General features: G+C 43.2%; 1 protein-coding gene and 1 pseudogene across 3 annotated transcripts; both read right to left on the bottom strand.

The window, feature by feature from the left end:
* Positions 1 to 3,352: 3,352 nt before the first annotated feature.
* LVRN (laeverin) lies at positions 3,353 to 68,499 on the bottom strand. Of its 3 annotated transcripts, none has more exons than XM_028092642.2 (20): positions 67,603 to 68,499; positions 50,894 to 51,036; positions 49,131 to 49,270; positions 45,269 to 45,395; positions 37,398 to 37,552; positions 35,842 to 35,955; positions 29,663 to 29,806; positions 29,064 to 29,129; positions 28,887 to 28,952; positions 28,466 to 28,638; positions 26,314 to 26,390; positions 25,827 to 25,966; positions 23,751 to 23,806; positions 21,039 to 21,192; positions 19,305 to 19,399; positions 17,179 to 17,286; positions 15,946 to 16,113; positions 15,587 to 15,724; positions 9,642 to 9,717; positions 3,353 to 4,930 (listed from the first exon to the last, which is right to left on the bottom strand). In XM_028092642.2, the coding sequence occupies exons 1-20, from the start codon at positions 68,298 to 68,300 to the stop codon at positions 4,790 to 4,792; spliced, it is 2,979 nt and encodes a 992-aa protein (XP_027948443.1). In that variant the 5' UTR covers positions 68,301 to 68,499; the 3' UTR covers positions 3,353 to 4,789. The 3 variants fall into 3 exon arrangements, with proteins under 3 accessions (XP_027948443.1, XP_087879364.1, XP_027948445.1); XM_088023238.1 differs by lacking the exon at positions 3,353 to 4,930 and adding an exon at positions 10,389 to 10,428 and having other exon boundaries at positions 9,644 to 9,717; XM_028092644.2 differs by lacking the exons at positions 3,353 to 4,930; positions 9,642 to 9,717; positions 15,587 to 15,724; positions 15,946 to 16,113 and adding an exon at positions 16,116 to 16,197.
* Positions 7,333 to 7,462, bottom strand: LOC114200505 (U2 spliceosomal RNA; annotated as a pseudogene).
* Positions 68,500 to 104,013: the final 35,514 nt, after the last annotated feature.

Below are 104,013 nucleotides of genomic sequence, written 5' to 3'. Positions count from 1 at the left end.
GTGTTTGACCACTGTCACTGGAAGGATGTGGGGTGGCTGGCTACTTCTGAGTGCGCTGGACGCCTACGGGAAGAAAATTACCAGCTCGAGTCGTAGTCAGAGAACCAGAGAATTTCGAAGGCACTTCTATTTTTTTCTTTTTTTAAGATTTTACCCATTTATTAGAGAGAGCGAGAGAGAAAGCACAGGCAGGGGGAACAGCAGAGGGAGAGGGAGAAGCAGACTCCCCGCTGAGCAGGGAGCCCGACGCGGAACTCCATCCCAGGACCCTGGGATCACGACCTGAGCGGAAGGCAGACGCTTAACCTACTGAATCGCCCAGGCGCTCCAGTCCCTCTGGTTTAAGATGGAAAATATTGGCTGAAACAAGACATTAAGTCTTTTGGGACAACTTAATGTTTTCTGTTTGTGCTTATTGAAATGTTTAACAGATAAACTTTAAGACTTGGCTGTTACCAAGTTTGAATGAAAAAAATGGTTTGAAAGAAAAATATATTGCAGTTTCTATTTAAAAACAATTCTCTTGTATTTATTTTTAAATTTAGTTTATTTAATCACACATTTGCAGAAAAGTTGAAATGACAAGAAAAATATTTTTGTTTCCTGAATCCTTAAGAAGTAAGTTCACCTCTTAAGGTGTATTAATTTTCCCACTTTGACAGGTGGATTACGTTTAGGCGGAAAATATCCCTGGTTGTAGGTCAGGGGATATATTTCTTTTTAAATATTTTATTTATTTATTTATTTGAGAGAGAGAATGAGATAGAGAGAGTACATGAGAGGGGGGAGGGTCAGAGGGAGAAGCAGACCCCCCGCTGAGCAGGGAGCCCGACGCGGGACTCGATCCCGGGCCTCCGGGATCATGACCCGAGCCGAGGGCAGTCACTTAACCAACTGAGCCACCCAGGCGCCCCAGGGGATATTTTCTACCTAAATATAACCCACCTGTCAAAGTGGGACAATTAACATTGATACATTTCCAGTATCTAACCCTCAGACTCCATTCCAATGTTTCCAATTGTCCCAATAATGTTCTTTATAGCAAAAGGATCCAGTTCTGAATTACATGTTACACTTTGTTGCCCTGTGTCTTTAACTTCCTTCAGTCTAAGATGGTCCTCTATCTTTCCTTTACTTCCATGACCTTGAGGCTTTCGAAGACTATTTTGTGGCCTGTCCCTTAGTTCGGGTTTGTCTGCTATTTCCTCACGATTAGATTCGTGTGATGTCGATTTGGCAAGGATCAGGATTTGACATGACCCCATCATTCCTTGGGCACATCCTTGTCTTTCGGTACAAAAAGATGTTCCATTTCCAATTGTCCCTTCCCTGTCAAAGCCCTGAGATCAGCCATTTCTCTGAGGAGCCCTGGTTCATACAGCAGACCATGGCATTTAGAAGCCAACGTCTGGGCTGTGCTCACTGTTAGTAGGATGTTGCTACGCCCAGACCCCCTTAGTTGAGAAGGTAGGGTCGATGTCAACATGTATATCCATATCTCTTCACACAGAAACAGTATGACGCGTCTACGCATATTTACATCTCTGTGTGTGACTCTGTCATACTATGAGGACCGTTCACATCAGTACCTCCGTTTCCAATCCAATGACCAAAGGTTCATTCCAGATCTCTTTTTGAATTTTTGCTATGCTCTTCTCCAACGGTGAGAAACCTGGGTCCTATTATCATTTGTGTATTTTTGTATTTGATTCATTCGCCTGTGGTAACCAAGCTCCTATTGCTGCTCTTGCCCACCCCATGTGATGCCCTCCTCACCATCCTCAGGCTCTGATACCTCATGCTGGGTCACTGCCCTGGCCCGGGGGAGTCCTCTTCACCCGACTAGGACTTGAACTCCCCTTTCTCACCTTGTCTGGGCTCTGACTCTCCATGTCATAAGCCCCCTCCCTGCACTGTGTAGTTACCCTACTCACTTCCTTGGGCTCTGCCATCTTGCACCAAGCTGCTTCCCATGGCGTAGACTCCCCCTTTGCTCACCCAAGCTCCTCCACCCATTTCAGGACTCCACAACTCTCCCTTGGCTCCCATGGTAGAGAGGCCTGCCTTGCTCTCACCTTAAGGACCAACCTGCTTATGAAAGGAGGAGAAGAGGAAAAGCCCAACCAATTCCTAGATATGTGTGTTGTAGAGAATATCTTCGCTGAATGTTGCCGGATTCCAGAGAAGAGCTGGCTGATCTCGAATGCTGATTCCTGATTCTCTGTGTGGGGGAGGCAGTTCTATTTACTCCAAGTCCCATGTAAGGCTTTGCTTTGGACATATTAATCCTGCTAGAGTTTGGATGGAAACAAAATAACATTTGTTGGAGCAAAGAGGGAAAGTAATCAAGAAGACTTCCCTCTTCAATCTCTTTTTCCTTCTTCCCTCGTTCCTCAGAATAAATTGCTGGACAGCTCGACCCCAGAACTCTAAATTGCATACGATCTCGTGTCTTCAAGACCAAAGCATTCGTTCTCTCACTTAGACTCAGTGATGACAAGTCACTGAGCGAGTTTGAGCAGGAAAAAGGCAGAAGACTGTGAGGGAAAACTTTTCATTTCTAATTACCGAAAAACGCACGACCACGTTGTCCATCTTGTTAACTTTTTTCTAGGGCGAACAGCACAAGTCAGACTGGGTACACTGGATGGGTCAGAGAAATTGTTTTATGGTCGGGGTGCTAATAGATAGGCTGGTTCATCGGTTAATAAAGTTTTTACACCATTTACACAAATCTGCCTCAGTTTTGCTCCCTGACTTATGGCGATCACAGTAATCAAGCAATAATTACTCCATTTTATCCTAAGTATAAGTACGATATAATAAAATGTAATGCCTGTCTGGGATCACCGGCTTCCTCCGTGTAAGAAAAAAAAAAAGTACATTATTCGAAGTTCTTTTTCCTACTTAGAGGAAGGACACTTAACCAAATATTTGGACATCTGATAAACACTTTCAGTGCTGTTTAGTGACCCCAGAAGCTAAGATGTAACCGGATTTTGATTTTCAACAGATGGCCTGGAGAGCCACGCCAAGGTGCTCCTCTGGTGGAATCACACAGTGTTGGCGTCACCCACACCGGGTGACCAGGGTCAGAGCCTCCGAGGGCACAGCAGGGTGGCAGGACTGAGGAAGGGGGACATGGAGAGCCAGGCAGGAGGCGGGCAGAGATTACTGGAAAAGAAGAAGGGACCCCAAGGGAGACACGGAGGGAGATGAAGAGGAGGAAGAGAAAAGCAAGAGAGAAGACGTATGGCATGGTTATCATAAGCTGAGACTGGGACTGAAGGAATGATAGGAGACAGAGAATGAATGTTCTAGAAAACACCGGAAAATACCTCACATGGAAGAATTTGAACACGTGGTAATATTTTATTGCTTAAGTTGTACATTTCTAAATTTAAGGAAAAAGCTCTCTGACCTATGACCCATGGTCAAAGTCTGAGGAGGCAGCGCTTTGGTTGGTTTTGGGGCCACGTCCCATGGCCTCCTGCTCACTCAGGGAGCATCTTCTTGTGAAGCGAATACAAAAGCCAACTCTGGTTTTTTGCATCTTCATTTGTGGCTGCATCGACTTACACAAGAGGGAGGGGGAGAAAACCCTAGATCACAAGGCCTTGAGCTCATACAACGTATTTTAAAGCCTCTCTTAATTTTTACATCCCTCTGAGGTAGATCGGAGATCTGTAGCCTTAGCCCCTTTCTACAAAAACAAAATCAAAATGAAGACACAGAATTAAACACACACAAAGTCTAGAGTGGGATGATTTGCCTTAGCCATCTCGATTCAATCCGGGGTAACCGATCTAAGCCAACTCCCAACGCTGCAACTGATGAATGCGTTTCAAGTTGTCCCCACTTACAAGCAGGTTCAGTTTGGCCAAATGGAACCACATTTCTGACTTCGTGCCCTGAGTGCAGAGCTGTAAAGAGTCTGCTGTGGTTAGGCTTTTTGTTCTCTTTCTCTTTATTTGACCACTTCCCTTTGTGCTGAAAATCAGTCCCTTATGGCTACTGTCTGTTGACACCCTTATTTTTGTTCATAAACTTGGGCTGAGTGAGTGCCCGGCCCACAGGTGGGGATGCAGTCTCCGGCTTCAGGAAGGTTCCTTCGGGCCTCCACAATCTGAAGGGCACGTCACGGATCCTGCGATCCTGGCTTTTTGTGACACCCTAAACTTCAGTGGCCTGTAATGTGTGGCACAATGTGATAGGCCCTGTGGGAAGAGAGAAATGGACAGAAGACCCATGTCTGGCCCTGCAGGCACTTCACATGGCTCCTAGGATGAGCTGTTCCTTCTTTTTAAAATGTTTCCTTGGCTTCTCTAGGTCCTAGTGAGTATTATTTGTCTGGTTTCTCTTTCTTTACACTGTTGTGTTGCTAATGACGCTTTTAAATAATGAACTACATAAAATCCAGAGTATTGCAAGTCTGTGTTTTCCCTCAGAGAAGATGTGCTCAGTTGGCCAATGATCCAGTATTCTGCTGGCTTTCACAACAGAATAAGCAAGGCTTTCTAAGGTAAATTTGTTTTTACAAGGCACCCCGAGTAAATTCTGTGGCTTCACAGCCCAACAGGAAAGTAAAATCATCCCCTGGGTTGGCAACGTCCTGGGGAATCAGTGAGCCTTGGGGCCAAAGGGGACAGCCTGGGAAGAACAGGAAGGACCCTGAGGAGCAAATGTGACTGACATACAAATAACAACACATGTGGTTTTGCAGACTCACGAAGCCCTGGGAGATAAAAGTGTGAGTGAAATCCATTCTAGCAGGCAGGAGGGGCGCCGGTTATGTGTTCTTCCGTAGCCATGCCATCATCCTGGCATTGAGTGTTTTGTTTTCCAGATTTTTCTTCTTTATTGTCTGTAATTTCGCGTGGACTGTGAGCCTCTGGTGCTCTTCCAACATGTTGCCAAAAAACTGCTGCAGCTGCAAGCACCGAGAGAGGGTGGGTCATGAGACAGAATAAGGCAACGTTCGTGTGGAGGAGTAATTGGATTTTGCAAATGGCGCGCACATGGTGGCCAGAGTAGGTAAGAAGGTGCGCTCCCACAGACTGTGTGCTCCTGGGGAGACCCTGCTTGAGAACAGGTGATGAAGACTACGCCTACCCTGAAGAATTAGGTGTAGACCAGAAGTCCTGTGAAGGGGGAGCTTCATCTATTTGATTCCCTGCTCTATGCCCCGGAGCACAGAGCTCAGTAATGACTCACCGAATGCATACTGGATATTACACCAGATGTGTGGACAGACACACAGGGACAACTTCTCTTATCTCAGAAAAATGCTGCAACTCCCAAGGCTCAAGACTGGCCCCTAACATCTGGACCCTTACAAGTGTTATCCTTTATTTAAGAATATTTAGAGAGTGGGCTTGTCCCCTGACTGGATTCCTTCACTGAGTCAGCTCAAGCCTTTAGTTATGGGAACATCTGCCGCAATACTATGTCTAAGCCAGACCCCAGCGAACTAATAAGTCATATTCCAAAAAGTCTGTTTCTGTGTCACTGGATTAGAACTTTTTTTTTTCTTCCAGATTTTTATTTCCATTCTAGTTAGTTACCACATAGTGTAATACTGGTTTCAGGAGTAGAATTTAGTGATTCATCACTTACATACAATACCCGGTGCTCATCATAACAAGCGTCCTCCTTAATGCCCATTCCCCATCTAGCTCATCCCCCACCCACCCACCTTCCTCCAACAACCCTGTTTGTTCTCTCTCGTTAAGAGTCTCTTGTGGTTTACTTCCCTCTCTTTTTTTTTCCCTTGCCATATGTTTATCTGTTTTCTTTCTTAAATTCCACATATGGTGAAATCATATGATATTTGTCCTTCTCTGACTGACTTATTTTGCTTAGCCTAATACCCTCTAGCTCCAACCATATTGTTGCACGTTCATTCTTTTTGATGGCTGAGTTATATTCCACTGTGTATCTATAGAGACCACGTCTTCTTTATCCATTCATCGGTCAATGGACATTTGGGCTCTTTCCATAGTTCGGCCTTTCTTGATAATGCTGCTATAAACAGCGGAGTGCGTGTTCCCCTTAGAATCTGTATTTTTGTATCCTTTGGGTAAACACCTAGTGGTGCAATCGGTGGATTATAGGGTAGTTCTATATTTAACTTTTTGAGGAACCTCCATACTGTTTTCCTGGATTTGAATTTAGAACATCTGAGATGACAATGTACAGACGCCAGCTTAGGAAATGTCACTTAAAGCCTAGTGGACTTGAAATTGAGGAGTAATAGGGCCATCCAGCCTAATTACCATGTAAAAGAAAAGTAAGTTTCTTTTTAAGGTCTTATTTATTTGAGAGAGAGAGTAAGATCATGGGGGGGGGGTAGGGTAGAGTAGAAGCAGACTCCCCGCTGAGCAGGGAGCCTGATGTGGGGCTCAATCCCAGGACCCTGGGATCATGACCTGAGCCGAAGGCAGATGCTTCACCGACTGAGCCACCCAGACGCCCAAAAAGTAAGTTTTGAGCAAAACGTGGGCTAAAGGAACCAGGAACAAACCTCCTGCCCTCTCCCACAGCTGCCCAGAACCCTGTACCACCTGCAGTGTGTGGGAGGGGAGTAGGGGTCTGCGGGATTGTCGGTGGGGCTTCATGCACGCTGAGAATGTGAGGCCAGGCTCCCGCTGGGTGCCATACGAACACCAGACCATATTTTCAGTATGATCCCATGAACGGATGGATGACAGCAGGACTATAATCTATAAATGATTACTACATTTTTGACAAGGACATTCACAGTAGCTGATTTACTTGTTTTCCAAAATGGCAAAAATTTCACCACAGCTGAAGGTATTTTTGTTTTTGTTTTTGTTTTTGTTTTTTTAAAAAAAACAAACTATCAGTGACTCTAGAGTTTTGGAACTCCGAGGACTGCTAAATTTATAGGCACTTCATTCATTCATGAAACAACAAATAAAACGTCCCTGGGTTCTCTAGACAAAAAGAGGAACGGAGGCCCTTCACTGCCAACACAAACTCGGCCTTCATTCTGGAGGCTTCCTTCCAGCATGTCTGGGTGCCCCTCCCTCTCCTGGCCAGGGAACCCCTGATAAGTCAGGTCCTGGCAGCTCAGCCTCAGGCAGGCCCAAACTCACACGTAGAGAAGTCCTTCAGGAATTCGTGATTCTTCCTCTCCCATAATAACAACTACATACCTGACTGCTTCTCTCTCTCTCTCTCTTTTGGCTCACAATCAAACTTCAGGCCTCTCTGACCTATATATTTATTGGTTTATTTGCTGGGGCAGGGGAGCTGATTTTCCTTTCTTCTTCTTCTTTTTTTTTTTTTTTCTTTAACCCAGGTCGATGTGTGGAGTGGATGGAGCTCCCTGCTCCATAAATCCTCCTAATATCTTATCCTTGGCTAGAGGATGTATGAGATATTAACCTGATAAGAACAGACACTACCCTTGATCTCAGCCAAAAGGCCAAGAAGTGATTGCTTTTCCTTCCTTATTTATACAGGCCCTTTCTGTTCATACTAATATAGTTCCGGGCCACAGTGTTTAATTTGTGCTCAGACATTTTTTTCAAAAAATATTTACTGAATCAATTGAGATGAAATTGATGGACAATAAACCATATGCACTTGAAGTGTGACAAGTGAGTGAGTGGTACTCATTTTATATGCCCGTGAAACAAAGAGCTAGGAGCTAGATACAGTAAAGTACGTTTCCATCACCCACAGATTCCTTCAGGCGCTCTGCAATCGAGCTCTCCCTCCACCCCAGGCAACCACGGATCTGCCTTTTGTCACGACAGATTATATTTGCATTTCCCAGAATGTGTCTGGGTTTTTTTTGTTTCTAACTCAGCATAATCATCTTGAGATGATGTATCCATGATGTTACACAAACTTATTTTTTTTTTTTTTATTGCAGGATAGTATTCCCCGGTGTGGATATATTACATTTTCCTTATCTAGGCACCTACTCCTGGATGTGTGGATAGTTTCCAGTTCTTGGCTAACGTGAATAATGCTGCCGTGAACATTTATGTAACAAGTCTTTGTGTGGATATGGGTTTTAATTCCTCCTGAGTAAAAACCTAAGGATGGAACTGCTAGGTCATACGTGTCTAAGTAACATTTTAAAAGACCGCCTGTTTTCCAAAGTAGTTGTACATGTTACCTTCTCGCTGGCAGAAAAAGAGAGTTCCAGTTGCCTTACCTCTTTGCCGGTGTTTGGTATAGTAAATCTTTCTAATTTTACCTAGGCTACTAGGTGTATAGAGGTTGTATTATATATTACCCTTGTTTTATTGTATGTGTGTGTGTTTGTGCGTGTGTTTGATAGATATTTGCTTTGGCCCCTTAGTTTACTTTCTGGATACGGGATCCCCTTTTCTTTCCAGAACTACTGCTCCCCTAACGCAGTGCCTGTGGTTTGGGTGGGGCTGGCTCCAAATGCAGGCACATGACCCAGGCTGAGCCACTGGAGTATTTCACCCCCCACCCCCTACACCAGGCCATAGTCACCGACCGGGGTATGCGGACCCAAAGTAGGACCAACCAGAGTCATTCCACAGGGCTGGAACTTGAAGTTGGGTGAGCAAGGACTCCTCCTCCTACAACTGAGAGGGCTAAGGATAACAGAAGCCTGGGGCTCCGTTTGCCTCTTGTGGAGAAAGCCTGCCTAAGAAGACATTAAGCCGAGGAGGAAGCAGAGGCTAGAAATGGCAAGCTCCAGGTCGCCTGGCGCGTTCAGTGGGTAGAGCGTGCGACTCTTGATCTCGGGTCTGTGAGTTCGAACCCCACTCTAGGTGGAGAGATTACTTTAAAATCTTAAAAGAAGAAAAAGAAATAGCCAGACCCCTTCTAGGTTCTAGAATACAGGTCTGACAAAAATGTGGTCTCCCTCCTCGGGGAGCTTCTTAGGGCCTCAGGGAGCAGACCCATTTACACACCAATAATAGTATAAGGTGGTTAGTGCTATGATACAGGTATTCATAGGATAACTGAAGAGCATGCAGGAGGAGAGCGTGTAAATCAGTTAATTAAAAAATTCCTAGTCTAGGTGGTTGAGCAGGGTCTTAAAGGATAACTGGGAATCATCCAGCCAAGGACAGGCAGGGTGAAGTCACCCAAATCAGAAGGCAGGGCATTTCCAAAATCTGGAAAATGTGAAGCAACATGATAATTAAAGAAAATCTGTAAATGGTACAGCATCACTGGAGGCAAAGTGTTGGGGAGCGTCTCCTACACTCGGTGGTGAGGCAGGCAAAAAATGAAGCCAGAGAGGCAGGCAGGGGCCAGGTTATAACGAAAAGAGTAAAAATGTCTTCTCATCACTTGATGAGTTCCTGAAGCTTTGACAGCAGGGCAAGGACTGAGGGCCGGGATGCCCAGAAGAGCAGCCCGGGGCCAAGAGTCCTAGCCAGAGGGCACTGCAGTCAAGTGAGGTGAGCAAGGATGGCGTCCAACCCTCTACCAGCAAGAATGGTCTCTATTTCAGGAGCAAGATGGAAAGCCATTTCCTACACACAGTGAAAATAACCCCAACGGAGGCACGGAATACAGTTATTCCAATAAGCCTGTCGTTTTCAATTTTAGCAGCTCCAGATTATGTGAAAAATGGCTTCTAAATTGTCATTATAATTCAGGATATCTAAAGTACTTACCTCTGTGATCTGCAAGTCTGTACTTATGGTTCTCCCTATTATATACATGAGACTAACCAGCGATTGTGTTCCGTACCTACAAAAAGCAACAAGATGCTAATCAGAGGTGGAAAATGTTTTGCAAGATAAAGCTGTATTTTATAGAGCAGGTAAGATGCTGAGTGCACAGCCCCTATTGATTCCTCCGTCCCAAATCTAAGCAACAACATGCATGAACTAGCTTAGCTTCATCATTTCATAGGAAATCTATTATAAAGAAGATTTTATCAGAAATATTCATAGGTAAATATCAATTTGGGTCCACATAGTTCTGGAAGCTTTACTTAAATATAAAAAGCTCTTAAAAACCTCAACCATTTTTATCTTTTTAAATGAGGTGGTTAAAACAGATGTCATGTACCTCAAATTAAGACAATTTAAAAGGGGTAAGTAAATATGCAAATTATGCTCCTTAAAAAACAGTAATTAATATGGGATCAGTTTCAGAAACTCTGCCTAACCTACCCTGAAAGCTTATTTAAAATTTTGTATTTGTATATACTTTTTGGAGAGAGGATCCATGTCTTTGAAGATTCTCCACATGTTGGTGATTACCGAAGGGCTAAGTACTCTGGCTCCACTTTCTTGCCTTCAAACAGGCACCGAGATTGAAACTTCCCCTCTAGTTTCGAGTCCTTGAATGTCCAACAAGGATCATCCAGAAAAAAAACCATGAAACATTGTTATGGAGAAACAACAGATACATACCTGTCCGAAGCCTTGCTGTGGTTAAAAAGGTAAATAAAGACTTTGGGATGCATTAAAGAAGAAAGAAAATTAAAATAGGGTTAATGTTTTGGACCCAACAAGAAAGGGTTCAACTACCATTCTGTTCTATCTACGGTAGATAGTTAATACACATGATTGACTTACTTTAAAAAAGTATACTTGAAATTAAAAATTGCAAGAGTTAATGTTGGTATAATACTTCAAGGTAAAAGAACCTCTCTGTAACACCTGACTGTTCTCCGTTTGCTTGAGCTCCTATTTCTCCGTTCAGCTGTGTGCTCCCCATTATGAAACCCAACAGGGAGGAAGCGGGAACGTGTGCAAGCTTTCATGCTTAGCCAGTGTAACAACATTTGAAGACGAAATCAAGGCTTTGGTGAAAAAGAAGGGGGTAAGATTCATTTTAGGTCAGGAAACTGATCATACTTTGTATTCTATATTCAAATACAACTAGGGTTTTCCTGGAGGCTGTGAAGCCTACATGGTTTTAAGAAAGCCAAAAGCAGGGGACACCCAGGTGGCTCAGTCGGGTGGGCATCTGCCTTCAGCTCAGATCATGATCCAGGGTCCTGGGATCAAGCCCTGCATCAGGCTCCCCGCTTCTCCCTCTGCCTGCCGCACCCCCTGTTCGTGCGTGCTCTCTCTCTCCCTCTGACAAATAAATAAATAAAATCTTAAAAAAACAAAACCAAAACCCAAAAGCACCCGGCCAGGATGATAGGGCACAAACACCATTTCTACTGCCTACAGTAACAACTCATACAAGTCCTATTGCTTCATCTCTAACCACACATTCTTCCATGAGACCCATCCACAGCTGCAGGGCCAGACGCATCTTTCCCTAACCTGCAAGATGTCTTTATGGTCAGTGGAGGTTTCCTCACTGGGATCGGGACTCAAAAGATCATCTTTGGCCCAACAATGGACTCAAATACCCCACAGCAACCAGTGCAATGCTCCGGACACAGGAGTGAGGGGCAGGACCAAACGGAAGTTGTTTGCCTCAATACAAGTATTCCCAAATACAGTTTCAGATCAGGCTTCCTGGGAAGTATGTGGGGCCCAAAGTGTTGCTGGCCAGAGCCCTCAGCTCTAACACTTGACCAGGCCCGTCTCCTCCGTTCCAGAGCCCCGAGTTCCAGCCACCTACTGTGACCAGTCCCAAGTCAGATGCTCAGTCCTGCCCCCGGGCATTTGTTGGCGTCCTCTGGTCCATGCAGAAGGTCATTTTTTTTTCCCCCCACTGTTTGTTCAAATCCCACTCAAATCCTATTCTTCTCTTTCAGTTCCCAAATTTTCTCTGGCTCTCCTCTACAGCATTTCTCAGGTAGCACAACCTCATCACCTTATATCCTTGACAAGAGCTTAAACTACCTGGACCTTGGCATGGAAAGATGATAACTGTTTATTACGAGAAAGAACCTCGGAATTGATCAAATAGGATGCCTTTCATTTTATATAAGAGGAAACCAAGACCAACTTGTTAACTAACAGGCAAACAATAAACAGTTGTTGTTCTAGTTGCATTCCAGAGGGGAGTGCTGGAGAATTCAGTTTCTCGTCAGTTTCTCTCCCAGAACAACGGATCTCCTGGCAAAATGACATTCTGTTTACATGACACAGACGGTAAGTAGCAGGATTACAGCTGTAAGATGTAGGAAAAAGGTATGGAAAACTCTAGATTTTCTTCTATGGGGCTTCTTGGGGTCTTTACGATGCTAGCATATACTGTGAATTTGCAAAAAGTGCAGGTTAACACAGACGGTTCCCAAACTGATCAGGCTACTGTCTTTCGTATTCCATGAACAATGCTCAGTGAAACATACCAGAGAAACACGAATTTCGCAGCTAACTTGCTAGGAATCAGTCACATTTCAGGAAGTTCAGAATAAGTCTTTTTCACATAATTAATGTAAAATTTAATTTGTCAGAGGCATTTGTGCATTGATCCTTTATGTTGTCTTTATTATCATAGGAAGACTGGTAACATGCTAGTCTTCATGTTAAACATAACTGTTTAAATAAGTGATGACTTAAATGTTCTGATGTACAAAGAATTAAGTAAGCATTTTTGAGCCATTTTTAGGGTGTATAACATTTTGATTATTAACTTGCACTTTTATTTCCTAACAATCTATAAATACTATCATTGTTCATTCAAACAGAATCATTTGCACAATTCAGCAAGACTGATCAATATTACAATTACTATTAAATAAATGAGTAAAAAGTAAATAAAAAATGTATTAGATATAGAAAGCAAACTATTTGAGTCTGAAAGACTTTTTGTAGCAGAATGTGTGAGAGGAGTGAACTGAGATGAATTTGCTATAAATAGGCATCAATTTTATGAGCATGACATCTTGTTGATAAGGGATTAAAATATTCAAGTCATGGTTAAAAGCTCATATATTTACAGTTCTAGGAGCTTCTTTATTTTTTAAGATTTTTATTTATTTATTTGAGAGAGAGAGAGACAGAGCATGAGTGGGGAGGAGCGGCAGGGAGAGGGAGAAGCAGACCCCCCCCACTGAGCAGGGAGCCCGATGCAGGACTCGATCCCAGGACCCCGAGATCATGACCTGAGCTGAAGGCAGACACTTAATCCACTGAGCCACTGAGGTGTCCTATAATTCTAGGAGCTTCTTGAGGTTCAAAAGACCCATTTAGAGTTAAAAAAAAAAAAAGTGGGGCATTCCATCCATTTAATATAGTACATACATCATTGAAATAAATTGCCACCCATCACTTCTCGGCCCTTTGGTTAAAATCAGATGTAAATAAATCGCCACACAATGGACTTTCCAGAGAGTGTTACCAACGTGTTCCTGTTCTCTAAACACAGAAAAAAAACGGTTCTTCTGAGGAATAAATTTAAAACACACTCCAAGTCACTTAAATTGAGAGCGATCTTTCCCATGAGTTGCTCAAAGCCATTTTGGGGGGTTTTCTCAGCACATGTGCTGTGTGTGCTAGAGGAAGAGGGGATGAAAAATGAATCAAGGGGCTGGTTTACCCCTGCGAGCATGCTGTCCAGCTGAACTCGGCAGTGATGGCAATGTTCTGTACCCTTGCGGTCCAGCATGATAGCTGTTGGTCACTTCATGCTCTTACAACAGGATTCGTGCAACGGTGGAGCTGGATTTTAAATTTTCTTTAATTTTAGTCAGTTCAAATTTAAATTTAAAGATCCATGGATTAACCGGTGGCTATCATATTGAGCAGTGCAGCCTTAGACGATTTTTTTAATCAGGGGTCGGCTGGTTTCATGTTAAACCATACCAGCATCACCGAGGGAGCCGGTGAAAGGTGCAGATTTCCCGCCCTATTTTGGTGGATTCTGATTTTTAAGGGGGTAGGTGGGCTTGAGAGCCTTGAGGTGACTGAACCACTCTAGGAGATTTCTAATGTTGTGCCTGGGCTCACCATGTCACTTTGAGCCCCAACGACAGTAAGTACGATCCTCAGCACTTAGAAGGACGTACCAGGTGCCAGGCGCTGCTAAATACTAAGGCTGGCTCAAAATCGTGAAGCTCTGTCTTCCTCAGGGCCCAGCAGTGCATAGGAAGGAACAGAGGAGACCACCATTGGGCCCTCAGGCAAATCATCACACAGTTCTTAAAGGAGCTGTGCTCTCAGCGTTCTAATTCCACAACTGCTCCTCGGGAAGGAAACAGTCAAGAACAATAGCTGAAGTGAATGCCCACAGCAGAAGGACAGATGGCCTCCTGGGCCAGGCAGAGCCAGACCTAGAGGGGGCACGCGGGGACGGGGCTTCTGTGACAAACTCCGGGGAGAGAGAACAGAAACAAAGAGACAACCCTGTGGGGCTGGAATTTCTGAAACCTCAGGGACCAAGGGGACCAATGTCAATAATTTTCATTTCAATCCTAGCTCCCCAGTTCCCAGTGGGACCTAGGAAGGAGGGCATTATCTTTAACAACTTAAGCAAAAATGGAAGATACCATTTACCCCCAAGGTCTTCAGAATCCGAGGAGATTTAAGGAATTCATGAGGCTGCCAGAGGCAATGAACTTAGAATGATAGATAATTTAACAGTGGACATAAGGTCAATTTTCTCAATAAGCGTGTTCTGCGATGAGCCAGGAAAATGGTACTATGCAAACAAGCTTTTAGCTACATGTTGTAAATTTCTGATTTAAAAGCACATTTTTTTTGGTGTTTAAAGGAGTTCAATAAACATTTACAGAAGAAAAACTCTGCAGGATTTTGTTTTGTAGGAGAGCCATATTCATATTTTTTTTTTTTAGAGATGGGGGTGCTGCAGTGCATGGAGAGAGAGAGGGAGAGAGATAATCTTAAGCAGGCTCCACGCTCAGGGACTCAGGGCTTGATCTCACGACCCTGAGATCATGTCCTGAGCCAAAACCAACAGTCGGATGCTTAACCGACCGAGCCACCCAGGAACCCCCCATATTCACATCCTTAAACATTTATATTCTAAATATACTTTCTGTTCCAAAAGAATAAACTTATCTATGAAAGGTATCTTCTGACTTTACAGGTGTTTGGATCTGCTAAGTATCTGCTAACTCTAGCAGATGTGAGTATTTGTAGGACGCATTATTCTAGGCTTTCAGGAATGTATGATTAAGTCATGTGCTAGAAAGACCGGCCATCAAGGGCATGCTGTCTGATTTTTGCATGTCAATGTACATTTTACCCAACCGGGGGCTACGAAGCAAGCAGATTTAATCTTAAAAGGTAAGAAATATGGAAAGTTCGAGAATATGGAACCCAGCTACATAAAGGGAATCTGACAAATAAGACACAAGCAACAGCAACAGTCATGAACATTGTTGTTTCTTGAAATACAGTGATCTACCTCCCAAAATAAACGAATGGTTGGTGTGCACTCACACCAAAAAAACAAAAACAAAAACAAAAAAAACGATGATTTGTTCTACTCTGTGTCTCTGATGACAAACTTCTTAGTGGGCAAAGCCAGGAGACTGAGGTAGGTATAATCCCAGGCAAACCCATTTTCATACAGAAAGCCAAAACTGAGGGTAAGTGACCTTCTCTTCCACAAATGAGACTAAATGCAAGAAAAATCATCACTTCTCTGGTCCGTGCAAAGGACTTTTGTGACCTAGTCAGACTAAGGTTGAGCGTCTAGCACCAACCCAATGACCAATCTTGCATTTCCTTCTTACCTTTCACTCACAGCTTGCCAGTTGTTGACTAGAAAGTCCTTTGCAATGTACCGGCCCACTTCAGATGCTGCCACAACCTCAACGATATTTGTTTCATTAAAAGCGAAAGGCGATGCAGTAATGGCATACTCCATATATCTGCAAAAAATGCATTTGCAGAAAATAAATGCGCAAACATTATCCAATAGAAAGAGCAAATTTCAACAAGTGGACTTAAAATCCCATATGGTGCTAAGTCAGGAGGGCACAAACAGGTATTCTTTGAGTTCCTATAGCAGCCCATGTTCTATTTTTCTCCCTTCGGTATATTAATTGCATTCCTCCGCCAGGAACTCCAAAGATAAGTTGACCGTAATTACCTGTTAAGTATCCACGGGTCTTTACTGCAGCTCATTGCATAAGTGAGTTGAATCCTTTCTTCTTCCTTTGTTTTATTAGTGTACATATTTAACAGAAAGTCCCACTCTTCCTCACTTCCCAAGGCGACGCCATAGCATAAAATTACACTTTTAATCGGAGAAGGTATTCTGTAAGGTAGAACATGCAGTGATATTTCTCATAGTAGTTACGTGATATGTTTATTTAGATGTTATATTTTTAGAAGGATGTACCTAGAAAAAAAATGTTGAGGTCTCAGATGTAATGATCAAAAGTAGGGATCGAGAAAGCCACCTGTGGAAACTGTCATTAGCATTAATATCATGAGACAAGAACATCAGATTCATTTAGAAACTAAGGAGTTACAAGAAAGAAGGAAATTATAATAGTTCAATCAACATACACTGATAATTCAGCTTGGGCTCATATATATATATATATATTTTTTTTTTTTAAAGTAATCTCCACACCCAATGTGGGGCTCGAACTCATGACCCTGAGATCAAGAGTCAGATGCTCTACCGAGCGAGCCAGCCAGGCACTCCTTATCTCATGTCTTATGATCACATTTCTTGAGAGTCCACCTGAGGTGATTCATTAGATGTAACACAGTAAAACCGGAAAGATAGTCTTCGTCTCAGCTCTCAGCGGGAATGCAAACTCATAGAGAATGAGCTCTTTGGACACACTTACGTATAAATCACAATAATAAGCCATCGAGGAACAACCGAAATCAGACTCAAGGTACGCACAAATGGGACGCCTAGGTAGCTCAGTTGGTTGGGTGACTGCCTTCGGCTCAGGTCATGATCCGGGAGTCCCAGGATCGAGCCCCGCCTTGGGCTCCCTGTTCAGTGGGGAGTCTGCTTCTCTTTCTGACCCTCCCCCATCTTGTGCTCTCTCTCTCTCAAATAAATAAATAAAATCTTAAAAAAAAAAAAAAAGATATGCACAAGTGCTTATTAGGGGACACACTGAAAATTAGCAGCCCAGGGTGACAACTCACTGCATAAATTCGAATCCACTGTCATACCCAGACCTACGGTAGACAATGCAAAAGAAAAAAAAGGGGGAGGGGTATTTGAAAAAAATAGGAGACAGACTACCCAAGCAAAAACAAAACAATCACTCCCAGAATGAGAACATCGAAAAGGTAGAGAAATTATTGGTGTTGAAACAGGACCGAACCAAGGGCAATCCAATATGAGTCTTACTCATTCTCTGGATGGTTCACCCAGTTTTTGAAGAGTTCTCTTGACAGCTGAAGACAGTCTTCAAGGCCCAACCAGCATGCAGTTTCAAAAAGTTTTTCCAGGGCTACTCTTAAAGGAAAGCACAAAGAAAAACATTTTGTTTTGCTACATTTACTACATTTAGTTTTTTTCCTACTCCAAGTACATGTGTTTCATGAGAGGATGGGTGTTTTAAAATATCCTTCCAATAACATCGGAGTTTGTGAAAAAATAGCCTTTGTGGATGGCAAACTTATTTAAGGCTCAGAGAAATATTTGCTGAGAGGCTCTCAGGCACCAAATAAACTCCTAAGACTGGTATTTTTTGAAAGTCGGAAATAAATTACTGCCATTCTTCATCTCCCTCAAACACACGAGGGAGTACACACACTCCACATCTGTTACCAATTTATTTTTCCTCCCTTTCTTACAATAATTGCCTTATGGATAGAAAGAAAAAAGACTTGAGAGTATTTGATCTAATACCCTCAAAAATGAAGTTCTTTCCTCTACACACGGAAAGGAGAGGGAAAGGTTTCTTTCTCTTTTGCGCTTTCCCTTGCTGGAACTTCTGTTTCTTCCTCTGCTCTATTTGGCTCTTTATGTTCGTGTCCAGATAAATAAGAGAGATTTTTGTTTTGTTTTGTTTTGACAGCTGAGCAGCGCTACACATTATTGTTCCGAACAAAGTTAAGTTCAAAAGAATACGTTGAAGAACAGTAATCAGTCCAGAGAAGCGATGCCTGGAGGTGTGCCTCTCCATACTCCCGACTCTCTCTGACTTGGATTCGGAGGTAAAGGAACTCAAACTGGCCCTAAGTTTCCAGAAAATGCAAAAGCCAAATCAGGGTTGCTTCACCCTCCATTTGCAACCTCAGCCTGGCCTGACCTTCCGATAAGGAGAAGTCGAATGTCCAAGGGTGGAGGGCCTCTGAAAGACAGTTCTGAGCATTCATTTACCCGCTCCCTCCCTCTCCTTCCCCATCCCAAGTTGGACACAGCAAGACGGGGTTTTCTATGAGTACACAACTCTCCAAGTTTACTCGGAAGACAACTGGCCCCAGGAAGCTACAAAAAAGCAGGTCACTTGAGTCCAATTTAGGAGAGCCAAGGATTATGGCTGGCTAACACCTGTGGTGCCCGAGTGAGCACACTTTTGCCCTCCGGTTCACGCACCCAACTCGTCTGCCCGCTGACTATCCTGCCAGTCCTCACCATCTCCCGTCTGTGTGTCTAGTCAACCCCATGTCCTTCCAGTTGCCTGCCCTAGCAAGGAACTATCTCCCCTCTTGGAAGGATACCCTTGAGAGAGAATAATTCCATTTTGTCTATTTTGTATTTCTTGCTTGGTCTGATTGATTTCAGCCTGACACTGATTAGAGCTGTAAACATAATCCCTGTACCGCTGTAGATAACAAATTCCCTCCCTAAATCTAGAAGCTCCCCTCATGTCTCCCCTCTCCCCCTACAAATCTTGAGTCACAGGAGGCTGGGGATACTGCAGCCTTATTTTACCTTTTACCCCCTTCCCAGACCATCATGACAACATGCTTACGGCCCTCACCAAACCAATAATATGGAAATCATTCGCAATACTTGCTCATGCTCACACACAAATGACTAAAATATTTCAGGCAACATCTCTCATCATACTTGTGTAACGAATGGCAGAATTTCTGTCACCAATAACATACAGAAAGGACTTTTTTTCTCTTGTGGCCTCCCCATGCCTTCCAACTCATTGGTATAGGCTGGTTTTAATCAGTACAACCCTTCACCAATGGTAGGACACACTCACAGTCTCAACCAGTGGCCTAAGATTTGAGAATACAGAGCTATAGATTCCTGTGTGTCCATGCGTGTACTTTGCAGGTAAATTAAGATCCCAAACTACTATTTCCTACTGGGGAACGTGTAGCTTACCCATCCCAAAGACGCTGGTCTCAAGGAGCATACAAAATCTCCCAGTTAAATCATAGGTATCAAGGTCTTCCTAATATACATCTGGAAGCCTGTCTCTTAAGATGAATCATTTTATTCAATTATAAACTGAATTGAACATAAATTGAATATACATCTTCAATACAGAAAAATCAAAAAATACTTACAGGGCTAAATAGTCGTCTTGTAACACTGCCACGTTTTCACGAACGACAGTTGAATACATATTCCATATCGAGATAAGTCTCTTTAACAGATACTTCTATAAACAATAAGGAAAACCTACAGTTAGCTATGGCTCACAGCACTGAATTTGCACCGTATTTCCCTTTCTCTGAAAAGACAGGAATAGAGGAGTGACAGGTATCTCCTGAGAAGTTGTCTTTGTTACTAAACGTGTAACTGGTTGATTTTGTAGCCTCTCTACATTCAGGTTCCTCACTGGTACAATGGATGCCAAGAATACTAATATTACAGTTTGGTGAGGACAAAACAATATTACATATGTGAATAGGCACTGCAGAATGTAGGAACTCGGTAAATCTTAGCTCTTATTACCATTTCACATCACCTGGAACATTTTCAGGTGTGTTCAAAATAGAGAAAGAAACATAAAATTTTAAAACCATTAAAATTTCTACCATAACATCCCCATGGTTCATATCCACACCTCCAAGAAAAATTGGGACAACTGATTTATGCTTTGGACAATTTGAAGCCTTGAGTCTGAAAAAAAAATTTCTTCAATTGAGCTCTCAGCTGGTGAATAGCAAGGTTATGAAAGTTATCCATTTACAATACATCCCTAAGAACGAAGTAGATGTTATTCGTTGACATTCATTAAAAACAAATCCTAGGGCGCCTGGGTGGCTCAATTGGTTAAGCCTCTGCCTTCAGCTCAGGTCATGATCTCAGGGTCCTGGGATCGAGCCCCACATCAGGCTCCACACTCAGCAGGGAACCTGCTTTTCCCTCTCCCTCTCCCTCTACCCCCTCCCTGCTTGTGCTCGCTCTCTCTCTCTCAAATAAAAAATAAATAAAAACAAATCCTAGTTTTTACTTCTTTACCCAGAACCAGGTGTCAGAGTTTATCAAGGAGCCACCTTGATCCCACAGTTAAGTGCCTTCTTTCCTGGGTCACCATCCCCACATGCAAGGATGTTTCCACCAGCTCTTTGGACAGCAGAGGAAAGAAAGTCTGGACCTGTGAGGTATTTGTGATCTCGCCTTCCAACTGCCCCAGAAGCTTGCTTGGAATGTTCTTCTGGCCCACCTTCTGGTTTGTTTCTGGTCCCTAACTCTCCAAAGGGCTGCTCCCTAACTGTTGCTTTGGTTTGCCCTGAGCCATCTTTCTTATGATCACTGTTTAAGATCTAATAATGGAAGTTTTCTCCTTTTCTACTGTTTCAGTTGTGATGGTGTGGTCATTGTTTGATGAATTCCCATTTTCCTCTCTCACTTGCCAGCAGCAAAAGCAGCTTTAAAATGTTTACTTTTTCTGGAACATGCCTCTCCGGTGAAGTGCTAGTCCTGTAGTTCAGAGTATTTCAATGATGAATGTAGGGTTCTTAAAAATCTTTCTGTTTGACTAACAATCTTTTAGGAGAATAGTTGCTATCAGAGAAAAGGCATACCATTTCCATCCACTTCTGGGTTCTTAGGGAACACTGTCACTTCACCAAGAACTAGAGGCCTTTCCAAACTTCTCTCATACTCATCTCCTAGACCAGGTCTATGACTAAAGTATGACTAAGAGTAACCAGCCATTCCCAAGAAAATGAATACATATTTGGAACTCATAGACTATGACTTGGGGCAAGAGATGTTTCACAGATGCTGTCTAGTTACAGAAAGGGGGAGAGAGGACTTTTTTTAAACCACACAACAAAGAAGGAAATTACCTTTAATAATGGGTACATATCATAGCTGTTCGCATCAAAAACAAGATCCTTGGTTACCAGGTTCACCAAGACCGCGTACCATACTATGATTTCATCTTCTTCAGCAAGGTACTTGGTTAAATCAAGGGCTGTTTCAATCTCAATATAACTGTGTCTGTTTGGTTCAAAAAAATACACACTCAAAAAACCTCCACTCGCTAAATAATTTGCACACTTTCCATACATGTCCCATGCTTCGACGCCTGACTTTAATAAACTATGTGAAATCAGGAAGCTAGAGGTCCCAGCTCCTTGATAAGGTAGGAGCCAAGCAATGCTGACAGACCCTCCACTACAATTTGGTACATTCAAGTGCCCCAATTTTTGGAGACTAGAGGAAAATGCAGGCCAACTCTTGGACTGCTCAGCGGGCAAAAGAATATTTGTGCATTTCGTACACATTCTTATGAGATTATAATTTCCATTCAACAAGTATTGATTAGAAGTCATTATCTAATGCTCTGCCAGATACTCACAGGAACACAAACTAGTGTGTAGGACACAACTCCTGCCTACCGTTGGGGATCTTATTCTTTCAGGGAGAAGCTGAGACTTAGGCATAAGAAGCTGTTAATGAGTCCGAGAAAAGGCAATGAATATAATAAAAGCAGCAAAGAAGGAAAACCCATGCGTGTGATGGAAAAGTCAGGGAAGGCCTCCTGGGAGGAGGAAAGTGAGAAGGGCAGTGAAGGCTGGATAAGATGGAAACAGAGACAGAGAAAGAAGAAGGCTGCTTATGACAAAGAAGGTAAAGCGGGAATCTGTGTGATGAGCAGACCAAGCAACCGAGGTGCAGGATTTCTTCAGTGTGGAACTGAGAGGTGGAAGCTGGGAAATAAGGTGGATCAACACTGTAATGGGCCTTGAATGTCAGGATGAGGAGTTTACATGGAGGAGGAAGGTATTTACACAACACGGGGTGACATCGCGACGTAGATGCTGAAAAATTTTATAGCCACTGTGCTGAAGAAGACAGAATGGAATTTAAAGGAACTGAAGGCTGGAAGCTGACATAACAGGCTAAGTAAAAGAGGAGGTGTGCTTGGCTTAGCACGGAAGCAGTGAAGGTGGTCAGTAAGGGGAGAATCCAAAGGACATCCTCAAGAAAGAAGAGATAAGACAGTTGGCAGATGGCAGATGGAGAGAGAGAGAGAGAGAGAGAGAGAGTCAAGGATGTCTCCAGTTTGGGTGATGGGAAGAATCGCGGCACTCTGAGAGAGAAATTGATAGCAGGAGCAATTCAGAGACAGAAAGAAAGTCCACTGTGTAAGGTCCGGAGTTTAAACGATCACAGGATATGCAGAAGGCAGGAGGGGACAGGTAGAGGTGTAGACTTAGAAGTCACGAACATATCCCTCCACAAAGCTTCGCTGAGTAGCCGGTATCTGCTGGGCGCTGTACGTGCCCATAATAAAATGATCTCTAAAACCATAAGAATGCATGAGCCGTCCCGAGGAAAGAGAAAAGAAAATGACAGAACCATGATTGGTGTGAAGGGAGCAGGGAGAAAAATCAGACACAAGGGGAGAACCAGCTTTGTGTCTCAGGGTCTCCAGAAACCAAGAGAAGTTTCCCGAAGGATATCGTCAACAGTCTCAGAGTCATGGTGCTCCTAGAGAGGGGTTTCAGCAAAGCCGTGGGCGAGGAAATGTGCTGCAGGTCATAGAGGGAAAAGGGGTGGAGAAACGAAGGATAAAATAAACAGACATTCGTTCAAGAAATAGAACAGGCCAGAGAGAGAGAACACACTGGAGAATTGATTATATAGACTCCTTAATTTTATTGTCTGAAAATTTAAATTTTGGACACATACGAATTTATCTGGATGAACAAATGTACTGAATAAGTGTAACAGAAATAAAATCTATATTTCTGTAGTACACTAAAACATAGGCCATATCTCATTAAAATTACACCTATAGCCATCAGCCTAGGGTAAAAAAATCACTCCAAAATCTCAATTGATAGTCTATTTTTTTTGATATGTCAGCTATTTCCTTAACTTACAATATCACAGGAAAATATGAACGCATCTACAACCTTCCTAAATGTGTCCCTTTTGATATTTAACAGCCTTTACAGATGCAAGCCCAAATCACTTGTATTTTCCCCTGAGTTTTTCTTCCCGATGGAAATTTAAAAAATAAAAATTCTAATACTTTCTGTGATAATCCTCCAAACATTTAAACACGATAACGTTTTCCTAGGTACATCTTCTCTACTGCATCCTTTTTAAAACTTCTCCTTTAAAGGGGTTCCTTTTAAAATGCCGACTTACATTTTCATCTTGTAAAACTGAAACTTGGGCCCCATTAAACACTAACTCCCCCAATCTCCCCCCCACCTGCCCCCGGCAACCACCCTTCCCTTTTGTCCCTAGGATTCTGACTACTCCAAGGAACTCATATAAGTGGAATCATATAGTATTTATCTTTTTGTGACTGGCTTCCTTCACTTAGCCCAATGCCCTCAAAGTACATCCACAGTGATGTCCATCCCAGCAACTTCTGTGTTCTAAAATTCCACTGTACCCATGGAACTTGATCCTAATCTGAATAAGTTGGGCCCTGTCTATACTGAAGAAGCAATTTCACTGCACGGTGATGAGGCTGTAAGGTTTTATTACATTCTCAAGGTACACTTAAAAGCCAGCAGTGAAGACAACATACTCACTTAGACAAGGAAAAGGCATCGTCAATCAGCTGCAGCCTGTGGATAACAGGAATGGCCTGCAAATTAGATCCAAATTTGGGCAGGAAAAAATGAGAACATTTCTTAGCCATAAAATAATTTTGCAAAATCATAACAGTGTTTCAAAATCAGAGTCGCTTACAAAGCCCTTTTACGTGGATTGTCTCACGCACAGAGAAATGGTGATCACTGAGGATAGTCCCCATGATTTATTTATTATACATCTGCTTTTGATAAATGATCCCTCCAGACATCAATCACAAGTCTTTCATCTGGCAGAGAGTTTTGCCAAAAAACTCCCTGAAAAACATGGCATGGTGAAAACAAAAACAGGAAGCCATGTTTAAAAGGCTCACCAGGATAGAGAGTGTATGTTCAATTGTATTACACAGTCCAAATAGCTGTCAGGAGAATTTTTGGCAAAAGAAGCCTTAAGTATGTATTATTTAGCACTATTTTGGTAATACTGATATCCTCTGAGTGGTGTCCATCTTGTCAAGATTTTACTAATTTGACCCAATGCCACCAACAGAGCACTTGGAATCACAGAAAGTCAGGGGTCCATTCCCAACACAATTGCTTAAGGTTGGGCTTGAGCCCCTTGGCATGGACAGGCCACAGGACTCTCTCTCAGCTAGAGGGGCCTCAGGGGCCCAGAGCCTCCTATCCCCTTCCTTCAACACCTCACGCATTTTCATGGGTTTTGTCCCAGAAAATCCATCTTCACAACACTCGCTTTGAGCTTCTCAGCAAGCCAGACTTCAACCTTTCCTTGGTCTCATTTCTTTTCTGGCAGTAATAACACTTCCATTTTCAAAATTAATATTAATAACAGACACGCTGTTTTATTTGCTCCCCAATTATGCAGTAGACATAACTGACCTCAGTTTTTCAATAAGTAAGTCTACAATGGTTTCCAGAAATCATTGCTAGAATGGCATGCCCTTGCTTGCATGGCTTACAGTGCCCTTAGAAACCAATAAGAGGGCAGCTACTCTGAAAAAGATTCGAAAATAAAATGTTGTGATGTGTGGATTTTGGAGCCTTATTCAAAAGCCTCCTAATACATTTTTTTAAATTACTGAACATGTTCTGGTAGGGAACTGTGTCCCACCTCTGTTAAACATGATACACGTATCACCTTACTAATCTTCACAATTCTTTATTTAATATTGGTCTATTAAAACATCATTAGACAGATGGGAAAACCGAGGCATGAACACAAGTCTACCAGATGCAGAAGCCAAGCTCCGGACCAATACACTGAAGGTCATCTTCTGCTAGAGAGGTTGCTGCGTGTTTCAGAGAACTCTCGAAGACAGAGACACCAAAGACATCTTTTAGCTCAACGCTCTAGCTTGAAGAATGGTCTCTCAGTGAACTAACTGCCCGTGGTTTGGGGGCAGAGCCAACTCTAGAGACTCTAACACCAGCATCCATCCCCACCAATGGAGATTTGGTTTAATTCAACCAATCAAAATCTGACTGACCAGAGCTAGCCAACATTTTAATATTTACATAAGGGAGAATGACTTATGTTTGGTGGTAAAGTGGTACTAGAGTCTATTGATATTTGTAAACTAAATTCTCTGAGGGAGAGGAAGAATATAAATTTTTTTTTTTTAAATTAACACTTTCTAGCATAGACTGGGTACCCATTAAGGGCTTAGAAACCGTAAGCATATGTTTACCTACATTGTCTCTAGTCCTCATGATAAGTAACAAAGCTGTATTGATCCCATTTAAAGTGAAGAGATGGAAACAACATTTAAGTAACTTGTCTGAGATCACAAAACTAATGGTTAATTGGAAAATGTATTCTGATTTTTACCTAGAAAGGTAAAATGGCTGAAAAAAAATGATATTAATGTTCAAAAGCCCAATACATTGAACTTAAATCTGCCCTTTCTAAGAATGAGGGAAAAAATCCAGTATGGCTTGGGGTTAGAGAAGGCAGTGAGGACTCTTCTCACCAGGGGTTTATGAAAGCTTGACTCTACAAGACTTAAGAGTGCATTATTAATGATATTTAATAATACATATAAAAAGCAACCTTACCTTAGGATCTTTTTCAAGCTGTTGATTTAGCTTCTTCCAACCTAATGTATCATAGTTAACTCTGTAATATCCAGTCATATTCAAATTTAGAATCACCCAGTCATGATCATAAGCTGAAACTTGCATTTCAGGGAATATTTCTACAAAGGGATATGGGGAAAACGTGAAATGGTACATCTAAAAAAATTTTCCAGTATATGCTTATACTATATCTTCTTAATCCTCAACAATAAACCCAATGCATCCAACAAGAAGTAGAGGAATTCTAAAATATATACTGATCTTACCATATAATTGTATTTTTTTCACATATAATGGCTTTTGATTTGAAACTTCTTTAAAGCCCTCTATGTTAAGTAATATTTTAGTTTTAAGCAAGATAGCTTTTCAAAGGCTATATGTTTCAACATTTTATTCTCTGCCTTTATATATGTGTGTAATATATATTCATGCATATATGTGAAGATATTTTATAAATCTTACTTACTGCTGCTTTTATCTAGCCAGACTAGAGACTGTGTAATTCCATTTTTTATCCAAAGAATAGGTACAATCCATGTGTCACTTATTAGGAAGAAACCAAAAATTCAGTTAATTTTCATACATAAGATATAAACTCTGAGCCCATATTAACTGAGATGATAAAATGACAGGACTCAAATTCTTTGGTCATGCCCTCTGGATAGGCAAGGGTTTGCTCTTGGGACTATTCACTGTTGTTTTTTCTTTTTTAAAGATTTTATTTATTTATTTGAAAGAGAAAGAGAGAGGGAGAGAAAGAGCACAAGAGTGGGGTGAGGGGCAGAGAGAGAAGTAGGCTCCCCGTTGAGCAGGCATCCCGATGCGGACTCGATCCCAGGACCCTGGGATCACGACCTTAACCAACTGAGCCACCCAGGGGCTCTTCACTGTTGTTTTTATAAGCTGTTTTTCCTTTGGCCGTTTGTTTGTTCTGTATTAGTCTGTCTTCCTCTTTACTTTTTCTTACAACTTAAGGTAGCTACTATGACAATCTTGTATCTGAATCTATCTTTTTCTCTTTCTTTCTTTCTTTCTTTCTTTCCTTCCTTCCTTCCTTCCTTATGTTTCTTTCAATTTTTGTTTCTTTCAATCTATCTTCCTTCCTTCCTTCCTTCCTTCCTGTATCTGAAACTCTCGAGACCTGTTTATATTAAATTATAGCCACTTGGCCTCACTCAGGGGTTGTCCAAATGCTGCAGACAGACCCAAACCCATCCGTGCCAAGAGAGGCAAAGAGTAATTTCAGAAGAAAAAGCTTGACAAACATTTTAAAATGCTTTTCTGCCTCAAGCTTTCTCCCCATCTGAAAAGCGTTCAGCACGGATCAGCCAGATTATTCATATTTACTGAATGCCGACATTCTTCTCACGTTGGTGGACGTGACCTGGAGGAAGGAGATGACCACAGGAGGACATTAGTCATCTGAAGAGTCACACTTCCTTGGGGTTTGGACAGGACTTGCAATCTTGCTCAAATGCTCACAAGTCTGGTTTCTCAAAGACTTTGAATGAGGGTCTGTGTTGATCTAATAGCTAAGGCACACATCTTCTCAAAAGTTATGGAATCGTGATGAGCACATGGTGATGTATGCAAGTGTTGAATCACTACATCATACACTGGAAACTAACAGAACACTGGATGTTAACTAACTGGAATTAAAATAAAAACTTAAAAAAAGTCACAGAAAAGCAGACTGAGTAGGGACATTCAGTTCTGTTTTTCTTCCCTGGGGTTTTAAAGAAAGGGCAGGATGACCTCCATATTTGGGTGATAGTATTTGGAAAATTACTCCCTCATTTACACTGATACTTAACCACAGTGAGATGTGGACAACAGAACGTTATCCAAAACACTTGAACATCGTCTGACAAGTTAAGAAAGGGAAGGGAAGGAGAGAGGAATTGATGAACACTAGCTTTATACTCAGTTTTTCATTTCCTTTTGACAACAATCCCCTGGGATAGATGTTGCTGCATTTGCTTTACAGATAAGGCACTAAAACTCAGAGATTTTATATGAGACTTACCGAAGGTTTGAATTTTGGTGAGGTTGATATTTAAAGCCAGGTATAAGGGAATCTAAAGGCCATAATTCTAGAAGTATAGGCGTGGCTATCAATACACACATACGTGCACGTGCGGACATGCGCGGAACTATTCCTCAAGGACCAGGGACCATTCAGTTCCATTTCTAGGGGGAAAAAAAGACGACCTTGCAGCCGGATCCCCTTTTCTCTTACTTAACATGAGGCCATGCAGGGTTCTATTTGACTGCCTCTCACCCAGAATCCTGAGTAATTCATTACTTCTGTCTGAGGGACAGGGAGGATACATAACCCTCACAGTTTTGGTTGCTGGCGTCACGCTAAATGCCGGGGGTGGGGCACTGCCTTGAATCCCCCGATGCAAGTCTCTGGCCTCGCTCAGGACATCAGGGGTTCCACCTCATCCTAGCACCCCAGGAACACCCCTCACAGAGCACAACGATGCCATCCCAGAGGCCCACTGCAGAAGAGTGGTACTCAGCCCGGTGTTATGCTTCCTCACCCGCAGGCTGCTTTCCATTTGATCGGAGCTCAACCCCAAGGAAGGCGAAGGCAGAGGAGCAAATGTACCTACTTGTGGGCTAGGAGAGTCTCATTTTTAACCTTTCCAAGATAAAATGGCTCTTGTTTGATGGCACCAGTGGATACATTTAAGGTGATAACTGGAAAACCACTCTGGCGGGTCCAACTGTCCATTATGCTTTTTACTGTCGCTGGCAAAAGAATTTTATTCTGGTCATCGATGACCTGTTTTTAAAAAATCATCACAAGAGCAGATATTTACCATCAAAATCTTTTCAGGTAGCAATCTCCCAAAAGAAACTACATGGCTGGCTATTCTATTCTTCATTTATACAGTAATCCTCAGTGGGTGACATTCGGGGCCAAATTCAGAACTCTGCTCAACTCTCTATGTGAATGCTTCCTTCATTCATTCACTCACTCACTCACTCACTCATTCATTGAACACACATTTCAGGAAGTAGGACAATTACCATTTGAAAATGCCTCCATAAATCATCTTGCTCAGCATTTGAGTAAGAAAATGTCTTCAAATATGACTGTAAAAAATAGAGAAGTTAAAAAGAATGGAAAAGTTAACGTTAAAATAAATAACATGCCCAAAACAATTTATGTTTCCTGCCCTCTAGGTAACAATTTTGTAAACTCACCTTGAGCGCACTGAGAAATAAATTCTCATTCAGGAAGCTAGAAAGCATTCGGGCCAAAGATGCTCCCTAAGACAAGAAACAGTCCATTGTTTGAGCAAATTCAGTATATAAATACTGATACATTCTATTTTGATAAGCAATATTCTGGGGTTTTCTCCCGATCGTATTGCATACTTCAGTTGAATGTTTGGGTTATCCCCCAATATGCTGATAAAATAGTAGACTGTCACTAACTAACAGGTAAAAGGTGAACAAATGTTCTTCATATAAAAATTCAGGATACACAAAATATTTTAAGCTGAGATATTTACATGTTAAGGATAAATTTCTACCAAACAGAAGGGTTCACCTTAAAAGTAGCAAGTTGCCTCAGTGTTTTTATAAAGTTGGATGGTACTGAGCACCTAATATGGATTTGAATAATATTTGCTAGATGATGATAGATTTAACCACATTTTCTGAAACCCATCTGCTAAATAAAATTACGATTATTTGCATCAAAGTTTGTATAGTATATATTAGTCTATTATTCTTAGAATCCATTTTATGTACCTTACTGCAAGAGTGCAAAACAAAAGGAAATATAGAAGTGATTTTACCTTGTTGTAAGTAAATAAGTCAAAGAGCTCATTTATTTCACTGGTTTCTGTGAAATTTTCCACCTTCAAGGACACAGCTCTAGACACCAGGGCGTGATCTTCACTGAGGACATTATGTAAAATGTTAGAAAAAAAGATCTCATTCTAAAAGGAAAAGATTGAGCAACATTAACTTCTTCGGTGTCACAGAAGCACAAAATTCAAATACTTTCAAAATACTTTCAAAAACTACTTTCAGAGGGGGGTGGGGGATGGTTAGCCTGGTGATGGGTATTGAAGAGGGCACGTATTGAATGGAGCACAGGGTGTTACACGCAAACCATGAATCATGGAACACTACATCAAAAATTAATGATGTAATATATGGTGATTAACATAACATAATAAAATAAAATTTTAAAAAATACTTTCAAAAACTGACACTGAAGAGGGGAAAAATTCATTCAGATGTGCTCTGCAAGCTGCCATATGCCAAATAAGTCAGGATTCCTTGAGTAACAAAACTCTAAGATACTTTCCTTCCTATTTAATACCCTTTTTATTTCCATTTTTAAAAACCCCATTACAGAAGTCAACATATTTTCCAAGAGAGCTATCTACATTTCCCCAAAGGAGGTCGCCAATCACACAGACAAGACCCTCCAGGGAATAGCATCTCTAGGTGGTTTTAATCCTCTAGAATTGTACTGGTAATTTTATTCGTAACCCCTTAAAATGGGTCAGCCTCTCTTCAGTGAACATTTACAGACCAAAACGCGCCAGATTTACAAATTCGATGATGATGTCATAACTTGTAATTGGAAATAAATCCATGGGCTGGATACTACAGTTTCTAGATCATGCATTATGAGAAGGCAATTTATTATATTCGAGTAAGTACAGAAAACTAGACCTCTCTCAGACAGAGGACAAGGGCCATTTCTTTTTCGAAGGAAAGATAGAAGAAAGAGCAACGTACAACCAAAGAGATGTGGGACATGGCAGAGCCAAAGAAAGGACAGTGGCAAAGAAACGGCACAGATAGCTGGCTCCCACCCTGCAGAGGTGGGCGAGCCCCCTCATAATCCCCAAGCAGCCTCACCTCCCTCGCGGTGGTTGACTCCTTCAAATTCTGCCCACTCCCACTGGCCAACGTTCCAAACAACCCTCCCCTCTTAGCATATTATTTTCAACTTATTAACACCATTGATTAGGCTACTGTCAAACTCAGCTCTTCCAGAAATGAGACAGCCTGTCATTTAGAGCAATATGTCTCAAACTGTAATGGGAATAAGGATCCCCCGGGGATTTGATTGCTTGTATGTGAATGCAGTTGGTCTGGGTTGGGGTCTGTATTTCTAATCAATTACCCAATGATGCTGATGTTGCTAGCATGCCAATCCCGCTTTCAGTAGCTAGGAGTTAGAGGAGACATTTGTGTGAGTCTGATCTTACTCATTCAGTATAGGTTTTATTAGTTTAACACTCAAGCATTCTTAAGAGTGTCTCACAGTTGACCCACGTGTCCTCGAAGTACAGCGTGGAAAACAGAGGAAATAAAAAAGACCCATAATCCTATACTCCAAGATAGTCACCATTAGAATGTCAGTACTGTTCTTTCCAATCTCTTTCCCTATGTATTTATTTATTCACATGGATGTAAAAACTTTTGTCCTGCTTAATTATTATGACATTCATTTACAAATTCTGTTACCTCATCTTCATAACTATCCCTAAAAATGGCTACTGCATTATAAATGAAACATGCATAATCTGGAAGGAAACAAGCCAAAACTTAATAGTGAGGATCACAGTGTGGTCAAATCACATCTGACTTCCTTCTTCCCAAAGTAGGGCAAATAACGCTTCTGTAAAAGCAAAACATTAAAACAAATAAATGCCTAGTTGCAGAATGGCCCACTGAGTCAATGAACCATAACTGACTTCATCATTTCCCTATTAGCTAGACATTTAAATTGCTTCCAGCTTTTTACTGTTTTAAACAATATCTTAACAAACACCTTTATGTATAGCCTTTTGCATATTTTGTGAATTCCCTCCCACCCCCTCAGAATGGATAGTCTGTCTTCTGTCTGCCTGGTGTAAGATCTTCTATCATCTTCTTGGTATCTCTCTCATCACACAAGTTAACTGTGATGAATGGGGCAAACACCTTTTCCTCAACATCCCCAAATCTTTCTCCTCTGGGCCTCCCATAAGGTGACTCTTGTCCCAGCCTGTTCCAATCCTGCTGGAGGGAAACACTTACACAAAATTATGTTAGCCTTTTAAAAAATCATATTTGGCCACTGAATGCAGTGATTGGGGAAACTGAGTCGGTATACCTACCATTACTTTCTTCCTACAAGCTGCAAGAGTCTAGAAAGATCTCCTCCTATTAACTCTATTATTATCCTAAGAAATATAGCAGTATTTATTATAATAAATTTACATGGAATATCTCACTGTGGTTAAAAGCACAGACTTTGGGGCACCTGGGTGGCTCAGTCGGTTAAGCATCTGCCTTCAGCTCAGGTCATGATGCTGGGGTCCTGGGATGGAGTCCTGCATCGGGTTCCCTGCTCAGCGGGGAATCTGCTTCTCCCTCTCCCACTCCCCCTGCTTGTGCTGTCTCTCTCTCTCTGACAAATAAACAAATAAAATCTTAAAAAACAAACAAACACACACTACACAGGCTTTGGAGTTGAGCCGCCTGGGTATGAATCCTACCTTACCCTCTTTAGACTTGTGTTACTCGTAAAAGGAAACCAACTCTAGCTCTCTGAAACTCGGTTTCTCCATCTAGAAATGGAGGAAACAACATTGTCCTCCTTGGATTATTTTCAGGACTAAATTAATTTACATAAATGTCTTAGCACAGCGCCTGGCAAATAGGACCTGTTCAAGAAGGTTTAGCCACTTGCAATTACTTATCATCATCATCATTATTTCTTTAGAGTTGTTTCAGTATTGAATCAGATAATGTAAACAATACTCTATAAACACATGAGCACTTGGTAAATAGTAGTTGTCATGATGTTATGTAGTAGATAACAATGCGTTGAATGACTGCATGAAACTTTACAAATGAGAAACTAAAGCTCAGAGGTGTTCAACTTACAATGATTCTTATTTTTTTAAAGATTTTATTTATTTATTTGAGAGAGAGAACACAAGTAGGCAGAGAGGCAGAAGGAGAAGCAGGCTCCCCACTGAGCAGGGAGCCCAATGCAGGGCTTGATCCCAGGACCCCGGGATCACAACCTGAGTCAAAGGCAGATGCTTAACCAACTGAGCTACCTAGGTGCCCCACTTACAATGATTCTAAAACCAGAGTAGGATCTGACTGGCTGCACAGCTCCAGGGTGCCTTTCCCTCCACCAAAACTGCTGCTTCCTTAGCGCGGGCATAGGAAGAGAGACAGAAAAGTCAGTGGGGGGGGGGGGGGCGGGGGGCAACATCAGAGCTGGGTCAAACCACTGGTCCCCAAAGTTTTCTGAATCTGTGACCATGACCCATTCATAACACGTTTTAATGACTTTCAGCTGACATTAGACCAAAAAAGAAAAGACGGAAATCTGTTTCTGCATATGGCTCTGTGATTCTCTTCCCCAATGTCAATTTAATGACCAGGTTAAAAGGAAACCGAAGCTCTTGATCTCTCAAAGATCATTGAACTAAGGCTTTCAGCTTTTTAAAAATCAAAGCTCATGGCAATTGCCTCAAGCGCCAGGATCTGATGCTCTTTTACCAAGGGTTATATTCACTCAGCTCCACAGACACTGAGAAATGTAGACTCACTACAGAGTGATTAAGGGGGCGCCTGCGTGGCTCAGGCGGTTGTGTCTGCCTTCGCCTCAGGTCGTGATCCAGGGTCATGGGATCGAGGCCCGCGTCGGGCTCCCTGCTCAGCGGGGAGTCTGCTTCTCCCTCCCCCTCTGTGTGTGCTCTCTCACTCTCTCTCAAATGAATAAATAAAATCTTTAAAAAAAGTAAAGAGCAATTAAGAAACCAGTGATTAAAAGAGGTTAATCTTATCATCTTTGCTTCAAAAGCACTAGTAATATATCTTCATCAAAATTTCCCAGATTATGACAATACCTTAGCCAATTTCAGTTGCATTAAGAGGTAACTGGTTGATGTTAATGATATAGTCTATTCAATTAAGAAAATAAAGGGTGAATCTAATTGTTTCATGGGGATGGAACTGCTTTTCTTATTGAATCCAAGCAGAGTTAATTGGGGATACAACCAAATGCTTTCATAAACAGTTATCGGTGACATGAACCATGCATAGGTTCTATCTTATAAAAGAGAGATACAAACAACTTTATAGCTACAGAGTATATGGAAAGGACTTTTGAAGACAACTAAGGTTTACTCTAAATATATAAAGTTTATATAAATGAAGAGAGTCATATAATGAACTCCCCCACACCCCCATTAGCTCTCGGGGGACAAGAACACCGCCACGTGTTTTCTCTGTGGAGCACATTTGGGTGAAGGTGTAACCGTGGAGCTAGAGACATCTGGAAGTGAATCTCATCTCCAACATAGAGTAGCTGTGAGACCTTAAACAGCTTACTTAATGCTCCCCCCCACCTATTTCCTCAACTAGAAAATAGAGTGACAACTACACTCAGATGATCGTTTGGGGAATTGAGTAAGATGATGTACGTACAAAACTCAAACTACCTGGGACTTACATCCTAAGTGTTCAGAGAATAGGAAACGCAGTATTATTGTTGTTATTATGATCATTACCTTCGTCATCAGACTAGACCCGGACAACTGGGTAATAATCACAGTTCTGTCCCCGTCATGCAAATGACTTCGGCAAGTCACCTAACCATCCAGGACTTCAGTCTCCTTATCTAGGTAAAGATGCCCAACCCAGGGGAGGCAGAGTGGCTGGACTGCAGAGTGGTTGGCGATCTATACCAACCAACTCTGCAAAGCATAGGGTGGGCGGCATGGAACAGGGGTATGAAGAGGCTGTGACCTCAGTGCTTCTCACAAACTGCGATTTCATGAACATGTAAAAGAAAAGGGGGGGGATTTTTCGAGAAAGTTTCTGAGGGGTCAAGTTAGGTTTGCCAACTGTGTGATTCCACCAAATAATCAACAAAACCCAAATATCATCTATCTACCATCTACATCCTTTCTAAAAAGGGGAAATTTTATTGCCAATAGAATAGAAAAAACATCATCTTAGGATCTCCTTCAAAGTGGGCGGTGTTACATGTCACCTGTAATAAAGATCTGGCCAGTGGCGATCAATCAGTCTTTCAAATATCAATATAGTGAGTGAGGATGGGGAAAGAAGAAAAGAGGCGAAGAACCAAGATTGGAAACACCGGGAGGTGGAATGAGGGACAGGCCAGTCAGGAGCAGCAGGATGAGCAGGCTTGAGCGTCAGAAAGGTGGAGGGAGGCAAGGACAGAGTGAAAGCAAGGACCTCGGGTTTGCTATCAAGAAGTGAGGTATGCGTCAAGGAATGGTATTACATCTAAAGATTCAAATATCTAAATCAAAGGAAAGCAATTCCATTTTATCATGCCATTCTGAAAGCACTACCTAATTAATCTACATAATTGACCAGAAATAGAATTACAGTTGAAACCATCAGATTTGCATATTCATGAATTTATATTTTCAGTTTACTATTTATTCAAAATAGCAAAATGGGATCAGCTATAATGTATGTGATATCAGTTACACAGCTGATCCATACAATATTTTATAATCTATAATATAGCATATTACTTATCATTAAAATCATAGGCTACTGATTACAGTGGCTTTAAAATGGAGTCTAGTGAAAATGACCTAAAATCTAACAGTAGGGAAAGATAATAGGCATATGCCTTATAAGGTGATAAAATAAAATATTAGGCAACCCTTAAATATCTTGTTTTCAAAAATGATTTAATGGTTTGCAGAAATGCTCTTGATATAATATGAAGTACAGAAGGCATTACGCGTATCTGCGTAAAAAAGTAATTCCCACTTCTACGAATATTTACAATGAGTAAAAGCCTGGAAAAAGAAAACATAAAAAAGATAACACTGGTCATCTCTGGTATCACAGGTAATCTAATATTCCTTCCATTTTTCTGTATTTTACACATTTGAAATGACAAAATACATTAGTTTCATAATTAGGAGAAACAATAAGTTAACGTAACAGACATACTTACTCTTGGGAATTTAGGATTGAAGTAGTTAATTACTGCAAATTCAAAATAAGATGCAAAACCCTCTTTGAGCCAGATATCGTTCCACCAATTCATGGTAACCAAATTTCCAAACCACTTTTGGAGATGGGAGAAAAAAGAGCCTTTTTAATCTTAGGAATATTTATTGTAATTGCATGTTAAATACATAGACGGTCAAAGACATAATGAAACTGTATTTCCCTCAATAACAGAACCGGAAAACAGGACCCCAAAAAGCATGTTGTGGTTTTAACATGAAGAGATATCAGTCATGCATTTCCTTAAAATAAGTATTTCACATCCAATGATTGAAAGCAATTTTTGCTTTAAAACTGTCATGTTCAAAGATAAAGGTAAGCTAGAGGAGCATGTCTGAAACTGTCCCCTTCCCCAAGAGTTATGTTAATTTAAATAAGGCAAAAGTCTGGAATATTCACCCAACACCTACTAACTACAGCATCTTAGACTCTCAATAGACTACATAGAATTTTGCAGTAAGCAGTAGTGTTGTCTAAAGAACATGTTTTGATCTGCCCCATATCCAAGTCACTCATATGTTCTGCTATAATTATTTTCTATTTGAGCTTAACAGAAACAAAGTGTCAAATGGACGATGAGTGGAATCAGGAAAGAAAAACACAATAATTTTTAACACCAACTAATCTGTACCCTAGTATTTAATCAAATTCTTGCAATAGCTGTCATGCATTAATAGCTAGCAGCCGGTCTTCCAGAGCAATGTGCTGCTTGAGCAATCATAAAAAAGTGGCATCTTGGGTGACTGGCTGAAACTTGTCAAAATTTGTGTTGACTATGCAACAAAGCGTTATTCTATCCCAATAGATCATTCATTCCCAGAACTTCTTGGGGATCTACATAACAAGAAGATAACAATTTCCTAGTTTAGATAATTTCTTTCTGGACAAATTTGTATTTGTATTAATGGAGTCAAGGTCAAAAAGCAGATGGGAGAGGCTCCACCAAACATATAACTAAGCTTCTAAGATCACATTGTGAAAGCACAGATCTAATGAAGTAAATCATTTACACCACCTCTGGGTATGCGGCTTGAGGATTGAGGACTGCTCATCTCACTGACACCTTAACCAATTGCCTATATCCCCCTTGAGCCCCTCTTCAGACAAAGCAAAAATAAAGTTCCTAACAATCTACTGATGAAATGTGGATATCTTTCAGTGACCTTTTTTGAATATTCCTTATTTTAAGATGGAATGAAAACAAATAATCATAGCTCTGGTTGGCTTACTTTCCCTGAAGAGGGCTCCCTGGAGTGAAGTTTACTTTTGGATGTAAATATCTGAACTCTGAAGGGCCTGGGAGGTCTCATGGCTATGATCCATCACCAATAGTTCAAATTCACACAAGATCTGATTACATAAATCTTTCTTTCACTGTCCCACTTCTTGAATAATTTTTAAAAATTTGGTGTACCATAGAGGTTTTGTTTTTTGCTATCCTTGGTAGAACAGCTGGAGAATATCTTCATGTGAAATAAGAAAGAACATTTTACCACATGCCTGATGTCCGATCTCATGGGAGAGAATGAAGGAGATCACAGCCTTTTTGTCTGTTACTTGATCATTTGGTTGCATCAGCAATAATGACTCATCGAATATCAATAGTCCCCAATTTTCCATTGCACTGTTGTCAAAAGTAGGCAAGGCAATTATATCTAAGTGGATTTAAATGGAGGGAAAAATGAAATCATCTCTTCCAAAAAGTTTGAGATTTCCAGATATAATGGTCTCAAAATGAAATCATAAAATTACTAAAAGAAAATACAAGTGAATATTTATAATGTGAGGGGAGAGGAGACAAATACCAAAGACGGAAGCCAGAAAATAAATGGTTTTCATTGTCTGAAAATCAAATACTTTTGATAAAGGACCTGTACAGAGAAATCTTAAAACTTCACCATAAAAAAATAAACTTTACAAAATGGGCAACAATCAATCTAAAGAGACATTTCATTGCATAAGATAGGCAAATATGCATATGAAAAGATGATCTACATCCTGTGTCATTGGAAAGTTGCAAATTAAAATAATGAGAAACAACTATACACTCATTAGGATGGTTTAAATCCAAAACACACTACCAGATGCTGCAGAAGATATGGAAGAGTGGCAGGAACTCTCACTCATTGCTGGTGGGAAGGCAAAATGGTATAGCCACATTGGAAGAGAGTTTGCCAGTTTCTTATAAAATTAAATAAAGGTTGGCCATACAGTCTAGCAATTGAGCAACTGAGGTTATTTGCCCAAATGAGTTGAAAACTTAAGTCCACACAAAAATTGGCACAAGAATGTTTATAGCAGCTTTATTTTTTTTTAAGATTTTATTTATTTATTTGAGAGCAAGAGAGCACACGCATGAGCGGGGGGAGGGGCAGAGGGAGAGAGAGAGCAGCAGACTCCCCGCTGAGCTGGGAGCCTGACTCCGCTCACAGCTCGATCCCAGGACTCTGGGATCATGACCTGAGCCGAAGGCAGACACTTAACGACTGAGCCACCCAGGTGCCCTATAGCAGCTTTATTTAAAATTGCAAATAAAAAAAAATCGGAAACAACGAAGATGTCTTTCAATAGGTGAGTGGATACACAAATTGCGGTATGTCCATACAATAGAGTGTTATTCAGCCATAAAAAGAAACGAGCTATCCAACTATGAGAGGACAAGAAGGAATTTTAAATGCAAGTTGCTAAGTGAAAAGAAGCCAGTGAGGACAAGCCACACGTGGTATGATTCCAACTATGTAACATGATGCAGAAGGTAAAACCAGAGAGGCAGTAAGAAAATTGGTGGTTATCATGACTCTGGGGAGAAGGGGGGCAATGAACACAGAGGATTTTTATGACAGTGTAACTACTCTGCATGATACTGTAATTTTGGATACATGTCATTCCACATTTGTCAAAACTCATAGAATGTATAGGACCCAGAGTGAAACCTAACATACATTATGGGCTTTATTTAACAATATTGTATCAAAATCCGTTCATCATTTGTAACAAATGTAACACTCTAATGCAAGATATTTACAGTAGCAGAAACTGTGGCGGGGGCGGGGGGGGGGAGAAGGGCAACGGGGAGGTGGTAAATGGGAATTCCCTATACTTGCTGTGTAATTTTCCTTAAACCTACAAGTGCTCTAAAAAATAGTCTAGTTTTTTTTTTTTTTAGATTTATTCATTTATTTAATTGACAGAGAGAGAGAGACAGCGAGAGAGGGAACACAAGCAGGGTGACTGGGAGAGGGAGAAGCAGGCTTCCCACTGAGCAGGGAGCCCGATGTGGGGCTTGATCCCAGGACCCTGGGATCATGACCCAGGCCGAAGGTAGACACTTAACCAACTGAGCCACCCAGGTGCCCCAGAAGTAGTCTAGTTAAAATGAAATATTTTAGTTCACCAAAAGACACTATAAACAAATTTGAAAGGCAAATCACAAGCTGGGAAAAATATCTGCAGCATATATAACAAGCAACTAGATAACTTTTTTTCATATCTAAAAAAAAACCTCTTACAGATCAAAATTAAAAAAAAAAACAAAAATGTGAACAATTCACTTAAGAAATAATTAAAATAGCCAAAAATCTTACTTAAAATGTTCAACTTTATTATCACACAAATTAAAACAATGATATAACTTAATCTTGCAAATGTATAAGAGGATTAATAATTAGTACTGCTAATATTAGTATTAACAATTAGGTACAGGAAAATTGGCATATAGCCTGTTGGTAAGGATGTGACTGCTACAATCTTTCTGGAGTGATCCAGCAAAATGCTTCAGAATTTTTTAAAATGTTCCTACCCTTTGACTAACTCATTCAACTTTTGGGATTTATACTAATGCAAATAGCATGGATATTTGTAAACATTCCCTATGTTTCCTTTAGTGTTCTTAAAGTGGCCAAAAAAGGGGGAGGTCATGCAATTAGTCCAAATGTTCAACCAGTGGGTTTAAATAAATTATTTTGCCAAATTGATATGTAGGCATTCTGTTTTAAAAATGACAATACAGGGGTGCTTGGTGGCTTGGTGGTTGAATGTCTGGACTCCTGGTTTTGGCTCAGGTCGTGATCTCGGGGTCCTGCCATTGAGCCCCATGGCAGGCTCCATGCTCAGTGTGGAGTCTGCTTGAGATTCTCTCTCTCCCTCTGCCCCTCTCCCTGCTCACGGACACACAGACACACACACACACACACACACACACACACACACACACACTCTCTCTCTCTCTCTCTCGCTCTCTGGAATAAATGAATACATCTTTTAAAAAATAAAAAATAAATAAAATGACAATACAAAAGAATAGTTATCTGGATCATGTTGCCACGTAGAGTTACCTTTTAAAATAAAACAAAAGGCCACTCAAAGAAGAGTCACAACACTGTGGGGTTCCATTTTTGTTAAAAACAAAGAAGCAAATACAGAGATTGAGACTGCCCAGACAGCGGGAAAACAGACCCAAAATGTTAGCTGTGGTTATCTCTGAGTGGTAGCATTACGGGAAATTTTTATTCCTTTTTGTGCTTTCCCTGATTTTCCCAAATTTTCTATGGTATGATCATTTATTAGTTTTAAAACTAGAAGAACAGGGGCATCTGGGTGGCTCAGTCGGTTAAGCATCTGATCTTGATTTTGGCTCAGGATGTGATCTCAGGATAGTGAGATCGATCCCCTTCGTGGGCTCCGAGCTGGGTATGGAGCCTATTTAAGATTCTCTCTTCCTCTGCCTTTGCCCCTCCCCCACCCAAAATAAAACTAGAAGAACAAGAAAACATTTTACCTTCTTTTGCTAATAGAAGAAATGCCATTTTTATAATGCGTGCTACGTTTGCCTAATGAATGTTCTGTGCTGTGCTGTGTTCGATATGTTATGTTGATTTATACATGGTTGAAGATGGCATGTGCGGTAAAATGTATCTAGGTCATTACATAGCCTCCGCTAGTTAATGCTCTATTATCTTTGGGCATACTTAATTGCTAAGCCTAGGTTGGAACTCTTCTACCTCCCTTTTCCTCCACCTGCATCCATCCCCCTTCCATCAACCCACTCACTTTCCTTGCAAAGTCTGCTCTGCTCCACTCAAGCCAATCCCTTTTACTCTCTACTACTGTTGAGCCATTCTCTGCTCGAGTTGTTTCGTGCCCCCAAGCAATCCTCTGTTCAATCTATGAATGCCCCCGATCCTTGCTGGCCAATCTTACACAATTCTAAGAAGCCATTCCTTACTAACTCCTGATAACGATTTTTACCTTCAGATGCCCAGAATTGGGAGTAAGCAAATTCTTGTTTCTTGACCAACTATCATCACTGGCTCACACAGGACCCTGTTTTATTTTAATGATACCTCATTATTTTAAAATAAAAATACAGGGGCGCCTGGGTGGCTCAGTCAGTTAAGTGCCTGCCTTCAGCTCAGGTCATGATCTCAGGGTCCCAGGATTGAGCCCCTCATCGGGCTCCCTGCTCACAGGGAATCTGCTTCTCCCTCTCCCTCCCTGTTTGTGTTCTCTCTTGCTATCTCTTTCTCTCTCTAATAAAATCTTAAATATAAAATAAAATAATGATATAAATACCCATGAATCTGCCTCTCTACCTTTAGAACAAGATTGGCAAATCCTTTCTTTAAAGTGCCAGATAGGAAGTATTTTCAGCTTTGTGGGCTGCATGTTTTCCATCACATCTTTAACTTTGGCATCACAGAGCAAAAGCATCCGTAGACACTATGTAGGCAAATGAACCAAGCTGTGTTCCAATAAAACTTTATTTATGGACCTTAAGATTTGAATTTCATATAATTTCCATGTGTCACAGAATATTTTTTTTTCCCCAACCATTTAAAAATGTAAAAACCACCCTGAGTTCGTGGGCTATCCAGAAAAGGGCAGCGGGCCAGATTTGATAGCTTGCCAACCCCTAACTGAGAATGTTGCTAATAACTCATACTGCGATTCCCAGACCAGTGGCATCAGCACTACCTGGGAGCTTATTAGGGATGAGAATTCTGGGACCAACCGCAGACCTACTGAAACAGAACTTCTTGGGTCAGCCTCTGTGTTTTAACAAGCCTTCTGGATGATTCCAACACACGCTGAAGTTTGAGAAGAGCTGAACTTACCTCTCTCTGTGTGTTCCTTCTCAACTCACACTTTAGCGTCTTCTTCCAGCAGCTAAGTCACTATCTTCAAGTTTAGGGGGTTTTGTTTTTAAACTTTAGGAAAAAAATGTTTCATTCTCATTGCTATAATAGAGTTTTTTTGTTGTGTGACTGAAACATAATTTATCTATCCATTCTCCTAACCATGACCATTTTTGGTTGCTTTCAGTCTGGGGCTGTATCAAAAAAAGTGTTAACTTATGAACATTCTTGCACATGTCCTCTGGTACATATGTGCTCAGATTCCTCTTGGAGATGTATTTAGAACCAGAATTCCTGGGTTTTAAGGTATTCTAATGATCAACATTGCAAGACAATCAATATGTTTCAAAGTTGTTGTGATGATTGATACTCCCTTCAACACAGCCATTTCCTAACATTTGGCATTTGTTAGATGCCTACTTTTTAACAAGTGAATAGGTATAAAATGGTGCCTCACCCTGGCCTTGGACATTCATTTGTTAGATTACTAAGGAGGTTAAATAACTCTGCGTAAGTTTATTAAACCACATGTGTTCCTTTTTCTGTAAAACATCTATTCATGTATCTTTTCCTTGTTTTTTCTTCTGTATTGTTCTTATTTATTTGTAAGTGTTCTTTATATATTTAGGGTACTCCCATTACCACTTCTTAATCTTCTTTCTCTTAAGACTTTTACTCAGCCAGTCCATTATCTCTTGCTTGGTGATTCATGGCTTTTGTTTCTACATACTGAAGCTACCACCCCAACTCAGCTACTTGAACAGAGAGCCCCAGCCACCTACTTCTCTTGCATTCAAAAAGCACCAGGATGGGTGCCCGGGTGGCTTAGTCAGTTAAGTGCTGGACTCTTGATTTCAGCTCAAGTCATGATCTCAGGGTTCTGAGATGGAGCCCCATGTCAGGCTCCATGCTCAGTGGGGAGTCTGCTTGAGATTCTCTCCCTCTCCCTCTGCCCCTCACCCTGGCTTTCATGCACACACACTCTGTCTCTCTCTCTAATAAATAAATAAATCTTTTTAAAAAATTAAAATAAAATCTGCAAATCTTAAAAGCCCGTATTTATTATTTTTTTAAAAAACAAGATTTATTTATTTGAGGGAGAGAGCACAAGCAGGGGGGACCAGCAGACTCCCCACGGAGCAGGGAGGCCGATGCGGGGCTTGATCCCAGGACCCTGGGATTGTGACCTGAGCCGAAGGCAGATGCTTAACCGACTGAGCCACCCAGGCGCCCCTGTTTTGTACTTTTTAAATGGCTCAACCAAGAGTTAAAATAACTGGGAAACATTTGTTTCTCTCCAATAATAGAAGATCTCATTTTCATCGTCTGTTAAAATGCAGTTGTGAGCAAGTGCTACCTGCGTGTCACATTGGTTGAGAGGCTATGAAGGATACAGAACTGTGCCAAATATAACCCTGATTTCCAGAAGTTGACAATCTAGTCAGAATTTACATGGAATTACTGAACTAAGTGCATGTATTGATCCCCTTCACCAAAAAAAAAAAAAAAAAAAAAGAAGTTTACTGTTTACCATTCTGAAAGAAGCACTATCCATAGGCTCTGAGGGTACAGAGAAAAAGACAAGCCAGATCCTGAACCCACATTACTCTTGATCTCATGGTCGGGGGTGGGGGGGGCAATTAGGATCTAGTTAAGTCAAGAGTTCCAATGGAGGGGTGCACAGGATGCTGTGGAAGCATGAGGAAAAGGGCGTCAGGGAAAGCTTCCTGGAGGAGGGGCACTAAGTGGAGAAATACACGAATTAACCAGGTGGGTAGACCTCATCGCGGGATGTGCAAAGTGCCTGAGCAAGAGCCTGGGGGAGAGGAGAGGAAGGTGGGGGAGGGGAACGAGAGGGCGCCAAAGCCTGCTTCTGACTCTGGAGACCCGCCCAAAGCCCCGAGAGTTTGGCAAGAGATGCGCGGTTGCAAAGACAGACTATATGCAGAGTCTGGACTTGACCCTCAGGGCAGTGGGAAGCCACGGAGAGGTTTCAAAGAGGCCGGTAATACGGTCGTTGGACTTCGCTAGGGAAAGATCCCCTGTGCCTCGGTGTGGCAGACAGAACGGAGGGGGCAAGAGGGAAGGGGGTATGACCAGATGGGGCCTGCTGAGGTAGGGACGATAGGGGTGTAAACCACGGAGGGCTGGGGGCGCGGGGAGGAGGGCACGGAGATAATGAGCAGGAGCCTGCTTGGATGGAGGGGTGCTTTGTGGAACAGGGTGGGGAGGGTCACTCTGGACGGTTCCTTATCTCAGTAAAGACAAATGGAACTTTGCTTGCCTAGACAAGTGTCATCTTGAGATCCTCCGGCCACAGGAGCCTCCAAGCCCAGGCTGCTGATGCCCCCAACTCCCAAAAGGACAGGTATCACTTCCCAGACCCCTAACTGGGCCAAGGCTGCCTCACGCCCCATTCCTCCTGAACCAGCAAGCTTGAGCTGCAGAGCCTCCAGCTTGCCGGGCCGAGGTCAGGAGGCTTGAGTTCCCAGGTATGGACTTCCTACCGTCTTCCACCATCTGCCCATGTAGACAGGACATACTCTTCCCACGCATTCACATAACATGTCAGAGGAGCAAAATACGTGTACACGATACACCCTCACGGTAGACAGAGAAACCACTGGACGACTTTCTGAGCTGAGGGGCTCACGCGATTTCAAAGACATACTCTACAGACCTATAAGCAATAAAACGTTCCCGGATTTCCTTGAGGAGCCTAGTGTTCACAGGTGATTCCAATTTTATACAGCAAACGTTGACAGATGGGACCCTGCGTCCTCATGCAATGACTCACAGCTAAAGAATAGGAAAACAAACAAACAAACAAAACCCAAACCCCACCCCACAGACAACCACCCCCGATCCAAAACCTTCATTCACGGGAACTGGAGTAATTCTCGTAGGCCTGCTAAAAGGATCCAGAATATTGCATCATCCCCATGCACTGGGAGAAGAAAGGACAGAAGGCTAGAGAAAAAGCAGGGGCTAGAGGCTATGAACCTGGCGGTGAACACCCAGGAGGAGTCTAAATCCTGAGGACACCTGCTGGGCACATGGCATCCTACAGAGAAATAGCGAACGGGCCCCTCTGTGTTCAGGAAGGTGTAGGACACAACCCAAAAGAGCAGCTAAATGGTGACAGTGAGTCCCTGGAGGCTCCTCTGCGTGCCCTTTGACCTTGACCCAGGCCCCCCACAATAGGAAGCCATTGCATCGGAAGGGAAAATGGCTCACCTGTTTTGGGAAGAGGGTAACTAATATTAAATAAATCTTCCAGAAAAGAGAAGATGGGACCTGTGAGGTTCAAAGCAAAGTCTGCATTTCCGTTCGCGATGGCGTCTTTCCGGGCCCAGATGCGTATCTACATCAAAACAATGAAGTGGTGATTAGGAAAAGCAGTCGTGACTTGGGCAACAGACAGCCTGCTTGCTCCAAATCCTTGATGCTCTGGAGTCAAAGCCTTATCTTTTCGGAAGAAGCTACGGAATAGAATGTTGGCCGGTCACCCCTGAACAACATGCGGGGGTTTTAGGGGCGCTGACCCGGTGCAGTAAAAAAATCCACAGATCACTTTAGGGTCCCCAAAAACTTAACTGCTAATAGGCTGCTATTGACCGAAAGCCTTCGATCATGGGAACAGTCACTCAATACACATGGTGTCTATTATATACTGTTTCTTACAATAAAGTAAGCTAGAGAAAAGAAGATGTTATTAAGGAAATCATAAGGAAGAGAAAATACATTTACAGTGGTGAACTGTACACAAAATCTCTGCATAGGTGGACCCACTGGGTCCAAATCTGTGTTGCTCAAGGGTCAACTGGAAATGTGTACATGCCCTGGAGAAAATCCAGAAGGCTGTTCACTAAGATGTAAGCAGTGACTCTCCGGAAAGGGGTGTTATTTCAGTGTTTTACAGTAACGTGTCTAACCTTTGGAATTCAGAAATAATCCTTGGGCTAGTATCTACCCCCACCAAAAATGTAGACTCTGTCTTTGAGTAAAAGAGCATGTAGGACCCTTGCTTCCCTTTTTAGGACCTATTTCCAACGTTCCCAAACAGAATTGTGCGGTTAGCAGGGGTTACACAGTGTGGTAGGGATTACACACGTCCGCATCGTGCACATTTAAAATGGTTCCTTCGTGCTTATTAGCGCTGAGGTCATTAATAGGGCGATCCTGTCTTCGAAATTTTAAGTAAGGTTAATTCCCTTAATTTAAAGGGAATAGTTGTCAATAGTTCTATGATTTTACAGTTGTTCAGCAAGTGAATTACAGTCTCTCTGTTTATGACATTTCCTAACAAAGAGACATCCCTGCTTTGTTAGTTTAATGTGACCGAGCTACTGTTTGGGCCCTTGGGAATCGATTTTGCAACTTTGGTGGCAACTTTGTTCCCGTTTGACCATTCATTATTATTCTTATTATTTTTAAAGATTGTATTTACTCATTTAACAGAGAGATAGAGAGCACAAGTAGGCAGAGTGGCAGGCAGAGGGAGAGGGAGAAGCAGGCTCTCCGCTGAGCAGGGAGCCGAACGCGGGGCTCGATCCCAGGAGCCCGGGATCATGACCTGAGCCAAAGGCAACCGCTTAACCAGTTGAGCCACCCAGGTGTCCTCATTATTATTTTAATAGGAAATCATTTTATATCCCACAGCAAAAGCATCGGGGCACTTTTCTAATGGGGTTGCTAGCGTTAACACCAAAGAACATGCACGAGACTCAAAAACCCTTGAACAAAAGGTCAAAATGAGGGCATTAAGATAACTGTCTTGATGTGAATACCATTGATGTGAGGATGCGCTCTCTGCCAGACACTGGAGAAAGTGCTGGGACAATGATATTTACAGCTTGCTGAGCTCCAGGAACGCATTCACCTTCCTCTGCTTGTATTTCTGCTGGAAGATTTGTCTTGAATTAGGTGAATGTGGAATTACACGAGGTCTTCAGGAATGTTCCCCTCTCACAGAATGCAGCCACCTGCTTCTGGGGCCTCTGACCGCATGCTTTTCAGCCTCCCCCACGCTGCAGAGGCCTCCTTCTCCCTGGAAGGAGGCCCCAGGACTCAGCCCTGTCCCCTACATGGCACTGCCCCCAGCCCCCACCTCCAGTTCCAGGCAACAGGAAGATGGCTGCACCCAAACCCACACTGCGAGTGGAAAGAACATTCCCTTCTCCCCGCATTCAAGATGGATGCATTTTCACTGTAACATTTGGAGAAATAACAGAAACTTTGTAGGTTCCACTTTCAGTTTCAAAACGCCTCCCCCAAACTACCATCCTATAAGCCAAAGGGGAAGCAAGTGATAGAGACTTCAAGCTGTGTGGGAGGGAGCTAACACCAAACAGTGAGGAAAACTTGGAAGATGCAGCCGTAAAATTCCTTCAAATCCACACCTCACCGCCCCCCCAGTGTGATCTTGGGGTCCTCCCTGCACCCAGCAGACCTCAACACCTAAGAGAGGAAAATCTTCACACATGCCTGTGTGTGCCAAGTCCTACTCAAAAGATGTTATTTCCAACCTTAGGTCGTGTTTCCATGTTTATTCTCATGTCAAGGATTAACCACCTTTTCAATCTCACTAAATTTTTATCTCTTCCTCGACGAGCAATTGTTTGTATAATCTGGACCCTCTTCCAAGAGTCCGTTCTGGTTCCCCTGTAGGATAGATGCCGGACTCCTTCCCTTTGTAGAGAGCTGAGCCAGAGCCAAACCAGCATTCCACTGATAAACTCATCCCAAATTTCAAATCTTCTGGGAAAGAATGGGCCTTTCTTAGGCCTGTTCCGTTCCCTCTTTGCTTCAATGCCAGCTGGTTTTCTTTTCAGGGCTATCTTCCACCAAGAAATGGACTGGCCCCTTTCTCTCAAACTTGCTGCTGAGAAAGCAGCCCCGAGAGCCACCGGCCCCTTGAGAGCCACTGGCCCCACGGGAGGCCCCATGATGTGCTTCTACATCATGCCCGAGGAGATTTCTCAGGAGGTGTCGGGAATGTTTCCCTTGGCCTGTGCTCCATCTGTGCATCTCAAGGCCCCACCAGTGACTCTTCGGGAAGCGAAATCAAGCTGCAACCAACAGCTGAGGAGGAGAAGCTGTGGTCTGCGTGGAACACAGTATTGTTCCTTCAGCCTTCAGAGGAGTAGCTCAGAGTGATTTGCCCCTGGTGAGAGGCTTGTCTCCTCCACAGCCTCCTGATCTACGCAAGTCCGTGGTACAAGCCCGGAAGATGCTGGCCCCGGGGAGAGAGTCTCCGCCCACTGTCGGAGCCTGATTTTCTCAGGTCTGGGAGATCAAGGTGGTGAGACAGAACATGGCCTGTGGAATCGGCCTTACTTCCCTCCATGCTCCAGTGTGGGGTGTGAGCCAGATGGTAAAGGACTGCAGTGGGAACCTGGATATTTGCCCAGAAGGTGACTACAGAAGGAGGGCATGACTGGGTGAGAACGAGGTGTTTTGGGACAGAGCACCTCCTTCACCCAACTCTGAGGGAGTGCCATGTGCCTCGGAGTTGAGCAAGCCAGCGGCCCTGATCCATCACCTGCGGGCACCTTTTCCATCATGTGGCTGTTCCCAGCTGGTGCCTGGGGACGTATGGGGCGCTGGACACCCTGACTGTCACCCCTGCTTCAAGGCTCGTGGACTAAATAACAGGCAAACCCGAGTTTCGAGGCATGAGCGCAGGAGAACTGTGGCATCCCATCTGCAAAGCCACACCAGGGTTTCTTTCTTTCCTTTTTCAAAAAGATTTTATTTATTTATTTGTCAGAGAGAGAGAGAGAGAGAGAGAGCACAAGCAGGGGGACCTGGAGTGGGAGAGGGAGAAGCAGGCTCCCCGCTGAGCAAAGAGCTCGATGCGGGACTCGATCCAGGACCCTGGGATCATGACCTGAGCCGAAGGCAGACGCTTAACTGACTGAGCCACCCAGGCGCCCCTCCCCCCACTAAGAGTTTCAACAGGGCCTAGAAACAGTTAGAGGGGCCACCAGGAGGTGACATGGGAGACGGAGGCATAACCCCCGGATTTGGAAAGAACGGACGAACCACCCACAGCCAGTACGAAGGCACCCTTACCTGGACGGTCTTCCTCACTCACCTCCTTGCCCCTTTCGGTTCTGTCCACGTGGGCATAGTCACATACGGCCAAGGCCACTAAGTAAGTTGGCATGTGGGGCGTGGTGGAAAACGTGGTGACTGTCCATGTGCTTCCATTCGCATCTCTCCTTGCAGACTGACCTACAGAAGTCAATTTCAGTCCAAATCACTGCAAACCAAAGCACTAACAGCCACCTCTGAAACCATGTGTCCAGGCACGTGTCACCCAGCGACTTCTTCCCAGCCAGTCCCCAGAGTTGAGCAGTTTGGATTTCTCCACCCCAAACTCATCAAAACCATATGAAGCGAAATAAGTCCAAGAAAGACAAATACCATATGATTTCACTGATGTGTGAAATTTAAAAGGCAAAACACATGAACAAACCAACAAACAAAAAAACTGGAAACTCATAAATACAGAGAATAAAATGGTGGTTGCCAAGTGGAAAGGGGCCTGGGGAGGTGGGCAAAATGGGTGAAGGAGATTAACAGCTAAAGTGGGGAGGGGCGCCTGGGTGGCCCAGTCAGTTGAGCATCTGTTTCTTGGTTTCCACTCAGGTCATGATCTCAGGGTGGTAAGATCGAACCCTGCTTCAGACTCCATGCTCAGCGTAGAGTCTACTTGAGATTCTCCCTCTCCCTCTGCCCCTCCCCCTGCTAGCTCTCTCTCCCTCTCTCTCTCTCTCAAAATAAATAATCTTTGAAAAAAGATCAATGCCACAGGGATACAATGTACAGCAGAGAAGATGGTGACTACACTTATCATGGTGAACCGTGCATAATGTCACCTAATTGTCGAATCACCACGACGTACCTCTGAAACTCACGTAATCTTGTATGTCCACTATACTTCAGTTAAAAACATACAAACAAAGAAACGACATTAGGAAGATCTAGGGACAGCACCTTTGCTCTGAATCGGTATCCTGAATAATATTGACGGAGGGCCAAATCCATGGGCACATACGTGAGGCCCACGACACACCTCTTCTCTTTTCCATCCACTTCTACTGTTTCCTAGACCAGTCCAGCTCTCACAAAACTTCATCTAGAGCCTCCCAGGCCCCCAGGAGGTCAAGGAAGGGCAATTTGGCCATTGTAAGGTTTCAGCAAAGTCTCCAGTGGAGGCAGGCTGGGTCTTTAAAGCTGAGGGCCGGGTATCTGATATGAATCAGGCTGGCATACGTTAACAGGGAGTGGTGGGGACCAGAGCAGGCCGGGGGTGGGGCCCATCTGCAGGGGACAGCCTCTCACGAGCTCTAACTATTGCTGTCACGAAGGAGCTGCATGCTTCGTGTCCTTACATCTTCTGTTTACAAGGAAGTAAAAATCTTGATTTTTATGAGAAATCTCTGGATCTTTTAAAGTTCAATCAGAAGAAAAAAACGTGTGAGCCAAATGAAACACATCTGGGCACCAGATTCAGACTAAGTCTGCTAGCTTGTTATCACTAATGATCAATATTGAAGGCCAAACTAACGGGCAGACAGGCTGCCAAGGAATAAGAACAACGTGGTGTCCCCAGCTTCCAAAGCAAAAAGAATCTGGATTTACCATCTCCAAGATGCTGGTGCTGATACAGACCCCAGGTGACTGCTCTCCCTAATTATAATACACTGCCAATACATGGCCTCGAAAAGCTATTGATATCAAAGGTATGACAGAGTTAAATATATATGATACACATATATATGTCTGTATATACACACACACATATGTATCATTAATATACATGCATATATGAGGACAGGAAATATTACTTACCTAGTTTTGGCATGTTGGAAAGGGCCACATAGCTTGGGTGATGAATAATTGTAATATTAAAAGTTGCCTTTAGAGCTGGCTCATCAAAACAAGGAAACACACTCCTGGCAAATGTGGGTTCCATCTGAGACGCTAATAGGGCCCTGCAATACAGTTTTGGGAAAAATCTATTTTTATTTCAAATTAGGGGAAACAAGAAAAAATATGGAGGGATGATGGCTTATAATTATATTCAGGAAGGAGCTAGAATATTTCCCCTCATCTTCCTCGCTGCCCTTCCAGTTAAAACACACACAGTTTAGTTCTCACCACACCTTGGAATTCTTGTAAGACCTAAAATACAAAAGACCTATTTAATTTTTGACCACAAAATACTATTTACTTCATTACATCATATGCCTTTAAAACCCTCTGCAAACAAAATAGGGACAAATATAGCAAATATGCAATGACAGGCTTTTGAGAAGCAAGTTATTTTTCAAACTAGGATTACTTTTTGGGGACTGGACTATTGTTCTCATCCTGCATCGAAATGCAAGCAATGTTTACTGGAGAATTTCTACATCTTTATCTTTTTCTCACATGGTCCCTCTTCTTCATGGTTGAAAACTTAGAAGAGGTTTTATTCTGCACCCGCTGGGGGTAAATGATCTAAGTACACGCCAAATGAAAAAAAAAAAAAAACTACTTTCATTTACATATGGGTAGATTTATCAAATCCCTACGGCTCCTTCCCCGATCTCCATGGAAAAATACAAAGAGTGACATTACCCCACAGTGCACTGGCGATTTAGGGGAAAAGTTTAGGGACAAGGGTGCCCTGGGCAAACGAGGAGATTGTCAGGTTCATCCCCTGTAAACACGGCCGACATCTGACAAGAGATGGGTGCTCGCTAACAACTTTCTTCCCAAATAAACCTGTGATCTCATTAAGACTCGGTGACCTGGGACCCTGATTTGGGATGACAACTGTGGCTGCTAATTCTTTTTTTTTTTTCTCCTAAGGTCCTGAGACTTAACGTCCCTAATGCGTTTACCCTTGTTTCAGGCCCAGGTTTTAAATAAAAAACAAGGGAATTCAACAGGGTGTGAAAGAGTATGGCCCCTGCATTATCACCACCCACCTCCACCACGATAAGGCCCCCACTCACATGAAAATTCACACGCAACAGTCCACACGCTCAAAAGCCTCTCAAAGTCAGCCAACTTGAAGTGTTCATAACCTCGCTGTGACAAAACCGTAATTTTCAACAAGCCTGTTCTGCCCCATATGCTTCTTCCCACTTAACTTTGCCCTTGCTTCCACAGGCTGGAAGGCGGCCCGTGAACTCTGACATCCGTGAACTCTGACCTCAGCCACTTTGGCTGCAAGACTCTGCTCCATCTCCGGCTAGCTGAGCAAGCCTCAACAACCTGCCACACGTTCTTGCTGAGCCTCTGATTCCCCACCCGGAAAGGAATGGTACCATCAACCTTTTCTTGCTGTTTGAACTTTCACCTGATTAGTAACTGAATTTTTCAATAAACCACCTATGAATTCTCCTATATGCCTTTCAATCTCCCAGATTGCTCTCCATATAGATGAACTGTAAAAGAGTTCAAGGAGGGATAAGTTACGGGGTAGGGGTGGAGGGTTGGAACATTGACAATTACAACTGCATTTAGACAGGTCTCAGAGGTCACGGTTGACCGCAAGCTGAATATGAACCACATTTGTCTTCCTAATAAAGATCAAACTACCAGAAGTAGGGGTCACGTGTTTTCTCTTCAGTACCATTTATAATATTTGGCAAAAACATGCGTTCATAACAATTGAATAAGTATTTTCTCAGCTTTGGAGGGACTACAAAATAAAGGCAGCTTGATCTAATATAGATAAAAGAACACCAAGTATTTTTACAGTGTCTGTTGCCCCGGCTATTTGTTTTGTAGTATCGGTTGCTATCTTTAGAAGACAGGTGATGAAGGAGAGAAGAGTCAAACAGTTGACAATATAGTGGAAAGAATATTGAGCAGGGAGGGGCACCCGGGTGGCTCAGTCAGTTAAGAGTCTGCCTTCGGCTCAGGTCATGAACCCAGCGTCCTGGGATCGAGTCCCGCATCGGGCTCCCCGCTCAGCAGGGAGTCTGCTTCCCCCCTCTCCCTCTGTCTACCGCTCCCCCTGCCTGTGATCGCTCGCTCGCTCTGACAAATAACTAAAATAAAATAAAAAGAGAGTAAACCCCTCTTCACTGCCACGACTTCACAAAGCATACGAATCTCAAGGAAGTTGCCAGGTGAGAAGGAGAGAAAATCAGACTCTTCAGGCAATTGGGAAAGTTGTATGCTCGTCAAAAGGGGCTACTCTACTTCTGAAACTAATAATACATTATATGTTAATTAGTTGATTTTAAATTTTAAAAAGTGAGGGCGGGGGAGCTACAGGTTTCCAAAAGGCTAAGAGATTGCCCACTTAGAGAGTCACCACTTTAACAAACCAAATACCCAGCAAGTGCCTTCCCATTCCATGATTCGGGCCTCTGGAGAAGTGAAATAAAAGAAACTCTTGGATCTTGCTCAACTATTTCCCTCCCTGGTTTTCTACGAACAAACAAAACGGGAAAGATCCCTACAACACACAGCCTTGCTGACTCGCAGGCTTACCTACCAGGTCAGGACCAGCCAGCAGCATACACGACCTGGTTATGTCACATCTGGGAACTGAAGGGCGGTACTTGTTCCCTGCTGTCTCTGCTTTGGACTCAAGCAACCCTGTAAGGATATCCTGACCTCAGAAAAAAGAACCATCCACCCTCTCCTGCCCTCAAAGCTCACTGAAACCTGCTATTACAGTGCCTGGAAGTCTGGGTTGAGAGCGGTCAGCTGGGGAGGGAGTTAATTTGGGAGAGTTTGTCTTGTAGGGGCTCGGGATTTCAAAGCCACTTTCCTGCCCTCTGGTACAGCCAGAGAATCCTGGACTCGCCACGTTTCTGGGCCGGAGGAGGTCTTTGGGGTCAAGACCACGTGATGTCCTTGGGGGATCCATCTCCTGCCACGTAAGAAACATCCACTCACTAAGGTGTTTCATTCCCAAGTATTGTATGGACACCATACGCCTACAGCTCTAGCTCACAAATGCTGAGTAACATAACTGGCCAAGGGTTAAGTAAGACCTGAAAGTGGTCCCCCTGAGTTGTTTTTGCACAACGACACACTCAGAAATTAAAATGTTTAGTAAAGACGGATGTTACACTACAGGTCTGTGGTTCAAGGCTTGGCCCATGAATTATGTTTGTTTATTACTTGTGTAACAGGATCTTAAAACTGAAGTTTCCACCAGGCAACAAGACATAATAGAGGTACAATTCCAGAGAAAGGTGCCAAACCATGTTATGAAGATTTTTGAAGGAGATGGCCTCAAGGAGCCACGGGCCCTTCTTGGGCTTCTCAGCTCCATCAGAGATATATGGAAGGGGGCGCCTGGGTGGTCTGTTAAGCATCTGCTTTCGGCTCAGGTCATGATCCCAGGGTCCTGGGATGGGGTCCCGCATCGGGCTCTCTGCTCAGCGGGGAGCCTGCTTCTCCCTCTCCCTCTGCCCCTCCCCCCTCTGCTTGTGTACTCTCTCTTTCAAATAAATAAATAAATAAAATCTTTAAAAAAAGAAAAGCGGGAAGGAAGGTCAGGGCATGGAGACAAGAGATGAGAGGAGAGATTTCTCAGCGTGGGAGGGGTATAGTTTAGCAAAGCCCTCTTGATCTCAGGGTGCTGGGAACCCCTAACTAGGGTGAGCTAGACGGGGAGAAGATCCCACAGAGAGCAGAGAGCGTTTCCTGAGGCTGAGAGACTTGGAGGCTGGTCCCCAGCTTCCGGGTGGGAAAGCTGACATTGACCCTGGTCAGAGTCTAACTCCTACCAGGTGGGACTCTGAAATGCAGGAGACTGACAGCTTTGGAGGCAGAGCCATAAGAAGGCTGCTACTGTCTTAGGACCCACGTCAGCCCCAGGTCAGGAATACATGAGTGTTCCTTGGAAGAGCTGTGGGCCCTGAGACACGGAGTGAGCCCGTACAGGACTGACTTGGGTTCTGTCCAACGGGGCCACCTGCAGGAAGCTGGAGACGCACTACTGCATGTCTGGGGGTGGGGCCGAGGAAAGAGTCACTAATGACCATCAGAACAGAGAAATAGAGAAAGCAGCCGACAGGCGCAAGGAAATCCTAGGAGAAAGAGAAACAGTGAGAAGACCTGTACCTCTGAAACAAATAATACATTATATGTTTAAAAAAAAGAAGAAGAAGAAGACGGCAGGAGGGGAAGAATGAAGGGGGGAAATCGGAGGGGGAGACGAACCATGAGAGACGATGGACTCTGAGAAACAAACTGAGGGTTCTAGAGGGGAGGGGGGGTGGGGGGATGGGTTAGCCTGGTGATGGGTATTAAAGAGGGCACGTTCTGCGTGGAGCACTGGGTGTTATACGCAAACAATGAATCATGGAACACTGCATCAAAAACTAATGATGTAATGTATGGTGATTAACATAACATAATAATAAAAAAAATTTTTAAAAAAAGGAAATGACATCTTGAGGGGAAAAGGTATGTACTAAGCCAGAGTCAGACCAAATGGCAAGAGTATTGGCTCAGGTAAGAAGTGCCCTCCACGTCACCACCTCTCCCCATCTCCCCCAGTCCCATGGGACCTGGTCGGGGTGCAACAGCAGCTCTCAAGATGGAAGGTGGGGGGGCGGCGACTAGAACCATGAGGTGGAGAAATGGAAACATCACTGCCCCTTACCCCGGAGCCCACCCCAGCTCTGGGAAGTGAGCGTGGAGCGAGAGAAAGGGAGATTTCACAGTAAATTAAGTCATGGGTTTTAGTAGGACACAGGACTGAATTCCCTAATTTTTGCATCTGGACAGTGTTTGTGACTTCGTGGACATAGATCATCTGTCACCAAAGAATGAGCGGTAAATTATGGGCTGCTAGAGTATTTATGCAGGAGCAGGAAAGATGATCTCAGAGACTAAATTGTAAAAGGGACAGTGGGAGAAACACAGTTGCATTTTTACTGAACTGTGAGGTATGCTTTTTCAATATGCTGGTTACACTTGTTTTCAAAAGATACAAGATCTCAATCTTTGATGAGCAAAACCATCCCCTAGAGAAGACGGCTCAGCCACATGAAGCATGTGGGGTCAACACCTCTATAGGATAATGAAATGATCTTTTCTTTGCATCACCAGCGACATCATGTACTTGGCATTGGAATTCACTGCTTGTTTTGATACTTCTAAATTCTTTCCTAATAATTGCTCAACTTTCTCTCTTGTGTGTCATACCCTGAGGACTGTGCCAGATTTCCTAGCATAAACAGCAACTGGAAGGAAGTCTTTTTCAATTCTCTGTTCACTCTTTCTACACCTGCACACACTGACTGGTTTTGCTCATACGGTTCTCCCCTTAATTTGTCCCTGATAAAGATCCTAATTTTCTCCAGCCATGTCACACTAGTGAGCCCACCCTCATCCCTTGATGACCCTATTCTCATTTCTCTGAATACCTCCCTATTCTGTCTTATATTTTATTAAGGACATGGCATGATCAGAAAAGCAAGACGTATTCCTAGAGGACCCTGTGAACAAGAATGGGATTATACATTCTTTCATTGAATTTCAAAAGTGGAAGAAAACTTAGAGAGTTCCACCATCTTAATTTATAGATGTGAAAGCTGGTACCCTGGGAATTTATACAAATGGGGAGACAAGGAAGTGGTTGGGGTAGTATCAGAACCAGGGCTCCAGCTCCCCAGCCTGTGGTCCTTCCCAGCTCTCTTTCCTGGGGTCCTTTTATGTGCTTTGTAGAACATACTGTAATACAAACTACAAGCAAACTAAGATATGAAGAAGACTGAGGATTAGCTTTAGTTAATAACATTGCCAACTCTAGAGATGATCAGACTTCTGTTTTCCACCCTGATGGGGTAACATAGGCTAGAATGAGCCCTCTGTTGAAGACAACTAAAAACTCCTATAAAATATATGGAACTGTTTTCAGACATGATAACAGGAAGCACAGGACTGTGATTCCCAAGAGAAGAGAAGCTAATGAGGTGAACTCTACAATCACCTTGTCTACCTGGAAGCAATTTCTCAACTGCAGCACAGGGAACGAGAACAGAAACGGAATTCAGTGGTCTCACTGAGTAGAGGAGACTATGATTGATGCCCGGAGAGATCTAGATAGCTAAAATCTGCAGGGCAGAAATCCAGAAATCTGCACAGAATCCGCCCCCCCAACCCCGCCCACCCCCCATCCCCAGGCTGAGTCTTTGGTCAAATATTAATCTGCACTTTAGGAGGTCAAGCAAAGAAATGCTGTTGGGGGAAAGAACAGCTACCATGGAAGGGAAAACTGAACAATTTCTAGAGCTCACACAGTGCTAGGAATTGTTCAAATTCCCACAAGCCAGAGTACAGGAATCTCCAGAATAAATGGATTTTTCAACAGAGACCAGGAAGGTAATGCCTGAGCAATGAGCTAACGTAGCCCTAGAGTAAAGGTGACTTTCGATCCACTCTCAAAGGACTTAAATACAAGCCATGGGAGATCAAACAAGGATTGAGAAGGCCACCAAATAACTTATGTACCTATCTAAAAAAGACAGCATTCATTAAAGCCACATAACAAAATATGCCATTCAGCAACATAAACTTTGAAATGTCAGGCACTCAATGAAAAATGAGAAAATGCCCAAATATTTGGAAACTAAATAGCACAGTTGTAAATAACCCATGAATCAAAGAAGAAATCAAAAGGGAAGCTATAAAGTACATTGAATTGAACGAAAATTTTAAAAACAACATGACATTTTTTGTGGCATGCCACTAATTCAGTAGTTAGTGGAAAATTTATACCACTAAACACCTATGTAGAGAAGAAAAATACCTTAAATTGATCCTTAAATTGATTACCTTGCACCCACCTGAAGAAAACAGAAACAGAAAAAGGGCACCTGGATGGCTCAGTCGGTTGAGCATCTGACTCTTGATTTTGGTTCAGGTCATGATCTCAGGGTTGTGAGACTGAACCCTGCATGGTGCTCTGAGCTCAGCGAGGAGTCTGCTTGTGGATTGTCTCCCTCCCTCTCCCTCTGGCCCTCCCCCTTTGAGCACTCTCTCTCTCTCTCTCTCTCTAAAATAAATAAATAAATCTTAAAAAAAGAAAATAGAGGGGTGCCTGGGTGTCTCAGTTAAGAGTCTGCCCTCGGCTCATGTCATGATCCCAGGGTCCTGGGATCAAGCCCCACATCAGGCTCCCTGCTCAGGCAGGAAGCCTGCTTCTCTCTCTCCCACTCCCCCTGCTTGTGTTCCTGCTCTCACTCTCTCTCTCTGTGTCAAATAAATAAATAAAATCTTTTTAAAAAATAGAAAAAGAAAAGGAAAGGAAGCCCAAAGTAAGAAGAAGAAAGGAAATAATAAAGAATAATATATAAAGCATTGAAGTGAAAAACAACAGAGAAAACCATTGAAACAAAAAATTGGTTTTACGTGAAGATTAATAAAGTATATAAATCTCAAGGCACACTTATCAAACTTACTGTCTGTCAGAAGTGGAAGAGACCTTGGAGGACCCCACCCTTTTAACTTAAAAAAGCTGGGGACCCTGGAGTATATGCAATTGGTTAGACAATTAGTGAGTGGCAGAGGCCAACACAATACTGAAGGAGAAGAACAAACTTGGAAGATTGAAACTACCTGCCTTCAACACTTACTATAAAGCTATGGTAATCAAGAGATATCAGAACCAGGGCTTAAGTTCCCAAAAGAGAGAAGACACAAATGACCAATGTCAAGAATGAGAGAGATGACATCACTACAGATTCTACAGATATTAAAATAAAGGAATATTTTGGAAAACACTAACTATACTTAAATTTGACAACTTTGATTAAATGGACAAATTCCTTGAAAGACCCAAACTCTTAAAGCTTGCTCATGAAGAAACAGATAACCAAAATAGCCCTTTATTCATTAAAGAGATTTAATCTGTAGTTAAAAACCATCCCACAAAAAAAGTCCAGGCCCATGTGGTTTCATTAGTGAAAGTCAAACAAGAATTTAAGGAAGAATTAATGCCAATTCCATATAAATTCTTCCAAAAAATTAAAGAAGAAAAACCTCTAAATTTATTATTTGAAGCCAGTGTTACTCTGATACCAAAACAAGACAAAGAAAAAGAAAATCCATGAACATGGATACAAAAATTAAAAACAAAATTTTAGTAAATCAAATGCAACAAAACATAAAAAGGATAATACATCAAGACCAAGTGGATGGAACACTACACCAAAACAAATGATGTAATATATGGTGATTAACATAACAATAAAAAATTTTAAAAAAAAGACCAAGTGGGATTTATCTTTCAAATGCAATGATAATTTATCATTAGAAAATCAATCAATGTAATTTACCATATCAACAGACTGAAAAAGAAAAACCATATGATCATCTCAATAGATGCAGAAAAAGCATTTGGCAAAACCTGGCATCCAATCCGATAAAAATTCTCAGAAAATTAAAAACCAGAAGGGAACTTCCTCAATTTGATAGAGGGCTTCTACAACAGGGAGGAGGAGGAGGAAGGGGGGAGGGGAGAGGAGAAAAAAGAGAGTAGGGAGAGGAAAAAGAAGAAAAACTAAAGGAAAAAAGTCATAATTAACAGTGCAAGACTGAATGCTTTCACCTTAAGAACAAAACAAGGATATCTGCACCTAACCACTTTTACCCAACATTGTAATAGATGCTCTAGACATGGAAGTAAGGCAAGGAAAAGCAATAAAAGGCACCTGAAGTAAACAAAGAAGTAAAACTGTCTTTATTTGAGACAGTATGATCACTTATGTAGAAAATCTATGGAACTGTCAGTTTAGCTAAGCTATGTTCATGGATTGGCAGAACATAGTGAAGAAAGGCAGAAAAGAAGTAGAAGACAGAAATAGGAAAAAAGAACAATAGCAATAAATAGAAAACAATAATACACATGATAAATACTAATTCAAGTATATCAATACTAAGATAAGAAATGAAAGAGGAGTCATTGGTACAGATCCCATGGACATTAAAAGGATAATAAGGAGTACTATGAACTACTCTATGCTCACAATATCTAGACTATTGATAGTCTAGATAAAATGGACCAATTCCTTAAAAGACATAATCTGCCAAAAACAAAAAGCAGAGAAATAATTCCTAACACATTCTGTGAGGACAGCACTACCCTCAAACCAAAACCAGACAAAGACATTACAAAAAAATAAAAAAGAAAGAAAACTATTGACGAGTATCTCCCACGAACACAGATGCAAAACTTCTCAACATAATATTAGCAAATCAAATCTAACAATGTATAAAAAGAATTGTACACCACAAGAAACTGGGACTTATCTCAGGTATACAAGACTGGTTCAACATTTGAAAATTAATTAATGTAATCCATCACATTAAAAGACTAAGAGAAATCACATAATCTTAAAAATAGATGTAGAAAAAGCATTTGCCAAAAATCCAATATTCATTTATGATAAAAACTCTCAGTAAAATAGGAATAGAGGGGAGCTTCCTCATCCTGATAAAGACTATGAAAAATCTACAGCTAACTTCATACTTAATGGTGAGAACTGAAAGCTTTCCCACTAAGGTCAGGTATAAGTGAGGATGTCCCCTCCCACCATCAAGAAAAGGAAATACACGATGTATAGATTGTGAAGAAACAAAACACTCTTTAGTCACAGATGACATGATTGTCTATTTAGAAAATCCAAAACAACTGACCAAAAAACTCCTGGAACTAATAAGCAATTATAGCAAGGTAGCACTCTACAAGACTAATATACAAAATCCAATTGCTGGGGCACCTGGGTGGCTTGATAGGAGTCATATTATCAAGATATCAGTTCTTCCCAACTTGGTCTGTAAATTCAATGCAACCCCAATAAAAAATCCCAGCAAGTTAAGTTCGTGGATATCAACAAACCAATTCTAAAGTTTATATGGAGAGACAAAAGACCCAGAATAGCCAACACAATACTGAAGGAGAAGAACAAACTTGGAAGATTGACACCACCTGCCTTCAAAACTTACTATAAAGCTATGGTAATCAAGAGAGTGTGATATTGGGGAAAGAATAGACCAACAGATCAATGGAACAGAATAGAGAGTCCAGAAAAAGACCCATACAAACACAGCCAACTGATCTTTACAAAGGAACAAAGGCAATGCAATGGAGTAATGATAGTCTCTTCAACAATCATTGCTGGAACTACTAGATATCTGCATGCAAAAAATTGAATCTAGACACAAACCTTATACCCTTCACAAAAATTAACTCATAATGGGTCAAATTAACTCACAATGGGTCACTTTAAAATGTAAAATTCAAAAATATAAAACTCCTATTAGATAACATAGGAGAAAACCTAAATGACCTTGAGTATGGTGAGGTCCTTTTAGATACTACACCAAAGACATGATCCATGACAGAAATAATTGATAAAGTGGACTTCTTTAAAACTGAAAACTTTTGCTCTGCAACAAACAGTATAAAAAGAATGAAAAGACAAGCCACAGACTGGGAGAAAATATTTGCAAAAGACATATCTGATAGAGGACAGTTATCCAAAATACACAAAGAACTCTTAAAATTCAGCAATAAGAAAACAAACAACTCAATTAAAAAATGGGCTAAAAACCTCAACTGACAACTCTCCAGAGAAATTATACAGATGGCAAATGAGCATATTAAAAAGGGCTCCACATCATATGTCATCAGAGAAATGCAAATTAAAACAACAAGATAAAACTGCACACCTATTAGAATGGCCAAAATCCACAGAACACTGACAACACCAAATGCTGGTGAGGATGTGGAGCAACAGGAACTCTTGTACATTGTTGGTGGGAATACAAAATGGTACAGCCACTTTGAAAGTCAGTTTTGTGGTTTCTTACAAAACAAAACATATTCTTACCATATGACTCAGCAATCTCAACTGACTCAAATGACTCAACTCTTTTGATATTTACCTAAAGAAGCTAAAAGTTTATGTCTACACAAGAACCTGCACAAAGAGTTTAGAGCAGCTAATTATGAAACATAATTGTCGAAACTTGGAAGCAACTAAGATGTTTTTCAGTAGGGGAATGGATAAATAAAGTATGGTAATCCAGAGAATGGGATATTATTCAGTGATGAAAAGAAATGAACTATCAAGACATGAAATGATATGAAAGAATCTTAAATGCATATTACCGAGCGAAAGAAGCCAGATCTGAAAAGGCTATGTACATATAGCACGATTCCAAATATAAGACATTCTAGAAAAGGCAAAACCATGGAGACAAGAAGATCAATGATTGGGACAAGGGATGAATCAGCAAATAACAGGATTTTTAGGTCAGTTAAAATACTCTGTATGCTATTATAATGATAGATACATGTCAATACATGTTTGTCCAAAAATATAGAATGTACAACACCAAGAGTGAACTATAGGGTAAACTATGGACTTTTGGGTGATCACGGTGTGTCAAGAGAAGTTCATCTTCTGTTAAAAAAATGTATCATTCTGATGAGCGATGTTCATAATGGGCAACACCATGCATGTGCAGGTACAGGGGCTAAATGGGAAATGTGTGTACCACCCTCTAACTTTTTGTAAACCTAAAACTGCTCTACAACAGTCCTTTTAAGAAAGCATTCTTAGACATGATACCAAAAGCATGGTCTATTTTAAAAATTGATAAATTGGAAAAAAATCAAAAATAAATTAAAAATTGATAAATTGGACCTCATTAAAATTAAAAACTTTTGCCCCCCAAAAGACCTTACTAAGAGCATGAAAAAAACAAGCTACAAACCAGGAGAACCTATTTGTAAATCATATGTCTCACAAAAGTTTCCGATCCAACATATATAATGAACTCTCAGGACTCAACAGTAAAAAAAAAAAAAAAAAAAAGAACAATTCAATTAGAAAACGGGCAAAAGACATGAGGAGGCATTTCATCAAAGGTGATATACAGGTGCCAAACAAGCATAAGAACATGTTGAACATCATTAGCCGTTAGAAAAATGCAAATTAAGTGCAGGCCAGCGGTTCAATGGATAACACTGTGACTATGGAACAGAAAAATGCAAATTAAGACCACAATGAGATATCATTATATGCAAATCATAACAGCTAAAATAGAAAACAGTGGTAAAAGCAAATGGTGGCTAAGATGCAGACAACTATCATTCATACATTGTTGGTGGGAATGTAAAATGGTACATTTTGAGAAACAAGTTAGCAGTTTCTTAAAAACTGAACAAGAAACAACCATATGACCCACCAGTTATACTCCTGGGCATTTATTCCAGAAGAATAAAAACTCATATTCAACCAAAAACTCATACACAATTGCTCCTGGAAGCTTTATTTGTAATAGAGAAAAACGAAACAACCAAATGTCCCCATTTAACAGCAACTTGCCACTTCCCGCTCCTAGCAACCAACATTCTACTTTCTATTTCTGAATTTAACTACTCCAGGTAGTAAATACAATGTCCTCAAAGTTCATCTGTGTTGTAGGATGTGTCAGAACGTCTTTTTTTTTTTTTTTTTAAGGTACGCTCCACGCCCAGTATGGAGCCCAACCTAGGGCTTGAACTCATAACCCTGAGATTAAGACCTGAGCTGAGATCAAGAGCCGGTCACCTAACTGACTGAGCCACCCAGGTGCCCCAGAACTTCCTTCCTTTTTAAGGCTGAATAATATTCCCATGTATATAATAAGCCACATTGTATTTATCCACTCATCCATCCATGAGCATGTGTTGCTTCCATCTTGTGTCTGTTATGACTATGAACATGAGTGTGTTGATCTGGAATTTTTGAAGGTGTGCCCCAGGACTCTGTTTGTTTGATAAACTCCTCTGGGGATTCTCATATACATCAAAGGTTTATGAACCACTACTCGAATTCAGGATTTCCCCAAGAATAGATGGAGGATTTGGGGTAGCTCTCAGACACACTACTATAAAGATCTGACTCACATATGAGAAAGTCAGTCTTCTTCAAATTTTACGAATCTTTCTGGTAAGGTCAAGAGAAGTTCTTAGTTTGGTGTTATTTATCTTGAACACCGGATTCTAATTTCTCTTTTTAACAAAGAGAGAGCAGCCCTCAGATTCAGAGCCTTGGGAGCCTTCAGTGGACAATCGTAACAGGTGAACTTAATAACATCGCTTTTTTCATCGCATTTGTGACTCTACAGCACCATAAGTTCTATGATTTGATATAGTTGCTTTTTAATAAACCTACTTAATATTTTTTAAAGATTTTATTTATTTATTTGAGAGAGAATGAGAGAGAGCACGAGAGGGAAGAGGGTTAGAGGGAGAAGCAGACTCCCTGCTGAGCAGGGAGCCCAATGTGGGACTCGATCCCGGGACTCCAGGATCATGACCTGAGCCGAAGGCAGTCGCTTAACCAACTGAGCCACCCAGGAGCCCAATCTACTTAATATTTTTAAGTTGAGTGATATTTTTTAGCAAAAAAATATGGCCAGGGGTATGTGAATATGGCAAAACCCGGAAGAGTGATGCACCAGAGAATGAAGTCTGGGAAATACTGCTCTCAGACACATTAACATTTGGATTGTGCTCTCAGCTTTCTACACGTGGAACGAGAGAAGCAGACATTGACATACAGACGCACACGTCAAAAGCATCCAGTAGATGTCTCCTCTGTGGCAGAAATGGGATGGCACCTGCCAAGTGGAGAAAGGCAGAGAACATTCGGGAAGCATCCCCAGCAACCTCTGAAGCTAGAAAATCAGTAACCTAAGCCTTAAAAGTGTGAGATAGTGACACTCTTTGGGTTTTCTGGAATGATTTTCTTTTTCTTTTGCCTTGGTGTTGAGTAAAATTATTTAAAAGCTGTAGCCTGTCCAGACTGTGATAAGGGGTCAAAGAAGAGAAGTAAACACATTCCAACTGTTGGCAGCCAGCATCGGAGACATCCCAAGAGGAATGTGCACTCAGTAGGCAGTTGCTCCCCAGTTGGGATCTTCTTTGGAGGCTCACATTTCCATGTTTCGATAGTAAGAGGCTGCTCCTGACCATCACACCCTGAGCTGATAAGAGCAGCGGCCACCGCATAGGTTCTGTGCCAGATACTGTCCTGCTTCTCATGAATTTTCACAACACTCTAACGGGTGACACTTAGGTCTCTTCCATGAACGAGGCAACCAGCTCAGAGACGTGGAGAGCCTGACTCAAATCGCACAGCTCAAACTCAGGCCTGGCGGGCTTCCAAAATCGGCTTCACCGCACTCATCATGTTATCCAACTTCTCTGTGACCTTGGCTTCAAGCTCAACTGGAGGTTTCTTCCCTTTGTGGTTTCCAAAGGAGAGACGCAGAGGAACAATTTCCAAGTTAACAGCTCCTCTAAGATGCCACAAGTCGGGAACTCTAAGTTGGTCTATGAACATCTGGGGGACTTTATTAGGATTTTTGCTTTTTTGAACCTTAATGTTCTCAAAGTACAGTTTCTAGTTACCCCTGGAGTTGGCAACACAATCGAAAAATGGAAAGGGAATTTCATTTCCCATATTTGCGAGGGCAGTCCATCCAGGCCACGGCCTCATTAAGAAGAAGGACGAGATGGGTTAGCAAATGATTTACTGAATTCACAGCAGAAAACACTCTGAGGCGCGTGCAGTGTCCTTTTCTTCCCCCCGAAAAATCTTGCACTCTGAACCACCCGCACAGTAATTGCAAAAGGTTTCCTGTGCCCTTAAATCTGGTAACATATCATCCTAATGAGAAAATTTCCAAAGCTATTTTTCAAGCCTTGGTGCATTTTTGAAAGAAAAAAAAAAGCCCAAGCATATAGTCCTTAAAAATAAAAGTTACAGATTACACACCCACTGAGGCAGCTTATTAAACTTACTTCCAAAGCCCAGAAGTTTTTTGAAAATTATGCAGGAGATGATTTAAGGGGTAATTGAGTAGGTTCCTTTCCCTCAGAGAACATCTGAGAACATTTTCTCTAATAATAAAAGGCAAAGTATATGCAGTCGTGTAAACCGCAGATGCTCCACCAGCAGGTGAGCATTTGAAGAAAGAACTTTTAGGTATCTTCCACATACACCATTTCCCCGGGGTGCTCGCCTGAGGTCAGTAACGTGGTTCCAGATCGTGGAAAGAGGCAATTCTTGAGCTGGAAACATTCCGTGTGGAAAGCATTATCCCAAACGAGTGTAAAGAGAACACATGCATGCTACGTGAGCTTGCAAACCCAGAGGGGAGGTCTCTTGTCACCGCTGTTGTTGTTGTTGTTATTGTTTTCTTCCCAGGGAAGGAATCCCGAAAGCGCCGGCTCCCCCATACTCTGCAGAGCCATTCAAAAGCTTGGGAGGGGTCGGCGAAGCTGTGGCTCATTCACAAAACGAGACTCGGTCCCCAGGCAGGGGATGGGAGGGGATGAATTAAAGGGGATTCTTCAGTTTGGGGGAAACTCAGCAAAAAGGAAAAAAAGAAAAATATGAGAATTGCACCGACGTGAGTCTCTTTGTTGCAAGAGCAGCAGCTACAGAGCGAGGAAGAAAGAGAGAGAGAGCAGGGAGCTGGGCGCGGAGGCGCGCTCGGGGAGGGAACCTCGGGAACCTCGGGGCACAAGAGTGCGACGGCCCCAAGCTTCTCCAGCGTTCATACCCAGAAACCACCCAGTGATCTTAAAGCGCACATCCTGATCCTTCGGTCGAGGGTGGGGAATTTGCAATTTCGAACAAGCTCCCAGATTGACAGCTACTGCCAGTCCGCGCGCGGACCAACTTTGAGTAGCAAGGGATTTGCTCACGGGGGTGAAGCCATCCTGGATTAGAGCAAAAGCGGGGGGGGCTTTCTGAAGACAATGGTAAGCTTCTGGGGGTAGCAGCAACCTTAAAAGGGTAAGGACAGAAACAAACTGGATGGGCTGGGACGGTGCCAAAAATTGACCAGCGGGAGGACCGCGGTCTGGTAGCCTCTATTTACAAGCAGGGTTTGTTTTTTGTTTTTTTTTTTACTTTTAAAAAATTTTTTTATTATGTTATGTTAACCATCATACATTGCATCATTAGTTTTTGATGTAGTGTTCCATGATTCATTGTTTGCGTGTAACACCCTGTGCTCCATGCAGAACGTTCCCTCTTTAATACCCATCACCAGGCTAACCCATCCCCCCACCCCCTCCCCCTCTAGAACCCTCAGTTTGTTTCTCAGAGTCCATCGTCTCTCATGATTCGTCTCCCCCTCCAATACCCCCCCCTTCATTTTTCCCTTCCTACTATTTTTTTTTTAACATAAAATGTATTCTTTGTTTCAGGGGTACAGGTCTGTGATTTCTTCAGTCTTACACAATTCACAGCGCTCACCACAGCACATACCCTTCCCAATGTCTATCACGCAGCCACCCCATCCCTCCCGCCCCCCACCATTCCAGCAACCCTGTTTGTTAATCTCAGGAAACAAACAAGCAGGGTTTCTGGAGGGAAGGGGAGGAAGGGGGCGCTCGCCTTTCGGCTCTACAAGAAAGCGTCGCGAGTGATGGGGGCTTTGGGGGCACGCGCCCCTGGACGCAGGTAGGCGGCCGGGGAACGCGGGCGCGGGGGCGGAGGGGACCCGGGCCGGCCTGCCCTTACCTGCGCTCCCCCTGGTCCGTGTAGACGTTGAAGAAGAGTCCCTCCCTGAGATCCTGGTACACCAGGCCGGAGAAGCTGAGCTGTAGCTCATACCGGCCCCCGGGCTGCAGAGCGCCGCCGAGCTCCAGCACCAGGTACTGCGTGTCGAACGCGACCCACACGTCGTCCACCGGCACGCGGCCCGCCGTGCGGTCCCCGGTGCCGGAGGAGAGAGGACCCCGCACCTCGGCGCTCTCACACTCCAGGAAGAGGCTGTGCAGCAGCAGCCGCGCGGTGGCCACGGTGCAGCGCACCGTGATGTTCACGCGGCCGGTGAAGGTCAACGTCGGAGCCCAGGACTCGTTCGGCCGCAGCCGGGGCCACAGCTCCAGCTCGTAGTGCAGTGGCACGAGCCAAGGCGGCAGGCGCAGCTGGTCCCAGGGTCCCGGAGGGCGCCCGTTGCCCGGGGTGGTCGTCCCCGCCGGCTCACGGGTGGGGCGGGTGTGCCCGGTGGGCCGCGGCTCCTCCTGCGTGCTGGGCCGGGAGGGCGCGGCGCCCGGGACTCCGCGGTGGAGAAGCTCCGACGGCGGGACTCGCGCGCAGCGGCCGTACAGGGCGGCGAGCACGGCCAGCGCCAGCAGGAGCGCGGCCGCCAGCCCGGCCAGCAGCACGACGACCGCGCGGCTCACGTAGAAGCCGGAGCTGGAAGGGGGACCCATGGCTGGGCCCGGGGCGAGGGCGACTCGAGAGCCGGAAGGCGGCGGCGGCGGTAGCTCCAACCTTGACCCGGGTGCTCAGTGACGGGGACCCCGGCTTTTGCTCTCTGTCTCGGTCCTCCTCCACCTCTTCTTCCTCCTCCTCCTCCTCCTCCCCCAGAAGCTTGGGAGACAGGAGCGAGCGGTTGCGACCACGGCTTCCCCCTCCCAGCTAATCAGATGCAGGTCCCTGCCTACCCACCCCCGCCCAGCCAGAGCCCGGGGAAGAGGCGGATCCCGCGCCCCGCCGCGCGCGCCCCTTCGGGTCCGAAGGGAAAGCCCTAGCAGAAGAGGCTTCCAGCGTCGACGCGGGAAGGGGACCGTCGGGCCAAACTCGAACTTGGGACACTTCGGACGAGGATGTTTGGATTAATGAGATTTGTTGGGTGCGCCCCGGCGCGCTTTCCAGTGTCGGAAAGGAGACGAGCGCAGGACACACTCCGGCTCCTCGACTGCAGGGTGGTCTGCGAATAGCACACCTGCTGGCCGCTACCCGGGGATGCGAGTGCTGGGGGGTGAGGTGAGGGGGCTTAGGGATCCGGGCTTCCGGAGACGCGCTCTGAGATTACCCTCGGGGGAACATCCGCGCCATCAGAACTAACTCCCCGAGCGCGATCGTTGGGCCCTAAATTCGCCACCTGAATCAGCTCGGGACTCACGCAGCCCGGGCGGGCGAGTGCAACGATGGCAACCAGGTCAGGGGTCCCGGACCGTTTCGGAGCTTGGGAAGTGGGCCTGGAGGAGTGGCCGACAGAAAGGCAGGGAGAGTTCCTCTGCGGCTCCGGGGTAGAGAGGGGGCGCCCCCGCGAAAGGGAATGTTCTGCTTTCAAAACCGACTCGTTTAAGGCAACAGTCGTGGGGCCAGCCATTCCTCCATTCAGAAACGGCCGGGCCGGGAGTCCCAGGCGGTGCCCCAGTCGGTGGGATCTTTGGCATGCTGGGCATCTGTTTGCTATTTAGCGGGTGCTCCAGGGAGAGTTCCCGGCCTGTGAGCCGAGCTCCGAGTCTGCTCGCACGCACTCGCGTGCATTGGGAATGGGGTTGCAAGGACGCAGGAGGCGCTGGGGAAGAGGAGAGAGCGGCTAGAGAGATTCACTTGCTGGCCGAAGACTTATTTGAGCGTACCCCGTCTTTAGACTTTCTGAAGGAAGAGGATTTTTCCATCTCGGCCAGAAAACTGTCCTGGCTTTCCTGCTTTGAAGTGTAGGTCCCACCCACTGAGGAAACCCTTCCACCTGAGTTCAGAGATAGGGTAAACCAAGGTGATTCTCCTGGGGTATGTGACCTTCCCGGCTCCTCCAAATGAAATTAATCACATTAAAAATAAACCTCCGAAACAGGACGGGGAGGAAGGAGGAGACTTGACACCCAGCTGATGGCCGTGCTGTAATCTGTGGACCAGTCTCCTGATTACAGGTTTGATTTGCTTTTTTCAGAAATGGAACGATCGTGTTTAAGAATAATTATGGCCACCTGCCTCACTCCCAGAAGATCCTGGGTAGAGCGGAGGGAGAAAAAGCTCCTTCTGTTTCCCCCACTGCAAGTCAGGCTGCCAGCACTATGAGCCACTGAGCTAGCAGGAGCTTCAAGGTTTAGGTTATTGTGAGATGAGGATTCTCACAGATGCAGAGCTCATTCATTATCGTCCTTACCGCCCAATGGCCAATTTCTTGAAGGATTCCAGACTTCCCAAGGAAAGGTTAAAGAAAGAAAAGGAGTCCCTAACAGAGTTACTTCAAATTCATATTAGAGGGGTCCCTCCCCTCGATTTTATATAAAAAAACTCTACTGAAACGTGTACAAGCAGACACAAGCTTTTAATTCCATTTGTCTGATATCATTAGACAAGTAGAAATTGGCTACCGCACAGAAAGATTCAAAGTAATAAAATGACACCAAATGATGCAGCAATTTAAATGTTATTTAAAGGGAAAATATTTCTGATAAATTGTTAAGTCACTCAAAAGTTGCTTAATAATACACTCGCTGAATCATGTTTATGTTCATTTAAAGGAACTGGAAAATACTATTACATGAAATTTTTGACATTTCAGTGAAAGACTAGTTCTGGGAAATAGATCAGTTGCCAGGAAAACATTCACTAAAAGTTTTTTTTTTTAATTTCTTAATGAGATGCTCAGAAAATCCACTTACTATTTAGACCAGGTAGAGCAGTGATTCTCAACCGGAGGTCCTTTTGGTGACTCTTCTCCCCTGGACATTTGCCAATGTAGGGAGACTTTTGGTTGTCACAGTTTTGGGGGGGGGGGTTGCTACTGGTATCTAGTGAGTAAAGACCAAGGATACTGCTAAACATCCTACAGTGCACAAGACAGCCCCCTACAACAAAGGAGTATCTTGCCCAGAATGTCGTCATTTCTGCTGTTCAAGAACCCTAAACTAAAGCAATGATCTAAGGCTTTATATGCTACCCAAGTGGGACTTGGCCTTTGTGCCTTTGCACCTATTTCCTTTTGTTGTTGGTGCTTATGTTTTGGCGTGTCTATTATTCTTCCATCTTTATATCTTGGTACTTACTATTAACTTCTGTAATACTTTATTATTCCCCTTGGGCCATATGATTAATTTTCTTTTCTTTTTCTTCATTTACTTTGAAAATTTAAATTTTTTTGAATGGGTGATATATTCATAAGGACCAAAAATAAAAACTGTATGGAAATTTATGTTGAGATATCTAGCTTCCACTGCTTTCATAGTTAATAATTTTTAATAGTTGTGTGTGTGTGTGTGTGTGTGTGTATCCTGTGTTTCCTTATGCAAATCAAGCAAATACAATTACTCTTGTATTTCTCCCCTTTCTTATGTAAAAAATAGTGTACTAAAACACCCTCCTGCCCCTTGCATTTTCATTTAATAGTATATTCTGTGTATCTTTCCATATCAGTCCACAGAGATTTTTCACAGTCTTATCTACAGCTGCATTGTATGGATACACCATTGCAAAGATTGGGTTATTTGGAAGGATTCACCAGACTCCACAGGGTATCTTCACACAGGCTTTTATTTAAAGGCAAAGAATATGGTGCAGCAAGAAAAAGAGAATACAGGCAAGTATTGGAGGTCAGAGAGACATCTCCTGTGCCAACTCCCTAAGGCCCTTATTTGCATAAATAGGGGTCGTGCTGTGTCACCAGCCTAAACTGCCAACATCTCTGAGAAGAATCTTGTTTACAGGAAGGAGCTCAAGGAGCTCAAAGGAGAAGCTCTTAGAGAACTCCCTTAAATAATCAAGACAGGTTTGTCAGACCCATAAATCTAGTTGACAACTATCAGTAAAGAAATTAACCCTATGGGGTCTCCAGGGAGAATTTCATACTTCAGTCAGCACATCATAAATTAATCAAGAGTCAAAAATTGAATATCCAGAAGTAAGGCAGAGTAAGGAGCACTGAAAATCCTCTCCTCCGTGAAAGCAACGTGAACACTGAAAAAATTGTCAGAATTAACTATTTCAGAACTCTGGAAAATAACCAAAATCTTGGAGCAATCCAGGGAGTCTTTGTTCAAAAAAATAATAGCCAAATCTCAGTTAAAAAGAAAAAAAACCGAGCTTTATGACATTTTAACTTGCTTTATTCTCACTTCCTCCTTCTCAGCTCTGCAGTTGCCTTAAAAATCAACAGCCTAGAGGCGCCTGAGTGGCTCAGTTGGTTAAGCAACTGCCTTTGGCTCAGGTCATGATCTGGGGGTCCTGGGATAGAGCTCCGAGCCCTGTCCTGCTCCACGGGGAGCCTGCTTTTCCCTCTCCCTCGCCTGCAGCTCCCCCTGCTTGTGCTCTCTCTCTCTCTCTCTATCAAATAAATAAATAAAAACTTAAAAAAAAAAATCAACAGCATGCTATCATGGTGCAAACCAGTATCCTGGCAGCCACTGGAAGGAGCATAAAGTCCCTTTAAAGCCTCATTCTCAGTGAATTGTCATTGTTTGAACTACCTGGTTGATTCCCTGGAAGACTCTCCTCTCAAGACTATCTTTATTTGACTTGATTTCACAGTTCAGCCTGGGTGAACAGCCTTTCCTCAGGAGGTCTGGTTGAAAATAACAGGCAATTGTTTAATATTGCATCTGCCTGGGGTGGGCAAACATTTGAGGCAAACATTAAGCTCATCAGAAAGTTTAAAAGGAAAAGCTCTGGAATTAGATACCTATAGGGGGCTTTGAAAAGCTCCAACATATTCCTGAAAATCTAAAAGGCCATATGCATTCTATGGGCTATGCATAGGACTAAGGCTGCATTGCATGGGAAAACAAACAAACAAACAAACAAGAAAGCCCTAAGCACATCTAGCTTATCTTGAGACATTGCTCAAGCTGGTATCAAGCCCAAGACAGAGTTGTCAACTGCCTGGTTGAGTGTTGGAGGGATAACTCAACACCCACACAGAGCCCCTTGGCAAAAACTGGGAGATTCAGGTATTCAAGGGAATCTCTGTCTAACCATTAGCTGACCACTAAGCTAACTGAGCGAGGACATAAGTGGCCACCAAAACAAAAACAAAAACAAAAAACGGACTTTACTGAAATAGTTCAGAAAATTCTCTAAGCAAACAAATGACAACAATCAGCAACAACAAACCCTGAAGGGGCAAGAGATCTTAAACTTGTCACATTATTTAAAATGTCATGTTCCCAACAACAACAAAAATTATGAGACATGCAAAGAAACAGAAATGTATGCCCATACACAGAGAAAAGTCATCAACAGAAAATGTCCCTGAGGACTTTCAAACATTGGGCTTACTAGACAAATATTTTATTTTTTTATTTATGTATTTTTAAAGATTTTATTTATTTATTTGAGAGAGAGAGAATGAGAGATAGAGAGCACAAGAGGGAAGAGGGTCAGAGGGAGAAGCAGACGCCCCGCCGAGCAGGGAGCCCGACACGGGACTCGATCCCCCGGACTCCAGGATCATGACCTGAGCCGAAGGCAGTCGCTTAACCAACTGAGCCACCCAGGAGCCCTAGACAAAGATTTTAAATCAGCTATTTTAAATATGTTAACTGAACCAAAGGAAACCATGTCTAAAGAGTTAAAGGAAAGTATGGGAGGAATAGCTCATCAAATTAAAAAAAAATCAATAAAAAGATTAAGTTCTAGAAAAAGAATCAAATAGAAATCCTGGAGCTGAGAGTACATTAACTGAAATGGGATGCTGAGAGTAGGGATGGGGGTATTTGGACAAAGAGAAAGCTGAGAATTTCAAACCATCAGTTCCCTCTGACTCTTCTTTACCAGCAGAAGCCACCCTCTACTCTGAGGAAACAGCCTCTTCTGGCAGAAACACTTCTCTGCCTCATCTGGAGCAGTTGCTTTGTAGAGGGATACTTATTCTCCAGGCTTCAGGCACCCCCTTCTAACTGCCTCCAGGCTGGAAATGAGACTCTAAAATAGCCCAGACAAAGAGGTGCTCTATTCCTTCTCCAGGAAGACAGCCTACACACCGAGGATCTTTTGATTTTGTATCAGCAGAAGCCTGGGGAGCATATATGGGATTAGATTCTAAGGGGGTTACACCAAATATAAGATTGAATCAGGTCACATTTATGTTCTCATTGAAGACTTCATGTTTAATACGTTAGCTTGAAGATCTGGATTGGAATTAATTGGATCCAAACTCAGCAGTAGCCTACAGCCAGTGAGCCTGACGTACCAGAATTAGAGTAGTGGTTTCAACCCTGGCTGCACATTAGAGTCACCTCAAAGTTTTCAAAGTAATGATGCTGAGGCCCCCATGCCCAGATATTATTTTCGTAATGAGTGTGAGGTGGGACCCAAGCACTGGTATTTTTAAAAGTCCCCAAGTGGCCCTCACGGCAAGAACCACTGCTGTAGTGGAAGGAATCAAGAAGCCCCTGATTGTAGAAATATTGGAGTGGATATGTGTGACCCACACTTTCATCTAAACATACTAATGAAAGCTCCCACTGGCATTGCAGAGCAACCGTCTCAAAAACTCTCAAACACCCATGGAAGACTACCTGACACCTGGCTCAGAGCCTGTGCAGGGGGTGAGGAGTTTGCCCTGGGTGCCCATGACAGGAGCTTGGAGGGTACGGGATACGCCCCCTTTGGAGTCTTGGACCAATTGGAATATGAACACAAGAGCTGGTGCATAAGCCTACATACATGGATAAAGCCCAAGGGTCGGTGGTAATAGAACAGTAACAGACCAGAAAATGGAAATGACAGTGTCCCACCTGAGGAAGAGTCTCCAAATTCAACATGTCAGCGCCTTTCTTGCAGACCCACTTCACATAATCTTGTGAAAAAAACAGGAAGCAATGCACTCATCAAGCCACATCTCTGCATCCAAGCTCCTCGAGACTTCTGGTCAACCCATGTGCAGGGTGAGGGTTCGAGAGCACCCAGGAGGAAAGAAATGGGGACCAGGGCCCGTGTGGGTCCCAGCCTGGACTTGGGACACCCCAACAGATGGTGCTGGTGGTCCCAACCGGTCTCTGGCACCATGGGCAGAGGGGACTTGAAAACTTCAAATAAAGTATTCCAAAGCATGGCACTTTCTGAGGCACCAGCCAGAGTGGAAGCGGGGGGTGCTGGTGCTGGGATGCCACTCCCAGCCATGATAAAGCAACTGGAGCCCGATCTGCCCTCTTGTAGTAACCGCCCCCCACCCCCGCCCAGTAATCAATTAGAAAACTGGATCATATTTATGAAGCAACTCTTTTCCGATATTAAACAACAACCAGTACAGGATTGTGATTCCTCTCTGAGAGAAGGGACACAGATAAAGTAATACCCATGATGATGCCACCTTCCTACCTATAAGCATTTTCTAGACTAGAGTTTAGGGAGACCGAGGTACCTAGCATTAATAGAGCAGAGTATCAGAGAGGAGGGAGTTATGCAGAGAAATTTTGCAGTAGTCCCTTGAACCAATGGTTGCATACTTAGCCGTACGTGCATAGAATAAAATGCCACAAAGCCAGGCAAAGAACAACCAGGAAGCTCTAAGATGAACAATTCCAGAACTCATGAAAGGCCAAGAGATACTTGTGTTCCAACCAGCCACAGCGGAGAGTCCTTGGTGAACTTTGGGGCATTTTGTCAGAAACCCCCGAAAGGAAACTCCTTAGCTTTAGGGCTGAATGAACACTTGAGGAGAAGCTCAAGGCTCGGAAGTGCCAAGCTGACTCACAGTAATAACTCTCTGGCAGAACAAAGTCACAGCTCTCTGTGAGTCTGGATCTTCCAAGCACCAAGCACCAAGCACCAAGATGACATGAAACATGCAAGGATTTTTAGTTAAGGCCTGTGGGAAAGGAAGTAGGCAGGAGGCCAGGGAAGAATGGAGTGTCATCAGACCTCCGTGTCAATCTAACGTCAAGGAAGGAGAGAGGGAGAGAAGTTTGGGGGAAGCCCCCTACCAGGCCCTGAAGTCTTTGGCAGGGTTGATGAAGCTGTTAGGGAGTCCTTGAGCCCAGAGACTGCTACCAGAGTGTTCTGTGTCTCCTTCCTCGCTCATCGAGGGTCAGGCCCATAGAAGGCATGGCCGCCTTCCGTGATGACTGATAAGCATGCAGCTTGGGCCCTCCTTCAATGATATGCCCTGAAGTTCAGCTAGGTGCCTCCTTATGGCTTCCATTGACCACTGTGCAGATCTGCTCCACATGGACTTGGGGAGCAGCTTCCCCATCATTTTCTGTGGGCTTCTTTTCCTGAGGGAAACTTAGAAAAGGGAGTACCTTAATGGGAGGTAGTACGGCTCCCCAACATGGCAGTCACTCTCAAAGCATAACTGGTGCTCATCCCCTCCCCAATCCACTCTCTGTTCTAAATCCCTTGCCCCTGCTCAGCAGACATAATGGCTTATCTGAGGGTATGAACCACATCTTCACTCCTACAGGGGCCAGTCCCCTGATAGTCCCACATTCCTCAGTTTAGTGTTGGGGCACTCATCTGCTCCCAGGTACAACCAGGCAAGGAAGTACCCGAAGGTGCCCAAGTGGATCCCATCACTGCTGCCATCATGTAAGAGCAGTCCCCCTCTTCCTGCTGATCAGGGTCAGCAAGCTCTGCCAGAATGCTTGCTCAGCTGTTTGCCTGCTTGTCCCTGAGCGCAGGAGTCCAATTCACCCTGTGGCAGCCATAACTTATAATTCCCCCATGAGTCCCTGGAAGGAAGAGTTGGGGGGGTCATTCCTGTCTACCTGTTGTACCTTCAAAAATGGAAAAAGAGTAGCATTTTAGAGGTCTTTGATTTAATAAACACACCGCCTTCTAAAGGACCATACCCCATCCGTTCATGGCATTTCCTTCAAACTGGCAATTAAGCTATGCACTTGTAGAAGGCTTTTCCAGCATTCTCAAGGTCAGCTGCCTCTAGATGGTGTGCTATGTGCCACAAGCAGTGAGCCCCATAATTAGAGGTCTTCTCCCACAACTTTGTCCCTGTGAAGTGGGTCCCCAAGTCAGATGCTGTGCTGTGTGGGATTCCCAAGTCAGATGCTGTGCTTGTGTATGGATCAAGCATCATAAAAGCCTCCAGATAATGATGCTGGCTGAGAATCTGTGGGTAACAAAGGCAAACCCATACCTCACGTAGGTCATCTAGCCTCATAAGAATAGACCACTAGCCCTGTCGAAATAGCCAGTCATTCACAAATGCAATTGGGGCTACATGTCAAATCTGCAATAGTCTACAAGCCATTATCTGGGATTCATCTGGTTTCTGCAGAAGTCAGACTGGAATTAAAGGGAGACATGATAGGAACCACCATCCCTATCTTTATTGGAAGCATCGATCTCTGCCATCCTCCTGGGGTCCAATATTGTTTTAGATTTACTGTCTAACTGGGGAAATGAGGTCTGGAATCAGAGGTTTCCATTTGGCCTTCCCCTCGAGGATGCTTTTACTCCACAGACAAGGAACTCAGTACTGGTGTTACTCTAACCACCAAGCATTTCGATTCCAACTGGCCACTCAGGGATGGTGAGCCAGGCTTCAGCCAGGACTCTACTTATCCCCCGGCCAGAAATATCCCAAGTCTTACAAGGAAAGGTCCATAACGACATTTTGGGCCTCTGGGTATCATGTCCGCTCAGATCCTGTGTCCAACACTTGACATACTTGGTAAATCCCCTTTCTTCAGGGAGAGGTCCCCCAAGTAAGTGGCTACAGGTCTCTTTGTGGAAACACTAGCAGTAGCATCTGAGTAAATACTAGCCTGTGGTGTTGAAAAGTATTTCCTCTTAGGGACCATTCACTTCTTCAGTGTGTGGGTTCCCGATCTGAGAACTGGCTCGAACCTGGAAACACAATAAGGGATCATGACTTGTTAATGGGATGACCACCCTCAGCCTCCTGCTCTTCCGTTCTTGCTTTTTGTTTTGTGTTTTGTTCATTTTAATAAATCCTAAGAAGCAACTTTATTGGCTGCCAGTGTATTTTGTTCTTTAGACATCATGTTCTAATAGCTACCTCCGCAACTCCTGGTGGGTCAATCCCTTTCATTTACAAACATGAAGTAATGATAGCCCTGTGGAGACTCAGCTGGAGTCATCAAGAGTAAGATTTTCAGAGGAGCTCTCCTTAGAGGGGACTGAAGGGCAAGTGGAACTCAGAAGGGGGGTTGAGTGTTGGCTCTGACCACCACACAGCTCCTGTGTGGTCAAGCTTCCACCTGCATTCCAGAAAAACAAATCATGAAGTCAAACAAAATACAAAGGAACAGAGAAAAGACCTAAAAGTTGACAGGGGGAAAAGGCTTAAGGATTGATTAAAAATTCAGAATAAAAATAAGTTTAAAAGAGGAAGGAGATAAGATAGAGTTGTAGTCAAAGAAAAGAGTCCTGTCAGTTAAAATTAAGAATAATATAAAATTATGAATAATATTAGAATTAGAAATTTAGAATTAGAAATTCTTAATTAGAAAATTAAGAATAATATAAAACAATGGAAACTTAAAATATATATACAAATGATAATGTTCCCTAGGACAAAAAGTTAAAAAAGTAAAGATGTTTACAAAGAATGAAAATCACAAAATAAGCATTTAAGTTAATCATCAGCAAGATGGAGGTAAAAATAGATTTAAGAATAGAAGAATGAAATTTGTAAAACGTTTAAATAGTAGAAATAAAGAATAAGCATAGAAAAATTAAGGCAAACAAGGCAGAAGACAGAGATCACAGAGATAGATATTAAGCTAAGATAGGAACAAGTGGAGGGAGGGAGTGACCTGTGTAAATTACACAAACCCTCCGGGGGCAAAATAGACACAGTTTTCCCCAGTGGCTTCAACACCAAGAAATCTCCTAGCACCATCATCAAGCATTCTTCTACCTGGCACTCTCAAGTGGTCCCCCACTGCCAAAGAATGCAGGAACTCTTCTGGCATTCATCCAATCAAAGGGTACCTTTTTTTAAAAAACTCTTTCAAATGACCCCATCTCCAGTCAGCTTCTTCTGAAAGCTCACTATGCCAGAAGGTAGGTGCAGAAGACACACTTTAAGTGGAGAGAGAGCAAGGGTCTAATCAACTCTACCAGTGGGTGTTGCTTTTTCTTGTCACATGGGGGTGGCTGTTAAAAATTGGCCCTCATGTATTGATCTCCATTCTCCAGCAATGTCTGATTTACCCAGATCCTTGCACAGGTCACTCTGGTTCTTTGAGAGTGGAGGAACTCAGCCAGGGCCCATGCTGGGAACCCCAAGGTGACCAACTCTTAGAGGTCAGCTTTTTAGTTCCCCTACAAGGCACCTCCAAATGCACCAGGCAGACTCCAGGAGCACTGGGTCCAGCACAGCCAGTGACTCCAAGGAGCTATACCTCAAGAGTATAGGAGGCCACCGTGCTTGATTCCCAAATGTCACCCCAGAGGGGCTTCCCTCATGACTGGATGGATGTTTTGGAAGTTGTCTCTCTGGAGAAGAGAAAACTAAATCACAAATTGAATCCATAGGCAGATGCTTTGATAGAATAGCCAAGAAATAAGTTCTTAAGATATTGAGACATACAACAGGTAAGTCCTTCATACAAGAAAAAAATAAAGCAGAATGGAAAGAGAAAACCTGAAACAAAACTAATGAAACCCTGCTGTTTCAGGCCAGGAGTCTAGTCTCTTCTGGATTCCCTACTATACTATTTCTCCCTGGGTTGTTCCTGCCCAGGATGGAAGAGCCAGAAACAAAGCTATTTTTCACTGGAGCCAGTTTTGAGGGCCATAGTCATGTCAAAATGAGTTACTGCTCTTCAGAACCAGGAGTTCCTGTAACTAGTGTTGTGGGACCAATGACACAACTCAGTGTCATTAGATGGGCATATCCTCACATCACAGATTCCAAAGTCAGGAAATAATCCACCACTGGAGTTATTTGCTGAGGTGGTGATTATCACAAACCAACTAATTGGTAGAAAACCAGTGTCCTGTGCTGTGCCTCACAAGGGGCTGCTATTTCCCACTGACTGCACTTAAACACACTAGGATTTTGAAGAAAACCCTAATGGGTTCTTCCTCCCATCTACGTAGAAAGTAATAGAATTATTTTGTGTCTTCATTATATATTTCAAGAAGAATAGAATGAACTATTTCCTTCAATAACTAAGCATGCAGAGCAGCACCTAGGTGGCTCAGTTGGTTGAGTGTCCAACTCTGGGTTTCGGCTCAGGTCATGATCTCAGGGTCCTGGGATAGAGTCCCACGTCCAGCTCCACGCTCAGCACAGTGTCTGCTTGTCCCTCTATCTCCCTCTCTATTCCTCCCCCCACTCACGCATGTACTCTCTCTCTCTCTCAAATAAACAAATAAAATCTTTAAAAAAAATAGCATGCAGAGTTTGCTAGGAAAGCTGTTTACTTGCCATTTTGGGTTCTATGAAGAGGTATGGGAAGAACTGATTTAAAGATAGCCTATTTTTCTTTCATAACTTTTTTTCTATGTTATGAAAGCTAGAAAACAAAACAGAAAAAATGTCTATCATACAAACATAAATCACTATAAACATGTTGGGGCATTTCCTTCCAACTATGTTCCTATCTATCCATTAAAAAAAAAAAACAACTCTGAACATAATCATAGTATGTACAAGATAGAGGGTCCCTTTTTATTTCATTCAAATCATATCATGAGCATTTCTTCATGTTACTATTTATTTTCACAAGGATTATTTAATGTTTAATATCTGTATAATAGATTTGTTTGTTCACTTAACCATTCTGTCACTATTACACATTTACATTATTTCTAAATGTTTGCTATTGCAGTTAAAGCTAAGAGGGGGTGTTAAATGGGATATATCTCCAGTTCCAAAGTTATATTACTTCCTGGGGAATGAGACGAGTAGAATTACAGAGTACCACAACGCGACCATTTGTATGTTTCTAAGTAAATGACACCGAATCATTTTCCAGCTGGGGTTGGAATTCAAAATAGTTAACACCTAGTATGGACACAAGCCCATCAGAATAGATCTCTGAGTCAATAACCTGTCAAGCAGAATAGTAGCCTGCTTAGGCTTATTTACAGGGTCACCAAGTTGCATCGTTAACACCATTATCACTATTCATTCTACAAAAAAAAAAAAAAAATCTCTAATGGTAAAGGAGAGAAACCCCTCATCCATTTTTTTTGCCCCTCCTATTTTTTTATTTTTTATTGTTATGTTAATCACCATACATTACATCATTAGTTTTTGATGCAGTGTTCCATGATTCATTGTTTGTGCATAACACCCAGGGCTCCACGCAGAACGTGCCCTCTTTAATACCCATCACCAGGCTAACCCATCCCCCCACACCCCTCCCCTCTAGAACCCTCAGTTTGTTTCTCAGAGTCCATTGTCTCTCATGGTTCGTCTCCCCCTCCGATTTACTCCCCTTCATTTTTCACCTCCTGCTATCTTCTTTTTTTTTTTTCTTAACATATGTTGCATTATTTGTTTCAGAGGTACAGGTCTGTGATTCAACAGTCTTGCACAATTCACAGCGCTCACCATAGCACATACCCTCCCCAATGTCTATCACCCAGCCACCCCCTCCCTCCCAACCCCCACCACTCCAGCAACCCTCAGTTTGTTTCCTGAGATCAAGAATTCCTCATATCAGTGAGGTCATATGATACATGTCTTTCTCTGATTGACTTATTTCACTCAGCATAACACCCTCCAGTTCCATCCACGTCGTTGCAAATGGCAAGATCTCATTCCTTTTGATGGCTGCATAATATTCTGTTGTGTATAATATACCACATCTTCTTTATCCATTCATCTGTCGATGGACATCTTGGCTCTTTCCACAGTTTGGCTATTGTGGACATTGCTGCTATAAACATCGGGGTGCACGTACCCCTTCGGATCCCTACATTTGTATCTTTGGGGTAAATATCCAGAGTGCAATTGCTGGATCGTATGGTAGCTCTATTTTCAACTGTTTGAGGAACCTCCATACTGTTTGCCAGAGTGGCTGCACCAGCTTGCATTCCCACCAACAGTGTAGGAGGGTTCCCCTTTCTCCGCATCTCCACCAACATCTGTCATTTCCTGACTTGTTCATTTTAGCCATTCTGACGGGTGTGAGGTGGTATCTCATGGAGGTTTTGATTTGGATTTCCCTTTTTCATGTGTCTGTTAGCCATTTGGATGTCTTCTTTGGAAAAATGTCTGTTCATGTCTGCTGCCCATTTCTTGATTGGATCATTTGTTCTTTGGGTGTTGAGTTTGATAAGTTCTTTATAGATTTTGGATACTAGCCCTTTATCTGATATGTCATTTGCAAATATTTTCTCCCATTCTGTCGGTTGTCTTTTGGCTTTGTGGACTGTTTCTTTTGCTGTGCAAAAGCTTTTTATCTTGATGGAAATCCCAATAGTTCATTTTTGCCCTTGCTTCCCTTGCCTTGGGCGATGTTTCTAGGAAGAAGTTGCTGTGGCCGAGGTCGAAGAGGTTGCTGCCTGTGTTCTCCTTTAGGATTTTGATGGACTCCTGTCTCACATTTAGGTCTTTCAACCATTTGGAGTCTATTTTTTCTAAAGGAACTCACAAAGAGAATTTGACAGCTCCTCTGTTCTGCTTTGCCTTACCCGCTCCCCACCCCCTCCCCAATCTTAGGCTGCAAACTTACTGAAAAGAGTAGGCAGTGAGCTGACTTTCTTTTTCCTTTCAGCCTACTCTGTCACTTGAGCACATTTATCTCCAGCAGGAAGGAGATCGAAGGACTTTTCTCTAGAGAAACTGAATGGCTATAGAAAACAGATCTCCAGTGATGGATTTTGGGAGACCCCATCCTCAGAAAGGACAGCTCAGCCTCCATGTCACCTGACAGTGAAAACCATCAGGCAGCAAGTGGGCCAAGGACGACTAGACATTTGAGAAAAAAACCTTAGTATGGAAGAGAGAGCAAATTTTCTTCTCATTGGTATTGAAACCAAATGTACAAACATATTCCCAATAAGAAAGTAGGTGTCACTATCAAATGATTATGAAATGTAAATGGAATTTAAACAACCTACAAGACCATTGCTCACTCATATATATGGGCCAACTCATTGCTTTTATTTGAATATAAGGTCATGTGCTAAACCTTTCTTCAACCGAGAAAATATTAAAACACACTTTTTACTTTTTCCTGAAAAATTTAAGTTCACTATCAGATGAAGTTATAAGTGTGCCCTTTGGAAGATTAAATAGCTCTGGCAGGACTCGAGATTTTATTCCCTTCGGCAAAGTACAGTAAAACAAGCAATCTTCAAAGGTGCTCAGAATAAACGTTTTGTGGTTGGAACTGAGTGGGATGTTTGTACCAACTGATCAGCGATGTCAAGTACTGGATTGTAAGCAGAAAAACAGAAAAGCCAGGAGCATCCGTACAAGGGGTCTTTCATAATTAAATCCATGAAGAATAAGGGTTGGGGGAACCAAAAACAGGAAGACATTTTTAGTTTTTAATAATTCATTATTTATATCCCAAACCACAGGAGTATGGCTCGGTTTCCTTTTGCCAGAATGTAATACATTGGAAGATGTTGTTTTATGTTATCTGTTCTCAATAATGCATTCTCAGAACTTAACATGATTACTCCCTTCTTACCTATGCCATGCTTTATTTTCAAAATCCAAGCCAGAGCTTGGCTTCTCCATGAAACGGTTTGCCTGGGGATGACAGAGGTCCTAGAAATGAGAGTTTCTCAATTCCGTTATCATGCTGAAAACCAGAGTTTTGAACTGTGGGGTCTCAATGGGTCACAACCCAAGCTCTCTTGCAAGTCATGTATCACTACTGATAATTAAAATACCACGGTGGGATTAGGGAGAAAATGAGATGATATGAAATCATGTCGACTTTTAAAAAGGGGTTTTTTCTTTTCTAATGCATATTTCCAGTCCAACATCACAGACTGATCACAAGCGTTATACCCTCTTGTTCTCCAAACCCATGGGCAAGTGCATGCATAAGCATGCATGAGCGTGCATGCGTGCCCAAGCACATGAGTGCACACACACACATTCAAGGACAAGAACAGGCAAGGATGGATGAGAAATTTCAACAGGCTTTTGGAACACCTCAAAAACCTGAGGCGGTTAAAGCCCGGGTGTCTGCCTAGGTGAAGAGCAATGAGAAGCAAGGGAATCTACTTGGTTGAACACACATGGAACAATGCAGCTCCTCACGCATCCTTTTGCTCACTTGTCACTGCTCACACTCCAATCCCGCACATACAGGCATGGACCTGGAGATTTGTGCTTTGGAAGAACAGAGCTGCACCCAGCAGAGGGCGAGGGTTGGCCACAGGAAAGGGAGGAAAGCAACACACCCAGCCGAATGCAGGCATTCCTCTCATTTTGGCAACGTGGAAGTTTCTTCCTTCCACTGCACGCCCCACAAACCTGGGAGTCCTCCTCGACCCCTCTCTCTCATGCTGATTTTCTTAGGAAATCCTGTTGACTCGACTTTCAAGATACATCCAGAAGCCAAGTACTCTTCACCACCTTTGTGGTTGCCACCCTGGTGCGAGTTACCGTCTCTCTCTACGTCTCTCTGGATTACTGGAATAGCCCCCTAACTGGTCTCCTCACTTTGGTGCTGCGCCCTCCCGTCTGTTCCCTCGGAAGCCAGAGTGATTCTTTGGAATCCAAAGATGGGTCCAGTCCCTCAGGTTCACACTTTGTAACAAGGCCCTTCTGTACTCAGTAAAAGCTTCCCATTACCCGCAAAGTCCCTCTCTCTCTTCTGGGACCTCCTCTCCTCCTGTGCTCTCCTCAGTCACTCTCTTGCTGCGGTACTAACCTTGCCATTCCTCTAACATGACAGACCTGTTTCTACCTCAGGGCCTTTGCACTGGCTGTTCCTTTCAACTAGCCTGCTCCATCTTTGCCCCAGATGTCCTGTGATAAATATATATTTGGTCTTTGTCCCTGGTTCCTGGCACATCGCTCCTAAAACCCTTGGGGTCTCTTCAATGATAAGGGTATGTTTTGTATGTTAATGAGATGACTGGTGACTGCCCCTCCCCATAGATTCAAGATGAAGGCTGGCTGCCAGAGGAACCAACCATGTGATTAGAGGGTTGGACTTTTAGTCCCATCCCTCAGCCTCTGGGGAGGGGAGAGGGGCTAGAGATTGAGTTAAGCACCAATGGCCAATGATTTAACCACTTGTGCTGACATAATGGAGCCTCCCTAAAAACCCCTAAATGATGGGGTTGGGAGAGATTCCTGGTGGGTGAATGCATCCACATGCCGGGAGGGTGGTGCACCCCAACTCCACAAGGACAAGAGCTCTTCTGCCCAGAACTCTTCCGCAGGTACCTGGTTGTTCATTTGTCTCCTTTATAATAAGCTCGTAATAGCAAATAAACTGTTTTCCTGGAGTTCTGTAAGCCATTCTAGCAAATAAACAAATCTGAGGAGGGGATTATAGGAAACTCTTATTTATAGCTGGCCATCAGAGGTACAGAAAGCCCAGGACTGGTGAGTGGTTCCTGAAACAGGGCCGTCTCGCTGAGGCTGGGGCTGAGTCCTTAACCTGCGGGGTCTGTGCTAACTCTGGGAAGTTAGTGTCAGAACTGAACAGAATTATGCGACACCCAGTTGGTGTCCCGAGGATTGGAGAACTGATTGGTGTGAGGACACGTTTGGTGTCAGAAGTAATGTGGATAAAAATAGACCAGATATCCATATGCCTAACTCCCTCATTTCCACCAAGTTTTCTTTTTGTTTAAAAACAAATTTTTTTAAGATTTTATTTATTTGAGAGAGCAGGTGCATGAGTGAGGGGAGAGGGAGAGGAAGAAGCAGACTCCCCGCTGAGCAGGGAGCCTGATGTGGGGCTCGATCCCAGGACCTTGAGATCATGACCTGAGCCGAAGGCAGACGCTTAACCGACTGAGCCACCCAGGTGCCCCTTAAAACCAATGTCTTAAAAAAGCCTACCCTGAACACCTTTTTAAAACTGTAACCATGTAATATTCCTAAACCCCCTTAATCTGCTCTATCATTTTTCGTTTTCTACAAGCACTTACCACCTCCCAAGATGATACATAGTTTTTTAATTTCTTTTATCTGTTGTTTACGGGTTATCTTCAGGCTGCTGGACTGTAGGTTCCATGAAAGCAAGGATCCTTCTCTGTTTCGTTTGCTGATGAATTCCCAAGTGCCTAAAATAGTGTCTGTCACACAACAGGTATTCAACAAGTGTTTGCTAAGAGAACTAATGAATGGCTTAGTGACATTGATGTAATAGAAGATCAAAAGGTACTTTCCAAAACTAACGATCAGAAAATAGCTGTCTATGCACAGTATTTAGAAAAATGGAAGTATGGCCAAAAGAAACAGTTAAAGCAGATTTGGGGGGAGAGGGTTGGAAAGAGATGTGGTAGGAGAATGTTGGTTTTTATTATAAACTTTTTAGTATTGTTTGATTTGTTTTAAAAATATGTTATATATTTTTTTGATAAAAATAATTAATTTCCAAAGTAAATAAATACTTACAAGTGATGTAAGCTCATTAAGAAAAAAGCAGAAAGAAGCTGAAAAAGCAGGAGTGGTAAAATCAACTATAGCTTGGTAACCCAAAACAATAAGACGGTTGTATTTGCATCACCTTTTATAAAAATGGCATTGTGACTACATTTTATATATAATTTAAATCCTGCCTTCTCTTTAATTTACCATCACTCTAAAGTAATTGTTTTCAACCATTTTATTAGCTGCATAACTGTCCTTGAATTTGCGCTTGGAGCCCAAGAAGGCGACACGACCATCCCTAGTGATGCCTCCCGCTCAGGTGGACAGCAAAGACGTCTCCAAAACAGAGATGACTGAGGGAAAAGGGGGGTTCCTTTTTAAAAATGAAAATTTGGCATCAGGTAAAAAGTCTTTTGAAAACTCCATCCAAACTAGCTCAAGGAAAAAGGGAAACTTACTGGCTTGAGGAGGAACTGCAAAGCTCATGGTATCACTTTGGGATTACTAGGTCCAGGGCTCCAAGTCATTAGGACTGGATTTCTCTCTCTTCACCCTCAGTAACGTTTGCTCTTTCATCAGTTCTCAGTTGGTTTTTCCTCATGGTTGCAAGATGGCGGCAGCAGTTTCAGCCTTGCCTTTCCCCGGGAGGGCCTCCTTAAATAGCCTGATACTCACTCTCACCCAGCCAGCTGGGGATGTGGGCCAGCACGAGAACCTGTGACACAGGCCAGGGAGATGCAGACCTTTGATAGGCCAGGATGGGTCCCAGGGCCTGTGCTCCCATCCTGGGGCCCCAGCCAGATCCTATGGGCTAAGACTAGGTCGGGGAGAATCATCAAATAAAAATCTGGGGCTGTTTCTGAAGGAAGGGAGATGGATGCTGGGTATGTGAACAGTGCAGATCTGTTACGAATTTTCGTCTTGTTTTGTTGTATTGTAAAAGTAAAATAGAAGTGTGAAAAGGCAAATACAAATCAGCCATGGTATTGGGGGCGGGGTATTTCCTCAAGCGCCCGCCACGCGCCATACACCCCTGAGCTCCCATGTGTGTTCCTCGTACCACTTGGCAAAGCCACAGAGCGTCCTGAATCCAACTACTGGCTGTCTCCCACCTGCCCCAGGACACCAGGAGAAGTCCACATGACTGGCCAGGCTGGTGACACTCTGCAGTCATGGTGACCAGCCTCTGTTGGATCCTCAACCCTACCATTTTCTCTGTCTCGCACGACTGTCTTCATGCATTCTCCACTGTCCTCACCCATCATCCTTCTCTTGCCTCTTAGCTCCTACTCAGTGGAGAAAATGAAAGTCATCAGCTGGGAACCACTTCAATTTTCCACACCAGCCAGACTTATCTGAGCCCACACCCATCTTTTCCCCCTTCCCCCAGGATGATAAGAATGTCTCAAGGCTTGGCCTTGGGCCCTATTCACTGCTAACTGCACGCTCTTTCCCTGTCCTGTAGGTCCACAGACCACATAAGCTGACAAATCCTACATTTGTGTCTGCAGTCTTTATCCATGAACCCACCTGCTCCTTGGCATCTTCACTGTCTCGCAGGCTCCTCGTTTTCTCTCCTGACCGGTGGGGCCCATGTCTGCTCCTCTTCCAGGGTTTTCTGTCTTGGGAATTGGCACCCTCTCTTTCACTCCAGTTCCTCAAGCCAGAAAGCTGGGAGTTAGCCATGTTTCCTCCCTCATCCTCATTTCTCACATCCAATCATGCACCAGATTTGGAGAGTTACTCACCTTTCCCCTTCTGCACTCCTCACATCCAATTGATTGCCAAGTTTTATCAGTTTTGCCTCCAAAATATCCCCCTAATTTTCTCTCTCCTCTGTAGCTCTATACACTTCCAGGTCAGGCTAACGTGCTTCCTGACCTGGGGACTTGCTGCAGACTCCTAACTGGTCTCCTGGCATATGATCACCTCTTTGTTGGGGCCTGCCTTATCCACTGGACTGTTTCCTCCATGAAGGCAAAGATAAAGACTGTCTTCTCCACCACTTTATTTATAGTTCTTAGTACTCGCTGGACATAGTATATGCCCAATAAATCTTTTATCAAATTAATGAAGGAATATAAAATTCCTGAATGCCAAGCCACTACTACATCACTTCAACCAAACATGTCTTTCCCTCAGCCCCAATTCCGAAAGCAAGAAAAAAAATCTTCCGGTTAGTGATAGAAATAGGTGTCACAAATTTACGTACTCTTGCTCTTCAGCAGCCACATGACGATATCTTCAGGACCTTGGGACAGAGAGGGGGGATGGGAAGCCATGTGACTCACCCTCATCCCACAGCAGGTTGGTGGATGAGTTATAATAACAAGACATCCATGCTTCTCGCTCCCGTTCAGATTCCTCTTTTCTACACTGCCACAGAAAGGGCCTATTAAGGAAGCCTTATATATAAAATGAATCTCACTGTCCTAACAAGTTTATCTAGCTTCCCCTGGGCACCCTGGAATTTTTTGTGGGTTATAATCATGGTTCACGAGGAGCAGATTATTAAAAGGTAAGAGTAGGAGTAGAAGCCAGCACACTGAGAAGTAAGGCTATCAAGCACAGTGCTTGTAACCATTCTGGAATGAATTAAATTCGATGCCAACCGTCCAATACCTTCACAATTCACTTGACAAACATGTATTGGGCTCCTACTAAAAGCCAGCCACTGTTGTAGCTGCTGCGGATGCAGCAGTGAGAAAAACAGCTCAAGTCTCAGCCCTCCGGAAGACGACATTCCAGTCAAGGGAGACAGACAACCAACAAGCAAACAGACCCATAATATTGGGTAGAAACAAAGGTTTTAAATAAATATGAAGCCAGTAAAGGAAGAGAATGGTGGGAGCTGGGTAGCTGCAATTTTAGACAGAATGGCTAGAGAACTGTCTGGAGAAGTGCCATTGGCAGGAAGTGAGGGAGAAAATCATGCACCGATCTGGGGGTGGGGGGAAGAATTACAGGCAGAGGGAAGAGCAAGGACCCTGAGGCAAGAGTGTTTACTGAATTTAAGAAACAACAAGTGTGGCAGAAGCCCAGTGAGCAGTGAGGATGGAGCAGAACACCACCAGGTCACCCAGTGTAAGGTGAGCACTTCAGAGTCTCCTCTCTTTTGTGCTGGGAAGCCATTAGAAAGTTGTGAGCCTCTGGAAAACAGTATGGAGGTTCCTCAAAAAGTTGAAAATAGAGCTACCATACGATCCAGCAATTGCACTACTGGGTATTTACCCCAAAGATGCAAATGTAGGGATCCGAAGGGGTACGTGCACCCCATGTTTATAGCAGCAATGTCCACAATAGCCAAACTGTGGAATGAGCCAAGATGTCCATCGACAGATGAATGGATAAAGAAGATGTGGTGTATATATATACAATGGAATATTATGCAGCCACCAAAAGAATGAGATCTTGCCATTTGCAACGACGTGGATGGAACTGGAGGGTGTTATGCTGAGTGAAATAAGTCAATCAGAGAAAGACATGTATCATGTGACCTCACTGATATGAGGAATTCTTGATCTCAGGAAACAAACTGAGTGTTGCTGGAGTGGTGGGGGGTAGGAGGGATGGGGTGGCTGTGTGATAGACATTGGGGAGGGTATGTGCTATGGTGAGCGCTGTGAATTGTGCAAGACTGTTGAATCACAGATCTGTACTTCTGAAACAAATAATGCAACATATGTTAAGAAAAAAGAAAAAGAAGAAGATAGCAGGAGGGGAAGAATGAAGGGGGGTAAATCGGAGGGGGAGACAAACCATGAGAGACGATGGACTCTGAAAAACAAACTGAGGGTTCTAGAGGGGAGGGGTGTGGGGGGATGGGTTAGCCTGGTGATGGTTATTAAAGAGGGCACATTCTGCGTGGAGCCCTGGGTGTTATGCACAAACAATGAATCATGGAACACTACATCCAAAACTAATGATGTAATGTATGGTGATTAACATAACAATAAAAATTTAAAAAAAAAGAAAGTTGTGAGCGGGGGATGGGGGTGGGCAGGATAGACTCAGATTGTATTTCAAAAGGATCGCTCCAGTTAGGAGACCATCTCCAGGCAACACACAATGGTATCTGGGACTAGGGTGGTATCAGTTGAAGGTTTTGAGAAGTGGTTGGATTTGAGATATGTTTTGAAAATGGAGGTAAGAAGATCTGCTAAGAGAGGGCATGTGAGCAGAAGAGCCAAGACTGCCTCCCAAGCTTTGGCCTGACAAACAGGATACATAGAAGTGCCATTTACTGACATCCAGAATTCTTGCCAAGGGTGAAGCATGTGGAAGGAAATCAGGAGTTCTGTGTAGATCACGGCCATTAGATACTCAAATGGAGACATTAAGTTGGTTTTCTGGAATCCAGGGGAGACACTGGGATGATACATAGAAACCTGGGAGTTGCAAATCACTGGGATATTTTTATGGCTTTAGCCATAGAAAAGGGTGAAATAACACAGGAAAGACATATGCACGGACAGGAGATGGTGCTCTCCAGCTTTTAGTCTTTGGGAAGATGAGGAGCGCTCACTGAAGGACACAGTAGAAGGGGGCCAGTGAAGTAAGTGGGAAACCAGAGGAGTAGAGTCCTGGGACCCACATGAAGGTGGTGTTTTCAGGGGCTTGTGTTAAATGCTGCTCAGGGGTTAAGTAAGTAGGATGAAGACATGGTTTAGCTAGAGCAAATGGCTTCAGAGCACAAGCCCACAACTGTTATCAGAAGTAAAGAATTTCAGTTCTTGAAGAACCTTACCCATCAACCTAATTTTAAATATGAGAAAATCGAGATCCAGATGAAGTGATTTTTCCAAGCTTCTGTAGCTAGTTAGTTATAACTCGATTTCCTGATCCTATGCTTTTCCTAATGTATCGCTTCTCTGCCTCCTAGATATTCAAAATCATGACCCTGACTATCATTATCATCCAAGTCAAAGTCGAAAAAGGTTTGGTTGTATGTTGTCCATGCTGCCTAAGGAGGCTGAAAATGTAACCGATTTCCTCACAGAAATAATTAAGTTTAAAAGAAAACTGTTTTGGATTTTGCATACAAAATTTGTTTAGCTAAAGCGGCTCCTTCCCTGGCAACAAGTGATAGATTAAAAGTTAGTGTTTAAAGACCAAAGTTGCAAATTTGATGAACAACCTTAAACAGTTTTGCTTTTTCCTCTCCATTCCAACTCTCTCTTCATGGAAGTTATATCCACTAGCATAGAATTGGTTTTCAAAATGTTCTTACTAAGGCCAGGAGTCATTTCCAAAACCCAGAGGGCTGGGGAAGATGTAATTATGGCATATAACTTAAATGTTCAAATCCAAATAAAATCTGTCTTTCAAAAACAAAAGGTCTGTGACTCCTTGTGCTTTTTGGTTATAAGTATGTAACCAGTTTTCCAGCTTTATAACTCATTAAAAGGCTGATTGTTGATTTATAGTGCAAGTTATTAAAGCTCTTTGGCTTAGTTAGGAAGGTTCATTGTACGCTGATACTTTTATTTTCAGGATACTATAAACTCACCGTTGCTTCAAACATTCCTTTTCTTTCTGGGACTCAGGTTGGCTTTTCCTGAGTTTCCGACGGGCTTGAGTTCACAAGCGCTAAAATTGTTAGAACTGGATTGAGGTCACGAAGTACCTACAAGCTGGGCAGCCTCCACGTGCTCGAGGTACTTACTTAGTCTGCAGTTCTATTTGAAGGTGGCAGCTCCCTCCGATCTTACAAAAGAGAGGCTCAGGTACTTTGGCAGTGCCGTGCACACTTTACATTAGAGAACTGTATTGTCTTTAAAGAAGGCGTTCTTTGTCACAGAAGCCTTTCTACTGATTCTTTTAACTTCCTTCACCATCTCTTTGAATGGGACAGAGTCACACCATCGGGTTCACTTGACTGATAATGAGGAAGAGCCTGGAGATCAGGCCAGCGCATGGGTAGAGGAACACATGGACTGCTCTCATATGTTGAGCAGCTACTAGGAGCCACTCCTGGAAGCACGCACTTTATACACACGCGTCTCGTTTACCCCTTATGGCCCTGTGGGCATTTGCTTGTATCTCCATTGTATAAACATGGAGCTTCAGCAATCTGCTCAGGAACACAAGAGCCCAGAACCAGCAGAGCCAGGGTTGAAATCCAGGTCTGCATGCCCTGAAGTCCATGATATTTCCATCACTTAGCATGGCTCTCATAAGAACCATTTGGCTTGTGGGGCGCCTGGGTGGCTCAGTCAGTTAAGCCTCTGACTCTTGGGTTTTGGCACAGGCTGTGATCTCAGGGTGGTGCGGTCAAGCTCCACGTTGGGCTCCACGCTCAGCGTGGATTCTGCTTGAGATTCTTTCTCTCTCCCCTTACCCCTACCCCCCACCCACTCCTGTTCTCTTGATCTCTCTCTCTCAAATAAATAAATAATTTTTTTTAAAAAAAGAGAACCATTCTGCTTATTTATTAATGTTGGGAAAGAACATTTCAATGAAATATCAATATAGAATCTCTTCCCTTTTTGAAATGAAGGAAGCTCCCTGCTACCGTCAGTTCTTTCATTCTCCTATTGATCTTCTGTAACTGATCTCATAACCGCAGAGTTCTACAGGGTTTTCTGTCACACAGTTAATCGAACAAGGGCAGCTTAACACATTCTCTATTTCCACAGGGGACCAGAAACATAGCAATGTGTTCTATGTCCCTTATAACAGGGACAAAAATCTTAAACCACTGATGCCCACAGAATAAATTGTAGCAGTTGGGGATATTTAAAAGGAAAATTGAGATTGTGCATCTTTCCTGTGAAAGTTTCAAAAAATCGCCTCCATTAGGCAACTCATCTGGTTTGTGGGGACATGACAGTGTTGTTACTGATGTCATCTGTGCTTACCTGTACCACCCTGCCTAATTCTACCCAGGACCACCAGCCAGTCCGCCATCCACCCACCCCATCAGAGCTGTTCCCCCCTGCCTGTCCTCACCCTTACCAGTAGTTACTGCTTGGGACACTGTTTCTCCTCCCATTCCTTCCAAGACACAATGCCAAGATTCAAAGGAGAGAGGCAACTGGTTCAGCTGTGCCATAATGAAAGTCTTGCAGAAATAAGATGAAAAGGAAAAAAAAATAGAATGTTAAAAGAAAATATATCAGCAGAGAGATGCTGGTAAAGAGCACTTTGCTCCACTGGCCAATGATATAACTTGGGAGAATTTTTGCCACAAGTATTTGCTAACTACTGAATTTAATTAAAGTAACCTTGGTGACTGAAACCACAATCCACTATTAAAGGATTGTGTGTAAACACCCTGGAAAGGAGATTAGTAGTTTGTAATAACAACTCGGAAAGAAGAAGTTCACGGGAAAATGATGGCTGCCACCATCTTGGCAGGGTGAGGTCCCTCTACTTGTTCTCCTAGCACGGTTTATTTCTTCAATTAGAACTGGAAATTTCATTTGGTCTTCTTTAGATCCAACTATGCATTTACTTATCCATGCAGAAATGTTTATTGATTACCTCTTCCTTATACTAGATTCTGGGCTAAGCAAGTCCAGGCATGTAAATAAAGGGTTCCAACGGAAGATGGAATGTGATTAAGTGCCATCAGAGAAATGTGAACTATCCTCAATACCAAAGAACATACAAGGCACTCAAGGGAGAACAGCCCTCACTGGCTGCCAGACAGATGCCAAGGAGGCCCAGCTGCATATAGCTAAGGGCACATACTTGGGAACTGAGCATCAACCTTGTGCCTCCATTAATCAACTGTGTCACCTGGCACAGGTTTCTTACCTCCTCAAAGATACAGTTTCCTCATTCATAAAAGGGAGACAACATGCTACGTCCTTCAGAGGGTGACCATGAAGATGAATTGAAATAATCTAGGTGAAGAGTTTTGCACAGTGCCTGGTACCCCGGCAAGTGCTAAAGAATCTTTCACACAAGTATCACTGTGCTCGATGTACCTGTTAGGATGATCGAGGTTCAGCAGTAAAGGCTGACTTTCACTAATAGAAGCAAATAAACAAATAAGAAGGAATGTATTGGTAGTTTAAGGGGATAGCCTATAGATTCAGGACAAGAGTTTAAAGAATCAGGTCATGGAAGAAACAGGAGATCAAGGCCAAATCAGGGTTTGATATAATAGGAGTGAACGAAGAGTCTTTTGAGGAGACCACTGTCACTGGTTTTCAATCCTAGTATCACTTGGCTCAGATTTACATTCCAGGGAGAAAGTACAAGATTGGCCAACATCTTGGACACATGCTTGGCCACATCCACCTCTTGGACAGGGGGAGGAATGGGTTAAGAGTCAGAGAAGTCTTCTTGGAAGCTGTGGTGTTTGGTGGTCAAGAGGAAGAGAAGAAGGAGCATTCACAGTGAAAAGTCTGAAGCTGAGGGGCCACAACAGGCAGCAGCTGTACTTCTGATGACTGGCTCAGAGCTGCCTGAATCTTTGGTCAGGGAGAAGGAGCATTGTGGTGAGGAGATGTGTAGGGCTGGATTTTCCAGGGCTACCTGGAAAGCCAAGAGAGGAGTTCCGAGGTGGTGTGATAGAAACCGAGAAGCCGCTGAAGGGATCTGAAGAAGATCAAACAGAGACAGAGGCACATTTCACATTTCATAGTTGCGCACATCTCGTAGGGTTTGGCAGGGCTGGGTGGTGTGATCTGGAAAGGGGGGAAATAAAAAACAGTTTAGACTCCAGAACTCTGTAGGAGGTGATGAAGTGCTAAAATAGGGTGGCAACACTGGGAAAGGACAAAAAGCTCTGGGTAAGGGAGGTGCTGCCTTTTTCTTTCAGAGAAAAAGAATTTTTCAAAAGTCAACAGGAGAGCTAGAATCAAAATGGCAGACAATAACAAGTGTTGGAGATGATGTAGAGAAGCTGAAACCCTGTATATACTGCTGGTGGGAATGGAAAATGGTATAGCCACTTTGGAAAACTGTCTGGCAGTTCCTCAAATGATTAAACTTAGAGTTACCATATGACCCAGAAATTCTACTCCTAGGTATACACCTAATAAAAATGAAAATGTGTGTTCACACAAAGACTTGGACACAAAGGTAACAGCGTTATCCATGACAGCCAAAAGGTGGAAACAAGCCAAAGGTCCATCAACCATGAATCGTCCATGAATGGAGAAACAAAATGTGATATATCCATACAATGAAATATTTGGCCATAAAAAAAGGAGTGAAGTACTGATATATGCTACAACATGGATGAATCTGGGAAACGTTTGGCCAAATGAAAGAAGCCAGTCACCAAAAACCACATATTGTATGATTTTATTCATGTGAAATTCCAGAATAGGCAAACCTATAGAGCGACAATGTCAAGTAGAGTTTGCTTTAAGGCTGGGGTTGGGGTTGGGCAATGGAAGAGCACAGGGTGACAGCTTAGGGGACAAAGTTTGTTTGGAGGTGATGAAAATGTTCTAAAATTGACTCTGGTGATGGCTGCCCATGTCCGTGACTCTCCTAGAAACCATTGAATTGTATGCCTGGAATGGACAGGGTGTAAAATGTATATTATATCTCAATAAAAATGTGTATTTTTTAAGTCAACAGGATGTGGCGATTTAGCGTAATGTGAGATGAAGTGGAAGACTTGAGTCCAAGACAGTTCCAAGGCAAGCTGCTTGGGTCAGCAGGAGAGGGTTGTGTAACAACAAAAGAGAAGGAAGGCAGGAGAAGAGACGGAATCTGGCTGGGTAGGATAAAGAACTAGCACATTGCCTGTTACGCATGTCAAGTCTGCAGCAGCTGGGAAGGAAGAATGTAGATTATCAATGTAACCAAGAAAAAAAAGGATGTGAGAATGCACTTGGGCCAGCTAAGTACGGTCCTTCTTCTTGCGGACCTGGGCTTTTAGAATGACAGAGGGACATAGAGGGATCCGATTCCAAGAAGGCTGCCAACCCCACAAGGGTTTAGAAGTAGAAGGAAGATTTTCATTGGCAGGTTATTCATAATATAATGTTGCTGTTATTTCAGTACTTTCTTGAATTCCACTATCGATTACAGGTCTTGGCTGGCCCAACCCAAAGTCTGTATTCCCCATCCCAGCTAGCTTGCTGTCCTGCACTTGAGGGCTGCTTGGTAATTTTTGTAGTAATTTCAAATTTCAGTGTAGATCTTTATTAATCTACCAAACATTTAAAATACAAAGATAGTCCATAGATGATTGTTTATTCAGGTCACTGGCCAATCTCTGCACATTGTGTAAAACTTGAAAACACATACCTGGGTCAGATCCGGTCTGACACAAGAAAGGCCATAATCATTCTACCTGCTACAGTGACAAAAACTTATGCTTCTCTCTACTGAGGAGGCAAGAAGATCTGCATAGTAATGAATGTTCCAGGGTCTGAACCTGGCATTTTATGTGCGTTGTCTTATTTAATGCTCATCCTGATGAAGACATAGGCCCAGAGAAGCAAAGGGATTTGCCCAAGATCACTTAGCTAGGATCTGAAACCGGACCACTCTATTTACAAAGAGCAGGTTGGTAGCTAATATATTACAGTGGCTTCAAGTGTATAATACCATTAGTGTTATGTCTTGCACTTATGAACCACTTATTTATGAGTGTTAAATGCATTTGAGTGATGAACTGCCACTCACTCAATAATGCTTTTGGACAGTGGTGGTTTCCCAACCAAGGCCAATAGCTGTCCTGCACGACAGGCCTCACAGCTGGGGGGTGGCCCCAAGAGAACCAGGGATAGCAGCTCCCCACCACTCGAGGACGGGGAATCCTGAAAGCCAGTCTGGTGTGCTGCCTTACCTTTCAAGCACTTTAATATTGACCACCTCTACACTGGATATTGCCAAATAACTCATTCACTCTCCTGATTTTGAAGGCCATGCTCATTTAAAAGGAAATGTAATCCATATGTTTCTGGTTCCTTTACACTTAAATCACCAACAGTATGTTCTTTTGCAATAGCTACTAGATGTCCAAATGTTCTTTGGAGACAATTTTTTTTCATGAGGGCAGGAAGCTAATTTGGACAAGAGTAATCACCAAAAGGTTTAAGATCACAACTTGAAAATTCAAGCCCATACGGTTTAAATTGTAAACTTGCCCACTCCTTACTCTGAAAGGGCCCCAAAGAGCAATAATAGCAAGGATCTGGCAAGTATTAATACATCAACATCTGGGAAAGGGGGTGGAGGGTGGAATGAGCGGAGAGGACAATGATACGGACGCCATCAGGACAGCAGGCCAGCGCAGGGTCCCTTGACAGATCCAGGAGACACAGTGTCCTTGGAATCCTGATGTGCTTATTGTGAAGTCAACAATGGCGGTGGCAGCCAGAAGAACACACCAGGAGCCGTGAGGGAATTCATGGCTGAAAACAGAGCAAAGACTTAGATCCATATTTTATATAAAGCTGAAAATCTGTGACTGGGCCCAGAGGCTCCTATTTGTTCAAATGTCATATAAAAAGTTTTCTCCTTCTGTTGGGTTATGGCAAATTCTCAGGCTGGGATACAAGTGGAAGATATGGAAGGCTAATTTTTCAGAGTTGGCGGATTAAACAACATTCTTGACGAGACCTGTATAATACAGTGCCTTATTATATGTTTACTTTGATCTCGATTTAGAAGGGACTGAGGGTTTTCTCAGTTGTAATAAATATCACAAAATGGAAATAAATTTTGACTAACTTGAAAAAAAAGAGAAAAATATCTGTCTGTAAAATTGTTGAAATGTAAATTTTTTGATCATTAATTATAGATAATAGAGAACAGACCGTACTGTACAAAATCCATCCACACGGGCATTCTGCGGGAGAAAAATTAAAATTACATGATTCTTAGTTAAAGGACTAGTTGTAGAATTAACAGTAAAAAAAATGCATGATGGGTTTCCTCTGTAACATCACGGGCCTCACAGAGACATTGGCAACACTGGAGAATAGGAAATTATTGTCCAATAGACAAACTCCACAGTAGTTGGGATGACCCTGAGTTCCATATTACTCACATATATATCTCTGTCAAGTGCTGCTCCTAGCCTCATTACCAGGGAAAGATGTAATTTGAGGAATGGGGGCAGGAGGGCAGGGAGAAGAGAAAGCACAGGGAGGCTCTAGGAACCAAGGAATACAGGAAGATAAAGGATGTCTATTGTGGCTTGAGTGGTCTTTATCCATTTTGTTGCTTCATCACTTGGAAGCTCCAGAGCAGGAGAGAGAGAAGACAGGGAGACCCAGAAGTGCCATACAGGACGTCTGCCCATGGACGGTTGGCCAGACCTAGTCACACGCCCTGAGTTAACTGCAAGGGACACTGGGAAGTATAGGAAGTCATGGATGGCTGGTGAGCGCCAAGTGTTTCTGTGGCAAAAAACCTACCTGACCTACTGTACCTGTACTTTGACTTCCTTTGGATCTCTTTAACCTAGTTTTTTTGTGAATTCACTGAGTTAAGTCGGCAATCTCCCAACAAATTCCCAATTCCACAAAACGAATCAACAGTTAGAACAGGACATGGAAGGAACTTCTGGTACTGACAGTATTCCTACCACATCAGGTCCGAGCTACAACGTGGAGGAAACAGGGGGTTTCCTGTCAGTGTCTATGCATCATTTACAGTATGTCTGGATCAAGTAACATGGAAATTGAGAGAAGATGGTACCAACAGATGCTCAGTTCTCAAGTGACTTTTCCGTGTCTCTCTAAGACGTATATATCATTTTCACTGGGAGAGAAGACTGGCAAAGAGGTTCCAGGTACAACTTAATAGAAAGAAGGATGAACCTCCTAGGGAGTGTGTGCTGGAGTGCATGGGTGGAAGAGCACATACGCACGTACTGTGTGTTCTATGTGAGTCTCATTCATGGAATACCACGGAGGCTGGGATGTTGCACAGGGTATGTCCCCTATGAGGCCACTCCATCAATTCCAACGTGAGCAGACAGAGTGCTACTGTAATGCTAAATGGGGCCACCCTGAAAGAGCAGAGAGGTGGCATAAAAAGGATATAGGGCTCTCTGCCTCTCCTGTGGACCAATAAATATGGAAGCCAGGACAGTAGTAAATAACCTAGAGAGCAAACACAAGGGCTCAAGCAGTCTATAACCACAAATACTGAATATAAATGTATCTATATGACTTAGCCTTCGGATATATCATGAGGTCACATGTATGGTATGCTCCCAAAATACTGCTTTGTGCACGTAGTAGCAGAAATACCAGTGCTTTCTGTCCAGGGTTCTCTGGTGCCAGGTATCTTCGTGTGGTAACAACATGAATCAGAAATATCCTGTTGCTGCTGACACCACAGCTCCTGGAATAGACTCAGGGGTCAGTATCTTGAGGCTAGTGGGGGCCAAGAGTAGGATCTAGAAGACAAGCTGTACATTCTTGAATGGCCTAACTTTTTCAACTCATCACACATACTTGACACATGCTGGGCATGGGATATTGTCAGCTGATTGTGGTAAGTGGGTTCTCCAGGGGCTGATGCTGAGATTTTTTGGGGGGCGGGGCTAAGATGTGTATTAGGAATCAACTCCTGTGACAGGAGGGAAGGATTGGCAGAGGGAGAAGTCAAACCATGACATAGGCCAACCCAGTGGGGGAGCTCTGGAACTGATCCAAAACAAATGTCTAGGACTTTACACATCCCTGAAATGAATGGCTAGCCTAATGCTCAGTCACCAGACGCAGACTGCCCCAGGGTGGGCATGACTTCAGGCAAAGCAACTTTGCAACTGAGGCAAAGCCTGAAGAAGCTGACAGCTGGAGGTGGTCCGAGGGTTGCACTTCTCACTGCTGATCAGCAAATCGTGCCTTGAAGAGGTATCTCTCCAGGATGTATATCGTTGTCTACTATGCTGATGGGTTAGTCCACACCAGGGAGGAGGGGAAAGAGATGAGAAGATGAAAATACGGGAATGGGACAAAGAGTGAGGAAGCTGGGGCCAGCTGGAGTGTGAAGTCAAATCCTACTTTTGGTCTTGAGCCTGGGAAGACACTGGAGTCAGAGTTCACTTGTTCCTGTCCAGCCTCCACCACAATGACCAGCTCCATGGAGCCTCCAACAGCCTGACAGGCCTTGCCTCTTGCAACGTGAACCCCTTGGCTGAGCCTCAACTTCCTCAGAGTTGATGAGGCATGGGGCCACTCCTTGCCCACACTTATGCAAGCCAGAATAGGGAGCGGTGAGCAAGGTCTTATTTGACAACCCGAATATAAATTCTTCTGCCCTTCTCTCAGAAGAGATGTTGGCTCTCCTACCTTCCCATCTTAGCTCTTCTCCCCCCAACACACACCTTCGATTGCACTCTCTAATAAAGCCATAGCGCCAAAACTTCTGCCTCAGGCTCCACTTTTTGAAGAACCCAGGCTAAGATTATTTGTTTCTTAGGGTCAGACAATATGTGTCCGGACCAAATTTCCCCATGCCACCAAACAGCCAGTCATGTGCAAATGGTATGGCTAGTCTAAGACCTCAAGACTGTTGCTGTACAGAAAGAAACCCCCCACCCATTAGGGGAACATCTACATTCTGATCTTGCCCCTTCCCTACTCTCCCTTGTAATCAGAGGTTTAATGTCTGCAAATCCGCATGAAGCCCTTGCCTTTCATGATGACCAAACAATTAAAAATCCAGGGAAGAACTTATATCATTTTCTTCCCAACTCAGAATGCTAGAACTATTAAGCATGCTTGTGTTTCTTCTTTGAAGATAGGGGAACTCAAGAAGATAGAGATCAAGAAAAGTTTCTATGTCCCCAACCTTCATCTGGTATCTGGTGTCCGATAGAGAAGTATTGCTCCCTTTGTTCAGCCAGACATCCGACCTCCGACACACCTACAAGAGCACTTTCAGATGTGCCTTCATGAGGAATTCCTTGGGGCTTTGGTGGAACTGGGCCAAATGAAAACTGAAGTCTATTATACCAAGCAGCACGGTTTACAATTTCAAACAGATTATTACCAGACCAATGTGATGCACCCAGTGGAGCCTCTTGGCAACAGGGCTTATTTTCAAACATCACTCATAGTTCAGCAGTTGATGCTCACCTACATAGAGGATAACGTGGCTGAATCACCTGCTAGAGATTAAGCGAGTCTTTTTCTCCCTCTTTAACTTTAAGACCCTGGAAGCCTTTCCATCTGAAGGGAGAAGTGCTGGAGTAGCTAACCTTGCAATCAGGCTAGGGTTTTCTCAATCTAAAATTGTCAGGAGGCAAGGGTGCCTGGGTGGCTCAGTTGGTTGAGCGACTGCCTTCAGCTCAGGTCATGATCCTGGAGTCCCGGGATTGAGTCCCACATCAGGCTCCCTGCTCAGCAGGGAGTCTGCTTCTCCCTCTGACCCTCTTCCCTCTCGTGCTCTCTATCTCTCATTCTCTCTCTCTCAAATAAATAAATAAAATCTCTAAAAATAAATAAATAAAATTGTCAGGAGGCAAAAACGAAGCAAAAGCGTTTGTTTGAGATCAGAGAATTGCAATTCAGGGTACAGAGATTTGGGCAGCAACTCAAATAGTGTCCCTCCAGGGAGCAAAAGCCAGGGGTTTTAAAAGACAAAAAGAGGGCAGGCGCCTGGGTGGCTCAGATGGTTAAGCATCTGCCTTCGGCTCAGGTCACGCTCCCAGGGTCCTGGGATGGAGTCCCGCATCGGGCTCCCTGCTCCTTAGGAGACTGCTTCTCCCTCTGCCTCCCTCTCTCTCTCTGTCTCTCATGAATAAATAAATAAATAAAATCTTTAAAAATAATAATAATAATAATAAATAAATAAAATATAACTCTGCTGTTTAAAAAAAAAGACAAAAAGAGGGATGCTTGTATAAGTTGTTGACAAAGAATTCTGATTGGTGTTAGCAGAAGAAAACTCCTCGTGGCTAAACAGAATTGGTTGCTAAGGCTCTCACTACACAAAAGTCTGTTTCTGCAGCAAGTTGCAGGTGTTCTTGCAGAGTCCTTGGAGCATTTGTGGTTTGGCCCTGTTCAAAATTTCATGGTTCCACCCAGTGAGAGCGTGTGGAAGGCCCATGTCCCTAGCAGCTTCCTGGCTCCATTTTAAACCCCCTGACATAAGTGACTCCATTTTATTTCATCTTTTCGGGGTCTCACTGTTGAAAAGGAGAGCAGGATCAGCCTTTGGGTATCCAACGGTGTTACACTACAGAACACCCCCAGCCCACCCCAGGTACCATGAGCCCTTGAGACACCGGGACAGCTGGGGTTGGTCAGAACCTGTGGCTACCTTCAGCCGGAAAGAGCTGGGACCCAAGAGAAAGAGGGCAGGGCTCATCAGGACAGCCTCCAGCTATGGAAGCCATAAGCTCTGTTACCTCCTTGTCTCCTTCTGCTTTCCCCTCCAACCCTCCAAAAGGACAGAGAAACAGAAGCTTCACCACAAAATGCAGCGTGAGGCTCGGAGGAAGTAACACAAGATCAAGAGAGCTCGTCAAAATCTCAGGCTGTCATTGCATTGAGGCAGAGTCCAGGACAGCTGTCCAGATGTTCGCACTCAGATGTCTCCTGACTTGGGGCTCCACGTGCTCTCTTCTCCTGTGGCCACAGCTCCTATCAGGATTCTGGGAGCAGGGACCTTATTTCAAAAGGACTTTTTTTTTTTTTTAATCCCAACGGGCAGGAGAAATAAAACAAGAGGAGAACCAGCTTCTTTGGAATTAAACTTTGGGTGTGTGGGAGTAAAAGCTCCGGGCTGAGAAAGAGGCCACTTGAATCCAGGTTGTCCTCCCAAGGGGAGACATCTATGGGCACCCCAGTAAGGCCCAAACCCCTTGGACTGTGGAGTTCTCGGTTCCGAGAATGAGGGTGTTCGCCTCTATCAGAGATTTTCCAACTTGTTTGTCGTACAGCATAGCACTCTTTATTCAAACAGATTTTTTAAAAAAGAAGAAGTAGAAGGAAAAAAACTGCTTTTGTTGAACTTGGAAAGGAGACAGCTGAAAACCGATGGCCTAAAGGATCTGCTGAAGGCCGGGACTGCAAATGCCCAAGGATACTCCTCTCTTCTGCCCTTCACCTGCCTCCCAACCCCAACAGATGGTATTTTGCCCACCGTGCAGCATAGAGCCGACCCCACTGAATGTTACAAAGTGATAGTTAAACATTGGAACTGTTATTCTGTTTTGGCAGAAGAAAAGAAAGATGAAAATTGATCTGTGCCACGCTTTGTGACAGCTGGTTGTAAATGTGGCCATGAAGGGAAAACCCTTGATAAACAGGAGGAGAAAAATGTGTTGAGGAATTTTGTACCAGGGTGTGTATATCCTGAATTTGCATAGGAGGAAATGAGAACCTTATATATGGCTCTATAGTTGAGATCCTCAGTTTGCTCAAGGTTTAGAGAGTTACCAAGGACTCCTCTGGTCTGCAAGATAGGTCTTTGGGATAGGACGCTTGCAGGTCTTCCTTCTACCATTAAAGAGACCTTCATTCCACCTTGGCTCATCCTAACAGATCACAAACTCAGAGACCCCCATGGATGGATGTCAAAGGTCTCTGGCCTCTCAGAATCTCCTTCAGCATGCTGTCAATAGCTTCCAAGGGTCTGGTTTTCCTTAGACACTGGAGAAGGGGACTAGGTAGATCTATTTGGTGCCCCTGATTCACCAGCTGGTGAAATATAAAGGTGGAATTCTAAGCATGCAGCTGGCTCAGAACCACTAATAAATCAGTAGCATTCCTGCTATTATCCAAATGTGGAACAAAAAGGTTCTACATATATACCTCTTGGAAACTGGTCAACCTCTCAGCACTGAGTGA

This window comes from Eumetopias jubatus, unplaced genomic scaffold (assembly GCF_037043125.1).
Source record: "Eumetopias jubatus isolate StellerSeaLion01/CBP00866 unplaced genomic scaffold, mEumJub1_p1.0 scaffold_5, whole genome shotgun sequence".
NCBI classification, from domain to species: domain Eukaryota; kingdom Metazoa; phylum Chordata; class Mammalia; order Carnivora; family Otariidae; genus Eumetopias; species Eumetopias jubatus.
The sequence above is the reverse complement of the archived record's forward strand: the minus strand, read 5'-3'. Positions and strand labels throughout refer to the sequence as shown.

Bases quoted from the DNA above. Each gene is read 5' to 3' on its own strand.
- LVRN (XM_028092642.2), bottom strand. From the start codon at position 68,300: ATGGGTCCCCCTTCCAGCTCCGGCTTCTACGTGAGCCGCGCGGTCGTC. The intron at 19,400-21,038 runs GTAATTTCCTTC...TATTGTTTATAG, and splicing joins ATATGTACCCATTATTAAAG to AAGTATCTGTTAAAGAGACT. The intron at 16,114-17,178 runs GTAAGACTCATA...TCTACCTTACAG, and splicing joins GTGAACCATCCAGAGAATGA to AATACCTTCTCCGATTAAAA.